Source organism: Carya illinoinensis, chromosome 7 (assembly GCF_018687715.1).
Source record: "Carya illinoinensis cultivar Pawnee chromosome 7, C.illinoinensisPawnee_v1, whole genome shotgun sequence".
Lineage (NCBI taxonomy): Eukaryota > Viridiplantae > Streptophyta > Magnoliopsida > Fagales > Juglandaceae > Carya > Carya illinoinensis.
In genome coordinates, this window is record NC_056758.1 from 5,703,646 (window position 1) to 5,847,824 (window position 144,179).

Genomic DNA, 144,179 nt, shown 5'->3' on the forward strand with positions numbered 1-144,179 from the left:
TTTCATTTTTATGTTACGATGGTATTTGTATTAATTGATTTTTTTTTTTAATATTACAGTGCAAAATCATTGGACTTAGATGGTGAAGCTTTTGCATTATGGATGAGTTTTGGCTAATATTAAAATAAATGAAGAAGGATGTATTGGTTGTCAGCTTATTTGATGATATTGTGGAGTTTATGTAACTTATTGTGAAACTCGGGAATTTTTATGGATAAGACATTTATTTTATGTTTTTTATGTTGTGCAGTGAATGGGATTTTAATAATTAATATTTAATGGGACGTGGAGTTTTTGTATCTTTTAATCATCAATACAGTTGGCATTATTTGACAAATACATTCATAAGAAAATTACATTAGGTAATGAAAGAGGAAGTCGCAGCCTCATCAAGGTGTCATTCACCTTGGGAAAACCAAGTGAGGTTGTATAAAATTATTGCTGCCATTACAAAATAATGATTACAAATGACTTAATGATTACATGAGTCTTAGCAATGACTGACATACATTATTTTTTTAGATACATAAAACTTACAATCACAATAAAAAACAACCATGACAAGAACAACATTTTAAAGGTTCCCTTGTACGTCTTCTCTATGACTTGTAATTTGGCTTGTTCATCATGTATTATGTCGTTCCTCTTTCATTAGCAAAAAGGTCTCTCAAAAGTAGCCACATCTTTTCCTCTTGTAGTCCAAGAGCTTTTGAACCGGAATGAGAACTTGAAGTATTCATTTACTGAAATATAGATAAAATATGTTAAAATTTGAAATATAGTTGCACATTTTACATAATCAGTACAAAAAAAAAAAAAAAAAGCCATTACCACAAATGCAAGACTTGGGTTTTATGTATCATGAACAGAGTAAATTAACTTGGCATGACTCTAGTTTTCTATTTTTAGCAGCTAGGCAAGATGGTGAAGCATGAACCACAGGATAAGCCTTGTGTTTAGGCAAGGATAAACACAGGAGCATTGTGTTTGTGTACACGGTACAGTTGAGAAAAAAAAATTATAAGCATGAACCAATAAATGTGGTTAAATCCAAAGAATATATGCACTCATGCATTGTCACATACATAGCATAACTTGTAGTTGTAAGGGAGACTTGATTAGTGATTGGTTTCATTTAACACAATAGACAAAATAATTCCTAAAAGATTAGGCTTTGATATTTTTGGAACATGCATAAAATTTTATAAATTCAAGTGCCAAGGAACTTTAGTTCAATGGCAAGGGTACAATAGATTGAAGTGGTTTTTACCAACCACTCAAAACTGTCCACGGGACATGCAAAAGGGTGACAATCTTTGGGACAATGAACAAATTTGAGGCCTGAAGGCTCCCTGTTTTGGGTATGGTATTTTTTGAAAAATACGTAACATGTAACAATCTTTGAGGAAATTTGTCAAACACCTTCCCTGCATAAAATGTTCTTTCTTTACCGAATACTTCTATACAGTTTATTGGTTCCCTTATTCACAAACGATACATAATCAACCCAGATTCACAACAAACATCCACATTTCATCACTTATCACAAACGTACTGCACCTATCTCAAATCCTATCTCGGTCCAAACCAAATAAAGATAAACGTCCTATGAAATTATAAAAAAAAAAAAAAAATCCAACTCAATACGTACCACTCTTGGGCTGACTGGCATTGATGTGCATTTGATGAGAGAGAGAGAGAGATGAGCTCTTCGGTGTGATTAGGAGACAGAGACAAGAAAGAGGGTCTGCGAAGTTCATCGGTGCCCACTATTTTTTTGGCTCGTGTCGAAAATGTTTTTTTGGATTCTAGAGAGATGAAATTCGGTGCTGGCGTCAACGGGTATTTGAGAGAGAGAGAGAGAGAGAGAGAGAGAGAGAGAGAGAGAGAGAGAGAGAGAGAGAGAGAGATGCTTTGGTGTGTACACTTTCAATTTGTTCATTCCTGGGTAGGCTACGTGGCTTTATTTCATTGGAGGTTGTTTTAAAGCCTACTTCAGATGTACCGACGTGAAGGTTTTCTCGAAACAAATATGTCCTTCCAAACCCGTTTAAATTTTATCAAAATTACAATTTTATTATTATTAGGTTTTAATATTGATATTTCTCAATATTTTTTTTTTGAAATTGTAATTATGAACCTATGCTCATATTTGTTATTATAGAATTTCTAATATTGGTTTTATTATAGGTTAAAATTTGAAAAATATTCGAATTTGAATTTTGTTAATCAGTAGGTAATCTTATTGTTTTTTAGATACTGTAATTACTAATAAATATAGATTCTATTATGTGAAATTATGTTAATCATGTCAAATAGGTTATGCGTATTAGTTTGAAATGAGTCGTATTGTGTTGACTTATTTTTAATTAATTATTAAATGGATCAAAATGGGTGATACTGTGAGAGTCCAAGTTTGCTCGTGTATGTGCGTTTATTTGGTGAAGTTGGAGCCCAAATTGTGGTATCAATATGTCCTTTTTATTGTGAAGTGGGTTCTTTTTGGTGTGAAGTGAGTGTAATCTTGGGCCCAGTGTAATGACCAGGCCAATAATTCCAAGTTTGGACTATTGATAATTTTTATTAGGATTAAATTATAATTAATGGGCTATATTGAATAAGCCTACAAACGATAAATTTTTGAGATTGATTATGAGTTTTAATTAAGTTCAATAGCTAGGTTATAAATCTCAATTATTATTTATTAAATGGTTAGACTCATTTTAGAATTGAAAAATGGACTTTTATTTCAATTTAAACTCATCATTGATTGAAGTTTCCTACACAGTTGCAGTTATTGTCAATCCTACATTGAACGATCATGTTTTTAAATTCAAATTGTCTTCTTGAATGATCGTGATTAAGTCCAACTTGAACTTGAACTCGTCAGAATCCTATTCGAATAGAGATACTTCACGTTAAAACTCTTTAACCGAGTCCAACTCAAACTAGTTGTCACCATCTCCCAAATATCTCTATAAATATTTCCTTTCTGCATGTTATTTGGAAAAAAAAAGATAGGTTTGGATGGTGAGATGAGAATGTTTTATTTTAGATGAAAGTTGAATAAAATATTATTTTTTATATATTATTGTTTTGGGATTTGAAAAAGTTGAATTGAGATTTGAGAAAGTTGAATTATTTATTATATTTTATATGAAAATTTGAAAAAATTGTAATGATGAGATGAGATGAGAATTTTATATCTCATTTTAGGTACCAAACCTACCATTTTATAAACCTCTTAGTCTAACACCGTGATCGATTTTGTATCAAATTTTTTAGAAAGAAATGCTACAAGATAAGTAGCTTAATCATAAATTAGGATTAGCATACGTTAGTTAGTTATATATATTATTATTAAAGCCAATTCTTTCAAAGTTAGTGCTTAAATACCACGCATGTCATGATATTTGCAAGCACGTCATCCATTATGTTTTATTCCACATATTCTAGTTATGTATGTATTATGCATCTCATGTTGTATAAGTCATGTAACCTTTAATAAGATCAAGTATAAGATAAGTTCATAATAGTTAATCAGATGGTCATTCAGATGCATGGTACCAATGCAGTTTCAGGGTGGGCGTGCAAGCCATGGACTCAAGCGTGGTCCATCGTAGTATGCTAGAGTACTGCACAATCGACTTCCTTTGCTATAGTAGGGGAAGTTAGTGAACAACCTTCCATAAAGGGCCAACATAGTCAAATAAGTTAGAACAGTCAGATAAATCATTTCAGTCAATCAATTCAGATAAATTAGTCATATGCATAGTATAGCATAAGCATGATCAGACATGATTTTAAGTTCTTATCATTAAATATTTTTTTGAAGAACCTTATATTAAGTATGTTTATGCTATAATGTGTTTTTTATTGAGCCATTGACTCATTATAGTTTTTTTTTTTTTTGGTTTATAAATTACCTCAAATCAAAATATTTATGAAGTTAGAGCGGTAGGACGAGACTTAGTCTAGGGAGGCGTGATAGTGGCCTAAATCATGTATAAATATTTTAAGTTATGATTTTTATGGCAAAGATTTTGAGAAATTCTAATAAATAATTTCATGCACTCTCATTTATGATTTCAGTATTTTAATTCAAAACAAATTTATTTATTATAAAGAATCTTTGTACTTGGCCCTTCATTCAGAATAAAAAGAAAAATATTTTTTAAGTCAAGATTCAGTAATAACATCCCTACTTTCCCAATAATTTTAAAAGTGATTTTATTCTTAAACTTGGGGAGTGGAATGTTACACCCAGCCCGTGTGTGTGAGAGCCCAGCCCCTCCCCTCTTGCAAAATGGCTGCATTTTGGGACTAGGACTTTAACCCTAGTTTTCATTTCTTTCTTTTCTCCTAGCACCGCACAACCCTTCTCTCCCTCCCATTTTGTTTTGTTTTGTTTTTTTTTTTTGTTTTGTTTTGTTTTTATTTTTTAGTTTTTTGTTTTTCTTCCCTCTAGCAAACAACGGCTGTGCCACCACCCAAGGCCACTACTATGCCGACTCCACGTGTTAGCATTGTTTCGTCCTCTTCTGCCACCATCAGATCATAGCCCGCAACCCCCTATCGAAAGCCAAGTTCATCACACGTTGTGCATGGCTTCTTTGGGCTATGTGAGCATCGTCTGTCACACATCACAAACACGTGTTTGCACATTGCGAACCCCTCCTCTATGGTCAGCGCACTGCTTGGTGTGCCTAATCGCCATTGAATGTGGGTTTTGTCATGGAGGGTCTACATACCCTCAATACACTGCCACAGCCACTCCCATCAACCTATGTCTCTATCTCAATAACTTCACCTATGGTATTACTAATTCTTTTTCCTTCTTTTTCATTCATACATACTAAAGGCATCTTTAGCATTTGGATCCATAATCTTTCTTTAGAGAAATCCATTCTTTAAGGTGGAATGAATCCATTAAATGGCATTAATACAAATATGTAGCTGTCAAACAACCATGGTCTGTCATCCATTACCCTATAATATAATACGTTATATATATAGCACATTATACAATTATAGTACGTAACCCGACACACCCTATAATTAATATTCATCTTTACATGACTTCGATCCCTAACATGCATGCATTAATGTATAATATCGTATATATATCCGTAACCTTCTTGAAACTGCAATGGAAATTATAGTTTTAAAAAAGTTGTCACCACCTTCACTATATATAATAATAAATAATATATAGTTCGTACGCTTCTTATGAATTAATTTAATACTACCTACTAGTAGTACTACGATTAAAAGATCATGACAATTGGTATCAACTGCGTACTTATACTAGTCATAGCGGTACTCTTGAGAATAATTGAGTACTCTTGAGTACGTACTATTAATTTTGCCGTTTTAACTGATCATCGATATTTAATTACAGTCATTACTGGGCTGTGCAGGAAATTAACGTTTCATTCGAGAATGGAAATTAACCCATAATTATATATATATATATATAGTGAAAAGACAGAGAGGGACGAAGGTGGACGATGAACAGTTGATCCACCCTCCACCTTATTATTTTAAACAGTATTAGTTAAATATATATATATGATTAACTATTCCCCCCAACATAATAAAAGAAACAATATTGTTTAAAATATAATATATGTATCTATGAACGATTAAACATTAACAAATTCATCATTGTTAAATTTGAATTATTCTAAATCAAGGTCTCTCTCTCTTCTTCCTGCCTATTCTCCAGTGATCATTCCCACATTTGAAGTCAAACCCATGTTGCAAAATCTCTTCTTACATGAACCTTGTTTTCTTCTTATGCCCTTTTGTCGCTGCGGGGCTCTATAACGATTCCCTTGTGCAGAACCTGTACGCAGGCACCATTATTCTTTTTCTGTAAACGAAAAACCCTGTACCGGCCAGTTTCTTTGTTTACACGTTAGAATGTCTTGGTAATGATCAAGAAGCTAGCCTTTTTGTTCCCTCTTAACTACCAGAATTCTGGGTAATCTGGCCAAGTTGAACAAGACCGTGGAGCCAAGCTCTAATGAAGAAGGATTGAATTCCTGGATTTCAGAAAGATTTTGCATGGTAGGTAGAGGAAGTTGAAAAGTTTTTTTTGTCTGGATATGAGCTTGACAACCCAATGGGGAGTCTTCCGGCCCTCAAAAGACGATGATGGAGGGATCGGACAACTGGATTTTGAAACTGGTTGACTGTTTTATCCTTTTCCTCTTCATACTTGTTCAATCAACTTGTGCACAAGAAGGTTAGTATATATATGTGTGCAAACGTTTTAATATCAGATCATAAAGGATGACTACTTTGTCGACAAGTTTTTCTTGTAATGTTTTCGTAGGGTTTCAGATCAGTATAAATACAATAAGTTTGAGGAAAATTAATCTCATCCAGTTTTGATATGAAACCTTAAGATCTGGGATAACAATTTAGGTATATATAGAGGATGAACAATGACCCATCTCTCAATGTATTCATGTCATCTACCAAAGGGTGGATCTTGCTAAATATTGATGTGTTTTTTCAATTCATTTTTTGTTGAATGTTAAACATTCAAGGATTAGGCAAAGCTCAAGGTTAATTATTAGCTAGATCCAAGTGCCAATGATTCCAATTATTATTAAATATAGCCAGACCACAGCTTGGCAAGGCTGGGGAAATTGTACTAGGAGAGATTTAGTTGCATGTTTCTATTAAGTCTTGGATGATCGATCTAAACAAATTAGACTAATTACGTTGACCCTGCAGATCATAATTTGGTGATATTTGCTTGAATTGCTTTATGTGCTAAGTCTTGCTAATTAAGCCGCCCACAACATAATTCTTTTCATGCAGGATTTGTGAGCATAGCATGCTGCGCAGACTCAAACTTCAACGACCAAAACATCAACATAAATTGGACAACAGATAATAGCTGGTTCCCTGATAGAACTGGTTGCCGAAGTGTAGTAGAAGAGGGACTGGGGAATCATGAAGGACATGTCATGAAAGCCCGAATATTGACCATAGATTCAGGGAAGAGATGTTATAATTTGACAACAATTGAGGAGCAAGACTACCTAGTAAAGGCTACATTTCCCTTTGCTGATTCCCTCAACATAACTTTGGACACATCCTTTGATGTTTTGGTTGGTGTCACCCCAATCGGTCTAGTGAACTCGTCCAATAAGCACTTGGAAGTGGAAGGGATTTTTAGAGCTGCCAAGGACCATATTGACTTTTGCTTAGAGAAGGTGAAGGGAGATCCTTACATTTCAAAGCTTGAACTAAGGCCTCTGAAAAATCTAAGCTATCTGAAGGAGATAATTTCTCCTAGTGTTTTGAAAGTGATTAGTAGAATTGATGTGGGAGGAGGAGGTGCTATCAGGTATTCTTCTACTTTCTTTGAAGGCAACTAGCCAAGGTATAATGCAAATAAAAACTAATGGGTCACCTTAAAGAATGTGATATGAGCAAGAAAGATCACATCAATCCGCCTCTCAACTCAAGACCATTATAGATAAGTGTATTAAAAGAACAACCTAGAGGAAGAAGTACGTACTATTTCCCCTCTTGACGTACGTGCTGGTGTTACAACTTCAAACCACATGTTAAAAGCATAAAAAGTAAGGTCTACCTTTATGAAATAAGAGCAGTTTGGCTTTTGCAAAAGCAATTATTTCTTCCTTTCCTGAATCCAACCACAATATATATATATACATACTTGTCTGGGAAGAAACCTTACTTTTGCGACCCTCCTTGATCAAATGTCCAACTCACATGCCAATGTTTGACATCTGCAAATTAATTTCAGGTTCCCAGTGGACGAAAGTGACAGAATTTGGAAACCATTAGAAAATTCACCACCCCCAGTGACGAACCTTTCCAACTTTCCGAACGACAAAGTGTAAGATGCTGTTGTGGAGGTGTTGAGAAGTAGTGATGCAGGTGCTGCATTACGTGTGTGTGTAAGGCTAAACGACAGATGCTTCTTAACAAACATGTAATATGAGTTGCAATTTAGAAAGGTTATTAGTACGGTGTCGTTTTATGTTGTGAGTAAAAGAATTAAAAGGCAGATGTCGTATGAATCTGAAAGAAAGGAAGAAAGTAAAAACGATGACGTTTGTAATTGTTTTCAACTATAAATAACGAACTGAAAGGAAGGAAAAAGGCATCAGAAAGTTTATCAATCATTCTCTCATCTCTCTGTTTCCATCTCTATTTCTCTCATTCATCTACTTCTTGGAGAGTGACTCTCTCGAATCAGTCAAGGTAAAAGGGCCCATTACATTTGGTATCAAGAGTCAGTACTATGGCAGAAGGTACGAGGTCATATGCGCAGGTTCTTGATTCAGTAAACCAGTTAAGGCAACAGCAAGAAGTGCAGCAAAAGCAATTGGAAGATGCGATATCCATTTTGATTCAGCAGCAAGAAACTGTTCGTGTGGATAGGGAAAATCAAGAAAGAAAGTTTGCTGAGATGGTGCAGCAAATCTCAAGAATTTCTTTGAATAATTCTCTTGGGAATGATCATGGAACAAGACAGCATCAAGAAAATGTGAATCTTGAAGAAAACGAAGGCAATCATGGAGGGCAGTTTTGTGACTCAATTGATAGAGGAATCTTTAAGAGCATTAAGATAGAACTACCAAAGTATTCTGGGGGAAATCCTGTTTCTTGGGTGTATAAGGCAAACCAATATTTCTTGTATCATCAAGTTCCACCAGCACAAAGGATTTTCTTTGTTTATTTTTACATGGAGGAAGACGCCTTGGTTTGGTTTCAGAACTCTACAGAAGCAGGCCTTTTTCACTCATGGGATGAATTTATCCAAGCACTACAAGTGAGGTTTGGATTGTCTGTTTATGATGATCCAATGGAAGAGTTAACAAGGCTGAAACAATGGGGTTCTGTTGTGGCTTACAAGGCAGAATTTGATTTGGTCTCTAATAGACTCAAGGGGATTTCTGAAAGAAATAAGTTGAGTTGCTTTATAAGTGGCTTGAAGGATGAGGTGAGGTTTACTGTCAAGATGTTAAGTCCCAAGAACTTGAATGATGCATTTAGCTTGGCCAAGATTCAAGAACAGAATGTTTGGAGTACAAGAAAAGCTTGAAAGTCGAGTTCTTATGATTCTGGAACTAGTGTACAAAGATCAATACAAGTTCCTTCTATTTTGGGGGCTCCTCCTAAAGGGCAGGTTGTCTCTAAAACACCTTACCAAAGGATTTCAGAAACTCAAATGCAGGAAAGAAGGAAGAAGGGCCTTTGCTATTTTTGTGAGGAAAAATATCATCAAGGGCATAAATGTGTCAAACCAAGATTGTATGTTTTGGAGGGAATGGATTTGTCTCAAATGGATTCATGGGAGCTAGTAGAGGAAACTCAGCAGTTACAAGAGGGGGCACAACATCAAGATGAACAACTTGCTGTTCAAGTGGCCTCAATTTCGATTCAGGCAATGATGGGTACATCAAGCCCTCAAACCATGAGGGTTGTTGGACAGCTAAGGAAGAAGAGAGTGGTGATATTGATTGATAGTGGCAATACTCATAATTTTGTAGATACCATGGTAGCCATTAATTCTGGGTTGTGTTTACAGAGATCCAATCCGATGCAAGTTAAAATTGCTAATGGTGATATGGTTAGTAGTGAAGGAGTGTGTACTGAAGTAGGAATTCAGATTCAAGGAACTACATTTGTAACAGATTTTTGTACCTTGGAGTTAGGTGGATGTGATGTTGTCCTAGGGGTGCAATGGTTATTGTCTCTAGGGCCCATTCTTTGGGACTTTAAAAAGCTGCAAATGCAGTTTAACATTGAGGGAAGAGGTATTTCTTTACAAGGGTTATCTTCCCCTTGTAGTCCCTTGATTAAAGATGGGGAAATTTCCAATATAGCTGGATTGGAACATCGAAGTATGTTCTTACATATGATTTCTGTGCAACCTCAAGAAGGTATTATTAAAGAACCTGAGAGGATAACAAAGATGTTGAGTAGGTTCAGCAGTGTTTTTGAGGAACTAACTGGCTTACCTCCTCAAAGATCCCATGATCATCAAATCAACTTGAAGCAAGGGGTTGTACCTGTGAGTGTTAGGCCTTACAGATACCCTTATTATCAAAAGACTGAGATTGAAAAAATTGTTAAAGAATTACTGCATTCTGGAGTAATAAGGCCAAGTCAGTCCCCTTTTTCATCTCCAGTGTTGCTGGTGAAGAAAGCTGATGGATCTTGGAGGATGTGCATCGACTACAGGGTTTTAAATGAAGCTACAATCAAAGCTTTGACAGCACTATTGAAGAAAGATTCCTTTCTATGGAATTCAGAAGCCACAAGAGCATTTGAGGAATTGAAAGTAGCTGTCACAAATCCACCTGTTTTGGCACTACCAGACTTTACAAAAACTTTCATCATTGAGTGTGATGCGTGTGCAAATGGAGTTGGGGCTGTACTGATGCAGGACCAAAGACCCTTGGCTTTCTTAAGCCAAGCATTGAAAGGGAAAAATCTGTTGCTGTCCACATATGAGAAGGAGTTTTTGGCCTTGGTATTGGCAGTTAAAAAATGGAGGCCTTATATTCTTGGTGGTGCTTTTGTAGTGAGAACAGATCACCACAGTTTGAAATATTTGCTTGAGCAAAAGATTGGTACAGTTGCACAACAGAGATGGCTCTCTAAGCTCTTGGGCTATGACTTTACAATTGAATACAAAAAAGGAGTGGACAATAAAGTAGCTGATGCTTTGTCTAGAAGGGATGAAAGTGATGAAGCTGTGTCATTGAATGCAATTACAGTTCCTAATCCTACATGGGTAGAGGATATTCGAAAAGCTTATGATAAAGATCCTCTTGTGAAGCAGAAGATAGAAGAGGTCCAGCTGGGCCAATCTTCCTCAAATTTAGTTTTAAAGCAAGGCATTCTCTTCAAGAAGGGCAGGATTTACATTCCTAATTGTGCAGACTTAAAGTCAAGAATCTTATACTATGTTCATGCTAGTCCATTGGCTGGACATTCAGGTTTCCATAAATCTCTACATAGGGCCTGAGCTGATTTTTATTGGCCTGGTCTTAAACTTGAGGTGAAGAGGTTTGTTAAGGAATGTGAAGTATGTCAAAGAAACAAGGGGGAAAATGTGCTGCCAGTAGGTTTATTACAACCTTTACCTATTCCTCAACGAATATGGACTGATGTGTCTATGTATTTTGTTGAAGGATTGCCTATGTCAAAGGGATTTTCTGTAGTAATGGTAGTAGTTGATAGGCTATCGAAGTATGCACACTTCTTAGCCTTGAAGCATCCCTTTACAGCAGCCACAGTTGTTGCATTGTTTTTAAACAATATCTTCAAACTGCATGGGATGCCCAGCAGTATTGTCTCTGATCGAGGGGCCACTTTTACAAGTTCTTTTTGGAAGGAATTCTTCAAATTACAAGGAGTAAATTTGTCTTACTCCTCAGCTTACTATCCTCAAAATGATGGTCAGACCGAGGCAGTAAATAAGTGTTTGGAACACTTTTTAAGGTCATTTTCAGGTGACAAACTAAGGGGTTGGTTTGATTGGTTACCACTTGCTGAATGGTGGTACAATACTTCCTGTCATGCATCCACCAAAATGACACCATATGAAGCAGTGTATGGTGTCCCTCCTCTGAAATTACAGCAGTACATTCCTGGTTTTTCTCAGAATCAGGCTGTGGATGAGTTACTTAAAACAAGGCAGGAGGTGTTAGAAGCTCTGAAGCATAATTTGATGTTGGCTCAGGAAAGAATGAAACTATTCTTTGATAAAAGGCATACTGAGAGGGAGTTCATGGTGGGGGATTGGGTCTATTTGAGGCTTCAGCCTTATAGACAAAGTTCTCTAGCTCTTCGAAGGAATATGAAGCTGGCACCAAAGTTCTTTGAGCCATTTCAAGTGGTAAGCAGAATTGGACAGGTTGCATACAAATTGGATTTGCCACCTCAATCCCGTTTACATCCTGTTTTTCATGTGTCCTCCTTAAAAAAGAAATTGGGTCAACATATATCTCCCTTGTCTACCTTGCCACCAGTTGATGCAGAGGGACAACTTGAAACTGAGCCACAGCAGATTTTACAAAGAAGGAGCAAAAAACTTAACAACAGGGCTGTTGTGGAGGTGTTGGTTCAGTGGATGGGTGCTACACCAGAAGAAGCTACATGGGAATCATATTGGAAGCTTCGGGAAAAATTTCCTCACCTTGTGGGCAAGGTGCTTTGAAGGGGAGGAGTGTGTAAGATGCTGTTGTGGAGGTGTTGAGAAGTAGTGATACAGGTGCTACATTACGTGTGTGTGTAAGGCTAAACGACAGATGCTTCTTAACAAACATGTAATATGAGTTGCAGTTTAGAAAGGTTATTAGTATGGTGTCGTTTTATGTTGTGAGTAAAAGAATTAAAAGGCAGATGTCGTATGAATCTGAAAGAAATGAAGAAAGTAAAAACGATGACGTTTGTAATTGTTTTCAACTATAAATAATGAACTGAAAGGAAGGAAAAAGGCATCAGAAAGTTTATCAATCATTCTCTCATCTCTCTGTTTCCATCTCTATTTCTCTCATTCATCTACTTCTTGGAGAGTGACTCTCTCGAATCAGTCAAGGTAAAAGGGCCCATTACACAAAGTTACTAATGCGACGGCACCTTTGAAAGTCCTCCAGACAGCTCTAAACCATTCCGAGAGATTGGAGTTCCGCGAAGATCTCGACAAAAATCACTCTGATTACCATGTGATCCTCTACTTCCTTGAGCTCAACGGCAATGTTAAATCTGGAGAGAGGGTATTTGATATTTACATTAACAATGATAAATTAAGGCAGAATTTTGATATATTGGCTAATGGGTCCAACTATAAGGAGGTTGCTTTGGATGTTAAAGCAAATGGGTCTCTTAATATGACTTTGGTCAGGGTCTCTGGTATCTTTGGGCCCATTTGCAATGCCTATGAAATCTTGCAGGTGCACCCATGGGTGCAAGAGACAAACCAGAAAGATGGTAAGTTCAATTTAAAAGCATGCAATTTCTAGTCATACAGCCTATTCTTGGTTTCTTCTGTTTTGTGCAATGACAGAACACTTTCTCTATAACTAATAGAGCACTCCTTTTTGTGTTCTCTCTCTAAAAACATTTATTTCTTCAGTGGATGTGGCTTTGAACGTGCGGAATGAGTCACTGGCATCTAACCAAGAGAATGAACTGTTGAAAAGTTGGTCTGGAGATCCATGTCTTCCAAACCCCTGGCATGGTTGGGGTTGTGAGCCCTATATTGGTTCAGTTATCATCACCAGTTTGTAAGCCTCCTTCATATAAAATGTGTCCGTTGTTGTATGGAAAACATGGTCTGCGCCTAATTCCATGTTCTATTTCACAGATCTTTATTTTTGGTTGTATGGGGTACCAGCTTTCGGCTATTTTCTTTAAAGGTTCAATATTTATGTTGATTTGGTAGTGTTTAATACCACTCTTTCTTCCAGGGATCTTTCTTCTAGTAAACTTCGAGGGTCAATCCCTCCCAGTATCGCTGAACTGACCAAACTAAAAACACTGTACGGTTCACACTGCTATCTTTTATCGAGTTGTCCATGTTTTTTTTGACTTGAAAGTATTTAGGACTATTGTTTCTTACTACATTGATATAACGATTTTGTTTTATGTAGGAATCTGAGCTACAACAATTTCAATGGCGGTATTCCAGAGTTTCCTGCTTTTTCCATGCTAGTGTCAATGTAAGCTTTTTTTGGGTTTCAAATCCAAATTTGAGCTATAGGAGATTCAATGTAGGCTTTGAATCCCAAAAGTTCTGCTGATTAAACATTACCTCCAGATGGAGATGAATTTAAGAAGTATTATGGGAATTGCAGGCAACCTGCACTCATTACATAGTCAAGCCATCCCTTTGTCCCCTTATAAGCTTGGTCATATATATATATATATATATATACCCACTATTGACATGATCCTGATCATCTTGTCTGCAATTCTGATGAATTTGTACAAAATTGCATTAGCAGAGGATAGATACTAGGCGTTATACCATATAGTTTCTTTCTACTCGATCCGCCAATGAACCACAAGCAATGGGTATTATTATATGACGATTGAGCTGTCAGATACTGTGTTCTACATTGGGAATCTTATGACTCTGATCCTTTCTAATGATGCTTTTAAAGTGACAAGTTTTCTGTTTTACGCTTGCCCGACAATGGATCCTATGCATATTCTCATAATTTACAGTTCTGTTTGCAGAGACCAACGTCCTATTGATTTATGCCTCTGTCTACAAACAAAGATAGAAATGTCATTTCTTCATGTAATCATTCCCAAAAAGGGTGCAATATGGATGTGCAATGAAAAGTCAAATACTTTGGGAGAACAAACTCAATACTTTAGATGTTCTGCAGATATCTTCTGTATTCTTCCTTCATTTAGATGATAGTACAATGAGTGACTTCTACAATAGTAGTAGTCCAGATAAAAAATATCATGTTAATGTATTGATTGATTTACAATAATGATCAGGGATATCAGACACAATCAGCTTACAAGACAACCTCCAGAATCTCTTATCTCACTGCCACATTTAGAATCACTGTAAGTTTCAAATTGACTTCTGTTTATGAATTATACTGTCATTCAGTCATTAACTATGTGCTTGCTCCAGATATTACGGGTGCAATCCTTATTCAGACAAAAAGCTTCAACCCAGCTTCAACGAATCAAGACTTCTTACAGAGTATGAGCTCTAATATGTATGAACTGACACAATTACGTACGAAAGATACAGAAAAATCAGGAATCTGAAATTTGAATCTATTTTCAGCTCTGGAAGATGTGATTCTAAAGGACAAACAAATACACCAGGAATCCTCATTGGCACCATTGCATGTGGATCATTTCTATTCACCATTGTAGTTAGAATCGTTTTTGTTTGCATTTACAGACGAATATTAAGGCACAGGGGAGGATTTGATAATAAAGAACAGCAAATGGTTGAGAGTGAGTATAAGAATCTTTTCTCTGGTCATTGATATTCATTCAAGTCAGGAATCGTGTGGGGGAGCAGGTAAATAGAAGTATAAAAAAGGATCTAATGCATAACCGAAGATCTCATCCTCCAAATAATACACAAATGAAAAATCTTATCCTCTAGCTATAAATAATGAAGGCGCGAGCATGAATGAGAATTACGAAATCTCATCTAACACCCAAGGGGATGACTAGAAAATAATGGATTTATTAGGCCATCCTCAAAGATCTTGCATCCAGATGGAAGACAATTGTCTTCCAGGTTATACACAATTCACAAGGACCACTTACTACGTTAACATTGCTCACTCGAGCATAAATAATAGACAATGTTAGTCAGGTAAGCACAATTAGATTGTCAGGATGGTTGAGGCCAAGTTTCAGCAGTATATGTTGCTTTGTGAATCATATTTTTCTAACAAGATCACCTAAAATATGCAGATATACTTATCTACCTGCCCAGCAAAGATGATATCAGTACAAAGTCAATAGCTATTGAGAAGTTTACACTGGCATCCATAGAGGCTGCCACCGAGAAGTACAAAACCTTGAGAGGCAAAGGGGGATTTGGGTCGGTTTTCCATGGCATGCTACTTGAGGGCCAGGAAGTGGCAGTAAAGGTTCGGTCAGCAACATCTACTCAGGGAACCCGCGAATTTGAGAACGAGGTAAGCAGTCAATTTTCATGTATATGATATCTTATCATAACTTTTTATATTCTATACAAAAACAAGAAAGTTAGACATGTAAACATGATTCGGCCATTTTCTGCACGAGTCATAGAAATGCAAAGCATTCAATTTGTTGTCACTTTCCCTCCCCTCTCCCTTCACCTTATCATTCTTTACAAGAGATTCTGGTGACCAACTGCACTACTGCAATGGCTATGCTTTTGATCGAGAAAAATGGAATCTAGTTAGTTCTTCTGTTTGCTACTATGTTGTTTCCCCAATCACTATGGGTTCAATCAAATATTCAATTATGACTTTCTTTTGGAGGTTAGATTTATGAATTTAACCTACTTGAAAATCTTGCCAGCTGACAACTCCTACTGTATTTGACAGCTAAACCTGCTCTCAGAGATTCGACACGAGAACCTGGTGCCTCTTCTTGGTTATTGTAGTGAAAATGACCAACAAATTCTTGTTTATCCTTTTATGTCTAATGGCTCCCTACAAGATCGTCTCTATGGTACTTATTGATCATTGATTCTTTTAGATGATATCAATTGACATTCCTGAGTCTCAATCACCAGTTTGTTCACAGGGGATGCAGCAAAAAGGAAAGCTCTGGACTGGCCAACCAGACTTTCTATTGCACTAGGTGCTGCTAGAGGCAAGTAAAATGGGTTGTGCAGTTTTCTTATTTTTAATTATCAAAAAATCATTTTATTGTTCTAATTTACAAGAAAGTAAAGAGAAGAAGCAAAGGAAATCTTATTGTACAGATAAGCAATGGCAAAATTGGCAATGCAAGCGGTACCCTTTATCAGGTACTCTCTGGTGTTTAACCTAAGAGGCAGAAATGGTGGAGAAGGGCTACCCTTATTGTCTAATCTACCGGATAAGAAAGAAGTATGACATGATTACTAAATGAACAATGCTTCAGTGATTAATGAATGGCTACTAAGTATGCTGGACAAACTCATAATCTCTAAAAAGTGGTCTATCATGGGTGAAAATAACTCCTAGGGATTGGCTCAAGTGGTCAAGGATTTGGTTTTGGCGGTATGCACCCTCCAAATCTAATGTCGAATTCTACTGGGTGCAAATAATTTCTAGGAGCAATCAGACTGGGAGAACTTCCTCTTTTGTAGGAAATTCCTTATCGAGGGCCAGTGCACTGTGCACCCCTCGGATTAGTAGAGACTTTGTTCTTGGACACCTAGTGCCAATAAAAAAAGATGAAAATGAAATCCCTAACCTCCTTGCTTCTCAAAATTGCTTCGATTGTTTTGTTTTTTTGCTTGTTTTGCTTGTTTGTAGAAAATAGATTGAGGAAGATATTTCTAATTTCCTTTTTGTTTGTTTGGTTGGTTGTTTGAAATGACTATTTCGTTGTTCAGGTTTGCAATATCTTCACACGTTTGCTGGGCGTTGCATAATACATAGGGATGTAAAATCAAGCAATATACTCTTGGATCATACAATGTGTGCAAAGGTTGCAGACTTTGGTTTCTCAAAGTACGCTCCTCAGGAAGGGGACAGTGGTGTTATTTCTCTGGAAGTGAGAGGAACAGCTGGTTACCTAGATCCAGAGTGAGTCTGATATCTGCATGTTTCATAGACTTGTTTTTATTTGAAATATATTGTTTTGATTTGATTTTCAAATATCAACACCTTGTTCACTTTTGTTACTGTGATCGACCAATTTGGTTTTATGTAATTTCATTTTTTGATAATTAATAAGAAACTTTATTTCCAAGGATAGGCAAAACCCAAGTACACATGACGTATACAAAGGAAATACCTACACATGACGTATACAGAGGAAATACCTACACATGACGTATACAAAGGAAATACCTATATCTCTCTAAAAACAAAAGAAAAACTAATACAAATTCAGGAAGTTAACATCATCCATTACAAGAGTTCTAGCCCACAAACACAAAGTACTAAAGAAAAAATCCCCAAGCTCTCTCAATGAACGTTCTTTGTCTTCAAAGTATCTCCCATTCCTTACATATATATATGAAAGGAATGAATCATCTTCCATATATCAGCAGCATTCTCTCTTCCCTTTAATCCATACCAACCTGCAAGTAGATCCAACACATTCTTAGGCATCACCCAAAGGAAACCTGTCCGATTAAAAACATCATTCCACAAAGGCATGGCCACTTCACAGTGAAGAAAAAGATGATTAACAGATTCACCATCCTTCTTGCACATGACACACCAATCAGCTATGCACATACCTCGTCTCCTAAGATTATCAGTGGTCAGAACTTTGCCAAGAGATACCACACAACTGAAAAAAACCACCTTGGTAGACACCTTCACTCTTCAAATATTTTTCCAAGGAAACTCACAGCTCCCGTGACAGGTTAAAATTCTGTAAAAAGAAGAAATTGAGAACTTGGAATTTCCTGCATGAACCCACAGCATAGTATACTCCCTTCCTGGCATCACCTTTGAACTATGAAGTCTTCCCAAAAAAGCGGTAAAGTTATTCACTTCCCAATCATTGGAGCCTCTAAGAAATTCAACATTCCACTGAATATTATTATCAATACATGAGAGAGAATGTTCCACAGCTGCATTTTGATCCCTTACATCAACAATGATTTTCCATTAGGCATTTCTTTCCATATGATATCTCCAAAGTCATTTCCCAAGTAGTGCTGTATTAAACAACCTCAAATTTTTTTTAATCCCCAAACCACCACAACAAATCGGTTAACAAACTTTGTTCCAACTAAGTAAGTAGGAAGTTTTGACAACATACTTTTTAACAATGTTAACCTTCCCCCTTTAGACAAGTCAAGCATTTTCTGACCAGCTAATCTCTTTTCAATTTTCTCAATCACCCCATCCCAAATAGTAACTAATTTATTGTTTTTTCATAGGTAAACGATTAAATATTATTAAAATAGTAACGGATTTATATGAAGCCCCCATTGGAAGACTGAGATATCTAATAGGAAGTGAAGAAATCCTGCAACCCAATATATTGGCCAAATCTGAAATATTCTGAATGGAATCCACAGGAACAATTTCAGATTTGGATAAATTAACTCTTAACCCTGAGATTGCTTCAAAACACAGCAGTAATGGTCTTAAAGCATGCAGATGATCAGTATTGGGCTCACTGAATATCAAAGTATCATCAGCAAATAATAAATGAGTGACTTATAAGCAATTCTGGGACTCATCACCCCCACCACAAAACCAGCATAAAGTTACCATCCACTGCCTTCTCAATCACTCTACTCAAAGCATCCATAATCATAACAAAAAGGAAGGGAGAAATGGGATCACTTTGTTTCAAGCCACGTGAGCTATTAAAGAATCCAACCGGAGAATCATTCACCAAAATTGAAAAGGAAACACTGCTTAATCCACAAACACCATTTTTCTCCAAAACCATATCTCCTAAGCAAATAGAAAAGGAATTCCCAACTAACATGATCATAAGTCTTTTCCATGTCTAATTTAATTAAAATTCCAGCTTCCCCCATTTTAATTCTACTATCCAAACATTCATTTGCAATTAATACAGAGTCTAGGATTTGTCTCCCCTTACAAAAGCATTTTGAGATTTTCCAATAATCCTCTCCATCACCTTGCTTAAGTGGTTGGCCAGCACCTTCGAAATGATTTTATACACTCTATTAACCAAACTAATAGCCCAAAAATCTCTCATCTCCATAGCCCCTACCTTTTCGGAATGAGTGCAACGAAAGTCGCATTAAAAGTTTTCTCAAATCTATATGAATGAAATTCAACAAACACCTTCATGATATCTTCTTGCACAATGTCCCAGCATGCTTGGAAAAAATGGCATTGAAAACCCATCCGGGCCTAGAGCCTTATCCCTATCCATATCCCTAACAACATCAAGAACTTCTTCTTCTTCAAACTCTCTCTCTCCAACCATTCAGCTTCAAACTGATCAAGAGAATCAAAACATAGAAGCATGTAGAAGGCTTCAAACTGTGCCAACCATGGAGCATTTTTCCAGTTCATCCTGGAGTTGGTCTTAATGTATCAAATAGTTCACCATGATTTTCTTGTATCTATTGAGCCTACGTAGTAGGGCATTCATTGTACTGAACATGGCTTTTGCCTATTCTTTTCATTAATATACTTTGATTTTACTTATAAAAAAATGTATCAAATAGTTCAATTGTACCCATAGAGAAACTTTACCATGGTCTTAATGTCATTCAGGTACTATACGACCCAGCAGTTGTCTGTAAAAAGTGATGTCTTCAGCTTTGGTGTGGTTCTACTTGAAATTGTAACTGGGCGTGAGCCTCTCAACATACACAGGCCACACAATGAATGGAGCTTGGTTGAATGGGTATGGTCCAATTTCGTGCTCTCTAGCTTCTGAGAATTTAATATCATAAGCTGCTCTCTTTAGATGATCAATAGCGTTACAGAACACTTCCACACCACATGATGCCTAAAAAATTTGTAACTCCATGGAATTCTTACTTTACATTTAGAAAAATGTTGTTCTTCATTCTGAGTTCCAGCATCGTCAAATAAACCAGTTGACATATCCTATTTAAGTGTTTTGTCATGTTAAGTGTTGACTTATAAAGACTTGCCACATCAGTTGATGTAACTGGAGATAATAAAATTCAAAATGAAAAGTAGCACATTTATCCCCATGGATCCAAGACCAGCTAACCTAATAAGTGTGGATGAAGTCTAATAGTGGAGCATCTTTGCATGTAGGCCACACCCTATCTAAGAGATCAAAAGATTGATGAAATCCTGGACCCTAGCATCAAGGGTGGGTACCATGCAGAGGCAATGTGGAGAGTTGTGGAAGCGGCACAGTCATGTATTGAGACCAGTGCTGCTTATCGGCCATTCATGGCCAATATTGTCCGGGAGCTGGAGGATGCTTTGATCATAGAGAACAATGCATCTGAATACATGAAGTCCATAGACAGTTTGGGAACTTCCAACTCCAATCGCTTCTCTTTTGTCATGGACAAAAGAATTGCTCTACCACCCATATCAACTCCATCAGAACCGTCGTCTACTATGACGCAACACCCCCCTTCTCTCCAGCCAAGATAGCAAGTACATGGGTGAATTGTTTCATCAATATATGAATGGTGGAGTTTTCCTTCTTCTTCCATATTCCAACATGTATTGATATGTCAATGATGACCCTTCTAGTTACATCATATGCTAATGATAAAAGAAAAAATGAGGATGATCCTCCAATAATCTAGCTTATTTATCTTGCTGTTTATTTTATTTTATTTTATAAGGAATCTTGCTGTTTATTCGACATTCATTAGGTTGTAAAACTCAAGAGAGTTGAATTTATGCTAAAATGCTATTGAAGAACATATGGACATTGCACAAGTATGAGGGTTCAGCATATCTTGCAAAAAATCAGATGGGTCGTTTATCCTGGGAGTTGATGAATGTTCATAAACCTGGAAAGCCAATTAATTCATGCAAGACACGCTAGCTAAACATTCATTGAGTTGACTCAACCCCATTAAATCTGTATGGTACCTTCACCATAGATTTACACTGCTAGAGCTTGACCCAACAACTGATAAAAATAATCAGTCCCACAATAAACTATGGAACAAAATAATACCCTGGCACTCACCACCTTACTGGATAAGAATATCTAGTAGTCTATAATAAAACGCTCCTGTTTTTTCACTCTTTAATCAAATGGTCCTACCTACACTCGGTAGTTAGGTTACTTGATGAAGGTAACCCTTCCCTTTCCCAAACAACATGGGTCCCAAGACTCAATGGCCTACTAGTCGAGAGCTGAAAATTGAAAAAAAGAAAGCCCATATAGATATAGATACATATACCTATGAGATAGGAGGAAACTCTTCAAAACAAATGATTGATCAATTTCAGTAATAAGGTCATAGTCAACTTATTGAGTTGGTGGTTGGGGCTAGGCAGTGTATGCTCTGCATAAAAAATAGCCTCTATGAAGTTAAAAATAATGCCCCCAAATTGGTTAAAGTTTGAAAATTAAGATTTAAATTAGTGATGACCATTAACAAGAATGTTTTTTTTTTTTTTTGTTTTTTGAAGATTTTGATATAATAACAGAAGGTTGGACACAATATGCTTGTATGATGAAGACTTAATATGAAAAGGTGGTACTAACTAGTAACCACGGACAGACAGAGAATTATCGGCAATGACGGCTGATGACTGCAACAGGAAAGAGAGATGTGGCTCATGAGAAACCATAGATAAAAGTTAATTAAGAAATCAGCAGAAGAAGACTTATTTGGCTAAACACAAACATAGACAACACTTTAATGGGTATTTAGTATTAATCCTGTCAATGATAAACCACAAAGGAATCCAGTATGTTTCTGAATCCATGACCTTATCCTATATTTTGCTATTCTTACAGTGGGAGGGTCTGTCATTTGAAGTAGAACCATTGGCAGAATGCTTATTGTGTTGAGCTATATTTAAATTTATTTTTCTATCAACAAACATCTAGATGCCCCCGAATTTCTAAAATGATCGCAATGATGCATTATCACTTGTTTCGCAAGCCTAAACTAATAAGATGTTGTGAATTTAATCCCTTAATTAACATTCTCACTTCCATCCTAAAGAAGTGGGGATTCGAAACGGGAAACATTCATCTTAACAATGTCTAAAGCTGAAAACAGAGAGAGAAGTGAATCTAATCAAATTAATTAATATTCTAACATTTCCCTTCATGAGTAGACCAAATTCTCACTCTATAAATAGGATCCATATATGTGAGATGTTTAACTCAAATGAGAGGATAACAATATGACAGATTTAAACTTAGGACCACAATACCGTGATAAATCACTCCTAACCCCAAAAGCCTAAAGTTTGAAAGGAAATAGTGATTAATCAATTAATCAACATTTTATCGCACAGATGAATCTGCACCGCTGACATGTTCTAAAGATGGCTTGAAGATCCTAAATATAGCATATACTCCATATAAGCATGAAAAGGCTCGATTATATTAGCTTCAAACAGAGTTATAATACAAGATATTTGTTCACGTTCACAATCAAGACAATATTATTCTTACAGAAGAGGCATATCGCAGCAGCAACAACAACATACATCATGTAGCGAAAAGAGACTGATTGGCTGATGCAGTACCCACTTGGGCCTCAAGGAGTTCAAGACGCCGCTCGAGTGTGTCAAGCTTCTCATTCAACGATGCCAGTTTGCTCTTCGTTGTAGCCTCTGAAAGAGTATAGAAGCATAAGATGCAGAGGTTGAATAACACCACCAACCCCAAAAAAATGGGTTGTGGAAATTCATTTCATTGGGGTTATAATGTACAAATCAATGCTATCCAACAATGAAATAATGAGCTACTCGAATCAACCCCAAAGCAGCAAATTTTAAGTAAAAGATAAAGGAAGGGAGGGAGTATAAATCGGTACCGAATTGGACAAGGAAATCAAAGAGGCGTCGAACATTGAGCGAAATGTGAGAGATGAACTCGCGGTTTTCCCAATCAGCTTGCACTGCTATCCCAACATTCACCGCATTTGTAATCCCTCCTGCCCTTGCCATCCTTCCTTTTTTATTTTTTTTCTTGTCCTTTCAGAGTCACTCGAACAGACGGTTTTTCAGGTTAAATTTGACTTGCTTAGTTGCTTTTCCTTCATTTTCTTTCCAGCCAAACAGTCAACTAACGTCTCTTTATCACTTTTACTGGTTGGGCCAAAAGCTAGTTGGCCATGGCCCCTCCAGGCGTTGCGCTTTAATATTTTGAGTTGTGAAGCCCACGATATAAACATGAGTGGTACTACTTTGTCGCCGGAGTAGGTACGCTCCACTCGACTGATAGTCTCTTTTTTTTTTTTTTTAATAATAATATATTTAAAAATAAAAAATACACTAATACATTTAAAATCAATTTCTTAATCTTTAAGTATAAAAAAAAAAAAAAATTGTCAACTAGAGCGGTAACACTTAGTGGGCAAAGTAGCTTTTTTTACTAATGTTATATAAAGTTTTTGTTTTGAGTACGTACATAAATAACGTATAATTTAAAAAATAAAAAATAAATATGAAATCTAAAAATTTTATATTTTAATAATAGTATATTTTTTTCAAAAATATACACGACGTTTACATAATCTATAATTATATTTAACATTATTCGTTTCATATAAATCTTAAATTTATCTATTTATTTTTAAAAAAATATGCTAGACTTGTACATGCAAATATCATTTCTCATGTAAAATTCCCATTAACCGAATCTTCATTTTTTTCCCCCTTTTATAAACTAATCTAACCAATAAGATTTTCTAGAATTCTTTTTGAATCATGACATTTGGAAACATATAATATAGCCTCTTTTAAAATTCAGAAATAATCGAAAAAGTCAGACTCCACGTAATATATTCTCACGGAAATCCTGAATATGAGTATCCGTAATTTTCTCTCTTATCACTTTGGACTAATTGAATGAAATTAAAATTTCAATTTCTTTGACGAAAAATAAAAACTTAAAAGGTAAATAAAATAAGAGGAAAAGGCATCCACTTGTAAATGATTGCATGGTTTTTGGACAAAAGCCTGGCATTATCCAATTCCAAGTTCTTTGGACAATGGCCTGGTTTAATCCGATTTGGTTAAAGAAAAATGAGGTGGAAGAATGGTTTTGGTGGTAAGGTCTAGAAACTTCAACATTTATTTATGAAAAATTATTTGTTGCAAATCCCGCGCATTTTCTTTAAAAAAAAAAAAAAAAAAAAAAAAAAAAAAAAAAAAAAAAAATCAAGAACACATGAACAAATCAACTCTTTCATGATAGACCCTAGTTTTTTTTAAAAGAAATACGAGAAAAAATCAACTTTTTTCAAAAGAGGGCCACCACAGGTAGAGATGATGGCTTGAAATTTATTCTGGGGTCTTTTCATTCAGTGGTGGAAATGAAAAGATTCAACAAAGAAGCCTGCATCTGCTACGCATAATGAATATTATGCAGTGGCCGACAATAGTCCATTGTGCCGGAGCAGTGCCTCTGGTGAAGGTTCACGCCCACGGAATTCCACAAATACCTGGATGCAACAACGTTATATTGTTATGGACATATCAGATAAGAGTCTATCAAAGGAAATTCGACACTTAAGGGTATCTTTATGATGCAGCAAGTAATTGAGGTCAAGCCATCCAATGCGTCTTTCATCGGGAGAGCAAAACAGAGAAGCTATTTTCTAACCTCTAGGGGTGCTTTGCCACCTCCAAGTGCAAGGATAGTCTCTCGGAACTTGTGCCCTGTTTCTTTCACAGCCTGTTGCAAGACATAATCACGCAATACGTAAAGCGTGGTAAAATAAGCACATCTTCACAATTTATGGGAGCTCGGACTGCTAATTGTAAAAAGTGTAACCCTGGGCAAATGAACCAATTTTATTTTTATTTTTTTTAATATTTCTGCCCAAACATATCTTCAGAAAACCTTTATGGCAGTATTTAGTCTATAGAACCATAATACATTGCTCATATGTCATACCAAGGATAATACATAGTGTGAATTCTGAATATGAACTTAATGTTGATGACCACAACAAGACTTTTAGCTCCGGCACATTTATCCTGAAGTCCTACGAGAATTCTCCAACATGCCATGACCATGCTATCACCTAATATACAACCCACAAACCATAGGTAGACATTCATTTTCTGTTATAAATAACTTTCATTAAATTTGAAGACAACCCTTGATCGACATTAGGTGACATACTTGCGCATTCAGAAATACAATAGGCAATGCAACCACATTGTCAATGAGGTAAACCAAAAACAGAGATCAATCAAGTGCGATGTGGAGAGAACTCTAGTTTAGAAACTATGTTCAACATGCAAAAGTGGAACTATAATACATGATAAATTATATTAAGTTACAAAAAATTGAGGGCCAATCCTTCCAGACAGATCTGCCCAACATACCTTGCTGTCATCCAGTCCAGCATCCTCGAATGCAGAGAAGGCATCTGCTGACAACACCTCAGCCCACTGCCAAACGTGGAGATATGCTTTCAATATAATTTCGAAAGGAGCAAGAATGGTAATGGGAGCAACCAGTAAAAAGCATGCGCACAGTTCAAAGAGGGTTCACACAGTCTAAGAAAGAGAATTCTGAATATCACAGGAATAGATAATACCTTGTAACTGTAGTATCCAGCTGCATATCCACCTAATATTCGCAAAAAGTTGAACAAAGAAAAATACAGGGGTAAGGTTGCAGCTAAGTGAAAATGAAGCCTAAGTCAATGCAGATCCGACGGAGAGAAAACCTGCAAATATATGGCTGAAACCACAAAGGAACCTGTCTTCTGGTAGTGGAGGGATCACTTGTGTTCGTTCAGAAACCCTCCTATCAATATCATAGATGGATTCTGACCCACCAGGAACATACTTCGTATGCAGCTCCAAATCTAGATTTGCAAATCTTAACTGCAAAAATTACAATAAAATTTTGAAGAAATCTTATCTGTAATCTAAGAATTACTTGCTATATTAATTGCCTCATCACTCTTCTGATGCCAGACACTTCTTTGGAGTTTTGTCCTAGATTATAAGCCCAATCGTAAATAGCAACCAACAATGTTAAACTCCCTGCTACTTAATGCAACGACAAAATTTATTGATTACATGAGATCAAACCTTTCTAGTGCCCACCCAAGCCCCAGGCCTCATCCTATATCCTTCTTTTGAAATTGAAGGTGAATTTAACAATTTTTAGGGAACAGAACAAATTGACCAGGACAGGGGGAAGGCGACCAAGGCCATAGAAACACCACCAAGCCCACCAAAATATATAACCATTTGGCTTCCCTTATCATTCATCATGTATACTAAAGCGTGGCAAAGGTTAACGCCACCCTGTGGAAATGAGATGCTGGAAACTTTTAATTTAGCAATTCACCAGTATATAGATGGATCATTAATTGGAAAGATGAGGGGATAATATCTTTGCTCAATGGTCAAGCTAATGGATGCTGCAATTCCATACAGGTTGCACGTCATGCAGCTCTCAAACTCCATGTAAAAGCATTCTAAAGAATTATAATGGTTTTAACCATCCTCTTTCCCTATGGATCTTATTCCAAAAGTAACCACAGCTCACCCTCCTATACTTGCACGCAAAATCACACTTAGTTAAGTTACATGGTCTTCACTAAGTTACTTGAAGCTCACAGATCATTTAGTACTAGCACAGGCATGTGAACTAAAATGGAAACCCAATATTTAATCCAATTCGCATCAGTAATACAAAAGGATATAACACAAATAAAGGAAAAAATACATGGAAGGAAAAAATAAAAAATAAAATAACACCAACCAAGCACACTGACCTGACGAAGACTTAGTGAGCCGGCACGAAAAGTCCTAGCTTTAAGAAGCTTCAAATATACTTCTTCAGGGAGACTCTCCCCAGTTTCGTAATGCTTTGCAATGCCCATCAAAGTATCCCTAAAGATATCAACAGAAAATTTGAAATATAAAAGAAGATATGCATTCAAATTCAAATAACTGCATATGGTTGCATGATACCACTACAACAGAGGAAAAAGGTGTACATTTGGCTCCTTAAACCATGAGTAAGATCTAACAGAGGAAAAAATACACATTATGGGTAAGAACCAAGCACCTGTATCATGCATATCAAGTACCCCAAACAGCTAACACCATGCAACATGGTAGTTTGAAGTACAATATGAAACACTTTTGTTGAAGTACAATATGGAGGTGTTCGCAGGTCATGAAAATCTTATCAAAGGAAAATAGGGTTTTCTTTACTTAAGATGCGGCAGTCTCCTAATAGGATATGTTTTCTAATAGTTATCTTGTATTTATTAAACTTGTACATATTTAGATAGGATAAGATCAGATTAGTTTAGATAGAGATAAAGATGTAGTTTGTTGAGATTAGATAGAGATAAAGAAGTAGTTTGTTGAGATTCAAATTTGAATTCTCAATCTTATCTTTGTAATTATTTCTATATAATGAGAAGGAAGCACCTCAAAGGGATTATTCAGCCAAATCTGACATGGTATCAGAGCAGGTTCCTAATTACCATACCTTCTGTGATTTTTTTTTTCCTGGGATTGTATTCTTGGTATGGGTATTCTTGGCACTTCTGTGCCTTCGTGCTTATCATAGACAGCCAGGGTTCTCTTAGTCTGTCGGCATTTTCTGTGCTGAGTTATACTGTTTTCGGCAACTGGGTTGCCTTGTTCTGGCACTCGGCTGTTTAGTGACTTTCGTGCTGTCAGTCCAGACCACCAAGGAATTTTTTGACAATCTCTGTCTCAGTTTCTGGCTCTCGAGACTCTCTTTGGTGGTGATTTCCCAGTTCTGGCCATTTTTTACTCTCGGAATTTGACAGGTTTGTTCTCATGGCATCTGAAAAATCTAATTCCTCGTGCATTTGTTTCAATGGTAAAAATTATTCTGCATGGGCATTTCATTTTCAACTTCTTAAAGAACTTTGGGGTCATGTTGATGACAATATTCCAGCCCCAGAAAGTGCTACGGAGAAGTCTAAGTGGGAAAGTAAGGATGCCAAGATCATGTCTTGGATCCTAGGCTCTATGGAGCCTCACATCATTCTCAATCTTCAACCCTACAGAACCTCCAAGGTTATGTGGGAGTATTTGAAGAGAATCTATACTCAAAATAATTCTGCTAGAAGGTTTCAGCTAGAATTTGAGATGGCTAATTTTTCTCAAGGTGCCTTATCTATAGAGGAATTCTATTCTGGTTTTTCAAATCTGTGGGCTGAATACACTGACATTGTGTATTCCTCTGTCATTGTCGCTGGTCGCCCTCCTGTGCAAAGAGTGCATGAAACCTGTAGGAGGGATCAGTTTCTTATGAAACTAGGTCCAGATTTTGAATTTGTTCGTTCTCAATTAATGAATAGAGATCCAGTTCCTTCTCTAGATGATTGTTTGGGTGATTTACTTCGGGAGGAGCAACAGTTATTTACTCGGAGTACAATGGAACAGCAGCTGGCTCCTCCAGCTCAAGTGGCATTTACAACACAAGGGAAATCAAAGGGCCAAGACTATAGCATTACACAATGCTATAGTTGCAAGGGTTTTGGTCACATTGCCACCCATTGTATGAAGAAATTTTGTAATTATTGCAAAAAATCTGGACATATTATCAAGGATTGCCCAATCCGACCACCTTGAAAGCAAGAGCATGCCTATTCCACCTTGATTGATTCGTCAGGTGCATCCTCTTCTACAGCTCCTACTGCCGCCACTCATGTTTCAGTGCCTGCTGGTTCCAGTTCTACTACTCTTACTCCTGATATGGTACAACAAATGATTATTTCTGCCTTTTCCGCTTTAGGCCTCTTAGATAAAACAAAGTCATCCCCTAATTCATGGCTTATAGATTCTGGTGTCTCAAATCATATGACTAATAATTCCACTTCCTTACAAAATCTTTGGTCCTATGATGGTCCTCTCAAAATGCACATGGCAAGTGGTAGTTCACTACCAATTTCTGCCGTGGGTGATGTGTCTACTATCATTCAAAATGTTTTGGTTTCTCCTAACCTTTCCTCCAGTTTATTTTCAGTTGGACAGCTTGTTAAAAATAATTGTAATGTCTCTTTCTCATCTTCTGGTTGTGTTGTACAGGATCGAGTGTCCGGGAGGATGATCGCAAGGGGTCCTAAGGAGGGTCGGCTATTTCCAATAAATCCTAGTGCAGCTTTTCTTGAGTCTAGTTCTTTTATTTCTTGTAATGCTGTCAAAACAAGTACTAAAGATTGGCATCGTCGTTTAGGCCATCCCAATCCTAATGTACTCCAAACTTAGTTTAAATCTGGTACTATTGACAATAAAAATTCAGTTTCAATGGAAATGAGTTCTTTTGATTGTATCTCTTGCAAACTTTCCAAAAGTAAAGTGTTACCGTTTCCACAATCTGGTTCTCATGCCTCTCGAGTGTTTGATATAATTCATAGTGATGTTTGGGGCATATCTCCGGTTATATCACATGCTCACTACAAGTATTTTGTTACTTTTATTGACGATTGCAGTAGATTCACTTGGATCTATTTTCTTCATAATAAAAGTGAAGTTTTTTCTGTTTTTAAGGCCTTTTTCGCACTCATTCAGACACAATTTGCTTCCTCTATCAAGGTCATACGATCTGATTCTGGGGGTGAATATATGTCTCATGAATTTCAGAATTTTCTTCAAGAAAAAAGGTATTTTTTCCCAACGTTCTTGCGCATCTACACCACAACAAAATGGGGTAGCTGAACGTAAGAATTGACATTTACTTGATATGGTTCGGGCTCTTCTTATTGATTCATCTGTTCCATCTCGTTTTTGGTGTGAAGCATTAGCTACTGCTGTCCATTTAATTAATCGATTGCCCACACCAGTTTTACATAATGTTTCTCCCTATTTCATACTGTTTAGTCACACACCTAACTATTCTGATTTGCATATGTTTGGTTGTGTGTGCTTTGTTCATCTCCCACCACATGAAAGACATAAATTGACTACTCAATTAGTTCGGTGTGCTTTTCTTGGATATAGTTCAACTCAAAAAGGATTTCTTTGCTACGATCCTAATGCATGAAGAATTCGAATTTCCCGGAATGTTGTGTTTTTTGAACATCAGCAATTTTTTCTCTCTCATGTCGATCCTATCTCACCTAGTTTTTCAATTCTTCATGATGAGCCCGTTCCCTTCCCTATGCCAAATCCAGATACTTCATCTGCTCCAATACTCGTTTTAAACCTGGTTTTGTCTACACTCGACGTCACCGCGCTCCTTTAGCCAAGTCTTCTATGACTTCTCAAGATTCTCCTCCTCCGGCACCTGATCCGACACCCACCATAGCTCCTATTGCTCCAGTTCTTAGGAAATCTATCTGTGTCTCTCGCCCACCAGATCGGTATGGTTTTTCTTCCCCTACTTCTGTGACTGTTACATTATCTTCCATTGCTATCCCTTCTTCTTACAAACAGGCTATGGAACATGAGTGCTGGAAGCAAGCCATGCAAACAGAACTTGATGCACTTGAGGATAATCAAACTTGGGATGTGGTACAATGTCCTCCTTCGATCAAACCCATTGGTAGTAAATGGGTATACTCAGTCAAGCTTTGTTCCGATAGCTCACTGGAACGATACAAAGCTAGATTGGTTGCTTTGGGGAATCGCCAAGAGTATGGCATAGATTATGATGAGACCTTTGCTCAAGTTGCCAAGATGAATACTGTTCGCTTGTTACTTGCCCTTGCTGCTTCTGAATCTTGGCAATTACATCAGATAGATGTCAAGAATGCTTTCTTGCATGGCGATCTAAAGGAAGATATCTACATGAAGCTCCCATCTAGTATGCCTATTTCCTTCCCTACAGCTGTATGTAAATTGAAGAAGTCATTGTATGGTCTTAAACAAGCTCCTCGAGCTTGGTTTGAGAAATTTCGTAATACTTTGCTAGGGTTTTCTTTTAAGCAAAGTAAGTACGATGCTTCCTTATTTTTGCACAAGGGCAATGCTGGAGTAATATTTTTGTTGGTTTATGTAGATGATATTATCATCTCTGTCTCGGACAGACCATTGATTCAAAAACTTCAGCAACATCTTCATAATGTGTTTCACATGAAGGATCTTGGGGATCTTACCCACTTTCTAGGGTTGGAAGTTCGGTCTCAGCCACATGGTTTATTTCTCAATTAACACAAGTATATTCAAGACTTAATTCAGTTAGGGAGATTGGAAGATACTACTCCAGTTGATACTCCTCTGGAGGTGAATGTTAAGTATAGAAAAGATGAAGGCGAACTACTCCCAGATCCTACCTTATATCGTAAGTTAGTTGGCAGATTGATTTATCTCACCATTATGCGCCCTGATATCTCTTATGCTGTCCACACTGTTAGTAAGTTCATGGATTCACCTCGACATCTCCATTTGGTAGCTGTTTGTCAGATTATTCGTTATCTACTTGGGACTCCTAATCGTGGACTGTTTTTTTCCTAAGGCTTCTTCTCTTCACTTGACTGTCTATAGTGATGCAAATTGGGCTGGTTTTCCAGACTCTCAACGTTCTACTACTGGATGGTGTGTCTTCCTTGGGGATTCGCTTATCTCTTGGAAGTGTAAGAAGCAAGATTATGTATCTAAGTCATCTACAGAAGCTGAATGTAGGGCAATGTCTGCTGCATGTTCAGAAATCATGTGGTTGCGTGGTATTCTTTTAGAACTCGGGTTTGCACAAACACATCCCACACCTCTTCATGGTGATAATACAAGTGCCATTCAAATTGTAGCCAATCCAGTTTTTCATGAACGTATGAAGCACATCGAGGTTGATTGTCACTATATCCGAGATGCCTATGAGTCTAAAGCTATCATTCTCCCACGTGCCAACTGAACACCAAGTAGCTGATATCTTCACCAAAACTTTAACTCGACAACGGCATCAATATCTAGTTAGCAAGTTGCTACTAGTTGACTCACTAGCATCAATTTGAGGGAGGTTATCAGAGGAAACTAGAGTTTTCTTTACTTAAGATGCGGTAGTCTCCTAATAGGATATGTTTTCTAGTAGTTATCTTGTATTTAAATTAAACTTGTACATATTTAGATAGGATAAAATCAGATCAGTTTAGATAGAGATAAAGATGTAGTTTGTTGAGATTCAAATTTGAATTCTCAATCTTATCTTTGTAATTATTTCTATATAATGAGAAGGAAGCACATCAAAGGGATTATTCAGCCAAATCTGACAAATCTAACGCACCAAAGCCAAGAATCTATGTCAACATAATTACCTGTGATAACACCAGTTTTCCATGAACTGAGAAGGTAATTCAACGGCATCCCACTCTATCCCCCGAATACCAGAAACTAGACCCTCATCCTCCTTGGTCAGCATATGCTGAAGAGCATGACCAAATTCATGGAAGACAGTCTCAACCTGCATAATAGGCATTATCGAATCTGACAATAAAATTAAAAAGAAAAAAAAAACTGCAGAACCAAGAGTAATCATCCGTAATTTTCCAATTTTCCAGCAAATAACACACGGAACTGACGAAAAAATATATTTCAACTCAACCATCTAGTTAAGAATAAGAGCAGTTCATCTATCTGGTAGACTGCTTGTGGGGAAACTGTCTAAGCTCAAAACTAATATGGTGGGTTTCAACAATTCAATTGTACTAATTATTAAGAACCTGAAGTGGTAATTGGTTCTAAAATATTTGTAGTTCTGTTATTAGTAATGTGCTTAATCTACTTAAAGTTTAATAAGATGGTGTGATGTGAGGGTTGAATTATATGATCATTTAGGTATGTATTAAATGAAATCATAAAACTTGTAACTGGTATAGGCCCAGATCAATGCTATGAGCTGTTATGGTCTTGCAACTAGTACTATTATGTTGTGGAATCCACTGAGAAAACACGTTTCCCTCATTTCCCTTCTTTCCATGTTTTGGCTTTGTTCACAAGGACTCCCTTTTAAATTATTACATACTTTAGCCAGCGTACACACAAACTGTAGGTAATAGCATTAAACAGCATATCACAGTGACAGTTCTCAACACCTACATTGAGATAGGAAAGAATTAACTTAGCAGCCTGGTATGCTTGTGCCAAGGGCTAGAGAGTCTGTTTGTCAGAATTTTACAAATTATAGACAATACTCTAGAACCCAATGCAACTGAGATTACCTCACGGAATGTCATTAGGCTTGGTTTGTTCCCCACTGGAGGCGATTGATTGCACACCATGTGGGCAACAGGCAACCTTACAGAGGAACCATCACATGACAGCACGCGACTTCGACCAACAACCTCATCCATCCATGCACCTCCCTTTTTCTCAGATGGTCGGGTATATGGATCAAAATAGAAGTATGCAATGGGACTACCTGAAGAATCTTTTACACGATAGAATCTAACATCATTGTTCCAAACCTGAAAAAACAGTCATTTTAATGGGATGTGAAATTAGGAGCTATATTACAGAAAACAAAAGAAAAACATGATGAAGCAACCTTTTCTTTTGGACAAGTATGAAGGAACTAAAATATACTACCGGAGCTAAACCATCAGCTGCCTCAACCTCAATTCCAAAGAGTGTATTTGCAAGGTTAAACAGGCCATCCATAATCTTTTGCAAGGAGAAGAACGGGCGCAGTTCTTCCTGTAGAATAGCAAGGAAAATTTAGTTTCTCCACAAGAAGATTAATACTCATTCAACTATACCCAGGGAACTATATGTGTGTGTGTGAGTGCGCAAACACATTTATGCATGTGTATAGGGGGACCCATACACATACAAAATACTCCTACAATTTTTCAACTATAGAAAAAACAGTCCGAGTTTTGTATTATTATCTCTTTGCTCCTTTGGTTTTTTCAAATTTATCATTTTACTCCTGTGTTCTAACAATTTTATCAATTAGGAACCTTCATCAGATTTCCCTCAACTGTGGCATGCCGGATGACTTAAAAAATAATAAAAGTTAAAATTAAAATTCATTTAAGAAAAGAAAAGAACTCACTAAAAAAAGGCTTCAGAAAAATTAAAAATAAAAAACAAATAAACACCCACGGAAATAAAAGTCCAAGATATTTTTAGAAAAATAAAAAAATAAAAATTTATAAAAATAGAAAAATAAAAATTTATAAAAGTAGGACACAAAAGCTCAAGCAAAAAAAAACATTAAAAACTAAAAGAATAAAAAACACATATATACATAAAATCCAAAAAACTCCAAAAACTAAAAATTATAATATAAAAAAAATTTTTTTTGGGGGGGGGGGGGGGGGGGGGGGGGCGCTGAGAGAGCCTCCCCCACCCTCCGCAACTACGCCCCCTCCATTGGCTAACCCAAAATGAACCTTGGCAGAATACCTAAGCCACACTTGGGCTGGCTAGGGGGGTAGGCCTAGGTGGCCCACCCAAGGGAACCTAGGCCAAGCCTAGTTGGCCAAACCGTGTTTTGAGGGAGAGATGCCGTTCTGTTCCTCACAATCCCGGCAATGGTTGGATGGGGAGGGCACTCCCCTTCTCCAGCACCCACTGTTCCTTCACTTAATTTTATTTTATTTTTTAACTTTAGAGTTTTTTACATATATTTTACTCTTTGATTTCTAAGTTATTAGATTTTTCAATTTTTTATTTGAAAAACATTTATACTCGGGAAAAAAAATTACATTTCTATTCTATTTTATGTGACATGTGGCGTCAAATTTTTGTTTGTTTATTCAACAGAAATCTGACAGAAGCATCTATTTTAAAAATTTACAAACCAAAGGAGTGAAAGGGGAAACATATAAAACTAAGGAGAGACCGTTCTAATAATTAACTCATTTTTCAAACATATAGAGAACCTCCCAAAATGGCACACGTTTGAGCGTTTGCAAGCATAACAGAGAAATACATGTAGAATATACCCTCTAATTTTAACCCCAAGGGGTTGGCTCAAGGGGTGAAGACCTTGGTCTTGGGGTATCACTCCCCTCAAGGTCCAAGGTTCAACACCTCATGGGTGCAAACAATCCTTTAGGACCACATCCCCCGGTAAAAAGCCAGCGATTTAACCAGTTTCATGTAGGGAAACTTTCAAGGGTGCGGTGCACGAGACCGGGATTTACTCTACAAGGGTGGGTCCGAATGGCCATGCCTTGGAGAGGTTGCCTGACATAAAATATATATATATATATATATATAAACCCTCTAATTTTTCAACTATAGAGAGAGAATGTCTAAGAATTGGTTGACTAGACAAATATCCTTATCTCCATTTAACCTGAAACAGTTGTAAAATTGCAATATCCAGGAACAAGAGAATTATTTACTTTCAGACAGTTTAGGGAGTAGATCTGAATCTTCCAATATTTCAAATATAAATTGGATTAGAAATGAATACACATAAACATAGTTCCAACCTCATTGATGTCAAATTTTGATTCACGAAGCCTCTCACTCCAAAAATTGACATCCCAATGGCTCAAATCATCAGCTTCTACTGCACCCTGACTCGTGGCAAAACTTCTAATGTCATTCATATCTACAAGGATCAAGCATACGATCAAGTCCTTGGATATATCCAACATAAAAGATGTGTTGTGAAAGACTCACATTAAGAATGAAATCTTGTGTTGACCAAAGAGATCACAGGCATAAAACATTACAAAACTTGAGCTAAGAAAAGCAACTTTTTTTAATGTCTAGAAGACTAGTTTCTAAAGAAGTCTAGGAAAATAGAGAAATGGGAGAAACTTTTGCTCATTTTCTTCTTCTTGCTAGTTGGGGTTTTCTTTTCATATATTTCTTGTTACTTAGGTCGCAATGCCCTGCGCTTCTAATAAAATTACATTACTTACCAAGAAAAGAAAAGCAGCTTCTTCTTTTTTTATAAGTAATAATCTTTATTGAATATGAAGAAACTAGGCAATGCCCAAGTACACAGGGAGTATACAAAGTGAGACACCTAGTTACATTCTAGTGAACTATAAGGAAAGTAGAAACTCATGAACATTCCCGCCCTTTAGAACAATGGCTGAAAACCATTGAAACAGAGAAAATACAAAAAAATTCCAGATTGCCCCCACTTCCCGCTCCTTATCATTAAAGCACCTCTCATTCCTTTCCGACCATAAACACCACATTAAGCACAAGGGTATCATCCGCCACACTGCTGCCAATTGAGCACTGTTGTGAGATCTATTCCAGCATGCAAGTACCTCCACCACACTCCTAGGCATAACCCAGCTTAGCCCAGCTCTACTAAAGATTCTGGCCCATAACTCCCCAGCCACCTCACAATGTAAAAGCAGGTGATCTATCGATTCCCCACTCTTTTTGCACAGATAGCACCACTCCATTACAACCAGACCTCGCTTTCTAAGGTTATCAATCGTTAAAATCTTCCCATGAGCGGCTGTTCAAATAAAAAAAGCAACTTTAGAGGGTACTAACACCTTCCACATACTCTTCCACAGAAAGAAAGTAGACTGTTGTATTGTCAAAGCCATATAAAAGGATTTAACAGTAAACTTTTTATTCCCCATGTGAGTCCACAACATACGGTCACCCCCATTGACACCTAGATTTACTGAATACAAATAACTGTAGAAATCTACCGGCTCTTCAAGTTCCCAGTTCTGCGCGTTTCTTGTAAAAGTGATATTCCAAGTTACCGTCCCATTGGCACAACATATTAGTTCTGAAACTGATGCTTGCTGGTTTCCAGCCAAGTTGAATACTGCTGGAAATACAGTACAAAGAGAACTCTCCCCACTCCATGAATCTAACCAAAAGCGGATTCGTGCTCCATCGCCCACCTCAAACTTGAGATGTTTTTCAAAAGCATCCCATCCCTTTCTTATGAACTTCCACAGGCTTACTCCATATGATCCCCTACCCTCTAAAGAACACCATTCCCCCCACGCACAACCATACTTTTGATCAATGACCTCCCTCCATAGCGAGTTCCCTTCCAATTGGTATCTCCACAACCACTTCCCTAATAATGCCTTGTTAAACACACTCAAATTCTGCACTCCTAACCCCCCATTTGCCGACCCCAAACGAAAGCATTTTGAGGTTTGGATATGAGCCTATCCATCACCATGCTCATACGCTTAGCTAATATCTTAGCGATGATTTTGTAGATCCCACCTACCAAACTGATAGGCCGGAAATCTTTCAAGTCATTGGCACCCGCTATCTTTGGAATGAGAGCAATGAATGTAGCGTTTAGTGACTTTTCAAACTTATGACTAGTATGAAAATCATGAAAAATCTTCATTACTTCCTCCTTTACCATATCCCAACATTCTTGAAAGAAAGCCATGGAAAAACCATTCGGTCCTGGAGCTTTGTCTTTACACATACCTTTCACCACAACATGCACCTCCTCTTCCTCAAACGGCCTTTCCAACCATCCTGCTACCTCCGAACCCAGCTGTTCAAAACTTAAGCCATCAAGTTTGGTGCGCCAATCTACTTTTTCAGCAAGGAGTTCCTCATAGTACTGCACTGTATGGTTTTGAATTTCTTCAGTTGAATGCAACACTTGTGAGCCGGAATGGATGGCTTCTATAGCGTTGTTGTGCCTATGTGAATTCGCCACCTTGTGAAAGAAATTGGTGCGCTTGTCCCCCTCCTTCAACCAAAGCGCCCTAGATTTTTGCCTCCAAGATATCTCTTCCATCAACAAAACTTTCTCAATTTCAGTCACAACCACATTCTTCCTTGACATAGAAGCCTCATTAACATCCCCTTCCTCCAAAGCATGCAACTCTTCCCATAGCATATTTTTCTGCACTTCTGTATGTCTAAATACTTCTATATTCCACCTTTTTACATCATTCTTAAGTGCTTTAAGTTTACCTGCCACAATGAAGCTAGGAGTACCATCAAAAGAGTAGCCGTCCCACCAAGCCCTTACCTTCTCCACAAATCCTTCAGCTTCCAGCCACATATTCTCAAATTTGAATGAACGCCTACCCCCTTGAATGCCACCGCAATCAAGCAAAATTGAGAAGTGATCAGAACATACCCATGGCAACCTTTTATGGCATAGATCTGGGAAACACGTCTCCCAAGAAGAAGAGACTAAAAATCTATCCAGTCGGGACCCCCCTGGACAGTTGGACCAAGTATAGGCCCCCCTTGCAACGGCAAGTCCACAAGATTCAAATCAAAAATCAGCTCTGAAAAAACTTCCATTGGGCCTGTCGACGTGGATGCCCCCTCCCTTTCACTAGGGAACCTAACTACATTAAAATCTCCACAAAAGACCCAAGGTAAGTCCCAAACAGCATGTAAACCCGCAATTTCCTCCCACAACAAGCTTCTCTCTCTATCCGCATTGGGCCCATACAGGTTTGCTAGAGCCCATGTCCACCCATCCTCTATATTCTTAAAAGATACTGCCACTGAAAACATCCCAATACATTCCTCTACCAGCTCCACCACTCGCTTATCCCACAATAACAACACACCTCCCGAGGCCCCTGATGAAGCAACTCCACAAACTACGAATTATGTGTCTATCAATACTACACAACTTGGTCTCTTGAAGGCAAACAATGTCTACCTTCCAAATACGGAGAAGAGATCTAATGCGAAGGCGCTTATTCACATCGTTGATCCCCCTTACATTCCACGAAATGATTTTAGGCATTGATATAAGACGCTGGCCCCCTTCCCTTCACCCTCTCCCTCCCCACACTTCCTTCCTTATTATCATAGTTAATAGAACTCTTGAGGCGTTTCAACTCCCGGTCTTGTTTCACAGCTGATTTCAGAACTATAGTTCTCCCTGCCTCTATTGCAACTAGAAAAGCCTTGAACTGATCTTCAAACCCAGGACACGAAATCCCCACACATTCATGAAGTTTCTCAACTACTTTTAGCACCCAGTCTGAGAAAAATCTGAACACTGGCTTTGGAGATAGAGTACGTAGCAGAATAGGGCTATCCATATCTCCCTCAACCCCGCTAGTCACAACATCCCTCAACTCAGCCACTTCTTTGTCTTCTGCTAATGTCCCAGTGTCCCTCTCTGGCCCCCCTTCTAATTCCATCAACCACATCTCCTTATTACTATCCCCCTCCACTTCAAACTTATTCACCTCCCCTTCCTCTAGCTCAAACTCCCCTTCCCGTGCTTCAGAAATATCCTCAGATGCTTCCTGTGCTTCGAAGATGGCCATCGGCGTTATCTGGGCATGTGCTAGCGACCCATGCTGCAAGGTAGTCATACCACTCGGATCCATAACTTCCTCCAAGAGAGAAAGTGTAACCGGGTTAAAGGTTTGTGCCTCTTTACCTATGCCAACTTCACAGAACCCCTGGGTTGGTGCCAACGAAGCCCCAACAACCTCCGTCTCACGTTTTTGTGCACAAGAGCCTTAAGCCAGTCGTGCCGTCAGTGGATGCATTGGGAGCTATCTTTGTGCTCTGTTGTGAGCACCCCCAGCACCGTGCCATCCTCCTAGGGCGGCGACGTCACCTGAGGCGTCAGCGAGGTCATATGAGGCCTCGCCAGTGAGGTCATATGAGGCCTCACCGGCAACGATGTCTGAGGCCCTCTGGCCGATGGGCCTAGGTCAACCGATGCACCACTAAGCTCGTTTGCCTTGCCCTTTCCACAGATAGGCCTGGGCTCATTTTCGGCCACTGGGCCCTTTCCCTTCCCAACTAGTTCCAGCCCATTTGTCTTATCTTGGCACCTCCAAAACCTTCTGTTTTAAAACACACCGTTTCAACCACTTCATTTTAACGCTCAACTCTCCCATCTGTTTTTCGATATCAATCAGAGCCTCCAGCCAGTTTTCCTCATTAGGGCCAACATCTTCTCTACCATCCTCTTCATCGTATTGCACCCCTTCCGAAAGAATTCCCATCTCTGGCTTGGATAGACCTGCCACCTCTGGCTTTTTTGTGTCTCGAGGCCACTCAATCCGCCCTTGGAGTGCCTCCCTATACTACAGAAGCGGCATGGTACGAAACGATGGAGTGGGCTTCCATATGTGGTTGTCTTTGTTCTTTCCTCCCAAACCAGAGGAGTCTCTAGTGATCTCCTGCAGAATATCCCCAAAAGTCCTCCACCCTACACCATCCCTTCCTTCTAGGATCACTAACATCCCACGCCTCTTCACTTGACCGAACTCTGATACGGAAAGAAACCTCCCATAGAAGTTGCTCTGCCGCTGCACCACCAACACTTGGGCCCCATTTCTTTTCGTTCTAAAGACTCAGATGAACTTCCATTTACTACACCTTCTTTCAACATGTTTGCTAGCCAACCCAGTGATTCTTGATCTATGGAGATATATTTCACAGCACGGCAACTAATTTCCGTGATTCTCCACCCCTAACATTGATCTTCTTAAACTCAGAAGCATTTTTGTTCAATGATAACGTTTCTTGTTGACTCCATCTCAACACCACAACAAGGATATGAAAAGAACAGTTTAAACAACACCGGGAAAAAAACTCTATAATAAAAGAAAAGGTCCTGGGACACGCTAAGATTCCTAAGCTTCAATAAGGGTAAGGTTAAGCGAATGGATCATCTCCAGCGAGAAACACCAGAGATGAGTGAGAGGGAAGAAGGGTTGTACGGAGAGAAAAAGTCAACATCGTAACTTGGCAAAATCTTGTTAACACGCTCCTGCACAAGTAAAAGCAACTTCTTTTGAGAATAAGAGAACATTATAACCGAAATTCTAACTTTGCAACAGACAAAAATGTTATGCTTAATTTATGTGTGTACAGAAACATGCACTGAGCAAAGTTTAAGTTTGCAACATGGCATCTGATGATCTGAAGTACATATTTAAATTAAATTAAATAAATAAATACACAGACCATGTTTCCAAGACAACAGACGAATTTAACAAAACAATGGCATAGAAAATTAAGTTTCACTTAATGCTTCATAAGATCATTCAAATAGTAATTTATTTACAACCATGGGTAAACTATGTACAGTGCACCACCTTGAACCGAAGCATTCCATGAAGCACTGCGAAGTGTTTCTAGAAGCTCTTCTGCTTTTTCAACAGTAGCCATTTTGGTTGCCATGCTTACCTGATTAAATATATTTTAGAAAGTCGATCATAAAAAAGTGATGTTAAAAGATAGTAGAACATACCTCAGCATAATTGTTATAATTGAGAAGCTTAGCCTTTTCCAACCTAAGTTTCAAAATCTGTTCAATTATTGCCGTATTATCCAAATCTCCGTTTGAGGCACGCGTTACATAAGCACGGTAGACTTCTTCACGCAAAGATCGATTTCGAGCATGTTGCATAGTAGACATAAAACTTGGACCATCCAGTGTTATTATCCAAGGCCCATTCTCAGCAGTAGCATTTTCATAACCCTGTGAGATAAATAGAGATGCATTGGCAAAGATAGATAAGATAACAACCAATCCAGTAGAATTGAGAAACGAAACAGGCATTTGTAACATGCTGAATTTTTGAGGTTTCTAATTTCGGGAAGTTAGGGTTTACAAATAATTAGGGTTTCTACTTTTAGAGAGTGAAATAGGGCTAGATCTAAAATTAGGTCCAAACCCACAAGACCCATGTAAGGATGAGCAAGCCCAAGTATTATCCTTGCCAGACACATATAGCCCGCGAAAGTGAGCCCACATATGTTATACTTGAAACCGACTTGCACCACCCTTCTAGTTGCAAGCACAATTCTAGTTCTACTCCAACTAAAAGTCACCTAGTTCTACTATTTATACTCCAACCACAACTCCTAAGGCAAATAAAACTCCCCAGGCAACCACAACTCCTAAGGCAACTATGACTCCAAATCACATTCAAACACTCCACTAAACCCATAACACTAGGACTACCACACCCCTTGGACTCCACACCCACCAAATTCTATTTATAGATCCCATATGACAGCCCACCTACCATTACATGAGCCCCAAGCACCGCCCCCTCCAAGACCACAAAATTCTCTTATATTTTGTGCTAAAACCAAAAACCCATAGCTCTCCCCTGCTACAATACTCACACAACACCCCAAGCAAGAAGATCAAGATCCAAACCACTTAGCCAAGCCATGTACTCCAACCCAACCTCTGGATCAACCTCCAATGATAGGCATGTTAGACAATTTCCATGAAATCATACGAAATTAGTGGAACTTGGATTTCATAAAGGGTGAGGAAATGGTAAATACACATGCTAGGATTAGGTTTTATGGCATTATAATGCATCTTTATACACGAGATTGGACAAGCATATATATAGGATGATTATTTGAATAAAATCATGCATATTTGAGGACTTATACCCACGATTTTGATGGTTTAAACATAAGAAAGATTTTACAAAGATAGATCATGAGAAATTCGGGTGACATGTAGTATAGGCTTGAACATGGATGGATGCATTAAGGTTCAAATTATATGAACTCATATGACTAAGTGTTAGTAGCATGAATAGTCATAGGTTTGCTAGACAAGACTAGTTTTGAAGATCTTAAGAGTACATAGGTATGAATTATGATGAAGGATGATGGACTAAGAGATTAAAGTGATTAAATATGTAGTCATGTGTTGCTTATTGAGTATTCAACTCTCCTTTTTTTGTGTGTATTTTAAATGTTTTAACCACCCCAAGTTATGGTCATTGTGAGAAAGCAGCTGTAGGAAGGGCTTGACTCACTGAGACGAAACAGAGGCCTAGGAAGTTGATGAGTTATTTAGTTTTCTATTTTCAGTCATTAAATTTATTTTGTAAAGCACATGAGACTTGAATGATTTTCAACAAGTGTTTCTGCAGACTCTCTTTGAAATTTCAATGAAGTATGTTTTATTATGGAATCTTTTCTACCAGGCTTCTACATAAATGGTTTTAATGGTTAGTAGCATTCGACGTGTCCTAGATTTCTAAAAATGAGGTTATTCTTAAACCTAGGGGAACGGGGTGTTACAAGATAAGCACAGTAAAGGGATTTCAACAAGGACTACCTTAGACACTGCTGTCTGTGCAGCCATTCCAAGAGCAGTAGCAGGCAATCCTTCAATTTCTTTTTTATCCATAATTAGTTTTTCAAACTTCTTTGTGGCATCCAAAACATTCTCGTCAAATTTTTGAGATAATCTTTGCAATTCCTGAAATGAAATCATGGTGAAAAGCAAGTAATGGCAAAGCCAAGTAGTAAAATAAACAAAAATGACAAAAATCATCATCACCAATCCTATTTGGTACAAGTCCAAGTCAATAGTTCGACACCAGCTGTTTCCAATTTTTTTTTTTTAAGTAAAAGATTTTATTCATTGAAATAGGCATAGCCCAAGTGCACACATCCACTGTTTCCATATTAAAGGAGGAGGAAGAATTACAGTATTCTAATATAATATCAGTTAGTTACAACCTCTACCCTCCTCACCCTTCTTCCCAAAAGAAGAAGAAGAAGAAGAAGTGAAGAAGAAATAGGAGATGCTATTTTATGAGCTTATATAGAAGATTCCCCTACAGACCCAACAAAGGCCATGACACATATTAGCATATAATTGTAGCTAAAGGCCTATCCTATTATCATGATTAGATACAAACCACTTCCATGTGCAATTGTGTTATGTAGATTCTAGCACACGCGCACACACACACAGATAGAGAGAGACAGCGAGGGAGAGAAAACAAGAGCTGATGACTTGATCTGACAATTTACTTCAAAATGGAAAAGTAGCTTAAGGAACACCTGTTCAATTTTGTTAAATTGGTCTCTTTCATCGTCTTCAAGAGAAACACCACTAAGAATCGCTTCCTTTAACTGGGCTGCATGGGAATAGGGTCATTTGACGTATCAGACAATGCAAGTTGAACCCAAGACACATAGAAACATTAAATTAATGATAGAAATTACACTGTAGATGATATAGTTTCAACACAGAGCTAGGTTGCAAAATAACAGTGTCTTGTGAAAAAAAAATCATGAAGCAAATCAAGATTAGACTTACAAAGCTAGGTGGTGCAGTTATAAAAAATGGAATCAAGTAACAAAGATATGATATGCACTTCAGTCAAGATTCAAGATAAAGTTAAGAAACCATGTCAAGTTATTTTTTTCCAATCATTTCTTTTGCTCCTCTCCTTCCATACCCAACAACCTAATCAGCAGTGCATCATTCTTTTTATTCACGCCGGATGTCCAGGACAAAGTCTCAACTAATCAGCAGCCCAGCATTTGATGAAAGGATGTAAGTATGTAAACAAACTGAGTCATGAAGCCTAACATAGTCAACAAAAAAGAAAAATATTTTTTTTCAAAAGTCGAAAACAGAACAATATTAATAATGGAAGGTATGGATGCTATTTCACCCACCCTTGACAGAAAAAAGAGAAATTCTATTTGAGCCTTATGTGATGAAACGATGTGTTTCATTAAAAATAAAAAAAGCATCGTTTTGGCAGACGTCCATCCCCCTCCCCCTTCCTCAGTGCGAGATCCACCTGACATTGGGCCTTTCATCAGCTCGAGAGGTTTGTCCCCTTCCTCAGCTAGACGTCGGCCCCTTCTCAGATCACTCTCTATTTGAAATTGATTTATCATATTGGCCTCTTCTGTTTTCATTATTGTTGTTATTTGTAGTTGCTGCTTCTGTTAGGTTTAATTGTTGTTTCTTTTTTGGTTTCTAGTCTGTTTCTTTGCATGGGTTTATGGCTACACAATCCATTTATAAGATTGCGTGGAGAAAAGAAATTAAAAAAATATGTAAGTAATTAGTTTACTTAGTTTATGATTACGCAATCAACATCGGCCCCTTCCTCAGCAAGCAAGGTAATGATTTCGGTGGAATCACTGTGTTGTTTTACGTTCTCTTTAAGCTCTTGGTTGGCAGCCTGGAAAATGGGGTTGGCGGGAAATGAAAGGATGACAACTGGATGGTGGGTTTTTGTTTTGCCCACCAAGTACTTGCTTTTAGGCTCATTGGGAAAGGCTCACTCGGAAAGGCTTGCTCACTTGTTTTCTAAACTGTAAGTCTAGAAATGAAGGAAAAAATCAACCTGTTATCATTCAAAATGTTGCAGCCCAGAAATGAAGAAAAAATAAAACTGTTATCATTCAAAATGTTGCAGCCCAAAATTGAAGAAAAAAGTCACATGACCACTGGTACTCCATCGGACAAGGATTGAAGAGATGGGGGAGGGAAAGTTTTCAGTCAATGTCAAAGAAAAAGTTATACATCAGTGGCATTATTGTAATACAAAAAGCTTTTAGGGACAAAAATGTCCAGGCCCGAGTGGGTCATAGACGGACTCCAGACAAAAATCCTGCCAGTGGTACCTTTTTTCCATCAACTTGTGAACAGGTAAAAAGTGTCTACCATAAAATATAAAATAAAAAATAAAAGAAAGAAAAAGAAAACGAAAAAAAGATGAGAACAAAAGGAGAAAAAGAACAGATAACAAGGTTGATCACACAACTACAACAAAAGAAGAGGGAAGAAAACAGATGCAGATACCCTCCCCACTAAACATAATATAGAATATTGTTATTATCTTGAGGGTTAAAGGTTTAACAAAGATGTTGGAGATGCTTACATTCCACGATACGTTTACGAGCATCACTCAGTGACTGCCAACCAGGAGATTCTTGAATAGCTTTAAACGCATTGTAAATTGCTTTACTTTGTCCCAACCTCAGCTGAAACTTAACCTTCTCTGGCTGCGAACGACAAGTAAACAGTGTTATTACTCAACTAAAGAGTTCCATAACATTGAAAACTAAGGCAGAAATTCATGGACCTAAAACAGATCCGATTAAATTCATATAACAGTTTATCTGAGACTCGCTACAAGGGAAGCCTAGAGTGAAGATTAATTGTAACATTTTCTGGCAGTCACCCGCGAACTAAAGAAGAAACCGAACCTTAAAACATTGACCTCTGCATTTTGATTCTATTTATTTTGGTTTTTCTTTAATGAAGGAAGAAAAACAATACCCAAGTATTCACGGCTCAAAGGCCCAGTCACCCACGAACTAAAGAAGAAATCGAACCCCATTTTAATTATAGTTTTATGGTTTTTCTTTAATGTCGGAATATAAAAATACCCAAGTGTTCATGGCTCAAATGACACAGCAAGCATATTCGTAAAAGATCATATAGTTACCTGAACTTCTTCAATGGCAGAACGGAGTTCGGGAGAATCCTTGACAGCCTTCAGATGATTGACAATCCCCCAGACCACAGTCAAACGGTCTACAATCTTCTCCAATGGCTCAACCAACTTCGGCCATGAAGGCTCCACTTGGCGCTCCAATTCCACCAAATCATCCTCCTGCAGAACCCATTATCGAAAACAAACAAAAATCAAAGCCCAGTAACCAAAACATTATTAAGTTTAAAAAAAAAAAAAAAAAAAAAAAAAAAGAGAGAGACAAAACAGGAAAAAAAAACGACAAGCAACCAAAGGTCCAAAAAAAAAAAATAATAAATAAAAACCCTGAAAAAACAAAGATAACACTAGAAATCCAGAAACCATAGAGAACCCAAATTCCAAAAACAAGACAAAACGATCAGAACACGAACCAAAAACACACAGAAATAGAACAAACCCAGAAACCAAAACTCAATAAAAGAATCAAATACAAAACAAAACATACAAGCTTCTTCAAGAGGGCACGGATCCCGGGGGAGACGTGTTTGGCTTCAATGACATCGAACGGGGGAAATTCAAAATCTAGAAGAAGGGGGTTGGCTTCGATGGGCGATTCCACAGCCGAAGTGGCGGCCATTGGTAGAGAAGAAAGGGAAGAGCAAGAGTGAGAAAGCCAAGGAGCTGTACAAGTGGGCCTGCGGAGTGCGGGGAGGCAGAAGGAGAAGGAAGAAGAACAGAGGTGGCAGGGACTGGATTTGGGGAATTGTTTGGGAGATAAAAGGGGAGGTGGAGTGCGCCTTAGTAGCGGGTTGACTGACTGGGTGACAGAGATGCGTGATGCCAACAACGTGTAAACTATTATTGGAAGAAGGGCTCCTGGTATTCGCCTCTCAAGTATCGCAGATACGGCCTTCATTTCCCTCTGTTTCCCATGCCCTTGTCCTGTTTTCGTCTTTCTTTACTTAGAAACAAACTATAGTCTGCATCACGTGATTGGTGCTCAAGGTGGCGCTTCTGTTCACTTAGCTCATATTTAAAAAAGCTTGGTCACTCTTGGATCATTAGCTCTTTTGATTGTAAGATTTAGCAGAGATCAATTCAATTTAGTTTAATTTTAAATTAAATCTAATATTTAAATATTTAATTCTTAAATTATTAATCTCATCTCAACTTAAAACCTCTTTACACATGAGACCTATAATCTTTTTCAACTCAATACATATTTATACGTGAGACTCACAACCTTTTTTAATTTTTTAAAAATAGTACTAAACTCATCTTAACATCTAAATGCGTCTAAACTCATTTTAAATAGATCCTACATAACTCACTTCATCTACTCAACTCACTACTATTCATAAAGAATTCAGTTCAATATCCAAACGCAATCTTAAAGAATGATATTCAGTATCTCAGAATTAAAGATGTTTGCTCTGGTTTAAAGAACAATATACAGATTTTGAGCCTTCCTTTGCATTTAATTATATACACGGTTTTTAAGAAAAAATGTAGTTAAATGCAACATGTTAAATCTTTGAAAATATATATTTTCTCGAGCTCATGTGTAGAATATACATAATAAAATATTTACGTAGCATAATTTGATATGAAAGATAAATTTTAAATTTTAAATTTTACAAATCAAATTATGCTATGTGAATGATATGTGGTGTAAAACCTTTTAAATAACACTACTCTTTTCAATTTGGTATCATTTTTCAATTTAGTTTTATTTTTACATTACATTTACCATTTTGGGAGTAATCTTTGGAGCCCATACCCAATCCTCATGTATCCATCCATCTTTTCTTTATTGAGGAAATTATTTTGATCTAAAAAACAAGAAGAGGAAGTGGGATGGGAGGAGAGGAGCCAAAACTCCTCCCTCTCCTTGAATGTACAAAAGCAATTAAGTTCTATCATAGGGGAGAGAGAGAGAGAGAGAGAGAGAGAGAGAGAGAGAGAGAGAGAAGGATGAGAAGGACTGCACAAATAAACCGCTTACACAACCCGCCCAGATTTTTTTAACCCGACCCAACCCATATGTGTGTAAAAGCGGAACATGTTAAACCGTACCCCTTTTTTGTTTCTGGTTGGGTAATACTCGTTACGTGTTTTAAAACTGAAAGTGGCATCATTTTTGGTAGATGTATAATTTCAGTTCATCCTCTTCTAGTCTCAGGCTTTGCCACTCCAGGCTCTAGTTCTCCTTCCTCTCGCTCGTGTCCTCAATGCCGACAATCTCCTCTCGAGTCTATGTGTTCAATCTGTGTGTTTTCTCTCACATCTCACTCTCTCTGTATCTTACCCTCTCTCGCATTTTACTCACTCTCTCTCTGTATCCCTGTCTCTCTCTTGCAGCTCTCACTCTTTATAGCAACACAATCCCTTGTAGCTTACTCTACAAGCACTGAGCAGCAGATCAAAGGTAACAAAAATTATTTCATTTTATTTGCTTTGGTGAGTTGATTTTATGAGGTGCTAGGGTTAAGGTTTGGATGGTTGTGGTAAAGGGCATGTGGCATGTCTGATTCTTCAACTTATTGATTCCAATTGGAAGCAAGACACATTCAGACCAAAGTTTTCATGTCTAAATAAGCTTAGGGCCCAAAGTTTTGGATATTGTTCCAGAGACGTTTTAGTTAAGGTACTGAAATGAAATATTTTGATACCGGTACCGTTTTGAAATAGTCCATATATAGATAAATTAATTATATATGTATAAATTATATTTCAAAGTAACATCAATGCAAGTCTTAAAAAGTTAAAAACACATATTGATAAAACTCAATAATACTTCTAAGTTCTCAAGTCAGCTATTAAAAAAAATAGTCACTCATCTTCATCACGAAAATAGGATTAAGGATTTGATTTTCAGTCATCAAGAAAATGGGAGTAAAAAAGTTAAAAAAAAAAATAGTCTTCATGTATAAGAATTGGAGTGAAAATCACAAAAAAATAGAGATTTTTATATTAATTACAAAAATACATTAATTTCGACTGGTATATCAAAAACCACCCGGTATTAACCGAAACACACCGATACAGCTAATATTTGACCCGGTACAAAACACATACATCTCCTGTGCCGATTACTGTTCTAACATAGTAAATACTGGTCGTATTGGCCAGTACTGTATGATTTTTAAAACTTTGTTTGGGCCCCTTTCAATTACATGCCATTGTTGAATACAAGCCTACCCCAGCAAGACTTTCTTTCAATAATATTCCCATTTGCAAAATTTAAGAAGACTCTAAAAAGGGGGTTTTGAAATTGCCTAAAGCTGAGGATCGAAGAAAAAGAGATTGAACGGAGATGTCCCCCCTCCTTTATATGTTTGATTGATGAGGGGTCGCAATCCAATAATGGGTACAAAGGGGTTTAACCCATAACAAAACAGCTTTAAACAAAACCAACTTTAGCTAGGTCAGAATGAATGTATGTGTTTCCAACATAGCTTTTCCCATTTCTCTTCTAAATATTAGCTACATAGCCCACAATCCATGTAGTTTGTTCCATATGCTTTCCTTAAATAATAATTAAAAAAAAAAGTATTGGAAAGATGTAGACTTCTCTCAGCATTCCAGCCTTGAGTTGAGCCAATTTCTCAAGTCTTTTTTTCAAAAACAAAAGGGAGGGGAGAGTCTAAGCTGGACCTTTAATATTTGAAAGTGGTTACCACCACCTTTTTTCCTGCATTTTTTTCTGTCATTGGTACACACACGGGTCAATACGTCATGCATGTTGGGCATTGTTGCTTCATTCTTCTAGAACATATCTTTTAAATTCGTTTCAATAATTATGTTGGGCATTGTTTTTAATTTCCTGTTGTTTTCTTCAAACTAGTATTATTTTGTGTTGTTATCAAAATTTAACAGACAAGAAAAAAAAAACAGAATCTTATGCTATTTCTTTATCTCAAGTTGCAGCTGAATTATATGGAACTTAGTGCTGTTATGCCTTCATCTGGGTCTGAACCAATGCCCAATGTGATTCATTTGGATAGAACTCTGCCTTTAACTTTGGATAGCTCTCTCAACAATTAGTCCTTAAGTTTTCCCTCCTATCACCAGAAGACAGAGTAGATAAGATCTATGGCAACACTTAAAGAGGATTAAGAATATCGAGGATCCCAATGCGCCCAAAGCCTCTTGCGATTATTGTTGTAAGATTTTGTTATGCCATCCTAAAAAATAAGGTACTTCATCCTTGAAGTACCATAATCAAACAGATAAAGCATTTAATACTATTGGGGTTGGAAATGATAACCCACAATAAAAAATGATCGGGAATAGGAAGATGGGGGTGGATGGTACAACTAGTAGTCTTAGTGTTGGACTTGCTAAGTACAATGAATAGAAAATATGGTCGGCGGTAACTAAAATGATAATTATAGATGAGCTGCCGTTTAGATTTATAAGATTTTAAAAACTTTATAGTCTTAGTTAAGCCTAGATTTTCAATCTACTCTCGCATTACTGTTATGCAAGATTATATAAAGATGTATATGTTAGAAAAAAAAAAGATTGAAGAACATGTTCATGGCATTCGATTATAAGATTTACATCACTATTGGCATGTGGACATCAGTTCAAAATCTTAACTATATGTGCATAACAACCAATTTTATTAATAATGATTAGATTTTGCATAAGAGAATTAGAGATTTTAATAAAGTTCCTAATCACAAAGGGATAACAATAGGAAGGAAAGATTGAATCATCCGTACTTGAATGAGGCATAAGGAAGATATTTACAATCACAATCAACAATGCATCCTCTAAGACTACGGCCATCGATTATTTGAGAAAAATTGTCAAACTTAGGGACTATATGGTATTAACAATGCTGTTATGCATATAAGATGTGCACAAATTTTGAATCTCATTGTCTAGGATGGATTGAAAGAAATTGATAAATCACTTGTGAAGATTCGAAATGCAGTGAAATATGTGAAATCTTCCCCTGTAAGACTTAATAAGTTCAAGTCATGCATAAAGAAAAAAAATATTTTGGGTGGTGGGCTTCTTTGTCTTGATGTTCTAACTAGGTGGAATTCAACACATCTAATATTGAGTGCGGCTCTCAAATATTATGCAGTGTTTGAGGTGCTGCAAGATGAAGGCAATGAGTTTGGCCCATATTTACGTGAGTTTAGACAAGGAATACCAACTTTACATGATTGAGAAATCGTTAAGGTTTTTGTGTATTTTTTAAGTGAGAGTGATATGTTGAAACTGAGTTTATGCAACTTCAAATTTGTTCATTAAAGAAATATTTACAATCTTTAACCATTTGAACAAAATTTCTATAAGTGAGAGTGATATGTTGAAAGCAATGTTAGAGAGGATGTTGTTGAAATATGACAAGTATTTGGGGGATTTTTAGAAATTGAACAAAATGTTGTTTAATGCATCTATGCTTGATCTACGCTCCAAGTTGGAAGTTTTGAAGTTTTGGTTTACAAATATTATTGGCCATGAGCGAGCATTTGAACTTGTTACAAGGTTAAGGAGGATGATTGAGTGGATGTATAAGCAGTATTCAAATTTAAGTAGGGGCCACTCCAGTCTTGGTAAGATCCAAAGCAACACTTCTTATGATGATGAGGATGATCTATTCAGTATATATCACCAATATCAAGTATCAAAAGTGTGGTAGAATCTAAATCATAATTGGATAAAGTATTTCATGGAAAGTCTTGAAAGATTGACACCTAACTTTGATATTCTAATATGGTGTAAGGTGAACTCAAGCAGGTTTTCTATCCTTGCCAATATAGCTTAAGATGCCTTAACTATTCCCATATCTATTGTTGCTTTTGAGTTGGCATTTAGAGTTAGAGTTCGTGTCTTAGATTCTTTTCGTAGCTCATTGGCCTCGACAATAGTTTAAGCTCTTATCTGCACACAAAATGGGTTGATGGCTCCCTCCATTAATTATGACTCTCAAGATGTAATGGAAGATGTTAAAAGCTACAAGTTAGAAACCAGTAAGATTCATATTTGAAAATTATTTTCATATAGTCTTTCCAATTAATTATATATGTAAAGGGGTTTTTCCCCTTGGACTAAAGGCCCAGGATGAAAGTCCAAATATAAGGAGACTAAGCTGACCAAATATCCTGCTGACCCATTAAGGCCCCCTAGCCACAAAGCTGAGGTCAGCCTCTGGCTGTAATTGCGTGGGAAGTCCCGAAAGGCAGGGAAGGAAGGGACACGTCATCCTGACTTCTCCTTACGATGCCTAGCTTTAGAGAACTTGTGCTGACAGGCAGGCGATAAATGCAGGGAGCCCTTGATCATCTGACAACAAGTGATCAAGAATCTGACGGAGCGCACTTGCAGTGGGGCAGAAGGGATAGGAAGCCACACCTCATTTATTGCACTATTCTCGGAGGTTACGCCTCATTAAAGGTTCTGACCAAGGGAATAGCTAAGGTGACATGTACCCCTGACATAGGGCATAGGCAATCAACCTCCAGAGTCCTAATATAAAAGCCAATCTCCTAGTATGAAGAATGCTTTCTTACTCTTTTACTTTCTCACACAAACTATTAAGAGGATACTAACTTAGGAATCAGAGACTCCTCGGCCTCCACCAAGGCCCCAGATTCTTTATGTTTCCTCTGTGTGGATAGGCCCAAGACCAAAGACCTTAGTCGTTGGAGTCTGGCCTAAAGGTGTGCAAAATACGACGTTAACAGTGGTGTCGTCTATAGGATCTATATAAACTTTGCATGTCCTTTTTATGCTTGCAGCAACCGATTCTCAAATGACTCGAGGACAAGCAAAAATGACATTGACAAGCATGGAAGCAAGGTTCGTGGCAATGGAACAACTGGAAAGGAAGGAGAGCGAGGAGATTAGTGGAACCGCTAAAGAGTTGACAAATAATGTGGAGCCAAGCAAAGGTGAACGCGAAGGCTCCAAGAGTGCTAGAGGTCGAGGCGACATCGAGGAAAAAGGAAGAATGTGTAGAAAGTCCTCCCACCTCCATCTAAGGGCATCCCTACAGATAGCGAGATCCAAGACGAGCAAGCAATTATAAATATGGAACCAAATGAGTTGCTAGAGTTGGTCTTTTTGGACCCGAGCCTCCAGAAGCCATCGCTAGGATCAGCACCAGTGCGCCATGCAATAGCTCGTCATGGAGCACCAGGATGTCTTCGCTTGTAGTCATGGGGACATGCTTGGAATCAATCTATAGGTCATGTAGCACCATTTGAGTGTGGACTCCAAGGCTAAGGGGGTAAGACAAATGCCAAAGCTTCAGCGTTGAGAAGAATGTTGCCATCGCTGCAAAAGTTGACTGGTTATTCGCAGTAGGATTCATACGAGAGACCCACTATCCAGACTGGCTGTCCAAAGTGGTGTTGGTAAAAAAGTAAAACAACAAATGGAGGATGTGTGTAGATTTTACTGACCTGAATAAGGCTTGCCCAAAGGATAGCTTCCCACTTCCTCGCATCGACTTGATTGTTGACTCTATGGCGGGTCATTGTATGATGAGCTTCATGGACACCTACTCTGGATGCAACCAAATCTGAATGAACCCAAATGACAAGGAGTAGACGTTGTTCATCACTGGCTGAGAGCTATACTACTACTCAGCCATGCCATTCGGGTTGAAGAATGTAGGGGACACCTACCAGCAGCTGGTCAACCGTACGTTCAAAAATCAGATTGGGAGAAACATGGAGGTTTACATAGATGGTCTATTGGTCAACAGTAGAACCCTTGAACAGCACCTAAACGACCTTCATGAAGCCTTTTGTAGTGTTGAGGCAGTATCGGATGATGTTGAACCCAACAAAGTGTGCTTTCAGTGTAGGCTCTAGGAAATTCTTGGGCTTCATGATGTCGGAGCAAGGAATTAAGGCCAACCCAGAGAAGGTGGAGGCTATACTCGGCATGCCCTCATTCTGGAGCATAAAAGAAATGTAGAAACTTGCAGATCGAGTAGCAGCCCTTAACCGTTTCGGAAGGCCCAAAACTGGGATGATGAGTGCGACCAAGCACTTGATGCCCTCAAGAAGTACCTCACTAGTCTTCTGTTGCTCTGCCAGCCTAGGTTTTGGTCTTAGGCAGCCTCCATGCCTTTAGTGTGAGATAAAGGCAGGGTTCAGAGACCCGTGTACTACTCTAGCTGAGCCTATTGGGGAGTAGAAGTCAGATACCCATGCATAGAGCAGCTCGCCTTGGTGGTAGCCACTTAAAAGCCCCGCCTGTATTTCCAAACCCGCCTAGTAAAGGTCCTCATTGAGACCCCCTGAAAAATATCCTACAAAGACCATAGCTTTAGGTCGTCTCACGAACTAGGCCATGGAGTTGAGCGAATTTGACATCGACTCCACACCACAGACCTCGGTCAATGGCAAGTGTTGGCAGATTTTGTAGCAGAATTCACCGGCTTCCCAGAGGAGGTCGAACATGCACCTCCCATGAACCCCTGACAAGTCTTTGTCAACGGCTTGTCTTGCCGGGCTAGAGGGGGAGTATGGGTATATATTGTTACATACAAAGGTGAATAACATAATTATATCATTAAGCCAGCATTCAAAACTATGAACAACGAGGTAGAATACGAGGCATTGTTCTTTGGCCTTACGATTGCCAAGTCCTTGGGCAATGGGGAAGTAGAGGTATGAGCCGACTCCCAAGTAGTGGTTAGCCAAGTTTGGAGGGAATTCGCAGCAAAGAGCGAAAAATTCAAAAAATATTTAACATTGATCGAGGCCAAGCACACCTGCTTCAGATACTTCTAGATTCTACAGGTTCCAAGGGCCGAGAATCAAAAGGTAGACAAGTTAGTGAGAGTAATGTCCGAGTAGGAAAATTCTCCCCTCCATGAGCAAATTGTGGTCAGAACTGTTGAGGTACCTGCTGTGGGGATTGAAGTAGTGGAAGTCAAACTAGGTGCTCCAGAGTGGGCGTTGGATATTATTAGATACCTAGACACCAATAGGTACCCGATTATAGGTGGGAAGCCAGGAAGATTAGGAAAGAGAGGCGCGCTACCCTATATTTGATGATGTCCTATATCGGAGGGTGTATTCCACACCCCTCATGAGGTACATCTCGTTCGAAGAAGCCTAATACGTGTTAGTAGAGGTACACGGGGGAATCTGCTGCGACCACTCAGAAGGGAAGGTGTTGGCAGACAAAGTGATGAGGGCGGGATACTATCAGCCTTGCCCCCTTGGGGATGCCGAGGAGTACATGTGGAAGTGCAAGAAGTGCCAATAGTACTCTAGAGTGCCCCGTCACTCGTCGGAAGAACTGACATCGATCACTTCACCTTGGCCTTTCGTCCAATGGGGAGTTGACCTAATGGGTCCCCTCTCCCTGGGCAAATGTGGAGTAAAATCTGTGGTGGTTATAGTGGACTATTTCACCATGAGGATAGAGGCCGATGCATTAACAACAATCACAGCGAGCAACATCACATGCTTTTTATGGAAGACAATCATCTACAGATTTGACATCCCCTGCATCATCATTTAGGCAATTTGATTCCGACCACTATCAAGACTAGTGCCGGGAGTTGGAAATCAAATTCCACTACTCGTCCTCAGGACACCCCCAGTCCAATTGGCAGGTGGAGGCGAGCAACAAGACTTTGATGGGAATACTCAAGAAGAAGTTCAGCGACAAGAAGAGCATTTGGGCAGAGGAGCTCCCTGAAGTTCTGTGGGCATATCGAGTCATGATGAGGACATCGACAGGAGAGACCCTGTTCCCCCTCATTTATGGCCATGAGGCAATGCCGCCAGTCGAAATTGAGATTCCCACCTACAGGGTATAGCACTTCAAATAAGACTTCAACGACAAGTGACTAGAAGAGCAGCTCAATTTATTGGAAGAAGTCAGGCTCGAAGCGGAGGTGAGAACGACCTTTAACAAGAGGCGGGTAGAGCAATGTTTCAACAGGTGGGTATGCCTGAGGACATTCAAGGTCGGGGACCTCATGCTGAAGCAGACGAGAACCACAACCTGAGACAAAGGGAAGCTAGGCCATTAGTGGGAAGGCCCCTACGTGGTTACCACCAACAACCACCTAGTTTCCTACTGGCTTCGAGACTCCCAAATGGAACAAACTGCCACATCTATGGAATGGCGAGCACCTATGAAAGTTTTATTGTTAAATTTTTTTGGCTTGTAATTTACATTTTCATGTCGACTGCATAAACTCTATTAATGAAAGTGTGACGTTTTAGGAATGATATGTGTAAACTCCTTATCTTTGACAACGTAATCTTCACCAAAGGGAATCTTCACCAGTAAAATCTTGAACAACAACCTACCTTCCCGCTGGACACCAAAAGGATGAGTGTAATGCCTTAGGCTACTTTATCCCTCCTATGGCAGAATGCGGGCCAGCCCTCGACTACTTGACAAACTTACTTTCCTCGTGAGCGTCAATAGGTTGGAGTGGGTCCAATCACAAACGGCCAAAAAAACTACCACCTTGCGAGGGTTAACAGGCAGGACCAGCCTCCATGGTGGCTTGACCTCCCTTACGGAGAAGAGCGGGTACAACCCTATAGCTGCTTGAACAACTTACCTCGACCTTTGCCAAGACGAAAAGTATTGGTCTCAATGCCAGTCTGACCCTTACTTACCATCCCTGTGATGTCAATGGATGAGAGCGGGTCTAGTTCCAAACTACCCAAATAGTCTACCTCCTTGTAAGGGTCAACATGCCAGTCCAGTCTCTCGACTACTTAAACTACTTACCTAATCCCCATCAAGGTGAAGTGCGGATCAGCTGCTCAGTTGTCCGACATTTACCTTTCTTGTAGGGTACCAAAGAGATGAGTGTAATACCTAAGGCTACTTTATCTCTTTCACGGTGAAGTGCAGGCCAGCCCTCAGCTACCCCGACAAACTTACCTTCCTCCTAAGTGTCAACAGAAGGGAACGGGTCCAGTCACAAATTGTCCAAACAACCTACCTTCTCGAGAGGGTCAATAGGTAGGACCAACCCTCACGTCAGCCGGACCTCCTCACAGAGGAGAGCGGGTCTAGCCTTATGGCTACTCGAACAACTTACCCTGATCTCTACCAAGACAAAGAGTGGGATCAACACCAGCTTGACCCTCACTTACATTCCCTGTGAAGTCAATAGGCGAAAGCGGGTCTAGTCTCAAACTGTTCAAATAACCTACTTTCCCGTGAGGGTCAAAAGGCGGGTCTTGCCTCTATAGCGGCCTAATCTCCCTCACAGAGGAGAACGGGTCTATCCTCTTGGTTGTCTGAACAACTTACCTTGCCCCTATCACAGCGAAGTGTGGACCGATCTCTTAGTCATCCAAAAAATTACCTCTCCGAGAGAACCAAAGTGGAAGCTTAGCTTGAGGCATCCCTACCCCACCACGATGAAGTGTGAGTTTAGTCGTTCAACTACCTGACACTACTTTAGAATGCCATCTCCTACAAGTGCCCCAAGCCATCACCACACTTCAGTAAGACAACTCAGGTTTTGAAATTTGAGAGCTTGTTTGCACTAATCGGTTTGACTTTTGCAATAGGGACAAACACCTTCTACTTACCTTCCCGTTGAGGACCAACAAGTCAGTTCGGCCTTAAGGTGGCCCAACTTGCCTCACGGCAAAGTGTGGGTATAGTCTCTTAACTGTCCAACATGGCTTAGGGCAAGTTCAGCCTTAATGTGCTGCTAGCCCCCCTTGCCAAGCGCAAGGGTCAACGAGATGAGTCTAGCCTAAACGCGTTACTTGACCTCTTCTAAAGACTTAGGGCAAGTCACTTGCCTTTCAAATGCCCAACTTGCCATCATTCCTATGAAAAATTAACAGGTGAGAAAGGTTAGGGACCACCCTACCTCCCAAGTGCTCGAATGGCCTACTCGGCCACGTTTTTACACAATCTACGCGGTTGATCCCACCTCCAACCTAACACCAATTGTGTGTTTAACTACCTAGTTGCATGACAACTTGCCTCTAGGGAGCCCAAAAATAAGGGATTGGCCCAAGGCATCCCTGCCTCTATCCCCTCGGAATGGGGGCCTAATCTCTCCACAATGTGGCTTAACTCCTTAAAAGTTCCATCGGGTCGCGGTTAGTCAACTATGTAAAGAAGGTTAAGTCTGCTTATGAAATGTATGTGTGAAGTACAAGTGAAGGAAAACAGAGGAAACAAACTCAAAAAAGGGGTTGGCACGGGGAGTCAAGTACCGTGTCTCCATGGACTTGCCTCAACCATTATTTATATGGACTAGGCCGACAAGGAGATCTGGGTCCTATTAGACCCATTAGGTTGACCAGTGAAAAAGTGAAGGAAAAGCAATATGTTAACATGCACGACGGAACAATGAAGAAAAATGCACATTTATTTACAATTAAAGTCTTTACAAGAGAATTGGAAAAGAAAATTGCTACATCTTTACAAGGAAAGTTATAAGGGAGGAGAGCAAATATGTACAGTTAAAAAAGGAAAAAAATTCAACCAGTGGGTTTGGAGCCTGCGGGGTCATCCGAGAGTGTGCTCGAGATCAGCTTCGAGGAATCATCCTCCACATCGCAGCCAGTTGAGAGCTTTGATGATGCCTCTTCCAACATGCTGAAAGATCCACCACGCTCTTGGGCATGACCCACTTCAACCCAGCCCTTCTTATAATGTCATCCCAAAGCTCCCTCGCCACTTCGCAATGTAAAAAAACATGATCGGTCATTTTGCCATTCTTTTTACACATGTAGCACCACTTTAACACAATCATCCATTTTTTCCTTAAATTGTTAGCCATCAAAATCTTACCCAAAGCTATAGTCTAGGCAAAAAAATACAACTTTAGATGGTACAGGAACTTTCCATATACTCTTCCAAGAGAACATAATACGCTAGTGGTCTTGCAACACCTTATAAAATGATTTGACAAAAGTTTTTGTTCCTTGAGTGTTTCCATAACATTCTATCTCTCGCATTTCTACCTATCTTTGTGGCGTAAAGAAAACTGTAAAAACCTACTAACTCCTCCACTTTCCAATCTTGCACATTTCTAGAAAAAACAAATTCCAATGCACTGTGCCATTAGCTTGAAACAGCACATCTAAAACAGCCACCTGTTGATTTTTGGCTAATCTGAAAACTCTTGGGAAAGCAAAAAATAGAGCTCTCTCTCTCTCCACTCCATTTTTCAAACTAGAAGCTAATTCTTGATCCCTCACAAACCTCAAAATTGTTATGTGTTGCAAACACCTTCCACACCTTTCTAATAAACTTCCAAAGACTCACTCTATAAGTTCGCTACCCTCCTTGGAATTCCAACCCTCCTAATCACATCCATACTTCCCCTTCACTACCATTCTCCACAACGATCCTCTTCTGATTGAAATCTCCACAACCACTTTCCTGATAAAGATTTATTGTAAGTAGTCAAATTTCACACCCCAACGACTCCTCTTCCTCTTCCAAGAAATGCATTAGAATAATACCCACTACAAACCTCTACTAGTTCCACCACTCTTCTATCCCACATCAACAACACCCCACCTGAGGCCCCCAAGGAAGCTAAATAGCTCCACCCCACAAACAAACAACCACATAAACTTTGAATGATATTTCTATGAACATAATGCAACTTGGTCTCTTGAATACAAACTATATCAACTTTCCAACTACGAATGAGGGATCAAATGCGAAGTAGCTTATTGATGTCGTTGATCCCCCTAACATTCCATGATAAAATTTTAGGTTGCATAAGGTAAACTACTCCCCCGCCCCTTCAACCTTTCCCACCCAACACTGCCCTCCTTATTATCATAATTGATAGTGCATACCAATATTTTCAGCTCTCTATCTTTTTTAACCACTTACTTCACGTCCGTTGATCTACTTGCTTCGATAGCCACCAAAAAGGCCTTAAATTGCTCCTCATAACCTTCACATGAAATCCCTACCCATTGCTATAATTCAACCACTTTTTCCAACACCCAATTCGATGACTTAGGGACTGATATAGGTGGGATAGCACAAAGAGGAATGGGGCTACCCAACTCCTTTAGTTCAACTCCCCCATGCTTGCCTAACACTACTACAAATCTATCTATCCCCACCACCCATGCAGCTCCACCACCCTTCTCATCCCCCTTGAATGGATCTTCTAACAACCCTACCCCTGTTGAAAGAGCCAACTCACACCTCCCATTCGGCATCTCCCTCGATGGATCCTCGATGAGACAAACTCTCTTGCTAGTTCCACCAATCTTTTCACCCATCCATGAGACAAGCTCCCTTGATGGATCCTCCGCCATTGGATGGCTGAAACGCACAAAGAGCTTAAGCTCTTCATCCGTCACCTCCTCTTCATCTGTCAGCTTCTCAACCAGCTCTCCTTCCACCATTTCCTACCGTCGAGGTGATTTTTCCGGCCCACCATGATGTTTGACAGTGATCGATGAAGCTTTCTGTGCTGGTGTAGGGTTTGGCATGGCCTGTGTAGATGCTGCAGGAGAGTGGCTCAAACCCTGGACCAACATATCGGGCGAGACTCGAGATTCTCTCTAGACCTGTGTTGGGCCTGATCCCTTGCCTAGCCTATGGCCCTTAGAAGGCCCAGCCTAAACTGCTTGTTGTTTCTCCTTAGGGCCTGAATCTCAACCCAGGCTCGTATGCATAATACCCTTCCCCTTAATGCAACATTTAAGACAGTTTATTTCTTCCAACAATACCCACACTCTTTCCTCCATATTAACCAACACTTTTAACATTCTTTCCTCATTTGCACCCAACATCACTCTACCGTCTCCTTTGCCCTTCTAAGCATCCTCTGAAATGGTCACTCCTTGCAACACTACATGCTTCATGGCTCGAGGTAGTATCCTTTGAGCTTGGGTTACCTTGTTGTATGTCTATGAGCCATCTGCCGTTGAACGTGGAGGAAACACCCGAGATGTGCCTCCATCTCCGCCACCTACTCTGTTTCTCTCACTTGAAACAGGGGAAGGAGAAGTGAGCTCCTTCAAGGTATCCTTGAAATTCATCCTTTTCGGCACCACTAATAGGGCTCTCCTCTTCTCGTGGCCAAGCACCGAAATAGAGAAGAAGCTGCCTTTGAGATTGCGACCCCTCTGCACAACTAGCACCTAATTTCCTTTTCTATGAGTTCTACATAATTCAATGAGCCCTGTGAAGCTATGCATTCCTTCACCATATAACCCAACCACCCTAGAGCTTCATGGTCCACATAAATGTATTTCACCACACAGCGACTACTCTTTGTGATTCTCCACCACCACTCTTTTTCCTTCTTAAACATAAATAACTTTTGATCAATGTGAACCTCTCTGCGCATCCCCATCGTGGTCACACCAACACTACAAACCAAACTAAAAATGAAAAAAGATAGAAAATGGAAAAAAGTTCCCAATGAGAAACATCGAGGAACAAGTAGAAAAAAAGGAACATGAAGAAGTTCCCGATGAGAAGTGTCGAGGAACAAGAAGTAAAAGGAAATTAGAGAAGGTCCCAATGAGAAGCGTCATGGAATGAGGAGCTCACTCCCAATGAGAAACGCCGATGATGAGATTATGAGTATGCATGAGAACGAGAAACATGTACAGATAGAGTTGTATGGAAAGAAAAGAGAAAATAAGTTTTTCTTTTAGAGAGATGTCTTCCTAATTTTAATTAAAACAAACTTCACAGAAAACAAAGTTATATGACCCAACAAGATAATCAAGCTCACAAATTCAATAAACTATGAACTAGCACACAAACTCTGCATTCACACTATAACCAAAAATATTAAGGCCAAAGTGATCGTCTTAACTTGCATCCGAGGAATTAAATCCAAACATGCCTGGCCAGAGTGTTCTTATCAACGGTTACAGACTGCCAGACACACATTAAGCGAGTAAACAAAGCGATAAAGAGATCACTTTTTCTGTTGAAGTTGATAAGGCATCAATAAGAGAAACTAGAGAGGGAAGAAGGTGCCAGTGATGATCTTAATTTGTATGAATAGTTTTACAAAGTAAATGGTTCACATGTTCAACGACCATACTCAAGGGTTGTAGTTATCAAAGGTTCACTAGAGCTGACCAACGGGGTTGGTATGTGATACAAAGGAACATGCATCATCAAAGGAAGATTTGGCATTGTTGCCTCAAAATTAAGAACTTTAATTGCATGTCTTATTGATGGCCTTACACTTCGATCGGGGTAAGTACACCATAATCCTACAATCATTAAACACTATTTGTTTCTGGTCGAAATCCATATGCAGTCTCTCATCAATGGCCACATGAAGCCTTCTGCTTCCATAAAGATTCCAAACCCACTCTACCAATCCCATTGCAGAATCCTTATCTGGGAGATCAATTGGCTTTCTCTCAGTAGCAATTTCTAAGGCAACCACCCTGTAGCTATATACATCTGACTCTTTACTAGCCCCACCAGTGGTTACGTATTCAGGAGCCATGTAGCCTAAAGTACCAACCAACCTAGTTGTTTGAGGACCCAGCTCATGATCAAGCATGACATTGCTTGATTTAATATCCCAGTTTATTACATATTGCTCCCACTCTTCATGGAGATAGAGTAATGCGGATGCCAACCCAGTAGCTATCTTGTGTCTCACTGCCCAAGTGAGAGGATTCCTTTTACCAAAAAAGTGAGCATCAAGGCTACCATTAGGAATAAACTCGTAGACAACAGACAAGTAGGAACTCACCTCTGTCATGGCACCATCCAATGAATTGAACCAGATTCTTGTGCCTCAGTTAGCTAATGATCTTCACTTCAATTAAGTACTCTTTTCTTCCCTATTTAGACCCCTGCAAAATTTTCTTAACAATAACTGCAATGTCCAATTCAATCAAGTATCCCTTGTAAACAGCACCAAACCCTCATTCACCCAACTTCCTTTCATTTGAAAAGTTTTTGGTGGATGAAGCAAGATCTTCATAGGAAAACTTTCTTGGTCTTGCCCCTCTCTCAAGATCATCATTAATTGATGTTAAGTTCATCGTCTCTAGAGTTTTATTTTTCTTTCCCTTCCATTTCCACAGTATTACAAATGTTAATGATGCCCTAGCTATCAAGATGCCACCTGATATCGTTATACTAACTAGTAATATTGTCTTTTTTCTTGCATTCTTTCCATTTGATTTTGCTATGTCTAGAGTTGAATTGAATTCCCACGACTAAAGTATATGTTGCTTTGCATTGATGCCTATAGCAGCTGAAAACCCAACTATGACCCACTCAGGAAGAACCTCCATGAGATCAATTTCAAAAGAAAGACTAGTAGTCTCCCGAGCATTTGAGGTTATTTGGTATTTCCAAGAGACACTCAACTTCTTCATAGAAGCAATTATACGTAATCCATACATCAGCAGTATCTCCACTATGAAAGCTAGCATTCCAAGCAGTATAATTAGCATAAGAGAGGGAGTTGTTACTACTACCCACATGCTCAACTTCAGGATCCCATTCAGAGTTCACAACTGAATCAAACTCAATAAAAATAATTTCGTTTTGATGTGAAAAACTGGTTGTGGTGTTGAATAGGCATAGAAATCCACCTACTAAATTTGGTCATATTTCAAAGCCAACAGGAGCTAGGAAGAATGCTAGCCCATTGCCATAGTAGGGACTACCTCGAGGGTCGATAGTGAACGAGTAATGTGTGGTAAAATTATTGAGCTTTCTCATTTCAGAGTCCTAGAGCGGCACCTTCCTAGCATAGACAACCCAACCAATTTGGCATCAAATATTTATCAACAATGTTCATTTCAATGGCTCCAACAGAAGGTACTGCATCGCCCAGATATAGTATATCAGTGGAACTGTGTTAGAAATCTAGGTGCAGAGTAGCACTTGGGAAGCAAAAGATAAGAAGAGAAAGATGAGAAGGAAAAGATATCTTCAAATGGAGAAGGAAACTCTGGAACTTCTCATTAAAATTAAATGAATTAAAAAATACAATATATATAGAGAAAATGCATCCAATACGCCTATAACAATCTGAATCGTGTATGCTGCTATTGTCCAGCCAATTTTACATACAAACAACTCTGAACAAAAGACAAGAGAAAAAAAGACTAATCGAGTCCACTACAAAGGACGAATATATAGAGAAAATGTCTATGACATTGGTAAACATGCACCGTCATGCTCAGGTAATTGAATCTACCGAAACCACTTTCTGTGTTATACCTTTATTTGCTTTATTTTTACTATCATGCTCCAATAGTTCCCCACAAGATGGAGAGTAGTAATTGACTACTCCCATCTTGCAAAGATGTGAATTAATGAGATAAGCAAGAATTGCTTTTGTGAACACATAAGCTAATAGCAACTTATGAGAAATATGAGTAATTTGAATACTACTCTCTAATATCATCCCTGATAAGATGACAATCTAACTTAATATCCTTGGTCTGTTCATGGAACACAGGGTTAGATGCAATGTGCAAGGCTACTTGATTATCAGTGAAGAGTAGCAGCTTGTGCATGAGGTACTTGCAAATCTATGAGGAGATATTTTAGCCAAGTTACTTCATAATAAGTTGTAGCCATGGCTCCATATTCTACTTCAACAGAAGATCAGGACACAAAGACTACTTCTTAGACATCCAAGATATCAAGTAACTTCCAAGAAACACACAATACCCAATGACTGATCTCCTAGTATCAGGATAGGAGGCCCAATCTGAATCACAATATGCTAATAGTTGAAATTTAGCTGAGGAAGAGAATAAAATACTTAGGCCAGGAGCCCCTTTTATATACATCAGAACCTTTTGTGCTGCAACTAGATGAATGTTAGTTTGACAGTCCATGAATTGACTCAAATTCTGCACACTATAAGAGATATTTTCAAGTCATGTAATTGTTAAATAAAGCAGTCAACCAATGAGTCTTCGATATATTGTAGGGTCAGATAGTATTTGGCCAGTATCTTTGCTCAACTTAGTGTTTTTGATCCATAGGAACCTTAACAGGCCTAGAACCAAGGGTACCCGAGTATACAAGAATGTCAAGTGCACACTTCCTTTGACAATGTGGATTCCTTTAGAGGATCGAGCCATTGCTATCCCAAGGAAGTACCTTAAGTGACCCAAGTCTTTAATCTTGAATTTCTGATGCAGGAAGCTTTTCATAAGAGCAACAGATTCTGGACAGTCACTAGTTACAATAATATCATCCACATATACTAATAGTGTAGTAAATGAGTTAGTTTCTCTCATTGTGAAAAGGCTATAGTCAGCCTTTGATTGTTTAAAATCAAACTCAAGCAACTAAGTTGAAAAATTAGAATACCATTGTCTCGAGGCTTGCTTCAAGCCATACAAACTTTTATAATTTGCATACTTGATCTAGTCTCCCTCTGTTGTATCCTGGAGGTTTTTGAATATAAATTTCCTCTTCTAAGTCTCCATAGAGGAATGCATTGTTTACATCAAATTGATGCAATTGTCAACCTTTAACTACAACTATGGAAAGTAGGCTTCTCACTATAACCATCTTAGCAACAAGGAAAAAGTTTTATGGTAGTCTATTCCTTCCCGTTGCGTATATCCCTTTGCAACAAGTTGAGCTTTTAACCTCTCAACTGTCCCATTTGAGTTGCACTTCACCTTATAAACATATTTACAATCATTGGAATCTTCCCTGGTGGTAAGTTAGAAAAGACCAACTTATTGTTCAACTCCAAAGCTGTTAACTTAGTTTCCGTAGCTTTGCACCAATTAGGGTCTTTAACAGCTTGATTATAGGTTTGTGGCTCAGTTTGTGTGGAAATGGAGGTGGAAAAAGCTTGAAAATTAGGAGAAATTTTTTCATAAGACAAAGTGCTAAACAAAGGGAAAGGTGTAACTAAAGAAGGTGGAACTACCTGATCCACAGAGTGGGAGGAGGAACCAAGAGTGACTTGCTGAAAGTGATAGTCTTGGAGATACTGAGGTGCCTTCTTAGTCCTGGCTGATTTTCGAGGTGGAAATGTCAAAATCGTTTGAGTACAAGCAGGAGAGTGGATAGGGTGACTGTCTCTAGAGGCTTCAAGTGTAGATGAGGGTTTTGAAGTGGGAACATCAGGGTTGAAAATGTTGTCAAGAAAATGTGATGGTCTTGATGGAGAGAGAAGGTGATTTTTTGGTTGGAGTAGTTCAAACTTTAAGGATTGAAGAGTTGGTGACTAATCATGGCTAGAAAGGCTAGTAGAATGAGGAGAACTCTCAGTCAGAGAGAAATCAAATATCTGCTTAGTGGTAGGTATGAATAACAGTTGTGGAGATGAGTCCTTTTGAAAAGGGAAAATAGACTTGTAGAAAATAATATCGCTGGACAGAAACACATTTTTGCTCTCAAGATCAAGTAATATATAACCTTCCACCCCAAAAGGATAACCTAGAAAAACACATTTCCTCCCCCTAGGATCAAATTTCTTTCTGCCTGGAGATAGAGTAAAGGCAAAAAAGAGGCAACCAAAAACTCTCATTTGTTTATAGGTTGGTTTGGTCTGAAAAAGAATCTCATAAGGAGCTCTATTGTTAAGCAAAGGGGTTGGAATTCTATTTACGATGTAGGTGGCAGTAAGAATACATTCATTCCAATACTTGAGAGGGATGTTAGACTAAAATTTCAAAGCTCGTGCAACATTCAAAAGATGTTGGTGTATTCTCTCAACAATGCCATTTTGTTGGGGTGTTTGGACACAACTGCTTTGATGAATAACACATTTCTCTTTGAAAAAATCTTTCATTTGAAACTCAGCACCATTTTCACTCCTAATAATTTTAATTTTAATTCCAAACTGGGTCTCAACAAGGTTAAAAAGGGAATCTATGCATTGCCTTGTGTCCGATTTGTTCTTAAGAAGATAAACCCAAGTGGTTCAAGAAAAATCCACACAATAGTGAGAAAAAATCTAGTACCATCATAAGCAATCTCTAAAGAAGGGCCCCAAAGAACAAAGTGAATAATTTAAAAATTGTTAGAGGAACAATGAGAGCTGTGAGGAAAAGACAACCTAGATTGGTTGGCCAAAGGACAAATACAGCAAGGCATTTTATTGTTAGAATATAAGGAGTTTTGTACAATAGGATCATTGATCAAATAGAGTCTAGAATCTGAAACATGGCCTAGGCAACAATGCCAATGGTCTAAAATAGAAATACTATTCATAGCAAAAGCAGAAACAAAACTATCAATCTTGGAAAGCTTTGAAAGGGTAGTCATTAATGTTGAAGCAGAGATTTTCATTGTCAGCAAGTGGTACAATCCATCATTGGTCTCACCCATCCCAATCACGGTCCATGACAAAAGGTCCTGAAGGAAACAACAATTTGATAGAAATACAAGGCAGGAAGAAAGGTCTTTAGCAAGTCTTTTGGGAGATAATAAATTAAAAGAAAATGATGGAACATAAAGCACATCATGGAAAATAATGTGCTCAATAACTCTAACAGTTCCTACATGTGTGACAAGTACCTTTTCACCATTGGGAAGCTTAACTGAATAAAATACATTGGCAATGATTGTGTTGAACAAAGAGGGGTTGCAAATCATGTGTCAGTTGCACCTGTGTCCAAAATCCAAGGAATATAAAAAAAAACTAGAGGATTTCTGTGCATAGTTTGAGAGGCAAGAAAAAATACTAGACATCTTGGAAATACTAGCTATGTTTGCTGCGGTAGGAAAAGCAGTCTGGTGTTGTCCTGTAGAATATTTAACTGATGAATGATCCTTTTGGTGTAGCAAAGTAAGAAGTTGTTGATATTGCCCCTTGGTGAGTGCCATTTTATTATCATTCCCTTCATCTTGATCTACCCCAACTGGGATGCTGGATTGAGTAACAAAAGCACTAGACCCCTTTCCTTTATTGTGTCATTTATGCCCTGGTGGGTACCCATGCAGCTTGTAGCATTTGTCTACCAAATTTTCATTCATATGACAGCGACTACACACAGGAGCCTCGGCATTTTCAACCTTAAAACAAGTATCTAAAGTGTGTCATTGCATCTTACAATGTGTAATTTAAGGCCTCTCATGCCTATTTGCAGATTTGACATTGCCAAAATTCCTTTTAGTGAGCATAGCCACAAGGTCAAGAGAAGAGGTGCCAGAAATTATCTTGTGTTGCTTCTCCTGCTGTTGAATCATGGAGAAAACTTTGTTTAATGCAGGCATAGGTTCAATCAACATAATCTGGTCCCTAGCATTAGAGTAGCAGTCACTTAGGCCTATAAAGAAGTGGATAACACAGTCCCCTTAATACCTATCCCTTAGAATTTTCAATTGACCACAACTACATTCAGCAGTAGGATCATATAGAATGAGTTCATCCCAAATGGCATTGAGTTTTCCAAAATAAATACTTACTGACTCATCCCCTTGTTAGAGACTTGTCAAAGATTTCTTCAACCAAAAAATACGTGGCCCATTTGTTGTGATAACCTGTCTTGCAACTTTCCAAATAGCATAAGCATCATCAACGAATGCTAAGCTAGTTCTCATAGAGTTACTTACAAAGTTGTGAATCTAGGATACCACCACATCATTGCAGTGTTCCCAAGCCTCCATAAGGGGATCATCTAGACTTGTAGGCTTTTTGACGTCTCCATTAATGAAACCAATCTGTTCTTAGCTTTGAGTGCTCTTCGCATAGCTCTAGATCAGGTAACATAATTTTTTGTGGTTAAGGGATCAGTGACCAAGCTGGCCCTTGTGTTATCCCCATTCTTTATCCGATAGGGATTATTTTGATAAGAGAATTTGAGGAATCGTGAAACAAGTTGTTCATTACTAGATGAGTCATTCTTTGGGATGGTTGATTCTTCTTCCGTTATTCACAATAACTATTGCTCTGATACCATGTATGAAATCAAGGTGCAAACTAGCACTTGGAAAGCAAAGGATAAGAAGAGAAAGATGAGAAGGAAAAGATAGCTTCAAATGGAGAAGGAAACTCTGGAACTTCTCATTAAAATTAAATGAATTACAAAATACAATTAATATATATATATATATATATAGAGAGAGAGAGAGAGAGAGAGAGAGAGAGAGAGAGAGAGAGAGAGAGAGAGAGAGAGAGAGAGAGAGAGAGAGAATGCATCCAAGGCACCTATAACAATCTGTACAAAGGAGAACAACCGTGTATGCTGCTATTGTCCAGCTTTACATACAGACAACTCTGAACAAAAGACGAGATCAAATAAAGGACTAATCGACTCCACTACAAAGAATGAATATACAGAGAAAATGTCTATGACATTGGTACAACCATGCACATCATGCTCAGGTAATTGCATTTGCCGACACCACTTTATGTGTTGTTCCTTTATTTGCTTTATTTTCACTATCATGCTCCAATAAACTGGGATCAAATCCAGTTGTTTGGAAATAAACTAAATAAACAGTACTGGGAAGCAGCAGAAGGAAGAAGAAAAGAGGTAACATGATTACTATGTCCTAAGATCGGAGGAGCTGAGGTTATGGCTTGAAAGGTTGGGAGAGAGAGAGAGTACGAACAAGTTGGAGAGGCATGAATGTGCGGAAGTTGCATCTGAACTTAAAGAGATAATATTTCAACGATGCTCAAGTTTCAACCACCAGTATTCGATCAGTAATTATATCTGGTGGAGTTTCATTCAAAATAAAATATAGAAGACTTTATGCAGCTCCTTAGCTGGCACATTATCAGCAACGCACGCATGCAGTTTCACTTGCAGCCATACCAGGTACATAGACAAGTTTATATGGCGAGGAGAAAGACATTATGCAACTCCCCAGTCGGAACAGAGGCGTCAGCGCACTGATGTCGAATATAAAACAAAGCAATTATGACCTCATTTCATCCATATGTCATCAAATTGGCATCTCCTTCATATATAACTTAAACAGCCAATAGTTCTGTTGAAACGTAAATGATTTGTAGTTTCTCCAAAAAGAATTAACAATAATACTTTGAAGGCGAATTAGTCAGACACAGACTGTGTGCCGGATCGACAACTAGCAAGAGAAAAGACATATATATATATATATATATATATTGCTTTTTAACGATTCAGCATGGTTTTATGATTTTCTACTGCCAATCGAGATTGCCATAATTATCTGTCTCCTCTTTTTTGTTTGAATCACTTAAAATATTAGTTGTTTAATCAATTACAGTTAGAGATATGATTTCCAAGTTCAGTTCATAAACCTGCTTGATCCGCGGGATATTATTAAATTTTTAGTTCTATTTTACTTTTTATTTTGTTTATGACTTTATTGTGTTTAAAGTTGTTAAAAATAGCTGGTGGTTTGGGCTAGGCTGATGACTGATGACTGCAACAGGAAAGAGAGATCATGTGGCTCATGAGAAACCATAGATAAAAGTTAATTAAGAAATCAGCAAAAGAAGAATTAATTATTTAGCTAAACCCAAACATAGACAACACTTTAATGGGTATTTAGTATTAATCTTATCAATGATAAACCATAAAGGAATCCAGTACGTTTCTGAATTCACGACCTCATCCTATATTTTGCTATTCTTACAGTGGGAGGATCGATCATTTGAAGTAGAACCATTGGCAGAATGCTTATTGCATTGATCTATATTTAAATTTATTTTTCAATCAACAAACATCTAGATGCCCCTAAATTTCTAAACTGATCTCAATGCATGATGCATTACGGCCAGTTGTTTCACAAGCCTAAACTAATAAGATGTTGTGAATTTAATCCCTTAATTAACATTCTCACATCCATCCTAAAGAAGTGGGGATTCGACACGGGAAACATTCATCTTAATAATGTCTAAAGCTGAAAAAAAAGAGAGAGATGTGAATCTAATCATATTAATTAATATTCTAACATTTCCCTTCATGTGTAGACCAAATAGGCCTAAACTGATGGAGAAGAGTGAATTTGACCATTTAATCGATATTATAAAGCTTTCCCTCATAAATAGGATCCATATATGTGAGATGTTTAACTCAAATGAGAGGATAACAATGTGAAAGATTTTAACTTGGGACCACAACACCATGTTAAGTCACTCCTAACCCCAAAAGCCTAAAGTTTGAAAGGAAATAGTGATTAATCAATTAATCAACATTTTAATGCATAGATGAATTTGCACCGCTGACATATTCTAAAGATGGCTTGAAGATCCTAAATATAGCATATACTCTATATAAGCATGAAAACGTTCGAGTAGATTAGCTTCAAACAGGGTTATAATACAAGATGTTTGTTCAAGTTCACAATCAAGACAATATTATTCTTAAAAAAGAGGCATATCACAGCAGCAACGACAACATACATCATGCAGCGAAAAGAGACTAATTGGCTGATGCAGTACCCACTTAGGCTCATGGAGTTCAAGACGCTGCTCGAGTGTGTCAAGCTTCTCATTCAACAATGCCAGTTTGCTCTTTGTTGTAGCCTCTGAAAGAGTATAAAAGCATAAGATGCAGAGGTTGAATAACACCACCAACCCCCAAAAAATGGGTTGTGGAAATTCATTTCATTGGGGTTATAATGTACAAATCAATGCCATCCAACAATGAAATAATGAGCTACTCGAACCAACCCCAGAGCAGCAAATTTCAATAGGAAAAGATAAAGGAAGGGAGGGATTATAAATCGGGTACCGAATTGGACAAGGAAATCAAAGAGGCGTCAAACATTGAGTGAAATTGTAATGTTTTTGATAACAAGAACACTACCACTCCACTCCAAGAACACAAAATTCCAAGAACTTCAAGAACCAAAGAACCCAAAACACAATGCAAGGTGAATGAATGTAAAACACACCAGATAATCAAATGCAAGATTCAATTAATGAACCATGATAGAGAACTTTTGAGGAGTTCTCAACCTCCAACTTACAAGCTTCAGAATGATCAAGATGATCTTTACAGGAATTGGCTTATGCTTTTATACTTGCAAAACCATGAAATAAAAACACAACAATCAAAACTCACCGTTGAACTAAAGTCCAAAATGCACGGACTAAAACTCAAAACAAACTTGATATCCGTACAATTCACTTTAAACGACTTACAACACTTCTATTAAAGCTAAAACGCATTGTTTCATTAAAGGACTAATAACCCCAAAATTGTACGTCGTAGTAATCCAACCCTTATACCTTCATAAGCCATTAAAGTCGTTATTTCCCTTCAGAGACTTACTACTACACTGCACCTATTGTCTCAACCACTCACTATCCAACCACCATCAACCTCTTTCTCTTCAAGACCTTGCCCCAAGCACCCATGACAATCCCTTCCTCTTCAAAGAATTGCCCCCAAGGCACCCGTGATAGATTACAAAATAGTGCCTATCAAATGTGGATACAAAGATCTTAACTTGTGCAATAATTCCCAAGAACTATCTTCCATTTCAACTCCCACCCATTTAACCAAAACCTCTATAGCAACATGATTCCCAACCTTTTTCATTCTTCTGTCCATGATCTTTTCTGACTTAGGCCAAACACATCCCTCACTGTCAACTAGTAGAAGAGTAGGTAAAGGAGAAATCTGGTCTCTATTTTCTTTTTCAGGCATGATACATGAAAAACAAGATGGATTTTTGATAATGATGACAAATTCAACTCAGAAGCAACTGTGCCAATCTTTTGAAGGACCTGGAAATGACCATAATACTTTGGAGCAAGCTTCATATTATGTCTCATGGCAATTGATTTTTGCCTATAGGGCTATAACTTAAAAAATCTTCAACCTGAAAAATTCTCTCAAATCTCTTCTTATCTTCATAGACCTTCATTCTATCTTGAGCCTTCTTCAAATTCTCTTTCAAGAAACACAAAATCTACTCTCTAGTCGTTCGATGTTGGTCTACAGCAGCATCGGCAGTAGTGCCATCAACCTTGGTGGAGGCATGCCATACAAGGCATGAAAGGGTGAGAGACCAGTCGAGAAATGCATAGTAGCGTTATAACAATACTCTACCATAGGCAACCAAGAAGACCAGCTTTTAGGTTTCGAGCCATAGTAAGCTCTTAAGTATGCCTCAACAGCTTTATTCAAGCTGAGCTCATAGCCAAAGTAGTTCCCTGCATCTTGAAAAGTTCTTTCGAAAAGGAACCAGTAAACACCACAGCATGATCAGACACCATGGTCTTAGGCAACCCATGAAGCTTGAACACTCTAGAAAAGAACACTTCTTCCACTTTACATGTTGTATAGGGATGAGCTATTGGGAAAAAAATGACCAAACTTGGTCAATCTATCAACCACAGTTAAAATAACTGACATACCACCTGAAGAAGGCAGTCCTTCAATGAAATCCATGGCAATGTCAAGTCTTTTAATTTAAGCACCTTGCCATCTTCCTTGTTGAAGCCCTCGGGTTGCTCCAAATACACTTCCTCTTCAAGTTCTCCATTGAGGAAAGCTGATTTAGCATCAAGTTAAGAGATCTTCCAAATTCTTTGAGCTGTAAGTGCACAAACAGTTCTTATGGTATCTAATCTTGCCATAGGAACATAAGTTTCATTGAAATCAATTCCAGCCTTCTATGAGTACCCTTTAGCAACTAATCTTGCTTTATATTTCTTTAATGAACCATCAGGATTAAGCTTCCTTTTGTAAATCCATTTAGCTCCAATGATTCTTTGCTGTCAAGATAGGGAACAAGCTCCCAGGTATTGTTCTTTTCAATCACCTTAATCTCATCCTTCATTGCATCAACCCAAACTGGTTCTTTTATAGCTGCTGCAAAGCTTTCAGGCTCTAAAGGCATATAGTTGCAAGATTCATAAATTTCACTCAAAAGTCTCAGCCTTCTTGGAGTTGTTTCAGAAGTGGATTGATTTGAGAACTTAAGGTTACTGTCAACCCTTTGTTTTGAAATTGTAGTTGCTGGTTGACTGTCATCATCATTTTCCATTCTTGTCTCGGGTTCTTCAATTACTGATATGGTAAGTGGCTGAGTTAATTCTTCATCTTTCTCCCAAATCCAAGTTGAATACTCATCAAACACCACATCCCCACTTGTAACCAGTTGCTGTGATTTTGAGTTGAAGACCCTATATAGTTTGGATTGAGAGCTATATCCAAGGAAGACTCCCTTTGCTGACTTTTCTTCCAACTTGTGCCTTTTTTGCTAAGGGATATGCATATAAGAAATGCATCCAAAAACTTTCGGATGCTCAGCAGTAGGTTTGATCCCACTCCAAGATTCAATGGGAGCTAAATTTTTCACAGCTTTTGTAGTACATATATTCAAGAAATACACAGCTGTGTTAACAGCCTCAGCCCAAAACTTTTTAGGAAGTCCTTTTGCCATTAGCATAGACGTGACCATCTCCATGATAGTCATATTTTTCCTCTCTGAGACTTCATTTTGTTGTGGAGTATAGGCAACAGTTAACTGGTGTTCCAACCCTTCATTTTCGCAAAACTCATCAAACTTTTTAGAGTTAAACTTAGTGCCTCTATCACTTCTCAAAGTTTTGAATTTTCTACCACTTTGGTTCTCAACATGCAATTTAAATTTCTTAAAAACTTCAAATGCTTCTGATTTTTCTTTGAGAAAGTACACCCAAGTCATTCTAGAAAGATCATCAATAAACAAGATGAAGTACCTGTTTTGACTTTGTGAATGAGTTCTTATAGGACCACATAAATTTGTATGCACAAGTTCTAGAAGATTTTTGGCTCTCCATGCTTCTCCTTTCGGAAATGATTCTTTATGTTGTTTCCCCAACATGCAACCTTCACACACACCCATATTCTAATCTAGAAGAGGTAAGTTTCTCATCATATTTTTTTGATTTAAAAACCTTAGTGCATTAAGGTTTTAATGTCCAAACTTTTGATTGCATAAGGTAGTTTCATCATTTTTAACCACAAGAGCCTTCAGGTATTGCCAATAGATAGGAAAATTTCTCCCATTTCCCATCTTCACTTTAGCCACCACATGATTGTTGTTCTTTATATCATAAATAGTGCACTGATCATCTTCAAAGTGAAGGGAGTATCCGTTTTCCATCATCAGTCCAACACTTAGTAGACTTTGATCAAGGCTTGGAACTAACAACACATCATTTATAAATCTGGTTCCCCCTTTTGGTTTCCAAAGCTATTGTGCCTTTCCCTCTTACCTCCACCAGGTTACCATTTCCAAGTTTCATTTTTACCTTAACAGAAGTATCAATACGAGAAAATAGACTTGAAATTGGTGTCGTGCGGTTGCTATAGTAACTATCGAGAAACTATTCCCTTTTTTGTCCAGCAGCCACTTGACAAGCATAAAGCAATTGCTCTTCCTTATCCTCTGTGAAATTTACTTGTTGATTATTGTCTTTAAACCTGCAATCCTTTTCTTCATGGCCAAACTTTTTGCAATTTGTACACTGAGGTTTACCATGATGAAAGCAATTTTTCTCCAAGTGATTAGTTTTCTTGCAAATACCACAAGGTTGAAAATGACCTTTTGTAGCATACTTTTTCTTATGACTCTCTCCATCTTTTGCCTTGCCCTTATACCCCTTTTTGAAATCCTTTTGCTTTCGATTCTTTAGATTGACTTTCAACTGAAATGCATTTTCAAGAGTAGCTTCATTCCTCCTATCAAGCCTTTGTTCGTGTGCTTGCAAAAAACCCATCAGTTCAGTAACTGAAAGTGTAGAGAGATCCCGAGATTCTTCAATGGCAGCAACCATCGAGTCATATTTCTCAGTTAAACTAATGAGAATCTTTTGTATGATTCTCTTATCAGTTATGGCCTCTCCATAAGCCCTCATTTGATTAACTACTTCAATGAGTTTTGAGCAATACTCTTTGGCAGTTTCAGAATCTTTCATTTAGAGATTCTCCAACTCCCTTCTCAACCCTTGAAACTTAACAGTTTTAACTTGCTATTTCTTGGAAACTCAAGTTGTGAAATTTCCCAAGCGTGTTTAGAAGTTGTAGCTCTCATTAGTCTTGGAAATATAGATTCACTTACAGTTTGTTGCAGAGTAAATAATGCCTCTGCATCCTTCTGTTTTTCCAGCTTGACTTGACTTGAAACTGAACCACCACTACTTGAGCTTTCACTGGCTGTTGGAACTCTAGACTCGATGACATCCCATAGATCAAAAGACAAGAAAAAAGTCTTCATTTTTATGCTCCAGTAGTCATAATTTTCACCAAAAAAATTAGGAATTGATGTGGTTGAACCAAGGGTAGCCATTTTTCCCAAGATAATCGAAACGTGGCTCTGATGCCAATTATTGGTTTTAGAAATTAGATTAAGGAAAATAATGAAACCAGAGGAGAAAAACATGAGAGAACTTCAACCAACAATTGTTTGATTGATAGTTTACAATTCACCAAAATACATCTTATATGCCATCTTGAGAATAACAATTAATAACATATTGTTCCAAAGCAGAGAAATAAATCAGATGACTAATTATAGCAGAAACCAAATATAGCTTATATAGAAAACTGCATCAGTCTTCAATAAACAACGTTCATTTCAATGGCTAGTACTGCATAAGGTACTGCATCACCCAGATATATGTCGGTGGAACTGGGATCAAATCCAGTTATTTGAAAATAAACTGAATAAACAGTACTGGAAAGCAGCAGAAGGAAGAAGAAAAGAGGTAACATGATTACTATGTCATAAGATCGGAGGAGCTGAGGCTACGGCTTGAAAGGTGTGGAGAGAGAGAGAGAGAGAGAGAGAGAGAGCGAACAAGTTTGGAAGTTGCGAACAAGTTGGAGAGGCATGAATGTGTGGAAGTTGCATCTGAACTTAAAGAGTTAATATTTCAACGCTGCTCAAGTTTCAACCACCAGTATGCAGTAATTATATCTGGTGGAGTTTATTCAAAATAAAATATAGAAGGAATTAAAGACTTTATGCAGCTCCCTAGCCGGCACATTATCAGCAACGCGCGCATGCAGTTTCACTTGCACCCATACCAGGTACATAGACAAGTTAATATGGCGAGGTGAAAGACTTTATGCAGCTCCCCAGTCGGAACAAAGGCGTCAGCGGACTGATGCCGAATATAAAACAAAGCAATTATGGTCTCATTTCATCCATATGTCATCAAATTGGCATCTCCTTCATATATAAAAGTAATTATGGTCTCATTTCATCCATATGCCATCAATCTGGCATCTCCTTCATATATAACTTAGACAGCCAATAGTTCTCAAATGACTTGCAGTTTCTTAAAAATGAATTAACGACAGTTTGAAGGCGAAACAGTCAGAGACAGACCGTGTGCGGGATCGACAACTAGCAAGAGAAAGAAAATTGGAAAGGTTCCACGGTAACAATATTATATATATATATATATGCGTGTGTGTGTGTGTTAGTTGCAGTGATCGGGTGATTAATTTGATATATCTGATTATGAATTTATATACAAAGACTGAAGTCAATGGTTATTTAGTTCTATTTTACTTTTTATTTTGTTTATGACTTTATTGTGTTAAGTTGTTTAAACATCATTTTTTTCGATTGTTATTATTATTTTCTGATAAACAGTAAACTTTCATTGATAAAATCAGATTACAAGTGAAATATTAGTTTTAATGAAATATAGGTAAATGAAACAAGACAAAATGTTATAGACGAAAGGAGATAACATAACGATATGTATGAGACAGGTAATGAAGTGATAATATATAAATGGTAAATAAAGTGCAAGAGGCAGGCAATAAAGGATGGAAGTAATAATGAACAAAATGATAACTGATGAGAAGTTCAAGAGATGAGTAATGAAGTTGATGAAGATAAGAACTATATAGGGAAGTTGATGAATGAGATCCTACATTGTTTGGGAGGGAGAAGTTCTTGTCTTTTATAATGATTCGATAATTTCAATAAACTCCAATTATACTGCTGATTGATCCTTTTAAAGTATGGGTCCATGTGACTTGGATTTGTTCCAGCCTTAATAAAATCGTTTCCAGTGAAGTATTGTACAAGCTGCTTACAAATGGTTCCATTGGCCATTTTCAGTTGTAAAGGCAATTTCTCAATGGTGGCAGAGCATTACCAGCATCTGCCTTGCTGAATACAGCATAGGGATAAAGTAGTTGCATTTCTTCAGATCAAGGCAAGTTTATTACATTGCAAAGCCTCAGTTAATATGAATATATACATTCATCAAGGTCCAAATCAAGGTTTGATTGATTATACAATAAAATCTTTAACTACACATCCTTGACATAAGGCCCTTCTCTTTTCCCAACTTGGAAAACTAACTTGATTTTTGCTCACAGTTCCTGTTCCCAAAGGAAAAAAAAGGACTGATTAGCTCATTTGCTTTCCAATGTACAGATCATTCTTTCTTTGGATTTAATGAAAAAAGTTCTACTACATGTCTGTTCTATAGAATACATGATGCTTTGAAGCCCAAAGGAATATTTGACATTAAGATGATTTTTTTGCAGAGTATCCTCTTCCGACTTGCAATTGTTCTATACACATTCACCCAAAGGGTCTATGCACGCATCAGATAAAGAAATTAAGCAACAAAAAATTTAATACTGTGCTCCTTGATGGAACCAAGAAGTTGCTGCAAAGAACTCTCAAGGGGGACAATGGAGGTCAAACTTGATAATCAATCAGTTGTCAGATATGAAATTCTTTGATATTCAAGCTTTGAAAATTTTGTCTTGATAGCTTCTTCTTTATGATAAAAAAGTAGAAAACAAATAAAAGGATTTAACCCCTAACAAAATTAGCCTCATCACCACAAATGCAAGACTCCAGTGAGATCCAGGTTATAACTAACCTTCCAGAACAGAAATTCTTTCTCATTTCTTGTACTTCATTGTTTCTTTCTCAAACCCTATTGTAGGAAACTGCTTTGCATACTCCTCAACATCATGTCGGAGCTTAGCAATTCCAGACTGAAAGTGAGAAGACTGCATTGTGGCCAAGAAGTCCTTCAACTTTGTTCCTGGTATACACATCACAATTTACCCTGTATTAGCAGATTTGAGCAAATGGGCTTTCCCCATATAAAAAAAAATACTCCCAATGACAAGGAAATTACAAATATCAAAGATATAGGCACCTTGAGTTTCTGTCTTGATCTTCAAAGCCAACTTCACAGCAGAATCAAAGAATTCTGCTACCTTAGCAAAATCCTCCTCAACAAATCCCCTAGAAGTAAGAGCCGGAGTTCCTGAAGCGCACAAAAATTTATCAGGCTTAAATACTCCACAGAAATCAAATAAGAACTTTCTGATCAAGGAAAAGGCTTTACCCATCCTGATGCCACCAGGAACCATGGCAGAGACATCTCCAGGAACAGTGTTTTTGTTGGCTGCAATGTGAACGGATTCCAGCACCTTCTCAACCCTAGAGCCATCGATTCCCTGTAGAAAAAAGTTAATTAAGTCGTTCTAATTATTAATCTTACATATCAGAGAGAGCTAACATCTCTGACGCATTCTACTAGGACACCTGGTATTGTCTTTCAACCAGAACTCTTAACAGATTAATTTCGAAGTAGTTGCTTAAGATAAAGCACAAATAATTGGTAGAGTTGGGTGATTCGACAAGACAAAAACCGTATCATGGAAGGTTTTAAATTACAGTGAAGAGAAGAAAAACAAAACAAAAGGTGTTCCCTAGTACCTTGCTCTTCAAATTCACCAATACCAGGTGGTTATCGGTACCACCAGAAACAAGTTCATAGCCATTCTCAACGAGAGTCTGCATAAATGCCCAAGTTATTCAATGATTACAGTACTGGAAACAAATAAATTAGACATTTGATTGAAATTCCTAGAGTTCTACTCGACCCAAATTTGCTACATCTAACTAATCTTATACCTGTGCAAATTTTGAGCAATTGCTGAGAACTTGCTCTTGATAGGCTTTGTATTCTGAGGTTGTAGCCTGCGTCCAGACAACATTAAGAAGATAAAAAAAAATTGAAATTAGAAACATTGATGAGAGCCCAACTTAAAGGGCAAGCTGATTTTGGTAATTTGATATGAACATTCTTCATGGCTGTATTGGGGTTGGGAGGGATATGTTATGATCCATATATAGGTCATCTAAAAGGGCAGGCATATGGAGAGAAAATGGGGGTCAATCTTCAATAAAATGCTTCTGTGCACTGCCCTCTACACTATGCTTGTTCTTTTCATTTGGCATTTTCAATATCATTCTGTTGATATTGTAAATTATACCAAGGGCTTTGGGCAAAGCATAATTCATGCCATAATGACCTCAGGGACCAGAGCATGTATTAACTTATATTACTAATTAAGAAAGACCATTTACAATATGAAAAAAAGGAAAAATAAAAAGAATACTAGAAAATCTTTTACTTCTGATTTAATGTCTACTGTAGTCTGAGACAACCTTTTTGGGGGTGTGCTCACAATCCAACACAACAAGCCCCAATCCTAACTAAAATAGTCAGCAACACTGCCACAAACAATTGTAACAACAGCAATGATGATATAAATAATAGCTGAAAAATGATAACAATAATCTTATCAGCAGACAAACCTGTTTCAGTGCAACTGCTAAACCGGCAATTGTGTGGTTGTGCGGGCCACCTTGAAGTCCAGGAAATACTGCCTGATTTATTTTGTCTTCATAATCATACAATACCTACAGGAGAAATATAAAATCTTTAGCTATATCAAACAATCTCTCTCAATAGAAGTTCAAAAATGAGAACCAAAAACAAAAAAGCCACCAAAAAATGCTTAAAAACAGTTTCTCGAACCTCTTTCCCTTGTTTGTTGATCTCTTTTACCCCCTTTCTGAAGAAAATCATGGCACCACGTGGCCCACGAAGAGACTTGTGAGTTGTGGTGGTCACCACATCTGCATACTCGAAAGGTGATGGGATGACACCAGCTGCCACCAGCCCACTAATATGTGCCATATCTGCCAACAGGATTGCTTTCTGTTTGTCACACACCTGCCAAATGCTAAACAAATGTAACTTTGGATCCTCGAGAGCATCACATTGGCTGAAAACCATCTATACTGGTACATGATAACTTGTTACTAGATATCAAATTTAAAGGAGGTTACCTTGCGAATACGTGCATAATCGTACAGACGTGCATAAGCACTAGCACCAGCCACTATCAACTTTGGCCGGAAAAGTGTGGCACTTTTCTCCAACTGCAGTGTACATGCTTTTATGTCACACAAATCTTCTGCTTATACATAGATAGGGGATTTGAAATTTAAAAGGAAAAAATTAACGAAGGAGTTGAGCTGCAAAGCTAGCTACCTGGTCATAGTCAATATAGCCAGTGCTCTCATTCAATCTATATGGCATTGTCTCAAAAAATATAGACACTGCAGATATCTTTTTGGTGTCAGTCTGCATAATAGCAAAAGAGATGATGTAATTTCCATACGAGAAAACCAAAAAACAATGTTAGAAAGAAGAAGAGTTGATCAAAATTTGTTACAAGCCTTTTGGCTAGATCCACTTCAAAGTTCAAACCTTGACAAGATAAATGTCGTGGTCATCAATGGCATACACAAACGAGAAGTGCTAGGTTTACAATGAGATTACACAAAAAGTAAACTCACAAATTGATATGGCTAGGTATGATATAGTAAAAACTCCTTAAGAGTCTAATGCACCATAACAAGCCGCATCAATTTGTGAGATTATTTTAATGAAATTTCTTCGTGAACCAAACATTTCTCTATATGGATATGACAACTTCCCAGTTATGAAGAAATGTTATAGAAATGATGCCTACAGATCTTCAAGTTCAAAGGATATACAATCTAGTACTACTTGGGTAAACTCATGAGAGATTTATAAGGATGAGGACATGATGGATTTATAAGGATCAGGATTCAGGATAAAAGATGCGCTTTAAGTACCTGATAGCCATGAGAAAGATGCCCTCCGTGAGGAAGATCGAGTGCCATGATTCTCTCATGGGGTTTTAACAATGCCGTGTAAACCTGGAAATTAGCTGGAGACCCAGATAGAGGCTGCACGTTCACTGCAATGTCAAAGGTGATATGGAGTTTAGGAAAGCTTGGAAATGATCACGTTCTAATAACATTCAAACCCATTAGGCTAACAATGTCTAAGCAGATGAGAGGTTCTAGTTATGTCCACCAGGCTGACAAGGTTATACAGATATTCATAGGTAATCATGTACTTGATTGAGAGAGATTTTCGACAAATACTATGCACATATATGCGTTTTCAGCAAGAATCAACAGCCATCCTCAGATAAAAGAAAGAAACAGGGCAGTAAAGAAAAAATAGCTCCAGGTTCATTACCATACAAAAATACTTATTTACCTCCCCATTTTGCTGGATCCAATCGAAATGCTTCCAAAGCGCGCTTCTGGCATAAGGATTCTGCCATGTCAATGTACCTGAAAAGCGAGAGAGGGACGTCCATGCTCTGTATCAAAATTTAATCGCATGGTCTAGAAATACAAATGTAAAAGCCATGCTAATTGCAATAACATCCATGACAAGAATAGAAGAGTTCAAGAAGATCTAGTCGACTTACTCGTTTCCTCCATAGTATCTAGCACCAGGATATCCTTCACTGTATTTATTAGTCATGACAGATCCAACTGCTTGCATTACAGAGACAGAAGTGAAGTTCTCTGAGGGAATAAGTTCTAGCCCCTTTACCAACACAATAATGAATTCCAATAAGATATTATGTTACATAATAAACTGTGATTATACATGCATGCTATTGAGAAACCTGTAATGCTCAATGGAAGTGAAAATGTAATCATTTCTTGAATTGGAATTTAGCATACTTGACAACCATTTGAGCAAAAGTATGAGGCGTGGGCCAAGAACATTAACTACTTTGTTCATTTAATACTACTCTGTTCTCTGAGAATTAAACCATCCCATCCTAGTCAATCTAATTGACAATCTCCGACGAAAACAATTGCTTATTTTTTTTAAAAAAAAGGAGCAGGAGTCACCTTCCATTGTCTAGTTTTCTCAAGCTCTATAATGTCCGAAATCTCCGGATCCACAACCTCGAGGGGAGCATTCAATTGCTTCGGCCACTATTACAAAAAAAGAACGTTTATAACATATACGCACTCCCATGCACGCACACGCACAGAGAATACAGCAATATATATATAAAGAAAAGAAGATGAATTAGCTCACTGTGACACGGGTTTTCTCCTTCTCGTACACAGCCTCGTTAGGCAATGATGACTGAAACAGAAGAATACGAAAGATGATCATTTTTAAGCTAGTGTGGGAAAGGAACTATAACTGTAGGCAAGTAAAAAAAATGTGAAAAGGGACGAGAAGGAAAGAAAGAACAAACAGAGAGAACCATGTAATAGAGGGAACCGCCATTGAAGAGAGGTCGAACGGGCTTGTCAAGGGAAGAGGCAATCCTACGAAGCGCCATCGCCATTGCCATCTCTCTCTCTCTCTCTCTCTGTGTTTTGAAGAGAGGTCGAACGGGCTTGTCTAGGATATGTGGAAGATAGTCCTATATACGTAGTAGAATATTTCACAATTCTAAGTTTCTAACACGTAAATTCAACTCAAAATTTTTCATTTTTTAATGTTTAGAAATGTGGGGAGCAGAGATGCATGGATTGCACAAAAACCAGCCGTAAAAACGCTATCCGTTAGTTGCTATTTTGTTGGCCACAAAAGTGAGCCCCGAGGATATAACATGATAGGATGGAGATGTTTGAGAGACGAAGTTGGCCACCGAAGCAATTTTGTACTAGTTTCCAATACAAGACCTCGACCAACCTCAAAAGACTTATCTCTGTCATTTTCTTGGAGACGATTTGTTGCCATTAATTATGAGCATAGGCTCCACCTATTTCACAGCCCACTGGGCTGGTCCACAGATAGAAGGTGCCCCATGTGGGTCGTTAGGATGCAAGCTTTTGGGCTGTATCGGCTCAATTATAGATGAAAGGGAAAGACATGCACTAGCCCATGATAGAGATAATAGCCCATGGGCCCTGTAACAGGAGGTAGAAAAGAAATATAAAAACGAACGCTAGAAGGAGGGCTTGAACCTCCGACCTTGTGGTTAACAGCCACACGCTCTAACCAACTGAGCTATTCCAGCTTGGTGATAAAGTCTTCCTTTATTTATATCTTAGTAATGGTAAGTTTTGGTATGAAAACTCTCTCATAGCTGTATGATTTACCTTTACACAGTCTGAACATATCAGGGCATATTGTCTATGATAAAGCTATAAGGACCCACATCATTAATGATGTCACATAATGATAAAGAAGAAGGGGGGACAGGTAATTGATAGTTTGCAGAAGCATAAGATTTATGGCATCCGAGTGTTTGAAGAGTCAATGATACGAAAAGCATTTAACAAACGTAAAATTCCAATAACTTGAAATGATATTATTGTATGATGCTGATGCCACACTCATGTTATGAAGAGCATACTCATCAACTTTTATCAGACAGAACACTTGACTTCTCATCCAGTCTCTCAATGGAAATAGAAGAGTGGGACAGTGACTAATTACAAGGGATTTCCAAACAAAATCACCATAACAATGCTTTTCGACTTGTGCCAAGATATGGGTCATGATAATTAGTCCCTTCATAATTTACAGGTACAAATAATGTTAAAGGATCACAGATCAAGATGACACGGTCCAGAAGAAAAAGTACTCAATTCCCACTTTCTGAATAACATTGTCATGTCCCATAATGAAATCCTTCACTTAGCTGATCAAATATAGAATAATTCTACTTATCAGTTATCATCTCCACATATATACCACACACCATATTTATTTTAATTTTTTTTTTATTTTTTCTGTAACAAATATGTGGTGTATGGATAATAAATGGAATAATTCATTAGTTTAATAAGAATAAAATAAAATAAAAAATAATATTAAAATATATAAAATGTGTGGAGTGTACCTAGCATCAACCCTCTCAAAGATAAAAGATAAGACACGCTAGTAATGTTAGTGTTTTGGTTCCAGGCTAAGGATAAAGGAATCCAAGAAGGGTCAGAACAAGATAGGAAGCAAGACATTGATCAGTGGGTTCAAAACCCTAGGTTCTAAAATGGATCTGCATGTGCATGACATATTGCATGTCCTCCTCTTCATCTCTTTCCGTGCGAGATTTAAGAAACACGACAAGTAGCAAGACCCCACAAGCTTTGGCAGTACTACTTCTAATTCATTTTGCAGACTTTATATTTATGTGCTTTGTTCATTGTCTGTAAACTTCTCATATTGATCATGTTCACCTAAAACCATTTTATAAATTCATTGATGGTACGTACGTAGTTACATTGAATTTTTTAAAAAACGAATATATAATATGTCGATTATTATTCTATGCATTAAAATCCATTCACACTACATTTCAAGTACCAACGTTTGGTGATCTATATATAATTTATATAGTTGTTGGGACGTTATCATTTTGAGTTTCATTTATTGTCAGAATCTTTCAAATAGAGCTTCATTAGACAACTACTACGTATATAACCTTAATCGATCTTATTTAAGAAATAAAAACCGAGCTGTTCAATCAAGAAATCATCGTACTTTGCATGCATTGTCATTAGGTAGGAATGTTTCGGAATTTATAACATTATATCCATATATTATTAGTCTGTAAATTATATATTTATATATGAAAAGTGCTATTCATCATGATCTATTTAATTTGTCATAATCGTCCCGTCATAGTTTAATGTATGTGGTATATATTAAATGATTGGAAAAATATAATTTATCATTTATAGAAAATTCTATACACCATACTACCATCCTACTTGCATCTTATTAAATAAGATGTAACACATTTACTACCATTGAATGATCATTTATTGTATACTTTTTTATCATCAAATGGTAATAAATGCGCCACATCATATATAGTGAAATGCAAGTAGGATGGTGGTGTGATGTATATAATTTTCTATAAATGATTTGATACCACATACATTAAACTATGATGGAGGATTGTGACAAATTAAATAGATCATGCTGAATAGCACTTTTCATATATAAATATATATATATATATATTTATATATATATATATATATTTATATCTTTATATATATAAAGTGGCTATCTAACGGAATTTTATTGGTTTAATGGTTTTTATTGTTTTACCGTTAAAATAAATGCTATTAGTTGCATGAATCATAATAAAGTTAATTGCTTTCCTGCGTGATTTCGGTAATCACAGACCCATCCCTCTCTCTCTCCTTAAAAGTTCTTATTTTTTTAATCTATCTCTCCCCAATCACTTATGAAAAAAATTCATAATTATTAAAGTTCATGCAGTATGCATCGATCCTGGAACTCATGTATTGATGATCATTTATTTAATATATGTATTAGATATATATATATTATTATATATATATAAATTATAATTTATGTATAAATTTATATTATATATAAATTTATATATGTGATTTAAAATTTTTATTCATTCCTTATATAAACAAAGAAAAATTTAAAATAATTAGGTTTAAATCTATTTACCAACTACATTTACGAATACAATTATTTCAATAAAATATTATTTATTTATCAATTTAAATTCATTATGAAACATTAAAATCAAATAATAATATCTTATAAACACCTTATTATTTTATTTATTCATAAAAATTATATCATTTTTTAAAAATAATCACTTTATTAAACTAAGAAAAAGTGCTCTGCACAATTTTGGTTTACTTTTTTTTTTCACGTATTTGTTGTTTCCAGCCATACCCAGGAACACATGCATTAGTAAATAATAAGATTTTAATTCTAAATACGTTAAAACCGATTTAAGTCTATCTTACTATTTAATGTTAGAAATTATATATATATATATATATATTTTAAAAACATTATATTATTAATCAAAATTTTTTCCTTCGTAAAAGCAATACTAATTCTTAAAAATAATATTTCTATACATTGGGCGACACTGCCTGACTACTAGTATATATATAGGAGCCTTCGAGTTACAGATTTAGCTAATGGTACTAAACATTAGCTAGGACGTTATCAAAATCATCAAAGTAATAACTTCATTATTGTTGCTGAATTTATTAACGGAGAACTGTTTCTAGAGAGAGAACCTCTGACTTCTCTCTAGAAATCCAGCCAAAGCAGAACCAGCTCCCGGGGGGGGGGGGGGGGGGGGGAGGGAATGAGGTTTCGGCTCCATCCTCCTTTCCTTCCCTCCCTTCTCTTTCTTTTTCTTTTTTAGTGGCTGTTTATTTAGGTTTGTTTTAGAGTTGTTTTAAACTCTTGTTTTTGGTTTTTGGATAAGCTCTCGGTGAAGGTCTGAAGAGGGGAGCTATATCGCCGTGACTCTTACGCCAAGGCCTTGCCTCGGCTTACCCCAAAACCCCTCTCTCCGGTCGTATATGGCGACGTGTTGTCGTTGAGCGGTGCGAAAGCGTGGGCTGACCTGGCAGAGAGGATTCGGTGGTTAGAGGTTTGGCCTCAGGTCCTTTGGGGTGAGGGGCCTGGCGGTGGCTCTTGCGGACGTTTTGGCAGTTACTCTATTTTCAGGTTTTAATAAAGACGACGTGGGCTGGCTGTGGAGTGCAGAAGGCCGCTAGCGTGGTTGTTGGTGCTGCTGGAACGTGGGGAGGTACCGCCAGGGCGTGACTGAGCAGAAAGATCTTAGGGCGCGGCGTGGAGGATGCGGCGTGGGCTGTCCTCAAAACCTGCTTTGATGAGCGCATTGCAGGGCTGGCTAGGAGCCAGGCGGGGGAAGATGCAGAGGCTAGAAGGGATGAAGATGGGAGACGGCGGCAGGGTGATGAGTTAAAACCCTAACGGGTTGGGCCCCCATGTACCTACAGGCTGGGCCTATGTGCTTTACAGGCCTTTATCAGTTTTTTGTTTTTGTAGTTAGTCTGTTTTAGTTTTATAAATAATAAAAATAGGCTAGTGTCCCACTCCTCTTTTGGAGGAAGGTGGGTGTTTGTCCTACTCCTCTTTTGGAGGAAGGTAGGTGTTAATACTCTTCCTTCTTGGGAGGAGAGAGTGTGGTTGTACTCCTCCTCCTGGGACGGATGGAGCGTGAGTGTACCTCTCTTCTTCGGAAGAAAGGTTATTTTAGCTCTGATTTGATAGAGCGCTTTCTCTTTTGACTGCTGTCAGGAGAGAAGGTGTAGAAGTTTAGACAATGTCTGTCACAAAGAAATTTGTTGGCGGGGAAACTCTTAAGCAGTTACGTTAGTTGACTTATAGTCTGGTTCTCCTGTATTGATAAGTTACAGTTGTAACTTCATTTATGAATGAATATAATGAAGCATATTTCCATAAAAAAAAAAAAAGTAATAACTTCATTAATCAAGCCAATTATAAGCTCTAAACAGTACTACATGCAGGAGTAAATCTTGATATGTATCTTACTGTAATCAATCAATAAAATGTTGCAGAACTTAGGATTTATCACCAAATTCTATGGAATAATAACTAGGGCCAAAGCAAGTTGACTGATTAACTGAGCTCACATTAACAGTCAATTAATCTTAAAGGGTTGGCCCAAAAACAAAGCCTTCAAGGTTTAAGGCTTTGTTTTTGGAATATTACTCCCCTCAATGTTTAAGGTTCAATATCTCATGGGTGCAAATAATTCTTTAGGTTGAGCCACACCTCTTGGTGAAAAATTAGAAATTTAACGAGTACTATGTCCGGAAAGTTTTGACAATACGGCACACGAGATCAAAATTTACTTTGCAAGGATAGATTCGAAGGACCTTGTGTTAGAGAAGATACCCGACATAATAAAAAAAAATACATTAACAGTCGGTGATGAAATCTATGCATGGAAGCTGATATAATTTGGAAGATCTAGAATAGTGATGTCTGTCTGTCATATATATCTGTCATTTTAACTCTTACCGGGATGACGAAGTTGCATCCGAGTAAAATGACAATGGCCGACATGGGTAAGCCCACAAAAGTTGTACAGAAAGGGATTCACAACGTATATGCTTTGGTTCCTATAAGAGAAATGCATCGATCCTCTTCTCACTTGCACATGTAGCTGGCTAGGCAGCACAGCAGCAGCAAGTACTGGTTTAATTAAATCAAGACTTTGGTGTTGAACTTAATGGAGACGCATCTCGTCCACCGGCGATCCTCATGGGTCTCTGGGTGCATGATGTCACCGTCGTGCTTTCCGGTGTCGGAAGAAATGGGGTACTTTAGCATCCATAGCAGCAGACACAGCAGAAGAAGCTGGAGATGGAGAAAACTTTTGAGGAGGTTTCTTAGAGACAGTACTAAGCACTTATATGGTCCAAGACCTTCGTCTTTCCACTATGATGCTGTCAGCTATGCCCAGAATTTTGATGAGGGTTTTCGAAATGATCAAGTGCCTGGATGCCATTCCATAGAGTTTCATCAACATGTTAGCTAGATGGGAGTTCAATGAGTTGAAATGATGTTGGGGTTAGCTTGCAACTTTAGAATTTGTTCATAAGTTGTCGAATCTTTTTAGATCTGCTGCAGTTGCATTTCAATGTAAAGTACTCAAACTTTGCTTCTATCGTAATTTATGATCCATCCATTACAACTCTTGCGGCTATTCTTCTTTCAGATTTATTTATTTTTTCTTAGCATATTCTGGTTAGAACTGATTAGAACTGACGCCGTCTTCTGGTTCATTATAAATTTCTGATGAATAAGACCTTTGTGTTAAATTATCTTTTTCGGGACTTCTATGGCTTAAAAAAATTAAGGGGGAAAAAAAATGAAAAACAATAATCTTCGGCCACTTGGCAATTATTGGACTTATGTTCATGTAACTAGCTAGTGGCCTAGCCGCCTATGCTTTTTTTTTTCCCCGGATATATGCAAATTATATCAATAAATTAGAGAAGGAAAATGCTAGATCCCCTCCGCTCCCCGTGATTTTTTTTTCTTAATGATTAAATTTTTTTTAATATTATTATGAATTTTTTTATTTTTAAAAATATATTTAAAAGTATTAAAAAATATGTAAAAAAAAAAAAAAAAATTCCTAAGCCTAGCGAGAGTCCCACTGGGGCTCTAGAAGGGTGCATTAGAGAAAGACAAAAGTTGGGGGTGAAAAATCAAAACAGTCAAGTACTTATCTTAATTGTCCAAAACTATGAGCCAAAAGCTCAAAACAATTAGTTATCGTGAATATAGACGAGTTAACAAATAACAATGATGCGGAAAGCATAGAAAGCACGATCCAATAGTGAAGCTGAAATCCACCAGAGTGTTCTGAGTGTTTGTTTCATATCAACATTAAATTTATTTCCTGTGCCCTCAATAGTGCCCTTTTCTAATGATTCTTCGACTAGTGATTCTTCATCGTTAGATCATTCCATCTCTATTCCTTCTAATACTGAAATTCCACCTATGACTTTCCCAATAATTTCTCACACCTCTTGAAGATCCACTAGAATCAAAAGAGTCCCTGTTACTTGCAGAATTTTCACCGTGGCTCTTCTTCATCTGCTCACTCTTCATTAGATCCTTTATCAAGTTCTTCATCTTGTTCTTCTCTATCACACACCAAATATGATATCTCACATTTTCTTTCTTATGCTCGCCTTTCTTCTGCTTATAAATCTTCCGCCTTGTCCATCATTGCTGATACTGAACTTGAGTTCTATCATCAATCAATCAAGCACCCTCATTGGAGATATGCTATGACTACTGAGATTACAACCTTGGAAAAAATAATACATGAACTGTTACTTCACTACATCCTGATAAAAGATTCATAGGTTGTAAATGGGTCTACAAAATTAAGTATTGTGTTGATGATTTCATAGAGCGTTACAAGGCAAGATTGGACGTTGTTAAGGATTATACCTAAACATTCCTAGCTATTGTTGTTGTCAAAGGTCGGCATCTTACCCAACTAGATGTTGGCATCTGAAGAAGTATACATGAAGTTGCATCCTGGTTTTCATGTTTGGGGGGGGGGGGGTCCAAGGTTTGCAAGCTCATCAAATCTCTTTATAGTATGAAACAATCTTCCAGATAGTGATTTTCTAAGTTCTCAACTTCTATTTTTGACTCGGGTTTTGTACAATCCAAAGTTGACTATTCTCTCTTTACCAAGTCCATGGGTTCCTCTTTCATTGCACTTCTTGTTTATATTGATAATATTTTTAAAGCTAGTAATAATGTAAATTTTGTAGAGCACTTGAAATCCTTGCTTAATGATAAGTTCAAGCATAATGACCTTGGTTAGTTCAAATATTTTCTTAGATTAGAAGTGGCTAGATCTCCTGCATGCCTTTATGCCAAAGAAATTATTCTTTAGAAATTCTTCAAGATGCTGGTTTCCTTGCATCTAAACCAGCATCTTTTCCAATGGAGCAGAATATCAAATTAGGTAAAGAAGAAGGAGATTTGCTCCCTGATGTTACTGTCTATTGTAGACCTATTGAGAGATTTCTTTACCTTACATTGACATGACTAGATCTATCTTACTCTGTGCATAGGCTCAATTAGTACATGGCTCAACCGACGCAACCTTATCTCATAGCAGCTTATAGAGTTTTGCAATATATTAAGAGTACTCTTGGTCATGGTCTCTTCTTTCCAACTGCTAACTCCTTGTACCTTAAAGCCTATGCAAATTCATATTGGGCTTATTGCCCTGACAAGCATTGTTCTACTAGTGGTTATTGTGTATTTCTTGGGGATTCTTTTGTGTTTTGGAAGACCAAGAAACAAGCCACTATTTCACGTTCTTCAGCAGAAACTGAATATCGCTTGATGTCGTCCATTACTTGTGAAATTATCTAGTTTCTTACTCTTTTTTCTGATTTCAGTATACCACATCCTAACAATGTTCAACTATTTTGTGATAGTCAGGCTGTTTTACACATTATTGCCAATCATGTTTTTCATGAATGGACAAAGCATATTGAACTGGACTGGCACTTCATCTGTGACAAAATCCAAGCTGGGATCATCAAGAATTTTCATCTGGCTTCACATCACCAACTTGCTGATGTTTTAACCAAACCTCTTGGTCATCAATGGTTTCACAATTTAATCATCAAGATGGGAGTGCATTCTATCTACTCCCCATCTTGAAGGGGGTATCACATATAGATTTTATATTTTTAGTCCATGTGTCATGCATTTTGTAGTGTTTTATTTGTATAGTGTATTTATAATGTTTTATTTGTACAGAGTATAAATACTACTCTTATATTTCACTTGTAATATTCGGTCACTATTCAATTTCAGATCAATAATATTTTTGGCCATTTTCTCTCCCAAACCTTTAAGACCCTTCTTCTTCTAGGGCTCTTTCTTTTCCATTTCCTCTAGGGTTTCATTGCTACATGGTATCAGACATTTTGCTTCCATGGTGCCGAGTCAAAAATTGGTTTTTGAGGACTCCGCGAGTCCATTCTTCCTCCATCCTATGACACTCTCGGTATTTTTCTTGTTACCCAGCCACTCATCAACGACAACTATCACATTTGGTGCCGTTCCATGGCCATGGCCTTATCGGCGAAGAATAAGCTCGGCTTTGTCAATGGTTCCATCTTTAAACCCTTGGAATTGAATGATCCTATTCTCTCTCTGTGGCTTCGCTGCAATAATATGGTGATATCCTAGCTTTTAGACTTTGTTTCTCCTAATATCTCTGCTAGCATTTTGTATATCACTATTGTGCATGAGATTTGGTTAGATTTGAAGGAACGTTTTTGTCAAAAAAATGATTCTTGTATTTTTCAGTTACGAAAGTACTCTATTTCTGCCCTCTCTCAAGGGAAACTCTCTATAAGTACTTACTTTACTTGCCTAAAAATTTTTTGGGACGAGTTAGCAAATTACAAGCATGTTCCTGCTTGTTCTTGTGGAGCAATGCGTACCTAGAATTATTATGTTCAGTGAAAGCATGTTTTACAATTTTGAATGGGATTGAATGAGTCATTTGCCTATGCTCATAGATATTGCTTATGGAGCCTTTGCCTCCTCTTAGTAAAGTCTTTTTACTTGTTTTACAAGAAGATCAACAATAACGATAAATTTTTGTTGTGCCTCTTTAAAATGTTGATTCACATGTGTTCATTTCTAAAAGTGATGGCGCTAGATCTGTTAAATCATTCTCTAATAAGGAAATACAAGTATGTAAATATTGTGAAATCATTGGTCATGTGATTGAAAATTATTATAAATTGCATGGTTTTCTATTGGACTACAAACCAAAGCTAAAGCAACAGTCTCTGGCCAATCAGGTTGTTCTTAATGACAACTATTTCTCGTCTGTTTCTCCTTTCTCTTTGAATGAGGCTTAGTATCAACATTTATTGTCCTTGCTTCATCCTCCAAATCCTTTTGATGAATCTTCTCATGCTATTAATACAGTAACTTCGAATTCATCATTTTCTGATACATTTTTTTTCTCACAATAACATTCATTATGTTTTCTCTTCCAGTTAATCCACTGTTTTTTTATTCCAAGTTTTGGACTCTTGACATGGGAGCCATAGATCATATGGTCCATTTTATTGATTATTTTACCTCCATTACTAGTAATGTACACTCTTTTGTTAAGTTTCCAAATAGTTAATCTGTGTCTGTTACACATATTGGCTCTATTCGACTTTCTGAACATCTCATTTTAAGTGATGTTCTCTGTGTACCTTCCTTTACATTCAAGTTAGTTTCTATTAGCAAACTTACTGAGTCACTCACTTGTTGTTTTTTGTTTTATTCTGACCTATATTTCATTCAGGACCTGATTCATTAGAGGTTGATTGGAGTGTGTAGACAATAAGGAGGCCTTTATATACTGCAGCAACCAGGCTCTTCTTTTTCTAAAACTCTTCTTTGTTTTTTTTTACTGCTTCACATAATGCCTATTGTGACGCCCCCAAATTTCGTTTGGGATCGGACGGACATTTGAAGCGTCGAGACATGCAACATAAGGTTACCTGCCCCCGTTCATGACATATAAGATGCAATATTCCTAACATGCATCTAACAATATGCAATATTCGCAGCGGATAAATTTTTTCTTTAGCAATACTATGCACCAAATTGAAAATATCCCAAATGCTTAAAACATATTTCATACATAAAAATCCATTGAACAACTAAGATCACAACACTAGTCCAAAATGGTTATGATCCAAAAAGTACTAGAGATGCAACTCAATCGTACAAGTAGTAATTTACGTTAATTACTATATTAACATTTATGTCGCACCGTCGCTTAGTCAACTGTGTCTAGTTGATCAGCTCCTGATTCTCCTTCAGGTCCTGTAACAAGATCTACCATTCGGGGAGAATGGTAGTTGGGACTATCAAAGTGAGATTTGATTACAAATCTCAGTAAGTTAACAAAAAACTTCCACACAAGCTAATAATGCATGGATGACAGTAAAAGCATAAATGCATAATCAAATTCATAAGTAATTAAAGCATAACTTGGCGTGCAACATAGCATAATTGACATAACTTAAATTGAAACATGAACTGAACTTGACTTGACATGAGCTTGATCTGAAACTTGACTTAGCATGAACTTGCTTTGAAACTTGAATTAACATGAAAAATACATACTCCACAGTTGTTGTGGCCCCATGTATTCTACGTGTAAATACATACTCCACAGTTGTTGTGGCCCCATGTATTCTACACAAACTTGACTTAACATGAAAAATACATACTCCACAGTTGTTGTGGCCCCATGTATTCTACGTGTAAATACACACTCTACAGTTGTTGTAGCCCCATGTATTCTACACAAACTTGACTTAACATGAAAAATACATAATCCACAGTTGTTGTGGCCCCATTTATTCTACGTGTAAATACATACTCCACAGTTGTTGTGGCCCCATGTATTCTACGGAAACTTATTCTTTAACTGCTTAAATACATACTCCACAGTTGTTGTGGCCCCATGTATTCTACGTGTCACAATTGTTGTGTCTCACGTAGTGTACGCACCACAATTGCTGTGACCCCATACATAAGTAATCAAGATGAAACGTGACTGGAATACGAAATGACTGAAGCCTTGACGTAACATAACATGACTTGAACATAACTTGAAATACATGACCAACTTTAGATAGAAACATTTCGTAACATGGCATAACATATAATAGACAACATATTTAACATGACATACTTGCAACAGTGAATATTACATGACTTGACATACATGTAATAGATGACATACTTAGCATGATGTACTTGTAAGGTACAGTAACACATGACAGAATATATTAAGTAACAGATAAAAATTGATGACAGAATAAATTTTGTATAATAGACAATTATGTGATAACTTGGCATGGCATGACATATATGATAACACACATACATACACTGCAGTTCCTTTACTTAGAACACATATACAGTAGACTGCTAGTAAGTTAAAAGCTAACTTACCTCGATCTCCGCGTTTCTTATAAAACTTCAAGTGCGATTACGAGGAACTGTAATTAATGATTCTAAAAGTTAGAACTAAATCACTAATAATTTGAGATATGGAAAATACTAACTTAAAGAGTAAAATTTTCATTTTACTCTCTACATGTGAGAAAATGACCGTTTTACCCATAACTTAAAGATTTTGCATACTAATTCCAAAAGTTTCCAAAATTTACATTCCTCATGTAAATTTTGTCCTAAACTTAAATATCAACTCAGAAAAATTTAAAACAAAACACAACTATGAAGAACACACTATGGCCGAAACATCCATAGGCCATTTCCCTTGATTTTTGTTGCAATTCCTTCTAACTTCAAAACTCATGCTTAAACCAAAATTTTGCAACAAACATCTTCCAATCCTAAGTTTAAAACCATACTTAAAACATCCATTTAGAAAAAGCTAATAATTAACACCAAACTTTTTTTGTAAAAAGATCCAAGCACTTGAATCACAAGTTTTGACCTTATATCAAAACATCTCCAAGAATTTCAAAAATCAAATCTTACTTCTAACATATTCATAATATCATCCTAACATCAACCATGCTTTAAATCATCAAACTAAAGTCACCAAAATCACAAAATAACATTTGGAGTTTTTGGTTTTACACTTAATCCAAAAATAGAAACTTTTTCCTCAACTAGTTTTGATAAATCTCTTGATCTATGACTTATAAATATATGATCTTCAAACCAAACCATCACATGGTTTAAAAAGATGTCTTAAAACATATATAAGCTTCTAATTCAAGATCACATGGTTAGAAATTAACCAAAACATAAATTTAGCCAAGAATATCCACACTTTGGCTTATTTGAATATCTCTTTGCATAAAATTTCATCTTTTTGAAACTAACACCAAATATCTTCAAAATAATAATATAACATGTATATAAGATGTTTAGGATCTTCCAATAAAATTATCAAAGTCATTGGAATAGGTTTAGACTACCAAAGAGTTAAACTTTCTCAAAACAGAAATTGTTTTTCTTCTTCTAGTTTCTAAGTTTCTAAATCTAAGAAAATCTTTCATCAAAACTTTTAATCATGCAAAAATCCTCAACCAATAGTCACATATACATGTTAACAATACTCCATAAAAATTTTGGATCAATATCTATCCATTAGCTTGGTCAAAAACTCCAAACTATAACATATTCTCCAGTTTATCTCCCAGAATGACCTTTCTATAGTTTACACAATATTTGACTGACCAAATGATCTTCAAATGGGGAAAATAAGATATCCATGTAAACTAGACTAAAAAAAGAACAACTTATATGAAGGAGACTTTATGATAAAATACTTACAAAAGCTTCGAAATGGGTGTGCAAAAGACCTCCTAAAAGCTGTCCGAGAGAGAGTGTTTGATATTCTTTCAATGGAAAGTGTAAATGAAGATAATTTCGTGGGGAGAGGTGGCTGGAGATACTTATGGATGAGATATGGAAGAGATGACGCTGGAGTTGAGAGTTGAGTGTAGTTTTCTCCTACCCAAAATATCTATAAAAGATTATCTCATAATATTCTATCCAATAGTATCTACAAAAAATCAACTTAAGATATTTTTATCTAATAATATCTATAAAAATCAACTCAAAATATTTTTACCTAATAATATTCATGAAAATTATCTCAAGATATTTTTTTTTATCCAATAATATCTACAGTTTTGAACAGACGTTTTGTCCGAAAATATGAAAAAATGTTATTGCGTCATAAGACTTTAAATAACCATCCGAGTCTAATGGCACAAACCATAATACATTTTGACACTTCTAACTATCTCCAATAATCAAAAACACACTTCTGATACCATAATAAATAATAACACTAACTATGTAGTTAGACAAAAACCTATACGATTAATGGATTCGTGAAAACTTATGGGGTTTTCACGAGGTTCCTAAAGTTAATAGAAATTTCACAATAGAATTTCTAGCAGGCTGTTACACCTATTTTCTTAATCATATGCCTATACATATTTGTTCTGCATGATCCAAATGCTCACTGTTTGACGTTAAAAGGGCATAATAGACTAGGTTATCCTTCTAATTCAAGGATGTTGTTTGTGAATAAATTTGTTCCAAATTTGATTGTCCCACATGATCCATGTATGATTTGTCCCTTAGCTAAAAAAAAAAAAAAAAAAAAAAAAATCTCCCTTCTCTTGAATTGCTCATCTATCTGATGCTCCATTTGATCTTGTACATTGTGGTGTTTGGGGACCATATTCTGTTTCTACTGTTGAAGGTTACATATATTTTTTGACTATTGTTGATGATTCATCTCGTGCCACATGGGTTTATCTTATTAAAAATAAATCTGAGGTGCCTTTTCTCATTAATTTTTTTTTTCAAGATGATCAAAACTCAATTTCATAAAATAAAAACATCTCACATTGATTATGGTGCAAAATTTTCACTTTCTTACTGTTTAAATTTCAAAGGCATTATACAACAACACAACTGTGTTGAAAATCTACAACATCATTCTATTGTGGAGAGATAACATCAGCACATATTTAATGTAGCTTGAGCCTTAATGTTTCAATCTCACCTGCTATTTAATTTTGGGATGATGCTATTTTAATAGTTACCTACATTATTAATAGGTTATCTACTCCTATCTTAAACCATAAGTCTCCTTTTGAGATTTTGTTTAAGTCATCTCCTTCTTATAATCAATTAAGGACATTTGGTTGCTTATATTTTTCTTCAACTCTACAAAGATCTCGGACCATATTTGATCCTAAAGCTCGTGCTTGTGTTTTCCTTGAATATTCTTTCGTAATCAAAGGATCTTATAAACTTCTTGATCCCAAAACAAATAAGTGTTTTAACTCTAGACATGTTGTTTTTCATGAACATGTTTTTCCTTGTGCATCTTCAACACTAATGGTTTGTTTCTTGTGCATTCAACAGTGCCCTTTTCTAATGACTCTTCTAATGATCGTTCATCATTAGATCATTCCATCTCTATTCCTTCTAATACTGAAATTCCACCTGTGACTTCCCCAATAATTTCTCATACCCCTCAAAGATCCACTAGAATCAGAAGAGTCCCTAGATACTTGCAAAATTTTCACAATAACTCTTCTTTATCTGCACACTCTTCATTAGATCCTGTACCAAGTTTCCTCTTCTTCTTCTCTATTACACAACAAATATGATATCTCACATTTTCTTTCTTATGCTCGCTTTTCTTATGCTCATAAATCTTTTGGCTTGTCCATCACTGTTGATATTGAACTTAAGTTCTATCATCAAACAGTCAAGCACCCTCATTGGAGAGATGCTATGACTACTAAGATTACAACCTTGAAAAATAATAATACATGCACTGTTACTTTACTAGCTCCTGATAAAAAAGCCCATAGGCTGTAAATGGGTCTACAAAATTAAGTATCGTGCTGATGGTTCCATATAGCGTTACAAGGAAAGATTGGTTGCTAAGGGTTATACCCAAAAAGAAGGTTTGGATTATTCTGATACTTTTTCTCTAATAGCTAAAATGGCTACTATTCGAACATTTCTAGCTATTACTGTTGTCAAAGGTTGGCATCTTACCCAACATGATGTTAATAATGTATTTTTATATAGGGATTTATATGAAAAAATGTATATGAAGTTGCCTCCTGGTTTTCATGTTAAAACGGGGGTCCAAGGTTTGTAAGCTCAACAAATCTCTTTATGGTCTGAAATAGGATTCTAGACAGTGGTTTTCCAGGTTCTCAACTTCTATTCTTAATTTGGTTTTGTACAATCCAAAACTGATTATTCTCTCTTTACCAAGTGCACGGGTTCCTTCTTCATTGCATTTCTTTTTTATGTTGATGACATTCTCATAGTTAATAATGATGTGAATTCTATGGGGCACTTAAAGTCCTTGCTTGATGATAAGTTCAAGCTTAAGGACCTTGGTTAGCTCAAATATTTTCTTAGATTGGAAGTGGCTAGATCTCCTGCAGGAATTTCTTTATGCCAAAGAAAGTATTCTTTAGAAAATTTTCAAGATGCTGGTTTCCTTGCATCTAAACCAGCATCTTTTCCAATAGAGCATAATATCAAATTAGGTAAAGAAGAAAGAGATTTACTCCCTGATTTTACTATCTATCGTAGACTTGTTGGGAGATTTCTTTACCTTACATTGACATGACCAGATCTATCTTACTCTGTGCATAGGCTTAGTTAGTACATGGCTCAACCGAGGTAAACACATCTCACACTAGCTTATAGAGTTTTGTAGTATATTAAGAGTACTCCTAGTCATGTTCTCTTCTTTCTAACTGCTAACTCCTTGTCACTTAAAGCCTTTGCAGATTCAGATTGAGCTTTTTGCCCTGACAACCGTCGTTCTACTAGTAGTTATTGTGTATTTCTTGGGAACTCTTTGGTTTCTTGGAAGACCAAGAAATAAGCTATTGTTTCTCGTTCTTCAGCAAAAGCTGAATATTGTTCCATGTCATCCACTTCTTGTGAAATTATTTGGTTTCTTACTCTCCTTTTTGATTTCAGTATAACATATTGCATTGGATTGTCACTTTATCCGTAACAAAATCCAAGCTGGGATCATCAAGACTTTTCATCTGGTTTCTCATCACCAACTTGCTGATATTCTAACCAAACCTCTTGGTCATCAATAGCTTCACAATTGAGTCACCAAGATGGAAGTGCATTCTATCTACTCTCCATCTTGAAGGAGGTATCACATATATATTTTATATTTTTGGTCCACGTGTCATGTATTTTGTAGTGCTTTATTTGTACAGTGTATTTCTAGTGTTTTATTTGTATAGAGAGTATAAATACCACTCTTATATTTCACTTGTAATATTCGATCACTATTCAATTTCAGATCAATAATATTTTGTGTCGTGCTATGTACAGGCCCTGTTGGGAGCTTGTTTGCGCACATCATGGATGTTTATGTCATTTCACCTCTGATTTTAGTCAAATGTCAAAAATGTCCCTTACTTTCTCTTCCCTCCTTCAAGCGATTCGATAGAACTATCTCCTCTTTAATTCTTATCTCTCTTCCCAAAATACAGCCCAGACACATCGACCCAAACCAAAGTGGCCTTGCGTTTGAGTGCTCTGAAAACAAATCTCTACCATTTGAGTTCCCTTTGCATTTTCGCCACCACTGTCAGTATGTACAATCTCATTCAAAGCGTTTGAGTGCTCTAAAATAGATCTCATCCTCCAAAAAAACAGATGCTTAAATACTTTTTTCCAAAATGCTTAGATATTAAAGTCATTACATACAAATTCTCATATATTTGAAGTGAGATCATTGGCATCCAACAAGACTGCAAGCCTTGAGGATATTGGAAATGAAAACAAGTTTTATGAGAGAAATGTTGTACCTCCTAGATACCAAGAATTTTGTGCTATATATATGAACGAACCAGATGGTCTTCCAACTAGAGAGACTACTTCCTAAAATCCAACCATAGGCTAAGTAAGCGGAGGTCTATCGGATTAAACAAACAAGAACTGGATACTTGTTTTTTGTAAGTAAAGTAAGAAATATATATAGCTTTTACCATAGAAAGAAGAGGCTAGTTCCTGGCTTTCTTCTTTCTAGAAGTCTTCTTAGAGCTAGAGTAGCTCTTCCCTTCCCCTTTTATACATTCTCCTATATTCTATGGTCAATCGAGAGAAATCGGACTTGGGAGTGAAAGAAAAAGATGAATAGAGAAAGAATATAGAAGGACAGATCTCTCTTATCTAGGGTATCCTGAGATGATGATGGTACTGGTGTGAGATATAGAGCAACAAATCAAGTTTTACAGAGTAGGTTAGGGCTCAGGAGTCAAGAGAAGGAGCTTGAACAGTTAAAATTGTAGCCAACTGAAATGACGCGTTTTATTTCTATGCTTTTTTCCCACTAATTAAACGAGACATGTTTCATTTCGTGAGCAGGGATGCCCAAACGGGGACTGCATCCAGAATTTCTCTAATATTTTTGCCCATTTTCTCCCTCAAACCTTTGAGACCTTTCTTCTTCTAGAGCTCTGTCTTTTCCCTTTCCTCTAGGGTTTCATCGTTATACCATTCTTCTTTCAGATTTATTTTTTCTTAGCATATTCTGGTTAGAACATATTAGAACTAACACGCCGTATTGTGGTTCATTATAAATTTCTGATGAATAAGACCTTTGTCTTAAATTATCTTTTTCGGGACACTTCTATAGCTTAAAAAATTAAGGGGAAAAAAAAACGAAAAACAATATTCTTCGGCCACTAGGCAATTATTAGACTTATGTTCATGTAACTAGATATAGTGGCCTAGCCGCCTATGCTTTTTTTTTTTTTTTTTTCCTTGGATATACGCAAATTATATCAATAGATTAGAGAAAGACAAAAGTTGGGGGTGATAAATCAAAAGACAATCAAGTTGTCGTAATTGTCCAAAACTATGAGCCAAAAGCTCAAAACAATTATTAGTTATCGTGAATATAGACGAGTTAACAAATAACAATGATGCGGAAAGCATGCATGATACAATACTGAAGCTGAAATCCACCATGCATCATAGGAGTGTTCTGAGTGTTTGTTTTTATTAATTGGGTATCCACAAAAATGAAGATAAAACAAATCTTAATTTGCAAGAAATGGGCAAAAACAGGTTTAGAAACGCATACCCGTTCCTATAACAATTAGCTTGGGCAGTCACATGACAGGCTTCGAAGGAATTCATGACAAAGTTGATGCCATGAAGAACAGGCCGGAAAAAACAGTTAGCAACAAATGAAACAATCACAAAATATAACAACAACAACAATAATAAAAACGTGATTTTTATTGTCCAAAGTTTCTTTACAGAGTTACTAGTGAAAAAATAAATTTCTTCTCGGAGCCAATAAAACATTATGTTCCCAAAAGCCTGTATTCAGATCTTGTCCGATTCGTTTAATTTACATAGTACAATAGCTTAATTATTTCAACAATATATTGTTAACTGGATTTGTAGTTTATTTCACAAACTTAATATCACAAGAATCATTCATAATGCTGATGGGATTTTATCTAGCTCATTCACACCAAGAAGCGCTTTGTTATTTGCTAAGAGTAAGTTGAATAACATTTGTCCAAAATCCTCAGCTCACAGTTTTTTGATATGGACGTACTCTCCTGCAGTTCATGAGTTGTACTTGGGATCAACACATTAATAGAAAAAGGAAAACATTCTTCGATTAGTTTTTAAAAGGGAGGAGAAAAATTTACTTTTTACTTTGTTTCTCTTGTTGGTGGCTCATAATTTTGTTGCTCGGGCAGGCATAGCTGAAGATGGAAAGGGACATCCAAGTCGCCTCTGGGGTTAGTTCCATATGGGATGAAAGAACTTATGCTTGCAGCATTCATGTGCCTGGTGCTGTAAACCTGAGACATGGGTCGAATTGTTAAGCTAAAAAAGTTTACTAGTCTCATAGCTAATTACCATATCAAAACATGTAACGATAAATTTTGAATTCTTTGGGAATGTTTGGAGCTTGGATGAATTATAAACCAGAATACCTTATTGCATAATTCCATGTTTTCTTGGCGTACAAGGTTTACCCTCTTATAGAGTTCCATATTTTCCTGATGGACAAGATTGCCCTGTGATAAAAAGAGCAGTTTTTATACTGAGACGATTCATGATAGAAAACTGTAAGAAAGAAGAACGAGTGCATTTTGCAAAGACCTTTCGGCTTAGTTCTTGTATTTCATCAGTTAGGACTTGTTCCTGCAGACGTTAAAAGGGCATGTTTAGTGTCATGCAGGTGCTTCACTTTTAAAATTCATGAACTTCATGCACACACAGAAAAGGGGCCAGAGTGGAGGGGCTGGGAGAGGGAGTAGGTTTCTGACCTTCGTGAGTCGTACACCTTGCAGACTCATTTCTAGTTGATTCTCCAGATTTTGTAGGTCTTTGACACCCAAAGCATAAAGTTGTTGTCCCATCATATGCCTGCCTTATCATGACATATTAATTTGCTACGTACTTTATGGTTTATATAATTGTGGAGAGGGTTAAACTGCATGACTATTGTAATAATGTTGGAAAGACATACAGTAATCAAGCTGGTTTTTGAGGTATTTTACAGAGTCCACCTTTATCTAGATCTTATCATATACTATGAACATCCGAAAAATAAATTTTGGACACATGTTTGTAATTTATAGATATTTTATTTTGTACTGGCAGAGCAACGAGTCAACCTTCCTGTACAGGCCGGGTTAATCGCCTTTTGTTCCCTGTGAAATATTATCTAATTTAAGCTGAAGGAGATCATAGATGGTACCGTTGGTTTACTTGCAAGTTCTGCAGTTCTTGCCTTAAGATTGCTACCTCCCTTTGCCAGAACTAGCAAGTACAGAAGCACAAGTTAATTGCGTCAAAACTGCAAAGTTCTTTTCTTCATCATGACGAAAAAGAAAACTAAGAGAATGAAAAATCTGTCCATGAACATTAACTACTTAAAAATAAGTGGTCAACTCATTTTGTTGATTGGAGTCTGGTTGTGTCACATGTTTCTTTATAAAAAAGGAAGTTTTTGTTTATTGGGGGGAGAGGAAAAATGATGAATATATTCTAAGCTTTTTTTTGCCTCATCAGCTCTTCCTTTAATGGAAACATCTAGGATGTCCATTTTGGTTGGCTGGCTCAAATGCATGCATGCTCCAAATAATTTGGACAATACAACAGAAAGATGCATATTGTTTTGTAGCAGTGTGGTTGATTTATACCATGGATTAGCTAATCCAACTTAGTCATGTAATATTTTCATTAATTTGAGACAGTATGCACAACCACGTCCTGCAATTTGAAGCAATTACACAATTTAAACTTTCATAGTTTGACAGTTCACTACTTGATATCTTGTACTGATACTGCTTCGATCGTACGTCAAGACAAACGAACTATCTTATAATGGAATTATATATGTCAAAACATTGCAAAAGCATCAAGAGCTTGTTTGGAGGATAATATGTATTAGTTAGCAGGATAATGCTTGTGATTTTGCAAGTGCAAGCAAATAATTTGTAGCTCATATCCTTGGCTGATGTGAAGGCTATAACGTTACTAGATAATTTGAACTATTTTTTGGAGCAGATTATACGAGCTCAACCCAACTAAGCTTTAATGACATATATTTGCAATGGATCAGCTACGTAAATCCTTTTGCATATAGACTAGACATAATTTTTGATATTGCTGGTATTCTCTTCCTGGTTCTGAATGCACAGAAGAACTCATTAAACAAAACATCTAGTGTATTTAGCAGTAAATATATATATATATATATATATTTATATTTGTATGCATATATGTAGACACATTAACACAGATTAAATACCTGTGTGCTCTTGTGTGTATATACATACATTCATACATACATACAGACATACATATATTTATATATAATCATTACTAGTCCTGAAATGAAGCGAAAAACGGTTTTATGACATTGGCAAAGGTATGCTGTCATAACTTAGAATGTCAAATGTAACCATGAAAATTTTCACACACTCTCTCTCTCTGATCTCATGTTTCTCTGTCTCTTTTAAATCGATCATGTTCTTCTTCAGTTATAATTCTAAGTATTTTTTTTTATGCATGAGAACTATTTAACTAGAATGACAATGATTATGTTGATTAAATATCTGAGGTTCTCAGCCAAGGAATTGGATGAGCTCTGCTATGCTTAACTTGCATCTTGAAGGGTTTTGTAAGATACGAAGCAAGGGCCAAAAAGAAAGTATGTGAAAATTGGAGAAATATGAGCAGGAATTATTACTGCTTGTAGGGTATTCTTGCAAAACCATTGCTCTTGGATGCTCAAGTTTAAAGAACTTCTGTTCTTTAAGATCTTTTTTATGTTTTTGCCTGGAAACATAATTCCATTAAAAAGTAGTTCCTTTGACTTGGCCTAGCATGATGCTAGACTATTGTGATACTGATTGTTTTATGACCCTCCAGTTGGTTTGTGACCATTAACTGAGAGTTGGATGCCTTGTTATTGGAGTGATAACAACACTCAGGAGGAACAGAGCATCACATGATGTCCTTTTACTGATACATAGGCCGGTACTTGAGTTAATTTTTGGTTGATTAAGAACTTGAGATTGCTGTTTCAGCTGAAAGCTTTGTGATATTGTATCGATGCATAAACAACAAATATGTTGTTGTTGGTGTCTTGATGTACATTTCAGTCTTCTGCAAGCATATGTGTGTGCAAACAATGCGATTGGACGGCGAGGTTAAGGTTTAGAAGGAAAAGAAATAAAAGAATAATAAGGGAACTTAGAAATTCGAGGTTTATCTTTTTGTTTACATGATTATTGATCAGGCAGAACTGCAATAGGAAAAACGAGGTACTTGAACCTGATGACTACAGTGACTAGACTTTTCATTCTTTTCTTCAACCATATATGGGAAGAAACTATGCCTTCTATTTTTTCTAGTGGAGATAAAAGATCCCCAAATTGATAGATATATATACTTTAATGTGACAAGTGAGGGCACATGAGGAGGGGCTGTGCATGTGTCCAAATGGGCACAGGGGAGGGTTAGACATGGTAGACAATAAATGCTAAGACAAGGCTATTACAGCACAAGGCATGAGGTTTGATATTGAAAAGTAAAATTGGATAGTTTGGATATATTTTATCGGTCACTGTGATAGTTCTTCTCAATTCATCATGTTTAAAAGACCAACACTAGAAGTACTCATGTATTCTTAATTTAGAAACAATTGAGAAGGGAGCATGAAGGTTATAAAGCTTTCAGGGAATCATACAAGCATGCAACACATTCCAAGTAATGAGTAGTAATACTTTCAAGTCATTTTGCTTTTGAAGTTCTTGATCAGTTGCATGCCCTGTTAACGCTCACAGAGAAAAAGGATGATGGATTGCATGCATAAAGCATTGACAATAATATATTAATGCTTGCATGTATCTTTATCATGAAGCTATGCAAAACAGTTTTTCTATTTTCAGATCTTGCAGGTGTAATAGACTATGTTGTTGCACTATATATATATATGTACATGCTATATATTCATTATTGTCAGAAAATTGATATGATACTGTGCATGCTTTATTAATATAAACCTATCTTGAGCTCCATGATATGACAACTCCGGCCTACAGTTGACAACTGTGTACCATAATTGGGCTACTTAGTATATATATATATATATACCTAGCTCACTGATTCACGAGTAAATGAAGTCTACTACATATATTTTGGTAGTATTTAAAATCTGCAGTGGTTTCTACTTCAGAACACAAGCTATTACAGATGCAGCGTTAAATATTTTGCGAAGCATACCTTGACTTCTGATGCTGGATTCTGCAGTTGCTGATGTTCCCCCTTTGTTTTGTTATATCTTTCAGTTACTGCTTTGATGCTGATGAAAATAATTAGAATAATTAGATTTTGCAGTTTGCACGGTAAATACTGGTTTATGTATCATGATGAAAATGAAGCAACCATGAGACAGCCTTGAAAGTGTAAGAAAACATCATGTTCCAGTTCAAGTTGAGGCATGAGAAAAATAATCATGTCATACCTTGAAAGTGTAAGAAAACATCATGTTCCAGTTCAAGTTGAGGCATGAGAAAAATAATCATGTCATAAAGGCTTTTATGACAAAATCGATTAGTGAGCTTCAATTTGTAATGCAGGGAAATCCAAGTCTGATGATACAGAACTTACAAATTCTACAAGATAGCGTTGGACTACCTTCAGAAGGCAAATCACCACAAATATGACAAGAAAGGGTAATCCCACTTTGCATTAAGTACTTGCATATTTTCTTTTCCAATTGGCATGCATCTTTGAGTGTTGATCTTAGTTTCACTTAGCATAAAGATTTTTCTAAATCTCACATTGGTAGTCCCACTTCTTGTAACTATAGATTTTGATGTAGATAAAGACTTTGGCGGTAGGCTGGTAGCTAGATATGGGTATGGAGATCTGGCGCAGTCAAAAGATTGAGGATCAAGCTTTTCCCCACTTTGTTAAGTTGTTATGTTTAAACCTTCTTGAACAATTGAATGACTGTAAATTTTTTTTAACTTGGTTTGGTGACATGGGGCTTATGGATACTGTGACTACAATATATTTTAATTTTCTGGTACTATTATTTTGAGTTAATGACTACTCTTTTTATTTTCCACTGCGAATTAATTGTACATTTTTAATTGAGCATGTGGCCATACACTTTTTATGATAATATATGTGAGAGAGGTGGATGAAGAGTGGCCAACATCTCAACATCACGGCTTCTGCCAAATCATAAGCGGGACCAGGGGCATATATCACGGGTTGTTTAAATCGATTCATGTACTCCCATTTCTTACTTATGTTTCTTGTTTCCTACTTTTCTTTTCTAAGTTTGCTTTAGTTTATCCTTATCAAAAGATTTGTGCATACTTTCCTACACATGGTCTCTCCATTACTTTATAATAATTTTTGGGTTTCATACTAGCTAGCTGGCTGATCCTCTAGCTAGTTAACCAGTCTTTGTGATAATAGTTTATCGTTGGACTGTAGTTGAATTACCCTTAGAACTGTAGTATATGTTAGTTTATTTAATCACAAGGATGTATCAGACAAAGGTTATAACTTGGCTATCTTCAAAATGTTAACGAGTTTGACTATATTGCATGTCTACTCAATCAAAGTTGCAAAAGCTGACTATGAAAGCTATTGTTGCATGATAATGTTCCAACAATGACATTACATAGTTTTTAGTTGGATTATAGGTGTCAATGATGGTTTGCTTAATTAATAGTTTTCATTCGGATTAGCTACATGTTTAATATTGTTATTACATTTCCTATAGAGAATCAAGGAATCTAGGGTATCATTATCTTTGACAGGAAATGCATGTTCGATACAAAATAGTACGATTAAAGTCTCATAATTAGATTGATGTGGCATATGCAGATTGATGGAGAAAATGAGAAAAAGTTGAGAAAGCAGCTAGCAATATTGGTTGATAATGATGTAATTGAAGTAGAACTGTTAGGAAATTTGTCTATAATTATCATGAGTGATAAGAAAAGGCTGACCAAAAATAAAACCAAATTACAAAGCATGAACCCGGAAGAACAAAACCCAACTTACACATTTTTCTATTAGAGAAGTTATTAGAAATATTTGCTTATATATGACTATAACCTGACTAATCTGATAAGAACTTCAATGACCAGACATGAATTGTAACCCCTACACAAATAATATCAACAGAAAAATACTAGTATATAAACTAAGCTTGTGAGTAGAGTAGGCTAGCTTTTTAATGACATGCAATTTACAAACTTGGCATGCAACAAAACCTTGCAACCACTTGCAATATTAGTAGAAGCATCGCCCCATAACCATATTGGCCTTTTGTCTGAGGACCCTTTCTATTTCTCTTATCTCCGCTGCACAACCTTGCATCCCTCTCTTCTTGGCAGGGAGAGAACGCCTCTCCATGACCATATATATGCTGCTTTATATGTTCCCCATCTATATATATATATATATGTATATCTATATTTCCCCTCAGGTTCTTTGTCTTTTACTAATATTTCTGTGTTGTTTGCCCTAATTATCTTTTATCAGTACTGGTGATCAGACTCGTAATCTCGTACAGTACTTATGAATCGGATGGTATTTTCTATAAGAAGCTAGTTGAGCACTTCATGATCAAAGATACTAGTACTACAATTAAGCCTCCAACTACAATATAGGTAAGTGCAAACTGAGAAACAAGGTCTTGGTAATTTTGGTAAACAATCCTTTTGGAATATTGCATTTCATTGCTCTGTCTTAACAACTTTTCTTCCATGAGATCAATACCCTAATGGGAGAATAAAAACTATTCCAATTAGCTAGATTCAACAATTTTCAAGAAAAAAAAAAATATAGTTTCCCTTATATATAGTACTGATCTATATATGATTCAAACATATTATTCTTGATTGATTACCTAGATGATTTATGATATTAAAGCATATACTTTGGTGTTTGTACAGGTTAATAATTAATTGATGACGTTATAACTAATGCCCGATATACTTTGGCTTATAGATTAATGATAACATCATATATTTAGTACTACCTAAAAACCTAAGCAAAAATTATAGATATTTCAGAAATTATATATCGGTTCACTAGCACGTGATCTTCTCTTTCCCCCAACCCCACAAAAAAGAAAAAAGAAAAAAAAGAAAACAAAAAAAGAAAAAAAAAACAGAAGGCACAAGCACTACTTCTCTAGCAACTTCATCCATCAGCTAATTATTACTGATCTATTTATTTAAGTATCATTCTTTGCAAATTAATATTGGATCCAATAAAATAAAATCAAACAATTCTTTTAATTACTTTGTAAAATTCATTTCATAATTATATTAATTCTGGCATTCTGATCCATTCCTTTATATCAATTATGCATTATACTTATTTTCATATAATTCGAGTCTCCTCTAACCGTTTCTCTCTCGTCGTCCTCCTGAAGGCGATTAGGGCAAAACAGCATAGGTGGTGGGAATCGGCTTCATTCACTCAGGTGGAGGGAGCTGTGCGAGTATCGTGTTTGCCTAGGGTAAACAGAGAGGGCCGATGGAAGGATTGGAAGATCTGTGGGGAAATCTGAAGTTGAATGAGGAAGAGTGCGATCCAATCGACGTTTCGTGGAGGGAAAATGCTGAACTAAAAAAGCTGGGGGAGAGAAGCATTCTCGGGAAGGTGTTCGCGGAGCGGACGATCAGAGGGGAAATCATTAGATCCACCATGGAAAAAATTTGGAAGGTGAGTAAACCTCTAACTATCCGTGAGCTTGGATCGAATTGCTTTGTGATTTCTCTAGTTAATAGTAAGGATAAAATGAAAGTGTTGAGAGGCCGTCCGTGGTTGTTTGACAACCACCTGTTTGCGTTAATGCCATACATAGGGAAGGCTCAGATTCAATCGGTGGAGTTTTTCAAACAGAATTTCTGGATCCAAATGAAAAACTTACCGTTGGATTGTATGAACCGGGAGATGGGGGTGAAATTAGGGGAATCTATTGGGAGGGTTAATGAGGTGGAAGTGCAAGAAGGTAGAGTTGCGTGGGGTAAATTCCTGAGGGTGAATGTTGAATTGGATATAAGAAAGCAATTGGCGAGGGGAAGGACTGTAAATGTCTTAGGAGAGAAGTTGTGAATTCCTTTCCAATACTAAAAATTACCTAGGATTTGCTTAACCTGTGGATGTATTGTTCATGGTGAGAAGGGATGTTTACAGGTTAGAGGAGGGGCTGGACAGTATGGGGCTTGGATGAGAGCAAAACAGATTGGTAAGGTGCGAATTGAGCCTGTTAGTGAGGGGGAAGAGGAGGAGGATGGGAGTGGGGGTAATGTTGAGGAGGTTATAGGGGCTGAGAAGGTGGATGTGGAAAATACAGGGAGTGAGATGGATAGGGATGGAATAGAGAAGAGAGGGGGGGAGATAGTGTTGGGTAGTGTGGAAGGGGAGAGGGGGAATGGGGGTCCTGATGGACTGGTAGAGTCACCTAAGGGGTTGGTTAATGTTGGCCAACTTAGGAGGACAGGTACGGATGTGTCTAGTATTATGGAACAAGAAGGAGGGGGGGAAGAGAGGGGGGTTGAAGAGAAGGAAAAAGGGAAGAGAGGGAGCTGGAAAAGAAAAGCTAGAGGGTTGGGTAATAGAGAGGGCTTCAACTCTATCCTGGCTAAAAGAGGGTATGAGGGTGGGTATGAAAAGGAGAGTGAGAAGGAGAATAAAAAAAAGAAAATAAATGGTGATAGTTTGGAGCTATCTGATATTAAAGTGTTGGCGGAGGCTGGAAGTTAGCCCCGCCAATCATTATGAATTGCCTAAGTTGGAATTGTCGAGGGTTGGGCAACCCTCGTACAGTTCAAGACCTTTGTCGATTGGTAAAGGAGAATAAGCCCTGTTTGGTTTTTCTGTTGGAGATAAAGATAAAGGCAGGAAGAGTGGAAGCTTTAAAAGGAAGGTTGGACATGGAAGGTTGTTTTGTGGTGGAGCCAAGAGGATTAAAAGGGGGTTTAGCTCTATTTTGGGCTAGGAGTATAAATCTGGACATTTTAAGTTTCTCTTAATGGCATATTAGTAGTAAAATAAAGGGGAAGGGAAGGAATAAAGAATGGGTGTTTACAGGTTTTATGGACACCCGGAGGCTTCTAAAAGGGTTTTGTCATGGGATTTATTAAAAATTCTGGAACCAAAGGCAGGTGAGGCATGGTGTGTAGCTGGGGGTTTTAATGAGATCCTCTATCAAGCTGAAAAATGGGGAGGGAAGCAAAGAGAGGAGAAAGGGATGGGGCAATTTTGGGAGGTGTTGGATGATACAAGGCTTGTTGATCTTGGGTATGTGGGATGCCTTTATACATGGAGTAATAAGCATATGGATAGTACCTTCACAAAGGAGAGATTGGACAGATTTGTTGCCAATCCAGAATGGAGAAATATCTTTATAAATGGGAGGGTAGAGGGGCTGACTACTCTAAGCTCAGATCATATGCCTATTTTACTCAAGGCTTGTGGTTCCTATAGTGGTGTTGCTAAAAATGTGAGTAGTTTCAAGTTTGAAGCTGCGTGGGTTAAAGATAAGGAATGTGAGGAGGTAATTAGGGAAGGATGGAGTTACCAAGGGGTGGATGCAGGGAAGTTGAAGGGTGTGCAACACCTAAATTCTTGCAGTGGCAGGTTAAGGAAGTGGGCAAGGATTAAAGACAGAGAGAGGGGTGAGGAAATTAGGAGGTTGACTGGGGAAATAAAAAAATTACAAGGGGAAGAGGGACCGGAAAATGTGGTGATGATAAGGGAGCTTCAAAAACAGGCAGGGAATTTATTAGTCTAAGAGGATATCAAATGGAAACAGAGAGCAAAAAAGAATTGGTATAAACTTGGTGATAAAAATATAAAGTTTTTTCATGCATGTGCATCTCAAAGGAGGAAGAGAAATCAAATTGAGAGTGTTATGGATATGGATGGGAGGGTATGGGAGGAACAAAAGGAAATAGAAGAGGCTTTCTACAACCACTATCAGGCTGTGTATAAATCTTCTGACCCCTTATGGGTGAATATTGAACAGTGCCTTTCAGCATTGGATAGAAGAGTAACAGAGGAGATGAATGAGGAGTTGGAGAAAGATTTTACCAAAGAAGAGGTGGAAGTTGCTGTAAAACAGATAGAGCCTTTAAAATCTCCAGGTCCAGATGGATTTGGGGCAGCTTTCTATCAATCTTATTGGGATGTGGTGGGGGAAAAGGTGACAGCAGCAGTTCTGAGTGTGTTCAAGGGGGAAGAAAATATGAGGTTATGTAACCATACTCATGTGGTCTTGATTCCAAAGGTGAAGGAGCCAAAAACAGTGGGGGATTTCAGGCCTATTAGTCTTTGCAATGTCTTATATAAAATCATTGCAAAGATTTTGTCAAATAGATTGAAGGGTGTGCTTGATCAGGTTATTTCCTCCAACCAAAGCGCTTTCATTCCAGGAAGGCTTATTACAGACAACATAGTGGCTGCCTATGAGATTGTTCACTCAATGAAAGTGAGACATAAGGGGAGAAAAGGTAGTATGGCCTTAAAGTTAGACATCTCTAAGGCATATGATAGAGTTGAGTGGAACTTCCTGAGAGCTGTAATGGTAAAATTGGGTTTTGGAGAAAGGTGGGTGGGGCTCATTATGCAGTGTGTACAATCGGTATCCTTTGCTATAATGGTTAATGGGATGGCAAGTAACACTTTTGTTCCTTCTAGAGGATTGAGGCAAGGTTACCCACTATCACTTTACCTCTTTCTTTTGTGTGTAGAGGGTTTGAGTTCCCTTATTAATAAAGCTGAAAGGCAGAGAGTTTTAAGAGGGGTGTCAGTGGCAAGAGGGGGGGATAAGGGTGACACATTTGCTGTTTGCTGACGATTGTATTGTGTTTGGACAAGCCTCTTGGCAGGAATGGTTAAAGATTAAGCAGTTACTTGAGATCTATGAGAAGGCATCGGGGCAGTGTTTAAATAGGCAGAAAACATCCTTGTTTTTCAGTAGAAATGTTTGTGAGGATATAAAGAAAAGGATAAGAAAGGATATAGGGGCTGGAATTCAAAACAATTGTGAAAAATATTTGGGGTTGCCTGTGATGGTGGGGAGGTCCCAATATAATACTTTCAGGGGAATTAAGGATAGGGTGTGGAGTAAAATTAGTAACTGGAAGAATCTTTTCCTTTCCCCAGCTGGAAAAGAAGTGTTGCTGAAGGCTGTGATCCAGGCTATACCTACTTACCATATGAATGTGTTTAAACTTCCAGTTAAACTGTGTAAAGAGATTGCTGCATTAATGGCCAGATTTTGGTGGGGCTCAAAGCAAAATGGAAATAAAATACAATGGAGGAGTTGAGCTAAGATGGGGGCAACAAAGGCTGAAGGGGGCTTAGGTTTCAGGGAGCTTCAGTGTTTTAATAAGGCTCTCCTTGCAAAACAATGCTGGAGGGTCTTTAATATGCCTAATTCAGTTGCTGCCATGGTGTTAAAAGACAAGTATTTTAGAAATTCAGATTTGTTGAATGCAAAGCTGGGTGGTAGTCCTTCAAAAATTTGGAAAAGCTTGTGGGGGTCTCTTGATTTATTGAAGGAAGGGTTGGTATGGAGGGTGGGAAATGGGGAGAAGGTCCATGTATGGGGGGACAAATGGGTTCCACGTCTGAACAAGTTCTGTATTCAATCTCCTAGGGGTAATAACTGTCCTGAGCTTAAAGTGAAGGACTTGTTGATAGGAGGTAGATGGAATACTGGGTTGGTGAGAGAGTTGTTGCTAGAAGAGGAAGCTGATCTTGTGTGTGGCATTCCTGTTAGTCAAGCTAGTGCAGAAGATAAGAGGATATGGGCTCTCACAAGGGATGGGAAGTATAGTGTAAGGAGTGGTTATCATATGGAGAGGGCTAGGAGGTGTAGAGATGGAGGGGGGGCTTCAGAGATTAAGAATGGAAGAGAGGTGTGGTTAAAAATCTGGAGCTTAAATACACCTAAAGTGGTTAAAATTTTTATATGGAAAGCTGTTGTTAATAGCCTCCCTACAAAGAAAAATTTGTTTAAACGGAAGGTGGTGGATAATCCTTTTTGTCCTGTGCGCAAGGTAGAGGAAGAATCTGTATGCCATGTGATGTGGAGTTGCAAGGCTGCAATGGATGTATGGGCGGATTGCTCTAGTCCAGTTCAAAAATGGCCCCGGGTAGACTATATTGCATGTCTACTCAATCAAAGTTGCAAAAGCTGACTATGAAAGCTATTGTTGCATGATAATGTTCCAACAATGACATTACATAGTTTTTAGTTGGATTATAGGTGTCAATGATGGTTTGCTTAATTAATAGTTTTCATTCGGATTAGCTACATGTTTAATATTGTTATTACATTTCCTATAGAGAATCAAGGAATCTAGGGTATCATTATCTTTGACAGGAAATGCATGTTCGATACAAAATAGTACGATTAAAGTCTCATAATTAGATTGATGTGGCATATGCAGATTGATGGAGAAAATGAGAAAAAGTTGAGAAAGCAGCTAGCAATATTGGTTGATAATGATGTAATTGAAGTAGAACTGTTAGGAAATTTGTCTATAATTATCATGAGTGATAAGAAAAGGCTGACCAAAAATAAAACCAAATTACAAAACATGAACCCGGAAGAACAAAACCCAACTTACACATTTTTCTATTAGAGAAGTTGTTAGAAATATTTGCTTATATATGACTATAACCTGACTAATCTGATAAGAACTTCAATGACCAGACATGAATTGTAACCCCTACACAAATAATATCAACAGAAAAATACTAGTATATAAACTAAGCTTGTGAGTAGAGTAGGCTAGCTTTTTAATGACATGCAATTTACAAACTTGGCATGCAACAAAACCTTGCAACCACTTGCAATATTAGTAGAAGCATCGCCCCATAACCATATTGGCCTTTTGTCTGAGGACCCTTTCTATTTCTCTTATCTCCGCTGCACAACCTTGCATCCCTCTCTTCTTGGCAGGGAGAGAACGCCTCTCCATGACCATATATATGCTGCTTTATATGTTCCCCATCTATATATATATATATATGTATATCTATATTTCCCCTCAGGTTCTTTGTCTTTTACTAATATTTCTGTGTTGTTTGCCCTAATTATCTTTTATCAGTACTGGTGATCAGACTCGTAATCTCGTACAGTACTTATGACTCGGATGGTATTTTCTATAAGAAGCTAGTTGAGCACTTCATGATCAAAGATACTAGTACTACAATTAAGCCTCCAACTACAATATAGGTAAGTGCAAACTGAGAAACAAGGTCTTGGTAATTTTGGTAAACAATCCTTTTGGAATATTGCATTTCATTGCTCTGTCTTAACAACTTTTCTTCCATGAGATCAATACCCTAATGGGAGAATAAAAACTATTCCAATTAGCTAGATTCAACAATTTTCAAGAAAAAAAAAAAAATATAGTTTCCCTTATATATAGTACTGATCTATATATGATTCAAACATGTTATTCTTGATTGATTACCTAGATGATTTATGATATTAAAGCATATACTTTGGTGTTTGTACAGGTTAATAATTAATTGATGACGTTATAACTAATGCCCGGTATACTTTGGCTTATAGATTAATGATAACATCATATATTTAGTGCTACCTAAAAACCCAAGCAAAAATTATAGATATTTCAGAAATTATATATCGGTTAACTAGCATGTGATTTTCTCTTTCCCCCAACCCCACAAAAAAAAAAAAAAAAGAAAAAAAACAGAAAAAAAAAAAAGAAGAAGGCACAAGCACTACTTCTCTAGCAACTTCATCCATCAGCTAATTATTACTGATCTATTTATTTAAGTATCATTCTTTGCAAATTAATATTGGACCCAATAAAATAAAATCAAACAATTCTTTTAATTACTTTGTAAAATTCATTTCATAATTATATTAATTCTGGCATTCTGATCCATTCCTTTATATCAATTATGCATTATACTTATCTTGTCTTAGTAATGCACAACCTATCTATAGATTCTTATTAAATCCAGTACCTCTCCGCACACTAGTATTTTAACTAGCTTAATTTTGAGAATATTGGTAATCTAACACACTCTAACAATTCGTTGCACTAAAAACAGAAAAATCAGCCAGCCCTAAATATTTCTAGAGAGAGAAGCTACCTTCTCTCTAGAAATCCAAACCAAAAACTACCTCAGAGGGGGGTGGGAGCTTTGGCTCCTCCCTCCCTCCGTCCTCCCAGATGCAGTTTCTCCAAGTTTAATTTTCCAGTCGATGCTTTTGGTTTTGGTTTTTGGTTTTTCGATCAAAGCATGGAGAAGTGGCGTTCGATGTTTTCTTGTGGCCAGCAACCATCACGTGCCCCACTGTGGGGTTCCAACCTTCGATCTTTCATATTGCAGAAGCGTTTGCCAAAAGGAGCGGTGTGTGACCCACATGTCTGGATCAAAATACGCAAGTGGCCTCCACCACATAGAGGGATCTGCTGCTGCAACGAGTGGCTTTTCTGGGGTCAGCGATTTCAGTAACTTTAAGGTCAGAGTGTCCTCACGCGTCACTACAGCCTCATTCTCAGTGTTTTTTTTTGGTTTTCAGTGTATTTCAAGTTTCTGTTTGTTTTAGTATTCCTGTGTATTTCTGTTGTTGTTGTTTGCACTTAGTTTAAAATAATAAGAAATAGATTATTGGACTTGTTGTCCATAGCAGGAGAACCATTTCCTCCTTTGGAGGATGAGGGATGGTTTTCTCGCTCCTCCTTTGAAAGATGGGGGTTGGTGTTTCCCTCTCCTTTTTTGGAGGATAGGGGTTTGGATACCCTCTCCTCTTTTGGAGGTTGGATGATGGATATCTGTGTTTATATAATGTGGTGTTTTTCTCAGACAAACAGGGATGAATATATTTGTTGTTACAGAGTCTTGTATCTCAGAAGGTTTTGACATTAGAGAGTTTATAGAAATTAAAACAATATTTGTCACGAAGAAATTTATATACGGGGAAACCCCAAACAGATGAGTAATTTGACTTGTAATTTAAGTTTTTTCCTATATTTATCAGTCACAATTGTAGCTTCGATTTTATTTGAATAAAATGAAATCTGTTAACCATTTAAAAAAAAAAAAAACAATTAGTTATATACTAGGATTAGGTATTGACTGAAATATATTTCACGATCAAAAAGAGAACCGAAAGAAAATGATCTAAAACAGATGCCATGCTTGTTTATTGCATTTTGAACCTCTAAACAAAAGAGAGTACTGACTAAAGCGATCTAGGAGAGGGCCGGGGTTATAATATAAGAAACGCAAGATTTCATGATCAGTCTCCTACTTACCTGGAAACACATTCATTATATATAATTAATTCACCATCATTTTTGTTTCATCTAATTAACTTCTCGTTGTTCAAACTGAAAATGAGTCCCACTGTTTATAGAGTTCGTGGTCAAAGCTTGTCTAGATTTTCTTACCAGGGAGACTAGCTAGCTAGGGTAGCGATACCCAGTTATAAAAGGCTGAAGAGTCCCTTTATTCTGTTTCTGATTCCCCTATATATATATGTAATATCCCCAAAGTTTACATCCAAATTAATGAAGGCCATGGCTTTAATTATATCCTGTTCTAATTACGAATGGCCTGAAAGCAGATGGTTTTTCTCTGGATCAAGCTGTGTAGATTCAAGCTTATGCAGAGCGGCCAGTCCTTAGGACCATCTACACACCACGAGCCAAGATTCCTAGTCTCTTTGTCATTTACTGCCATGCAGACTATGTACATAGTGGACACCTGAATGGATAATATTGATTAACATATATACATATATTTTTTGAAGGAGAGGACAGCTGAAAAGTTCTTGGAAGATAGAAAAGTACTAAGGAATCGCAAGAAAGAGATATATATTTACATCATCTGCAAAATATAAGCTTCAGGTGCAGAAAATGTTCTGTATTATGCAAAATCCTTATATTGTTGTCCAGAAAAGAAAATGAAATGGATATGGTTAAAATCATGATATATAGAGAAAGTATTAGAAAAAAGGAACAAATAGGAGTATTGCAAAATGGAAAGGAAAAAAAAATAAAATTGCCAGACCTGGTGCTTGAAAACTCATATAGTTTCCCAGTGCTGGAGAAGATTACAACGCTAACTTCAGCATCACACAGGATTGCTAGCTCCTTTGCCTTTTTTATCAATCCTTTTCTACGCTTGGAGAAAGTAACTTGTCTACTCGTTGAATTATCGATCCTTTGAATGGCGATCTTCCCTCTCCCCATCTCTGATCTGCTAGTGCTTTCTATATTAGGGTTCCTGCAACAACTGTACCCTTGATAAATAATTATTTAAAGATCATTAATGAACAGGTAAAGGTTGAAAGGGATTTGATTGAAAGGGATTTGATGAAAACCTTACTTAGTTGAGCAGCTCAACACTTTGAGCAAACATTGATCTGATCATGGTGGTTTAGATTGGCGATTGAGATCATTTGTGATGCATCTTTTTCATTTTCTCCCATCAAGAAGAGAAAAAATCTTGCAGGACTAGTAGAAGTACTGAAGATAATAACTCCAAATGAGTGTATTAATATATAGAGACGGCCTAGAGTACTGGTTTGAGATATATTAGAAAATTACGAAATGGGGCGCTAGCTGTTTATTCATCCTTAACTTACTCGAGTATTTTAATGGCGATGAGCGTAGAAAAACAGAAAAGAAACAAATATTTTAATGGGGCGGGGTGTAGATTGTGGTAACACTGATGCCGCGTGGGACACAAGTGTTACTATCCCAGGAAAGTCTGATGAGCCATTAGTAACAAAATTTATCAGCCACAAAAATTATTCTTTAATTAATATGGTGATCTCTCACACACACACACATCCTTTGGTGAGCAGCTTGATGCAACTTTGGAACTCATGCAAGTTAATTCATGCATGGGAGACTGGTTATCATGCCCAGATCATAACGTGGACGAGGCCGTACGTATATGGGAATTAATAATAATTTGGAAGAGCTATATATAATGGAGTTTTACCGAAACAAAAACTCTCGTGCCCAAAGAAAATTAGTACTAGTGGAGCTAATCGAAGAAAGTTTAATGGAGCTAATCGAAGAAAGTTTAATTTCAAGTATACAACGATGAGCACACACACGTATACCATGCTATTTGAGTTGTCCTTGGCGGGCTTTTGCTAATTTCAAGATTATACTCACCATCCACATGATTATATAGCTTAAATTGTGAGATTTGATTTATAATATTCAAATTTTAAAATTTATATTTCAAATTAAATTATATCATATAAACATTTTATTAATTATCTTATCGGCCATATATGAAAATTTCTATCTATAAACCAGTATACACTAGATTTTAATTTATTAGCAATGACGCGTTGTTGTCAGAAATGTTTTGTTTGCAAACATCAAATTGTTTCCAATCATCAAATGTAAACATAATTAAGGAAAGCATATTTTTCATATAATTTTCAAGAAAATATACCATTTTTGTAATTTTCCTCATACTAATTACCACATATAACTTCCTTTCGGCACATATATATGTTTAATTTCTGAAACTGATCATGCAAAGAGATCTCGAGAACGTTGTCATTATATGGAAGGGATTAAAATCTGCAAATTAATGTATTAATCTTCCCTAAAATTTTAGGTTCACGAACTAACTACTCTTAGTTAAACTAACCATGCACTTATTTTCAGATCCATCAGTACCAAAGTGCAACTTGTTACATGCAATTGGTCACCCCTAAATATAAACAAGTTTTATTCAGTGGAAAACCTTTGATTAAACTCTAATAATTTTGGAAGGAAAAACGTGAAAATATATACCAAGCCAAAACATGATCGAGGAACTTATAGCTAGATCATTCATATTAAAATGTAACTTCATAGACATATACCCTGCACGTGCTATTCATGTACGATTATTGACTGACACGCGTGTACATGGAGGTCTAGATCAGTCATACACCATCCGCCAATCGAGGGGCGTCTTCCCACGCTTTTATCGAGCTTAGTAGCCCAATGGCAAACAGTTCTCCGTGCTTCCAAGCTCATGTAGGTGTACGAGCGAGTTCTTGTCTGGCCAAAATTAGATTACTAAGCTACTTATGAGAAAATGGCAATATTATGCAGGTATATAGGGAAAGTGTTATTAATATCAATTTAATATACAAGTCTTAGTGATTTACGTTTTGCATTAAATATAGTTGTTATTGCACCGATAATCATAATTAAAGGTCTGGCGTGGCTGTCTCCAAACATAGTTTGCTATTGGCTAAGCCCACGTGGATGCGATTTCTCAAACCAATAACATTCGATATATATGACTATGATAGCTCTACCGTGGCTACCCTTGAATCTTGAATTAAGGAGACATCAAGTCCAAGAATATTAGGTCAAATTTTTATACCACTTGGCCAACTGCATGCGAATTAACTTGGGCCAGGTGTCAATCATCAGGAAATCATATATTTACGTAGACGGTAGACCAAGGGAAAGGTGATTTTGCGTACATTCCCCACTCAGTTTATCATCCCAACAATGAATTGTACGTGTCGCTTCACTGATCAGTCATTATACAAATGAAAAATTACATCTTTTTAGTTTGTAGTACTGAAGCAAATAGTATATCATAAATTAAGAAGAAACTAGAAAGCACGAGATTCATCATAACTTTTATTTCTCCTACGCATGCAAGGACGAAATTAAGTAGATTTTTAAGTTATTTATTTTTTCCCTTTGAAAGGAGATGGATGTTTGTGATCCCTCAGATCGATCATCTGATATTGCATACTAGCTTATGGATTGGACATGATATATAGTTGCAGTTCATTATGTACTTGACAAAACTTTCAGTACCTGTAGTACTAGTACTGTTGGCATGCATTTTACACTTTAACCTAGCTAGCTCCTTCCATGCGTGTTAGGGTTTGTCTATCGAACCCTGTTCATCTCTACATTCCAATTTCCAAAAGTGATCATTACTCATGATGTGCTACAACCATGTTCAGAATTACTAATTTGTATATGGCATTATCTATGTTCTTGACAAACATCGGCAAGTTGCATCTTCAAAAACACATTTTAAAAGAGCTAGCTCTAACATTGATGTTGAAAATATAGTTACGAATGGATTATACAAAAATAACTCTACAAATGGATATAATTTTATATGACCTGTTAAATCTACTGTATAATAAAAATAACTTTATAATCTGACAAATCACATCAAGTCATATTAGTTTGTGAGATTACTTTTGTGTAATCCCTTTCATGTTGTGACTAAAGTATTTTTTCTGTTAAAGAAGTGTTATAGGTACAAAAAGATTTCATAAAAGTAAACTCATAAATTGACGAGATTTTATACGATATATTAGATTTACTTTATAATAAAAATAACATTATAATTTGACGTACCATATCAGATCACCTTAATTTAAAAGTTTACTTTTATAAAATTTCTTGGTGACTAAAGTATTTCTGAAATTTACATGAAGAGTGCTAAAACTTTTTCTTTAATATATATATACTCTACTTCGTAAGGTGAAGTTGGACGACTAACTGTTTGACAAGCAAATTATCAGGGATATGCAGCGATATCAATCTAATTGCAAATATGAATCTTGCTATGTAAAGGAATGTAATTGCAGGTACACAGTGGCGGACCTACATATATCTAAGGTGCCTCCCAAAATTTTTTGAAAAATCAAAATATACCCTAATTTTTAATCATAATTTTATAAATATAGAAAATGGCCCCCATAAAAAAATTTATAATCTCCATATGCTATACAAAATTTAATAAAATTTCAATATGCTTAGAAATGTCTCTTCATTTTTTTTTCCCTATTATCTCATAATTTTGTATAATTTCTATATATTATTTATTTTTAAGAGTGTAGTCTCACAAAAATTAAATCAAAACTAAGGTTAGAAGAAATAATAAATTTAATAATTGAATTCTAGAGTTTTTTTGTTATACAATATTAGACTTCTTATAAATATAGAATCCAAAGTAAAAAATACAACAAAAATATTTAAGGTTGGTGATCAATATGGAAAATGGTTGAGAGGTTTTATCATCTAGACTTCATTGAGTAAGAAAAAACTTATTTAAGGTTTGTATTATAGTATTATATGCTCAATGTGATAGAAAATATATAGAGTTTACATGAAACTTAATAAACTAGCTTACATACTAGAATGAAAGAGAACATTTTCAAAGATCACTTAATAGTTTATATGAAGCAAAACTTCTAAATAATTCATTAGAAAAATAATAATGGATGAATATTATTTCATAAAACATTATCACCAAAAATCTGAAATATATTAAAATGTTGTGTTTTTAGAATCTTATTTTTACATGTAAATTGCAAATTATTGAAATCTAATTCTATATATGTTTTTATGAGTTTTGAATTTTAATGGGTCGCACATTAGAAAATTTGCCCCCCTCAAGAAAATTGCAGGTTCCACCACTACAGGAACGCATTAAATTTGATATCCCGTATTTAAGTATATTTTAAATTAAATAATCATTTCATTTGTTAAGGTTATGGATTTTCTTATTTTAAATATTACATGATTTACGTAGTATTATTTTACAATTTTTAGTTGTGAAATTTAATTTAATGTATTTCTTATTATTAAATATTGTTCATTATTTAAATTACTCTTTATTTTATATTATTTTATTATTTTATTGTTGGATTTTATTATTTTATTTTATTTAGTTACTACGTTTAAATTATTTTGTTTAAATTGTTGTTTTGAAATCATTTTTGTTGGATCGACCCTGAGTTGAAAAGACTGGATCTCGTTTCTTTTTTTTCTTTTTTTTTTTCCTTCTTTCATTTTTTTTTCTTTCATTTTTTTCCTTCCTTTTCTCCCCTCCCCTACTTCTATAGTACGACCCCCATCCCCTCACCGAAACCTTTCTCTCAACACAGCCTCGTCGCGCACTGCCCAATCTCGCCACCACCAACCTCACCGGTTCACCCTCACTCTGGCGACTTTTCCACCACCACCGGTCTCCTCCCTTGCGGCCTCTCCCACTCTCCCATCATAGCACCCAACCCATAGCCTCCCCTTGATCTCCTTCTCCTCCATGCTCCACCATGACGCCACGGTAGCCCAGCCCCTCTCAGCATGTAGCGACCCTTCCCTTCACTAGCCCCAGCCATTGCAGCTCCTCTTTTCCCCTTTCTTTCCCGAAATGCCCATTACTCTTTCTCGGTTTCTTTCCTCTCCCTAGCCCCCAACATTGTCGTGGCATAGTCCCATGCCGCTAGCTGCCCCCCCTTCACTAGTGTACCTCCAGACACTGAACCAACCCCTCGCGGTACCTGTCCCCCACATGAACACAACTCGAAATGGGTTTCCCCCTCTTTGCACGGCTAGATCCATCGCCCACGCTGCCATCCACGGCCTTCAGTCGCCACCACCAGCTCCACTAGCCTCCCTTAGCTCATCCTTGCCCAGCCCAAGCTTCCCCTAACTCTCCTATCCATTTTCCATTTTGAGACTCACAACCATTGCTTGGGAAACATTGTCCGCCACTGCTCCGCCACTTTTGGCATGACTTTTGATCTTCCAGGGTTGTCTTTCGTCATTGTAAGTATTTTTCTAAAAGACTTTTGAGATTTAAATATATTTTTTCACTAATAATTTTCTACAGTCTAGTTGGTTATGCCAAGCTGTCTCTGAGGAGTATGGGGGTTGGATCGGATTGAAGGATGAGGTTTTTTGTGAAATTGGATTGTGTTTGGGTTGTTATCAGTTGTGTTTAGTGTCATGCTATTCATTGCATTATTGCATGCATGCTCATCTGTTGTAAATGAAAACTGGGTTATCATGTGAGAAATGATTTTTGGGTGCGTGCGTTTCACGACTTGAAGTCGAGATTGGTATTATTTTGGTGGAGCTCCTCTGGTCACCCGGGAGTATAATATACTAAGTGGCGTCCCCTGAGTTGTCGTTGAGCGACAACGGGATTGGATGAGATGGTAACGCTCTCATGCCAACAATGGGGGCTAGTGGATGCAAGCGGCCACGAATGTGCTAGACGTGAAATTGGGCATCGTTCGTTACGAAGTCATAGATATAGTAGTTACTTATGGTGTGACGACGGGAGCCAGGGTTTGCAGATGATCCTTAGGGGAGATCATGGTGCATATAAAATAATATAGATAATGGGCCATTTTTTGTGAAAATTGTGGTTTTGATAAATGGATATGTGGACTATTTTCTAGGAAAATTGTAATTTTATACTCAGGCCATTTTATGAAAAAATAGCAGTTGTTTATTTTAATGGACTTGGTTTGGGCCAAATGAAATGTTGGCATGCGTTCGAAAATAATCATTTTTGAAAAAGAAATGATGGTTTTGAGCTCATGCATATTTCGGCATGTGCATACATATATGTTGGTTGTTTAAATGTGTTTTTATATCGTGGATTGTTTGGTTGATTATTTATTAACATTCACAATCTCACATGGTATTTGATACCCTATAGTACCGTTTTATGATACTATAAATTTTGATGTAGATGAAGACGTATGTTGAGCCTAAGAGATCAAGCTCACCAGAGGATTGACCTGGGGTTGCTTTCTCATGTTTGGGATTTGTTTCTCTCTTTTGCTGTATACCTTTGGTTTGTATTATATTTTTATTAGATTACTGTATAACTTTTGAAAGCATTTTATTTTGGGAGACTTGTATTTAAAGTTCTGATACTTAGTCGACTAAATTTAATTTATCCGCTGCGACTTTTGTTTTACACTTGTTGCATATGGACACACTTCGCACTTGTCGTTGGAGTGCGTAATCCGTATTGTTAGCATCTCGACATCATGATTCACACATTTCCATACATGGGAGTACTAGTTTACTTATTCTAGTTTTGCCGAACCGAAAACTGGTAAAACTGGAGTACCGATTTAAGAGGGTAGCTGGTTTTGAAAAATGTAAAATCGGTGTATACTGGTTCGGTCCAAATTTTTTTTTTTTAAAACTGGACCGGACCGATTACACGTTTTGTTACCAAAATGTAGTATACAATGAATGTTTGAAAGTTAGCAAAGGAATCGATTGAGGTTGGCACAGATTATCGAATGAAGCTATAAATCATTGATATTCCTTGAGTGTTGTATTAAGGCTCTTTTGGAAATGGAGATTTCAAATTTACATGGCCGCCTTAGGAGTTCTAGATGTGATGTGTCACTGGGGGACTAGTGTGAGCATGATGAAATCACCTATAGGAGTAGACATGAGGGAGCAGTACCTATAGTTATTTGGACGTCTTTGGTGGTACGTTTCTCTCAAAGGTGTGCTGTTTTGAGTTGTATCTTATATCTTGCCTTTGTGTTAATGTTTGACCTTGCCAATTTCAAGGACAAAGTTTTATTTAAGGGGGAAGGGTGTGACACCCCGTATTTACATGTATTTTTATTTAAATAATCATTTTGTTTGTTAAGATTATGGATTTTGTTGCTTTAAATTTTAAATAATTTACGTGGTATTATTTTACGACCTCTAGTTGTGAACTTAATTTAATATGTTTCTTGTTATTAAATATTATTTATTATTTAAATTCTCTCTATTCTAAATTATTTTATTGTTGGATTTTATTATTTTATTTTATTTAATTATTGCGTTTAAATTATTTTGTTTAAATTGTTATTTTGAAATCTTTTTTGTTGGATCAGTTTTGAGTCTCCGAGTTGAAAAGACTGGATCTCCTTTCTTTCTCTTCATTTTTCCTTTTCCTTCTTTTTTTTTTTTTTTTCCTTTCCTCATTTTCCTTCATTTTCTCGCCTCACTTGCTTCTCCTGTGCACCCCCTTTCCCTCACCGAAACCTTTCTCTCAACATAGCCCTGCCTTGTGCCACCCAACCTCACTCTGGCGACCTTTCCCCCATCACCTATATCCTCCCTTGCGGCCCTTCCCTCTCTCTCATTGAAGCACCTAACCCATAGCCCCTTCCCCTTATCTCCTTCTCCTCCATGCTCCACTGTGATGTCGCTGCAACCCAACCCCTCTCAGTATGCCAACGGCCCTTCCCTTCACCAGACCCTTCTGCTGTAGCTCCTCTCTTCTCCTTTCTTTCCCAAAGTGCCCATCACTCTCTCTTGGTTTCTTTCCTCTCCCAGTGTCGCCATGATGCAGCCCCATGTCGCCAGCTGCCTCCCTCTTCACTAGTGTACCCCTAGCCACCAAACTAGCACAAATCGAAATGGGTTTCCCCCTCTTTGCAAGGTCAAATTTGCCACCCACGCCGCCATCCAAGGCCTCCAACACCAGCAACAACTCCAGTAGCCTCCCTTAGCTGCTCCTTACCTAGCCTAAGCTTCCCTTAGCTCTCCTCTCCATTTTCCATTTTGAGACTCACAACCATTGCTTGGGAAACACTATCCGCCACTACTTTGCCACTTTTGGCATAAACTTTGATCTTTTAGATTTGCCTTTCGTCATTGTGAGTATTTTTCTAAAGAATTTTTAAGATTTAAATATATTTTTATACTAATAATTTTCTTCAGTTTGGTTGGTTATGCCAAGCTTTGTGTCTGAGGAGTATGGGGGTTGAATTGGATTGGAGGATGAGTTTGTTTGTGAAATTGGATTGTGTTTGGGTTGTTATTAGTTGTGTTTGGTGTCATGCTATTCATTGCATTATTGTATGCATGCTCATCTGTTATAAATGAAAACTGGGTTTTTATGTGAGAAATAATTTTTAGGTACGTGCATATCACGACCTCAAGCCGAGATGAGTATTATCTTGGTGGAGCTTCTCTGGTTATTTATGAGCATAATATACTGAATGATGTCTCATGTATTGTCGTTGGCCAACAACGGGATTAGACGAGATTGTAAAGCTCTCATGCTGACTTCGTGGCCCCTCTGCTTGCGGGGGCTAGTGGATGCTTAGCCACGAACGCGCTAGACGCGGAACTAGACATCGCTAATTATGAAGTCACACGCACGGTAGTTACCCATGGTGTGACGAAGGGAGTCAGGGTGTGCAAATGGTCCTTAAGGGAGATCATGGTGCATATGAGATAATTTAGATAATGGGCCATTTTTTGAGAAAATTGTTGTTTTGATAAATGGATATGTGGAGCATTTTATAGTCAGGCCATTTTATCGAAAAATGATGGTTGTTTATTTTAATGGACTTGGTTTGGGCCAAATGGAATTTTGGCATGCGTTGAAAAATAATCATTTTTAGGAAAAATGATGGTTTGAGCTCATGCATATTTTGGCAAGTGCATACATATATGTTGGTTGTTTAAATGTATTTTTATATCGTCGATTGTTTGGTTGATTACTTACTGAGATTCATAATCTCATATGGTATTCGATACCATGAGGTACAGATTTATGGTATCGTAGATTTTGATGCAGATGAGGACGTTGAGCCTGAGGGATCGACTCCACCGGAGGAATGACCTGAGGTTGCTTTCTTATGTTTGGGATTTGTTTCCCTATTTTACTATGTACCTTTGGTTTATATTATATTTTTATCAAATTACTGTATAACTTTTGAAGACATTTTATTTTGGGAGACTTGTATTTAAAATCCTGGTACTTAGTCGACTAAATTTAATTTATCTGTTAAGACTTTTGTTTTACACTTGTTGTATGTGCACACACTTAACACTTATCGTTAGGGTGCGTGATCCATATTGTCAGCATCTTGACGTCACGATTCTATATTTCCGTACATGGGAGTTGGGAGTGTCACATTAAATTTCCTCATTCTTGTGTGTGATTGGTGGAGAAAATGATGCTTTTAACTCTCTTTAAGTTTGATAATTTTCAATGAAATAAAGATGGATCTCTTTATCAAGCACTCAAATGATATAAATTGACTAAGATTCCATACTCTAATTAACAAGCTTGATATCCCAAAATTGGCTTCCAAATTAAGCTCTTTCAATTTATCATTATTAAAATTACCTCGGTTTCAAGATCAAACACAGAGAAATAAACACATAATATGAATCTATGTTCAATTTTGGAGACGATGAAAAGCGAGACCCTACAATCTAAAGGAGGCCCATTGGCTTGGCAAGGCAAAGATAACAACCCCTGTTGTGGCTCACAAGAGATAGGCCTGTCTAGCTTGGCCCAAGACTAATGAGACACTGACTGAGGTGGCCAGGTGGGGCATAGGCCAACCTATTATTTGCCTTGAATCACTACCAGCATGTGGCCGCAAGGAAACGCATGGGAGAACCTATTACCTCTGCTCACTTGAGGAAAGGAAGGTGGCCAGCAATGGGATAGGCTGATGAGGTGCCACCTACTTAAGTCCCTAGAAAATAGCTGTTAAGAAGTGTGCGGGGGAAGGAACCATGAATTCTACACTGCAGAAGCAAAGGTAGGTGTCATCGCACAGGCTAAGGGGTAGTTGAAATGATGGTTGTGAAGCGAAATCCTTGGGAATGTGTGCCAAAAGAATACCACAACTCTCCTAGTGAAGTGAGAGAAAGAGACTCGTTAGACTAGGCTAAGGGGGTAATGAGACGTGAGTCAGAGCTCAATGCCGCAGTAATTATTGCTCGTAGGGTATTATACCCCTAGCAAGATCACATGCACAAAGGAGGAGGCATGAAGGGACAGTTCCTTAGATCCCCGAGATCCCTTCTTGTTTGTGTGTGTGCTGGTCATATATTACATGCACCTCCTAGCTATCCGAGGAATCCTCACGAGATGTACAAAACACGTCAAAACAAATTGAAAGATGGCATCAAACCAAATGAACGTAGAATAAGCATCATTGGCACTCAAGAAAGAGCAAAAGTAAAGAAAATTGGTCCCGATCCGGGAAAGACTCTAGCTGAGGATGTTGGAAAAAGAGGCTCAACTAAGCAACAGGACACACTTTTGCATGCCAATGGAACTGGAATGTGCCTAATTATTATGGCAGTTCCTTGGTATGGGCCTAGTTAGCTAGCTGTCTTTTTGGACCCAGTGTATCTAGGCAGATGTTTGGGTTGGGACTTGGGAGTGCATGCATGCTGCGCAGGTTTTTCCATGTGCATACATAGAAAACCTTAACTAATGATGGGCCCCACAATTGGTCTGCTCTTTGGACGGTGAAGACTTAAAATTATATCGATTAATGACTTTTACATTCACTGCCACAGTACCCAATATTATATCGACTTATAAATATTCCATAAATACCATCTGGCAGTTATTATACTCTCCATTTTTTGTTCTCGTGTAGAGTTTGTACATTTTAAATTGTCACCTCATATCGAGTTTATTATTTGGGATATTACCATATCACAAAAGATGTATGTGACAATTACACATTAATGATATTATGAGGTTTAAGATGATGGGATGAACAAAAGTACGTAAAACTCCAGAAATAAGTAAATACTAATTAAATTAAATACCACCACCATCATCAAGTCATTAGTATTATGGGTGTACCGTAATTATGATCGATAATTATCGAGGAGGTACGTGGGCTCTCAATAAAACAAAAAGACAATAACTTTTCGACTTCATAATTCTTTGTTCTACCTACAATAACCCAGGCCTAATTCCAAGCTGAATTCATGGGCTTTGTTTTCCTTCCGAGGTGTTGGGCTTCGAACATACAGATGGTCGAACGCTTGCATCATATTCAACTTGAATTGTATAATGTTATAATGAGATCAACTCTTTCCATTCCTTTCCCCGCTTGATTGCAATATGTTATGTTATATGATTAATATTTGGTATAGAAGTCAAGGTTTTTCATTTTTCTTATTTTTCTTTATTTTGTTAATTAGTACAACACATAACATAATTTGTGATACTACTTTTAACTTAATATGGTAGTATATGAGATTTCATTTTATTTGAAAGAGGTAAATTCTTCTTCTTTATAATGATTTAATGGGATTCTAATTGTATTGATTAGTATTTTTGGAGTATATATGGCTGTAATAACCGAACCCATGATCATGCCCATGCCCAATAAATAAACCTAACTTACCTGGCTTAAAAAAAAGAGGGTAGAGGGAGATCAAAACAACGTCATTTTAATAAAACCCTAAAACTTTTTCTCTTCCTTCCCCCACTCTCTCTCTCTCTCTCTCTCTCTCTCTCTCTCTCTCTCTCTCTCTCTCTCTCTCCTTCCTTTGCCTTTGTTTCGTAAACTCCTTGTGCTGTTGTCACCTATGCCACTTGTGCCGCTGCCTAAACTGTTGCAAAATGAGTCCCACCACACCATCTTATTGGTACGGACAGACCTTTTCCATTTTACCCTCCATGCGCTACCACCGTCATCCTCCATATTTATGGGGTAAGTGTCGAGCATCTCTTTATCTCCTTGTTCCATGCCTTTGTTCCTTTCCCTCTCCATTTACTCTATCTTTGTCTCTTTGTCCTAGTTGCTCTCTCCCTCCCTCCCACCCTCCCTCTCTCTCTCTCTCTCTCTCTCTAAAGCAATTCACCAAAGTGAGTGCACTCACTAGACTAATATTCACACTTTTTCAACTAGGAGAAAATGAGATAGCATTAATTATTGCATATGTGTGAGGATGAGGTAATTAGGCTAAGGTAATCAAGGTGTGAACATAAGCCATGCATATTTAATTCTATATGGTATAATCATCCGTATGTATATCGGGTGCTTGCATCTTATTCAATACTCAAGTAAAAATTAAGTTGCTACATAGGATAAGTAATATAAGAGAGCAACTACATTTGAAGAGATATAGCTAAGATTATATTTGAAATATAAACTTTAGTTGAGTAACATATTATTTATTTGAATTTGATTACCGATGAATTGTATGTATTTAGTTTGGATGAGAGACTTGCCGTAGGATCCTGAAAACCACCTACAAGTGCAACGGGGAGTCATGAACATCAAGCTTGGAACACAACAATTGGAAACATTTGAAAACGATGGGCTTGGTAAGAACATCTGTAAGCTGGTCACGACTAGAGATGAAACACACTTGAAATGCTTTGGCAGCAACCTAATCATGAACAAAATGAAAATCAATCTCTACATGCTTAGTCTAAGCATGGAAGTCTGAGTGATGCTATATACAGTCATGGAATATGCAAACCTTGTATTCTTCCTTTGAAAAAAATGGGGCTTACCATTAAAAAGTGGGTTTTTTTCATATTGGTTCTAGGCTTACAACTTTTTTCAAAACAAGTGTGCGAGGCATACACACCATAGGATTGCACAAATCATTTCTTTAGAAGACCTGGTTGGTAAACATGTATGTAGTGCCAATAGTATCACATTAGAGCTTTAGAGCGCAGGGAAGCACAAGCCACAAGTTACGAAGTAAATACTAAAGAAAAGTGCTACAATCACAAAGAGATCTCACAAAAATAACCAATTAACAAACTAACATGGTTTCATACCACTCCAATTCAGTAGCAGTGTTGGCAGGGACTTGTACTTAGCTTTGTGCTTAAGCACAACACCATTTGATGTTTTTGAGAACTCCAAATGGATCCCAGCATGCAAGAAGGTCCAAAGCCTTAGAATAAAAGCCCAGCCCCCTTATAAAACAACGTCGTTTGCCCATGGGAATCAAACCCTAAAAACTCTAATTTCTTCATTTCTTCTTCTTCTTCTTCTTCTACTCTCTCTCTCTCTCTCTCTCTCTCTCTCTCTCTCTCTCTCTCTCTCTCTCTCTCTCTCTGCGCCATCTCCCTCTTCCCTTCCCATGACTCCCCCTTTCCTTCCTATGACCTTTACACATTGTCGTCTCTGACCGCCATCTACCTCATTCAATTTGGGCAAAGCACAGTGCCGCACGTGAAATGGGCTTTCTGGCCTATAAATAGGTAGAGACCCTTCCCCCTCTGACCATCTCTCTCTTCCCCTTGATAGCCTCAGTCTCTTCGTCACTAGCTCCCCCTCATCTTTTGGCCTCACCCACCTATCTAAGATCACTCTCATTCTCTGTCTCTATCTCCCATTTAGGGCTCCATTATTGTAGCCCACCACACTCTGACACCATATACCATCAAGACCCTTCCTCTCCACCTCCCTTTCCAATCATCACCACTCTATCTCTATATATCTCTCTTCCTCTAGGAAAGCCCAACCTTTTGAAGGTTCAGAAACCCTAACCACAGCTGCCGCTTTGTTGTGCTACGTCATCCACGATAGGGTTCTCTCCCTCTCGATCTCACTATCTCCCTTAGACTTCCCTCATCCCTCTCTCGCACCTCTTTCTCTCCTTTTCCCCCTCTGTTTCATCGCTATTGCGGAAGTCACGACTATTGTCTCCCACATCTATGTACCTTACAATCCCAATTGCTCCTTTGCCTTACTCCCTCATTTTTTTTCCTGCACCAAACACCCCTTATCTCTCTCACTTTCTCTGTGAGTCACTGCCACCTCATCTCTAGTTGGTCAAACTCCCATCCCATTTGCCACATCCCACTTTCCCTCCTTATCCCTCTGTCCCAGTCACTCTTTACCTGCCCTATTATCTCTTGGACTCACTCTCCCTAAAATTTTAGGCCACTGCCAACTCAACCTCTGTCGACCCTCCCATTTGAATTTTCTCTCAGCCGCATGATTGGAATATAGGCTTAGAATCATAATTGTTGATTTTTAAAGCATTAGACAAAGCTTTTATCCTCTTTGTCTCTCTATCGTGTTTAGTGTCTCTCTTTCCCAACAACACATAGACACGCATTATGCCTCTTTGCTCAAGATGCACACAATTGACAACAAAGCTCAGAATGCCTTGATCATCCAACAATTTTCCCTCCACATTGTAAGTGATTCTATGGACTAACCATAATGGAATTGCAAAATTGTGTTCTATGTGGTTGTATGAATTGATGAGATTATTGTGCAGTTTGTGATGTAGCTGTGTAGTGTGAAGTGATGGGATTATTGTACAGTTTGTGATGCATATTGTTTTCCAACGTTCACTGTTTTCATCATTTAATTATTTATTGAATGTTTATCGTTAGTCTGTCTTAAATCTATAATTGTTTGTTGAATTTTTTACTATCTAATTGTGACTTATGCGTGTAAATTTAAATTTAGAAAATTGTTGGATTTTTTGGTCCATGCATGCATTTTACTACCCCAAACTGAGGTCATGAGGTATTATCTCGATGAAGTTTCTTTAGTCAATTGGAAGTGTAAAAAATTGAGTGACATCTCTTAAGTTGTTGCTTGGTGACAATGGGTTCGGGCAAGATGGTAATGCTCTCAGGCTGATGCTGTTGCTTCTTTGCTGGTAAAGGTTAGATGATGCTTGGCCATGAACATATGTGTGTGGAATTGGATATCATTTATTACAAAATCACATGCACGGTCATTACCCGTGATATGGTGAAAGAAACCACAGTATGCAGATGGTCTATAGGGGAGACCATGGTGCATATCTTAATAAAGTTGTTATTTATAAAACATGATTTTTGGGTATATAATGTCTTGTGTGAAATTTTTGGTGAATACTTGAGTTTGGTTTATTGGAAAATGTCAAATATTATATTTCAATTCCCTGTATTTTTCTTGTTTGCATAATTTTTCTTTTCTATTGCTTGCATTTTTTAGTGTTAGACTTAGTTCCACTTACTGAGATTTTTCGAGATCTCACTATGATAGTCTCAACTCCTCAAAATTGTAGATTTTAATATAGAGGATGGGTATGGTGATGGTTACGAGTATGGAGGTCTGGCTCCACTAGAGGAGTACTGAAGATTTGGGTTAATCCTCCATTGTAATTAAGTGTTGTTTTTTACTCTTTTTAATTAAATTGCAGGGTTGTAATATTCTTTTCTCTATGGCTTGAAGACTTGTGGCTTATTGATATTAAGGTTATGATGTATGTATATTTTTTTAGTACTATTATTTAGATTCTAATGACTATCTTTTTATGTTCCGAAGCCCATTAATTATAATCATTTATTGAGCATGCGAGTATATACTTTATTTTCACATTGTGTGAGAGGTGTATGACTCAAGCAGCCAACATTCTAGCATTGCGGTTGCCACCAAATTTCAAGCGAGAGCTAGGAACATCACATTGAACGACATCGGTTAGGTCTCTCTGCTTGGTCAATTAGTTCGTTACCTCCTACTTTGTCTTGAACCCAAGAGCAAAGTCGGGCTCTTGTCCAAACAGTTAAGATAGCGTAAAAGGGCAACCGTTGCATGCTAATATTTATTCCTCGTTTGGTTACACAATTTAGCTAGATGAGATGAGATAAGATATTTTGTTGAAAGTTAAATAAAATATTATTATACTATAATTTTTTAATATTAGTTTTGTTTTAGAATTTGAAAATTTTGAATTGTTTATTACATTTTATGTGAAAATTTGAAAAAATTATAATGATTGTATCAGATAGGATGAGATTAGATAATTTGGTTTTGTAACCAAACCAGCAAGGTTCACTATAATTAAAGTTTTGGTTTGTATTCAACGTCAATGTGTTGACGCTATTATACATGCCGGCGAAGAATCTGCTTATATTTTGGTTTTAATAAATCTCCTTCACCACATATATACCATATGATCTTTGGTGCCTGGTGGCAAAAACACATGCATATTCTTGAAAATATGATATGAAAGATGTTGATCATCATCAGCCTGTAGTCCTTCCATGATTATAAAGTTGAAGAAGTGAATAAATCTCTAACATAATCAAGAATTACCTTGTCCATATTAGACCTCTCATGCCACTGCCCCCTCTCATCTTAAATCCTCACCAATCTATTCTTTTTTCTCCTTTGTGAGGCTTTCAAATGAAAATATCTAGAGTTTTGATCCCTTTCTTTTAACCATAAAACCTTAGAACGTTGTCGCCACATAACTTCATCTCGCTCCAACCAGATATGTACCTCATTTCTATCTACATTTAAGGCTGAGATATCAAGTCCACGACCATCCTCATATACTTTTTTCAACTGCATTTTCGCTTGCTGAAGCTCCTTCTGGACATTCCCAAAACTATTTATGCTCCATAGCTGCAGCTTGACCCTACTCTCCCGAATCATCCCCTCTACATCCTCCATTCTCAACTTATCATTACCCATCCTCCATTGATCTTTAATAATGGCTTCACACTCTAAATTTCCAACCCACATTTTCTCAAACTGAAAAAGTTTTTTGTTTTTTGTTTTTTTGTTTTCTAGGAATCTTAGCATCGCCCTCCAGTTCTATTCGGATTAGTAAGTGATCCAAATAAGCCACAAGCCCATGAACAACCTTTGCATTCGGATAAGAGTTCCACCAAGCTGAGTTGGCAAGAAACCTATCTAATCTTTCACTGACACAGTGTTGGCCTTCTATTCTATTAGACCACGTAAATTTATACCCGTTGAACTCCAAATCATGTAACCCACACTCCTCAATTACATCCCAAAAGGCAGCAAGTTGACTCTCTGGTTTAGGATTCCCCCCCTATTTTTCATGGTGAAACATGATCTCATTCAAATCCCCCATAACTAACCAAGCCTCCCCATTCGACCGTCACAGACCCCTAAGAAGAACCCATGCTCTATATCGTAAGTGAGTTTCCGGAAACCTATAAACAGCCATTAAGAACCATTTTTCCCCAATTACCCTATCATCACTGACAACAGCATCAATATGAAATGAAGAATAGTTAACAATCGATAGAACTACATTCCCTCCCCAATATAAAGCAATACCCCCCTTTCTACCATTCGCACAAACAACTAAGCAATTTGGATAGCCAAGTTTAAACTTACATTTTTCAGCCTCTAGTACACTGAGCCTGGTTTCTTGAAGAAACAAAACATCGAGCGCTTCCCTCTTGATCAAATCGCAGAAGTTATGAATGGCTTGTGGGTTCCCAAGCCCACGGGTATTCCAGGATGAGGTTTTCATGGCTTTCAGCGGTGCTATTCAACAGCCACCACCGATAGCATGGAAATTTTTGCCACTGTCGCCTCATCGGAACAGGATGCATCTTTTGTACCACTTCTCTCTATTTCAATCTTCTTCCGCACATTCCGTATCGCTTCTCCTTTAACTTTCCTTTGCTTCCTCTTCTTTTCATGCTCCAGATACACGTCTTCGCAAAGAGTAATATTAGGGCTTGTCATTTTAGAGTGAAACAACACTACATGATGCCATCTACAACCACAAGAGGGCCCTCAAGGGGCTTAGACCCAGATTGCGCCTGAACCCTAAAAGGCCCATCATCAAAAGCCTTTCCACAAAGCCTAGCTATCTCCTTCATTACCCCCATTAACCTCACCCTCATCCGTAGTAGGTAACGTATCCGCTTCACTCCCATGTAGAGCATTGATGGGTAACGTACACCCTTGAAAACCAGCCTTCTCCTTCGCTACACCCGCCTTCATGGAATCTGTAATAGTTACGTCTTCCCTTTTGTCAAGGCCACCACTGCCTAAATAATGTAGGGGTGTCAAATCGTGTTAACAGATCGTGTTGTGTCGTGTCAAAGTATGTATATTATACTATATAGGTAAACCCTAACCCGGCCCGTTAAGTTTATCGGGTCAAAATCTCAAACCCTAACACGACCCATTAACATAACGTGTCATGTCGTGTCAACCCGTTTTAACACATTAGTGAATATTAATAAAAAGGTTAACACGAAATAATATGACACGTTTCAAAATATTTATGTAAATGGGTTAAATATACCTGAAATTAAAATGTTTGACTTGATTAAATTTAATATAATTTTCTATAAATATTAAAATCACAATATCTATAAAAATTATAAAACTAACTACAAGTCTAAAATTACAATCTAAACAATAAAAATATCGAAATTAAAATTCTAACAATTTTACTTTTGGGTAAAGGGTATAATTGTAATTTCAACTTTCTTAATGTGTCATAACGGGTCAAAACGGGTTAACCCGTTATCAACCCGTTAAGCAATCGTGTCTTAACGGGTCAACCCGTTTTGACCCGAACCCGTTAAGACTAAACCCTAACCCGTTATTATCGTGTCGTGTTCGTGTTGGGTTAACGGGTCGTGTAATATATTGCCACCCCTAAAACAATGACCATCTACCATAGTAGGATCTCCCTCTGTTGTTGGACCAGCACCATACAACTAGCTGGATGGGACTAAACTCCTTGCTGCATTATTAAGAGCCACCTTCATAGGCCCTGATTGACGGCTCCACCCTTGGTTCCTCCATTCACTAAAACTTCTCTTCTGTAGCCACATCCCATGATTGTGTAAAATAAACATCATTCGACTTATACATTAGTATTTTTTTATGAAGATGTTTTGCAGCAATAGAATTTTAGCAGTAGTAATTCATTCCAAATTTCAGTTACTTTCTACAAAATGTGTAACGTATCCTGACCTGCCAATACCATCTAATTGTGTGGAAATTGATCTTTATTAGCAACAAAATATCAACAATACCTCTAGATTTACAACGAACATTGTCATCGATAAAGCATAATACTAATGATATTAATTAGCCGAAAATTCAATTTCATGAGAAAACTAATCATCAATAAAAAGCACTTTTCAACCATTCATTTTGCCATTATATTTTTTTCTCAGGATGTCTAGTTGTGATAATTGAGTTTTGGCAGACAAATTAAGTCGTTGATGTGATGCCTCCAAATCCCCACGCACGGACACAGGGAAATCGAGACGTCCGGATGATGACATCACGGGTCACCACCCTAACGACGTGTGCCAAGTGTGTGCAAGGGCAACAAAGTGAACGAGAAAAATGCAGCGAAAAGCAAGTCAATAACTAAGTACCAGAATTTTTCTTAACGTAATACAAAGCTGTCCAAAACTTACATAAATAAAATATTACAAAACATACATATATCATAATATCAAATACAAAGCATAACATCAGCAACCCGGCGGAGCCGCATCCTCGGGCTCAGCCTCCTCCTCCTCATCCTCGAACTCTGCACCAAAAGCTACGGAACCAAAAATGGTACCGCAGGTAAGTAAAACCCAAACACCACCAGATAAAAACACATAGAACTCAAGCAACATGGATGCAAGAAAAGCCAATGCACATGTCCCGCAAAACCACATTTTTACCACGCACGCCAAAAAAACCCATTTGGCCCATAAAACATATCCTTAAAAACCACGCCTCGCCATTATCCCAGATAATGGCCCAAACCACAATTTTCCCCGAAAATGGATCAAAGCCTCGAAAAACCAACATCGCCATTTTCCCAGAAAATGGCCCACATCCGAAAACCATAAAAACAAACCGGTTATGCATGCACCATGACCTCCCCTAGGGATCATCCGCACACCCTGGCTCTGTGTCACACCGCAGGTAACGACCACGCATGTGACACCTAAACGAGCGATGCCCAGACTCGCGCCCCGCGCGTACCTGGCCAGGCCATCCTCTAGCCCTCGCCAACGAAGGGCCACAGAGTCGGTGAGTAGAGCGATGCCCAGACTCGCGCCCCGCGCGTACCTGGCCGGGCCATCCTCTAGCCCCGCTCCCGTCGTCGCCCAGCGACAACTCAGAGGACGTCACTCAGTATTATCCACTCCCGAGTGACCAAAGGAGCTCCATCGAGATAATAACCCATCCCGGCTTGGGCTCGTGAGACACACGCACCCGAAAATCCATTCACGCCAGCAAAACAGGGTTTCTCAAATAAAATAAAATACACGTGCATGCACCATGCAAATGCAATTATCAATGCACAAAACATACAACCAACCATGAAACAATAAATCAAGCAACTCCGTCCTCCATCCATCCGACCCCCGAACTCCTCGGACTCAGTCCGGAATCAACCAACCAACAGCAATAAATAATTGAATGAGTAATATATATTTAAATCTGAAAATAGGGTTTGGAAAATACTTACAGCGCTATACGGTAATTTTAGAAAACACCCGGCGTTGCAAGCTGCGATGAAAAAGCAACGTTACAGTGAAAAATCATTGTGGCCGTGGGTTGTGAAATACCCACTTTTGAATGGGGACAAACCAGGGCTTGGGATTGATAGGGAATGGTCTAGGGATGATTGTGAAGCTATTGGAAGTGGTGGTTGGCCGTGGGTGGCGGCGAAAACGCCGGAAAGAGGATGGATTTCCTAAAAAGGAAAGCTAGCTCGTGGGAGCTGTTCCAGTGGTCGTTGGAGGCCGGAAATAGGTGGGTTAGGATGGCAAGGGACCGGTGATGAAGTGGTGAAGAAATGGTGACCGGAGGTGGAGCGACGGCGGCGGATTGGAGCAAAAACCGTGCAGCCTTTGGAGGGCTTTTCCGGCCAAACGGCCGGCCGGATGGGGGTGGGTTTTGGTGGGAAGGTGCGCTGGAGGGAGGGGAGTCGAACGGTGCCGGCGGTGAGTCACACGGTGGCCGGACGGCGGCGGTTCGAACGGTTGAAGGCTTCGGCGTGAGAGAGAGAGAAGAGAGAGAGAGACCGGGGGGGTCGACGCGGGGAGAGAGAGAAAAAGAAAAAAGAAAAGAAAGAAAAAAGAGAAAAATGAAGGAAAAAGGAAGAAGAAAAAAGAGAAAAAGGAAAAAAGAAAAAGGAAAAGAAAAGAGGTGTAGGGAAAGAAGATGAGATCTATTCCTCATTCCGGGAAAACAACACTAAACCGCCGCAAAGATATTAAAAACTGTAAACAGTTAAAAGAAATAAAACACAACATCAATAAAATAAAAAAAACAATTTTAAAACGCAATAATTTAAAATAAATAAGCTAATATATTAATTAAATAAAAACAACCATTTCAGCAAAAATACAAGCGAAAGCGGGTCATCACAGTTGAGACCAGATCATTTACCACAAAATCTATCATCGATGGCTACATGTTTTGAGGGTGTCCATTTGCAAGAGATGAGTTTTTAGTGGCAACACAAGCAGCCACTATAACCTGAATGTAGTATTTCGTAATTGTTGTATGAAGGTAATACCGAGAAGCCAAAGTGATGCAAAACATCTTTTGTTGCAACCCATAGCGTGGACACGAGGTATTTGGGGGGGATGTTGTATGCTCTGAGGGAGGTATTTGTGACAGAAATTTTTTTTATTAGTGACACCATTAGTTTACCACAATAAAGCAACAATTTCTACAAGTGAGAATTTCGCCAATTTGATACCAAAATTGGCGTTTTTATTTTTTTATTTTTTATTTTTATCTACAAACTTGCGACTGTGGTGTTTTGCCAGTATTAATCATTCATGGCAATATTTTAGGCTTATTGCAGCAAAAAGTTATCAAAGTAATTGGCCAGTTTTGTTGTAGTGACAATGGGATTACGTAAAATTAAGTAGTCCCACAAACTGATGTGACTTGATATGATTCGTCAAATTCTAAAATTACTTTTACTGTAAAGTAGATCTAACGAATCACATGAAATTATGTCAGTTTGTGAGATTACTATTATGTAATCCCTTTGTGGTTATAGCTATCCCATCCTATATACGTATATATATTTGCTGCACAACTATTCAGTTTTGTTAACGTTCCAATATCAAACACATTTTTTTTTTTTTATATAGTGTTGATCAAATCTTCCTTTATATATATGTAAATATTGTAATATTAGTTGTTATAGCATATAATTCATAAGCAAATCTCTCATGAACGTATCAACTTAATTCGTAAAATTATGGCCGTGCTATTTGAGGATCATGTTGATCGATTCTTTTGACTGCAGGAAACAGACTGAATCATATTTCATACATTAACCAGAAAATTTTATCTTCTTTGACACGATTCATAATATATGTAGCAGGTTCAACCAGGGAGGGAAAATGACCATTGTTGTAGACGTATAAGGGCTGAGGTGATCGAGCTATAATGCAGAAGTCATGCGCATATATTGTTCATATCTGAAATATATAAAGGTTACTTTCTGCTTACTGAAAGAGCGAAGGGCCATCTTCCACATATTTAAGCTAGCGTGTAGGGCAAACATTGCATGCTAATATTTAAGGTTATCACTTATATTATATATGGTTGGTCTGTTTTATAGTCAATATGTTGACGCTATTATGCCGGCAAGATTAACTCTGCTTAAAAGTCTTGCAATATATTTTTTAGATGAACATGATATATACTTCAGTACTAAACTCAAGAATCATGAAGAAATGAACTGGAGGTTCAGGTAGCAACTTCCACGCTATAGTTTATCTCCATTATTTTGTCCGTATTCTCTCTCTCTCTCTCCCTCTCTCCCCACCTTCCAAGCCGTAGGTGAACCCACATATGAACATGTTGTCTGTTGACAATATTTTTTTGTATATCAAACTCAAACATGCGTTAATATAATATGTTTTGCTGATATTTATATGAATAAAACTTCTATCATAAAACTATTAGTTTTTACGATATTGCTTTCACTAGTATGTGATCTTTAATTTGACTTCTGGTACGTACCTACAGGTAGATCAACAGATGGAATCATTAATGAAAAAAATCTAATTGCAAGTACAATTGTGCACTAATATGTGCACCAATCTATTGTGATTGATCAAAAAGTAAATTTTATTGAAAACAGTGCTAATTTAAATTTTAAGTATGACTGAATCAATATTGGTATGCAGATTAGTGCGCGATTTTGCTTATATGTAACAAAATTCATCATTAATTTCCTATTCGGCAAGAAGAATTTCAAAACAAAAGTTTCTTTTGTTTGAATTTCAAACTGGCCTGTCTTCACAATCAAATTATATATATACATACATATATATATATAATATTATATATATTAATACAGGTTCATGCATATGATGATCAACTAGGGAAAAACTAATTGGACTATATATATTTTAGAAGAACTAATTAATGGTATATTTGGAAGCCATTATATATAATCATTATAAAGAGTAAGAACCATTTCCAATAATGCAAAATATTATACACCACCTACAGTACTTATGTGTGATCATCTCATAACAAGGTTAATGATGGATACTACTACTGCCAAATGATAAATATATTTGGGATTTGTGTGAAATATAGTGTAACTCACATAAAAATAAAAAATAAAAAAAAAACAAATTACTCTTAGCGTTACATTAGATGGTACTACAAGAAATATAACTATTTGTGACGAATTATATGTGATAAGAATGACTATTTGTGATTAAAATTGACTCATGTAAGTAGCAAAAAGTTATTTTTGCATGAAATAATATGCCACTACTAAGCAATTTTCTTGTAGCTAGTGAAGTTTACATACCAAATGAATAGACTCCTTAATTAGATGGTGAATTCCAATTGTAATATCTCAATGCAAGCCTGTATTACATACTTAATACAGATTGGAAAAGATTGTCTACCACTTATCTTGTCTCTTCACATATAACTAATGTAATACATACTTAATAGACAATTAGGAAAAAAAATTAAAAAGCTGGAACCTCATGTAAATGCAGCCCGGCTGAAAGTCCTTTCTCCACCTTAGGGAAATTATTTTTATTTTTTGTAAGTTTCAGGCAAAAAATATCACTGCAATTATTCATTATATCTTTTATTCTCCAATCCTAGCTCGAAGGGCCAGGACCCACATGTAGCTTCGTTGAAGCTGTACTGAATGCGTGTCATATTTGAAACTGCAATAAGAAATTAAGGACGTTGTTGTCAAGCCAGTTAAAATTATGGCAACCATTGGATACTAATATTTAAGCTTATCACTCTAACTTGTTTGTTTTATGGTCCACGTCGGTTTGTTGCTGAAGCCATTGCGTGCCAGCGAGAAATCTGCGTAGAAGTCTTTCTATTCTGTTTTTAATTAAACTTCTTATTTCACTATAGAACTATATCGGTTTATATAATGTATGTATGCGGAAGTCCTTCAAATAGAGACTGCTTCTCAAGTATTGAATGTTCAGATGCAACTTCTACCCATTCCTTCTTGTCTCCCTCCCCCACCCCCCCTCCCCCCCTCTCTCTCTCTCTTCACCTTCCAAGTTTTAGATTACTCTTTATAGGACATATAACCATGTTATCTATCGTCATCTTCCTTCAACTTCTTCCCTCTGCATACTCAGTATATTTCCAAATACCTCGCTTTGAATCTAATGCTGACAACATACTGTACTCGGGTGATGCAGTACCTTCTATTGGAACCATTGAGCTTATCAACCAATACAATTATTTATGCCGAGTCGGTCGAGCCATCTATTTTGAGAGGGTCCCTCTTTGGGACTCAGATACTGGAAAACTCAGTGATTTTAGTACCCATTTTTCCTTCACTATCGACACCCAAAACCGTTCCATTTACGGCCATGGGATAGCATTCTTCTTGGCACATGTGGGGTTTGATGTCCCGCTAAATTCAGCTGGTGGATTTCTAGGCCTATTCAACACCACAAACAGTGATTCATCTCAAAACCAAATTG

At 37.4% G+C, this 144,179-nt stretch overlaps 5 protein-coding genes, 1 non-coding gene and 1 pseudogene across 7 annotated transcripts in view; 1 reads left to right on the forward strand and 6 right to left on the reverse strand.

The window, feature by feature from the left end:
- Positions 1-22,695: 22,695 nt before the first annotated feature.
- LOC122317221 (protein BRICK 1-like) lies at positions 22,696-23,476 on the reverse strand. Its single transcript, XM_043134192.1, has 2 exons — positions 23,153-23,476; positions 22,696-22,949 (listed from the first exon to the last, which is right to left on the reverse strand). Exons 1-2 carry the CDS (start codon positions 23,283-23,285, stop codon positions 22,825-22,827), a joined length of 258 nt encoding a protein of 85 aa, XP_042990126.1. The 5' UTR covers positions 23,286-23,476; the 3' UTR covers positions 22,696-22,824.
- Positions 23,477-24,476: 1,000 nt separating this feature from the next.
- On the reverse strand, positions 24,477-47,355 carry LOC122317220 (probable cytosolic oligopeptidase A). Its single transcript, XM_043134191.1, has 17 exons — positions 46,887-47,355; positions 46,394-46,561; positions 45,824-45,947; positions 43,980-44,056; positions 43,246-43,389; positions 41,401-41,631; positions 41,246-41,336; positions 35,678-35,799; positions 33,819-33,926; positions 33,452-33,697; positions 32,549-32,694; positions 27,086-27,203; positions 26,024-26,183; positions 25,892-25,923; positions 25,677-25,742; positions 24,946-25,017; positions 24,477-24,784 (listed from the first exon to the last, which is right to left on the reverse strand). The coding sequence occupies exons 1-17, from the start codon at positions 47,295-47,297 to the stop codon at positions 24,704-24,706; spliced, it is 2,397 nt and encodes a 798-aa protein (XP_042990125.1). The 5' UTR covers positions 47,298-47,355; the 3' UTR covers positions 24,477-24,703.
- A 15,037-nt stretch (positions 47,356-62,392) lies between these two features.
- On the reverse strand, positions 62,393-74,680 carry LOC122316113 (annotated as a pseudogene).
- A 3,722-nt stretch (positions 74,681-78,402) lies between these two features.
- LOC122316844 (serine hydroxymethyltransferase, mitochondrial) lies at positions 78,403-83,919 on the reverse strand. Of its 2 annotated transcripts, XM_043133663.1 has the most exons (16): positions 83,659-83,910; positions 83,484-83,534; positions 83,291-83,377; positions 82,855-82,976; positions 82,638-82,714; positions 82,205-82,329; positions 81,594-81,686; positions 81,389-81,481; positions 81,075-81,272; positions 80,852-80,956; positions 80,165-80,230; positions 79,967-80,044; positions 79,593-79,704; positions 79,401-79,511; positions 79,116-79,283; positions 78,403-78,603 (listed from the first exon to the last, which is right to left on the reverse strand). In XM_043133663.1, the coding sequence occupies exons 1-15, from the start codon at positions 83,746-83,748 to the stop codon at positions 79,138-79,140; spliced, it is 1,554 nt and encodes a 517-aa protein (XP_042989597.1). In that variant the 5' UTR covers positions 83,749-83,910; the 3' UTR covers positions 78,403-78,603; positions 79,116-79,137. The 2 variants fall into 2 exon arrangements, with proteins under 2 accessions (XP_042989597.1, XP_042989596.1); XM_043133662.1 differs by having other exon boundaries at positions 79,401-79,704; positions 83,659-83,919.
- A 427-nt stretch (positions 83,920-84,346) lies between these two features.
- Positions 84,347-84,420, reverse strand: TRNAN-GUU. The gene has a single exon. It is a non-coding gene; the product is annotated as a tRNA-Asn (tRNA).
- An 18,141-nt stretch (positions 84,421-102,561) lies between these two features.
- On the reverse strand, positions 102,562-119,393 carry LOC122315315 (MADS-box transcription factor 23-like). The gene is made up of 9 exons (XM_043131169.1): positions 119,247-119,393; positions 118,929-119,144; positions 107,103-107,181; positions 104,068-104,129; positions 103,634-103,733; positions 103,467-103,508; positions 103,298-103,381; positions 103,007-103,162; positions 102,562-102,913 (listed from the first exon to the last, which is right to left on the reverse strand). The coding sequence occupies exons 2-8, from the start codon at positions 119,108-119,110 to the stop codon at positions 103,010-103,012; spliced, it is 702 nt and encodes a 233-aa protein (XP_042987103.1). The 5' UTR covers positions 119,111-119,144; positions 119,247-119,393; the 3' UTR covers positions 102,562-102,913; positions 103,007-103,009.
- A 24,321-nt stretch (positions 119,394-143,714) lies between these two features.
- LOC122315316 (L-type lectin-domain containing receptor kinase IX.1-like) overlaps positions 143,715-144,179 on the forward strand; it is a 2,121-nt gene continuing 1,656 nt past the window's right edge. The window contains exon 1 of the mRNA XM_043131170.1: positions 143,715-144,179. This exon is cut by the window's right edge and continues 1,656 nt beyond it. Coding sequence (XP_042987104.1) covers positions 143,780-144,179 — 400 coding nt within the window. The 5' untranslated portion in view covers positions 143,715-143,779.

Excerpts from the sequence above, each read along its gene's own strand:
- LOC122317221 (XM_043134192.1), bottom strand. The coding sequence starts at position 23,285 with ATGGCAAGGGCAGGAGGGATTACAAATGCGGTGAATGTTGGGATAGCA. Across the intron at positions 22,950-23,152 it reads TGATTTCCTTGTCCAATTCG|AGGCTACAACGAAGAGCAAA; the intron begins GTACCGATTTAT and ends ATACTCTTTCAG.
- LOC122317220 (XM_043134191.1), bottom strand. The coding sequence starts at position 47,297 with ATGAAGGCCGTATCTGCGATACTTGAGAGGCGAATACCAGGAGCCCTT. Across the intron at positions 33,698-33,818 it reads CAGCTGATGGTTTAGCTCCG|GTTTGGAACAATGATGTTAG; the intron begins GTAGTATATTTT and ends CTGTTTTTTCAG. Across the intron at positions 25,924-26,023 it reads TTTCAGCCATATATTTGCAG|GTGGATATGCAGCTGGATAC; the intron begins GTTTTCTCTCCG and ends TGCGAATATTAG.
- LOC122316844 (XM_043133662.1), bottom strand. The coding sequence starts at position 83,748 with ATGGCAATGGCGATGGCGCTTCGTAGGATTGCCTCTTCCCTTGACAAG. Across the intron at positions 82,330-82,637 it reads GGATCCAGCAAAATGGGGAG|TGAACGTGCAGCCTCTATCT; the intron begins GTAAATAAGTAT and ends TTGACATTGCAG. Across the intron at positions 79,284-79,400 it reads GATCAAGACAGAAACTCAAG|GAACAAAGTTGAAGGACTTC; the intron begins GTGCCTATATCT and ends TGTGTATACCAG.
- LOC122315315 (XM_043131169.1), bottom strand. The coding sequence starts at position 119,110 with ATGGGGAGAGGGAAGATCGCCATTCAAAGGATCGATAATTCAACGAGT. Across the intron at positions 104,130-107,102 it reads ATCCAGCATCAGAAGTCAAG|TTCTGGCAAAGGGAGGTAGC; the intron begins GTATGCTTCGCA and ends TGTACTTGCTAG. Across the intron at positions 103,509-103,633 it reads AAGGTGTACGACTCACGAAG|GAACAAGTCCTAACTGATGA; the intron begins GTCAGAAACCTA and ends TAACGTCTGCAG.